Source organism: Paramisgurnus dabryanus, chromosome 6 (assembly GCF_030506205.2).
Source record: "Paramisgurnus dabryanus chromosome 6, PD_genome_1.1, whole genome shotgun sequence".
NCBI classification, from domain to species: Eukaryota; Metazoa; Chordata; class Actinopteri; order Cypriniformes; family Cobitidae; genus Paramisgurnus; species Paramisgurnus dabryanus.
Window position 1 is genome coordinate 11280777 of NC_133342.1, and position 144179 is coordinate 11424955.

The 144179-nt window shown below is 36.8% G+C and overlaps 4 protein-coding genes and 2 long non-coding RNA genes across 6 annotated transcripts in view; 1 reads left to right on the forward strand and 5 right to left on the reverse strand.

Annotated features, from left to right (window-relative positions):
• Positions 1-10572: 10572 nt before the first annotated feature.
• sbno2a (strawberry notch homolog 2a) lies at positions 10573-43151 on the reverse strand. Its single transcript, XM_065271287.1, has 32 exons — positions 42979-43151; positions 41371-41542; positions 39900-39979; positions 39527-39614; positions 29424-29600; positions 29271-29333; positions 29081-29177; positions 28819-28979; positions 28564-28697; positions 28393-28483; positions 28137-28280; positions 27923-28040; positions 27731-27836; positions 27091-27244; positions 25692-25868; positions 25338-25435; positions 23731-23807; positions 23448-23630; positions 22548-22669; positions 20927-21058; positions 20597-20732; positions 20405-20517; positions 19582-19653; positions 19389-19497; positions 18641-18712; positions 18227-18370; positions 18036-18130; positions 17784-17876; positions 17511-17642; positions 14168-14244; positions 13806-13996; positions 10573-13638 (listed from the first exon to the last, which is right to left on the reverse strand). Exons 2-32 carry the CDS (start codon positions 41488-41490, stop codon positions 12395-12397), a joined length of 4800 nt encoding a protein of 1599 aa, XP_065127359.1. The 5' UTR covers positions 41491-41542; positions 42979-43151; the 3' UTR covers positions 10573-12394.
• A 1716-nt stretch (positions 43152-44867) lies between these two features.
• tm6sf2a (transmembrane 6 superfamily member 2a) lies at positions 44868-51179 on the forward strand. The gene is made up of 10 exons (XM_065271288.2): positions 44868-45117; positions 45601-45704; positions 46939-47036; positions 47131-47234; positions 47335-47417; positions 47630-47754; positions 48006-48107; positions 48672-48764; positions 49618-49737; positions 49854-51179. Exons 1-10 carry the CDS (start codon positions 45023-45025, stop codon positions 50061-50063), a joined length of 1134 nt encoding a protein of 377 aa, XP_065127360.1. The 5' UTR covers positions 44868-45022; the 3' UTR covers positions 50064-51179.
• A 103-nt stretch (positions 51180-51282) lies between these two features.
• Positions 51283-54161, reverse strand: LOC135753258 (uncharacterized). Its single transcript, XR_010533556.2, has 5 exons — positions 53064-54161; positions 52653-52750; positions 52427-52512; positions 52232-52346; positions 51283-52092 (listed from the first exon to the last, which is right to left on the reverse strand). It is a non-coding gene; the product is annotated as an uncharacterized lncRNA (long non-coding RNA).
• Positions 54162-57451: 3290 nt separating this feature from the next.
• Positions 57452-89840, reverse strand: ncana (neurocan a). Its single transcript, XM_065271279.2, has 15 exons — positions 89576-89840; positions 79313-79386; positions 75483-75857; positions 74494-74668; positions 73057-73184; positions 71851-72132; positions 70577-70705; positions 69960-70409; positions 67416-69686; positions 61669-61782; positions 60863-61021; positions 60604-60686; positions 60280-60424; positions 58723-58905; positions 57452-57745 (listed from the first exon to the last, which is right to left on the reverse strand). The coding sequence occupies exons 2-15, from the start codon at positions 79377-79379 to the stop codon at positions 57648-57650; spliced, it is 4659 nt and encodes a 1552-aa protein (XP_065127351.1). The 5' UTR covers positions 79380-79386; positions 89576-89840; the 3' UTR covers positions 57452-57647.
• Positions 89841-108505: 18665 nt separating this feature from the next.
• On the reverse strand, positions 108506-111677 carry LOC135753259 (uncharacterized). The gene is made up of 4 exons (XR_010533557.2): positions 110604-111677; positions 110392-110456; positions 110168-110266; positions 108506-108594 (listed from the first exon to the last, which is right to left on the reverse strand). It is a non-coding gene; the product is annotated as an uncharacterized lncRNA (long non-coding RNA).
• A 31113-nt stretch (positions 111678-142790) lies between these two features.
• slc25a42 (solute carrier family 25 member 42) overlaps positions 142791-144179 on the reverse strand; it is an 11036-nt gene continuing 9647 nt past the window's right edge. Inside the window, exon 8 of the mRNA XM_065271293.1 lies at positions 142791-144179. This exon is cut by the window's right edge and continues 1063 nt beyond it. The gene's annotated coding sequence lies outside the window, so the exon portion shown is untranslated.

The following is a 144179-nucleotide window of genomic DNA, read 5'->3' on the forward strand; positions in this document are numbered from 1 at the left end:
TTGGCACGTGAGGTGCTCTTGCTTGTACCACAGCATTTCCTGCTTGGAGATCTTGAACAAACCTCCACTCTGTGGGCTGACCTGCATCCCTGACCTTTTGTACAGGAAAAATGGGTGTTCTCACAGGTGAGTGTGGGCAGGGAATAATTATCCCAATAATGCCTAAAATACTGGCCTTATCCCCTCAAGCGCCTCCCTTTTCAGAGGATATTGGGGTTTACATGGTCTATAATCACTCTTTGGGGTGATAGTTACTGGTTCACACCCTTTAATCAAGCCCACATCATACTTGTCTTTAGCCCACAGGTAATCAGGTACATTGTCAAGAACTTTTTGCGGTAAATCAATACTAGCACACGTCATGTGTACTGACAAACTGTTTTGTGAGTTGAAATCTGCAGAAACAGCTTTCTGTATTACAACTCTCTCTCTCTCAGCCATGAAAAAGCAGCATAATCTCTTCTGTGTGCTGATAACTGCTCTGAGAACTGTATGCTATCTGCCAATGGTTCCCAATCAACAGCCTCGCTGCAGGCCTTTGCAAATTCACCTGCATTTCTAACGGCTGACTAGTATTTTTTGCAATGGAGATGTGGGGTACTGAATTGTCAAAATCAAAAATTTGTTCCTGCTTTCCTGTCAACTGAACGAGTGCCACACACCATGAGTCATTCCAGCATATATGGGTTAAAGTCAAAACCCTCTGTAAAACCATCTCTCTTGCCACTCTCTTTCTGTTATGTCAACAACATGAGCTTGTGCAATGCATGTTTTCAGCTGGAATGACCTCGCTGGCTTGTGGCAATCTTATCTTCCCTTCAGCATGCAACTCTTCATTCAGAAAGGCCCATTCATACACATATACAGACAGAGACATACATATAGATGACATTCTGGGATCCCAACAAGAAATATTCAGGCCTTGGTTGTTACATAAGATGCTAGCATTAATTTTACACATCAAATCCCTCCCCATGAGGTTTACCGGACACTCGTCAGATAAGAGGAACATATGCATAAACTCGTTACCGTCATGCATACAACAGAGTGGAGCAGTAAATTCTTCCCTCACTATATGCCCCGATGCACTCATAGATGAGTTAAACTGCCCACTCAAGGTGACAAATGGGAATTCATCTTTGCGTATGACAGAGTTAGTTGCATCCAGAGTCTACCATAAACAACAATACCTGTCCCTCAACCATTATTTCTTCGAGAGGCAGTTTAAAGTATGCCTCTCGATTAAACATCAAGCAAAGCAAGTTCTTCATTGCATAGAGCGTTTCTTTCCCTTTCACACACATCAGAAAAAACAGAATCAGCAAGCAGATAATATGGCATTTGAACCGCAGAAAAAAACAAGATTGGACTTACCCCCTTCCGTCCGATTCTCTCTTTCCCCCTCCTGGCTTCAGTCCCCTTTTTCTTTACACCCCGCAAAGTTTCCCGCGTCCGCCTGGGATTCTGGTTGCTCTGGAGAATTTAGGAAATGAAAACATTGGTTTTTCAAGTGTTCTTTCTGTCCGCAATACCAGCAAATCTTCTCTCTCTGATTTTCTTGCCACTGCTTTCGCTCTTTTTCTCTCTTTCTCTTTGTTGCCAGTTCTCCTGGAAACGTTGTCCTTGTGAAGGGAAACTGTGCTGATTATGTCGTTGCTGGCCCCATTCGCTTATCTTGACAAAAGCTGAAGATAGTTGTTGATTTGCCTTTCTCTGCTGCTTTCGTTTTTCTTCATGCAGGCGTTCAGCATGTAGAGAATGTGTAATGACCTCACTCAGCTTTCCTGATTCCCATCCGATGCAGGTTTGCTTCACCTTTGTTGAAATTACAGGTTGAAGTTCCCCGAGGAACATTTGCTTTAGGTAGGATTCCCAGGATGTTACCTCTCCTGTGTTGATGTTTTTATCTGGACTTCCTCCTCTTCCTCTTCCAAGATGCTGTCGAGGAGGATTGGTGGGTTTAGCCCAGGTGATAGTTCTTGTGCTGGCGGTGGCGGGGGTGCAGTTGGTATTTTTGGTAATGCTTCTTGTGCGGGTGGTTGTGGGAGTCTTCTTGGAGGGGGTTGGAGATCACCGTCTAGAAGAGGTACCTTTGTATAAGAGAAATGTACCCCAGGTGGGGTACGTGCAGGTGCATAGGGAGGAGGAAAAGACAGAGAATTAGTTTCATCTTTTAAACAATCTGATGCAGGCAAACATTGTGCTTTGTTTTCTTTTTCCTGCTTCCTTTGATTTTGTAAGGCCACTTCTAACCATTCTTTTATATTCAGCTCTGACTTAGTCTGAATCAGCTCGTCCTTGGTTCTTATCTTACTCTGTGCTCTCATTTCTCTGCCATCCGCAATGATCTTTTCCCTTAATAAAGTGAGTGCTTTTACACTCAGTGTTCCTTTAGGAGGAAAATCATACCTTTTCTCCCAGATTTTACGCTTTCCAACGCCCCCGTGCCCTTTGATTTGATCACTCGAGCATACACGCCATTTTCCAGATCCATTGACTTTGTACTCCCTTTCGAATTACCCTGACCCATGGTCACGAACGAAATAACGCTTACCGTATTATCTATTCAGATGCCACCACAACGGTTCTTTTCCAGATTCCGTCAGCCTTGACTTCAGAACTGGTTGAGACTCTCCCTTCCCTTAGGCCTGGGGTACGGAGCCCGAGACCTCTTGTCTCAGGGGTGATCAGTCAGTCTCTCCCAAACCTGGAGTCTACAGCTGTGGAATCCGCATCCTCGTCGCCATTATTGTCGTGGAATTTTAGCCGCATCAAATAATACTCACTAAGAGTCAAAGTCAAGGATCACACAGACACACTGTCGACAGAATTTTCTTTGTCTGAATTTTATATATTCTGCAGAATAGGCTCTCACCCCCATGGTGCAAGAAGTTTAAAAACCTAAGAGCCCCGATCACAAGGTTGAAGACACATTTATAGTAAGATGCTGAAACACGTACAATCATCCGTTTCTACGTCATTTAGAAGATAGCCTTCAGTTGTGAGTGATTAAGAGCAAAAACCGTTAAACATAATCATAAAGGACAGTACATGCTGGTACATGATGTTTAAGTCCTTCCTTGGACATTGTACTTGCTGAAAAGACAGAAAGAGCATAATTCTGTACGTTAGCAGAAAAACATGATTCTCATGTGAAACACACTCAATGAACTTTGTAATTAAAAAATGAAAAATAGGATGAAAAATAAAGCACAATAATAGGAAAAGAAAGCATAATAAAAATCCTCCACTACAAACGTTTCTTCAGATGATAAAAATGCTTCTTTAAATAACCTTTGTATGGAAGAAAAATAATGACAAAAGTTTTTTAATTAAAATAGCCTGTTGAATTGTACTACCTGAAAAAAAATGCATTGTATTAACCGTACTTGAATTTTAATGCATTGTATTTTTATGTTTTTGAATTAAAACAGCCTGTTGAATTGTACTACCTGAAAAAAAATGCATTGTATTAACCGTGCTTGAATTTTAATGCATTGTATTTTTAGGTTTTGCATTTTTAAGGGCTGAAATTCAACATGCGTGTATATTTTCTGTATTAAAAATTCAATAGTCCACATTCACCTTTTAGATTTCACTTTAAAATATTCGGTCTGTTTAAAAATACAACGTAAAATATTCAGCAGGCAAGTTTCAGTCCATTTAAATTCGCGTCCAAAAATTCAAGTCCAAAAATTCAGTCGTACAGATTTCAACATTTAACATCCGGGAACTGCAGGAAAAGCAGTAGAGTACCGAGTATAATCTCATCTGCTGTTAATCGATCTGGCCAGCAGGTGGTGCACGTGTTCGCCAAACTTTGTACATGTAAGATGATTTATCCACTGCAGTGATGAATGTTGGCTTTTATGTTCAGTTTTAGTAGAACAACTGTAATACACTCATACAGAGAGTGTATTGTTTGGTTATGTTATTGACAGGATACTAAACGGTTTTTAAATGCCATATAAATTAAATAGGGCCTTTCTGCCTGCTATTGGCTTCGTTTCTCAAAAGCTAAGTTGATTGTAGATTTTATTGGTTGCAATCTACCATCTCTTATGCCTACGAGAAACGGACACGTTTTTGTAATTCTTCACCTCAGTTTATAAACCATACTCGGATTATTGAACTGTTCAAGTTACAAATCGTGCGCGCGGATTAATAAACCATACGCACAATTAAACAATCAGTGCTCTCAGATTTTCAATCCATATCCACAAATTCATAAACAATAAATAAACAGTGCACACGCTTTCGCAATGGTTTTGCAAACTGAGTCCACTACCGCAGAGGTCCCCAACCACCGGGTCGTGGACAAGTTGCCACCGGTCGCAAGAACATCCTGAAAAAATGTGTATAATAGCTACGTTATAGTTTAATCAGGTGTTTTGTCCTTTACGAGCCGACTTCAAATAACATATCAATCCACTTCTATACAGGGCCGTGCTCACTCTTTTTCTTTGTCTCTCTCTCTCTCTCTCTCTCTCTCTCTCTCTCTCTCTCTCTCTCTCTCTCTCTCTCTCTCTCTCTCTACCAGCGCATCGGCGATCACATTGCTGTCATTAAGGCCGTAGCCAGGATTTTTCAAATACCGAGGACAACCCCTACATTTTTTTTTTATTATTTATATTTTTTCCATATTACAGAATAATAATAAACACGTCCAAACTACAATAGCACAAATGTAACTGTGTCTGTGAGAATTTTTGTTGGTGACTAAAAGCATCCAAAAAAATCAATGGTTACATTTCATCAACTGAAGTCACCCTTTCAGTGGCGGATGCAGAACGTGACATATGGGTGGGCATGGATTAAGTCCGGGTGGACCTGAATCTATGGGTGTCACTTTTGAATAAGAAACTATAACAAGTCTATAAAATTCGTCAAAACTTCAGGAATCACAAGCGTATTGGTGAGAACACCCGAACTGCACGTCACATTTTTGACATTATTGATATACTTTAAATTGTAATGCAACATGACATTAATTAAGCCTTTTTGGTTAAAAAAATTATTGGGCTGTCATATAGCCTACAAAAAAGAACCTGCACACAGTGACAAGAAATATAAATGAACACAAAAAACCTAATACTTTTTAAAATAGCCTATTAAAACTGTTTAAATAAATTAAGCTACTAAATGCTTAAAATGAAGCTTCACTCTGAGCGAACACATACCTTGACGAAGGCTATTTGCCGATACGTTGGTTATAATAAATAATTTTTGCAAGTGAGTGTGCAGTCACTATTTTGTGTTATAAAATAAAGCTTCTAACATCATATTCTCTTCATACAAATCACTAAAAATATATTTTCGTTCTCACATATTTAAGTTAACTTACTAAATAAAGAAAGAAAAAGGGAATTGCTAGAATAATGTTTGACTCTGAGGTTAAACGAAATGACAAATAAATAAACATTTAATATACTTTTTGATGACCATAAGAAGCGGGTACTCGTAAAGAGCGGAGACGAGGAGCGCGCATTTCAGACGTGAACATGAAAGGAATAATGGATTTAGTTATGCTTTCACTTCATTTCCTGACAGTTTCACTTGTTAGTGGGGATAGTAATAACTAACAAGATGACACCGAATTACATACAATATAATTACCTAACTTAATCTGAGAGAATGCAAACCCATTACAATATTTTTTCCTCCGACGGGCAGGGCGCAGATACATCTTTGTAGCCCGACAGGAATTCGCCATAGCCCCGGGACAGTTAGACATGGATACAACTTCATATGGTGTATTTTACCTATTGCATGTTATGTTAAAAACAGTAAAATTATAAGTAAGCCTGATAACTATTTAAAATAAAGAAGTTGAATGTTGCGTTATATGGTTCTAATGAAAAAAATATTCCCGAGCAGCTTTCAGCCATGATCACTTTGAGAAATAAGTGGAAAACGTATTTTGAATAACAATACGTTATAAATATGTGCTGCGCGCTTTCCTCTCAATAACATAAACACACAACAAATATGACAGCGGGGTAAAAAATAGAAAGGAAACATCTGATCACAGTGATGTTGTTTGATAGCCTACCAGCTCTCTAACTCAGCACTAAGTCACGCCATGTTTATTGCTACACTTTATACAATATAGTCTATTGCTTTTAGCAACAAATAGCCTATCATAACAACCTATAAGCCTACTGTGTAATTGAGACATTCATTTAAGAAATGCATTAAAAGCAGAAAGAATAGGCTGCGGAAATATAGTGGGTTCACTATAATCCACACCACAGACGTTCTTGGTTTGCTTCTTATTTATTAAATCGAGGCAATTGTTTGATTAAACATTGATTAATATTAAGATACAATTTATACAAAACGAAATTCACTTTAAAGAAAGTCTTTCTACAAAACAAACCTATGCAGGGCTCGCAAAATCGCTACCCCGACGTCCCGAGTATTATTTTTTTTTCATTTCTGATTGGGCGGGCCAGCTGTCAAGCTCCGCGCCTGCCTGCAATTAGTTTCATTTGCGATATCAAATGAATGTCTTCATTTTATTCATAAAGTCATACCTTTGCAATTCTTTGATCGATTGTGTTTAGAAGTACTGTATGCTTGAACTCTAATGACAGCAATGTGATCGCCGATGCGCTGGTAGAGAGAGAGAGAGAGAGAGAGAGAGAGAGAGAGAGAGAGAGAGAGAGAGAGAGAGAGAGAGAGAAAAAGAGAGAGCGCGGCCCTGTATAGAAGTGGATTGATATGTTATTTGAAGTCGGCTCGTAAAGGACAAAACACCTGATTAAACTATAACGTAGCTATTATACACATTTTTTCAGGTTGTTCTTGCGACCGGTGGCAACTTCTCCACGACCCGGTGGTTGGGGACCTCTGCGGTAGTGGACTCAGTTTGCAAAACCATTGCGAAAGCTTGTGCACTGTTTATTTATTGTTTATGAATTTGTGGATATGGATTGAAAATCTGAGAGCACTGATTGTTTAATTGTGCGTATGGTTTATTAATCCGCGCGCACAATTTGTAACTTGAACAGTTCAATAATCCGAGTATGGTTTATAAACTGAGGTGACGAATTACAAAAACGTGTCCGTTTCTCGTAGGCATAAGAAGATGGTAGATTGCCACCAATAAAATCTACAATCAACTTAGCTTTTGAGAAACGAAGCCAATAGCAGGCAGAAAGGCCCTATTTAATTTATATGGCATTTAAAAACCGTTTAGTATCCTGTCAATAACATAACCAAACAATACACTCTCTGTATGAGTGTATTACAGTTGTTTTACTAAAACTGAACATAAAAGCCAACATTCATCACTGCTGCAGTGGATAAATCATCTTACATGTACAAAGTCTTGGCGAACACGTGCACCACCTGCTGGCCAGATCGATTAACAGCAGATGAGATTATACTCGGTACTCTACTGCTTTTCCTGCAGTTCCCGGATGTTAAATGTTGAAATCTGTACGACTGAATTTTTGGACTTGAATTTTTGGACGCGAATTTAAATGGACTGAAACTTGCCTGCTGAATATTTTACGTTGTATTTTTAAACAGACCGAATATTTTAAAGTGAAATCTAAAAGGTGAATGTGGACTATTGAATTTTTAATACAGAAAATATACACGCATGTTGAATTTCAGCCCTTAAAAATGCAAAACCTAAAAATACAATGCATTAAAATTCAAGCACGGTTAATACAATGCATTTTTTTTCAGGTAGTACAATTCAACAGGCTGTTTTAATTCAAAAACATAAAAATACAATGCATTTAAATTCAAGTACGGTTAATACAATGCATTTTTTTTCAGGTAGTACAATTCAACAGGCTATTTTAATTCAAAAACTTTTGTCATTATTTTTCTTCCATACCTTTGACTGAATGATTCTTTGAGAAACCAAAAGTTTCTTCTATGGCATCACTGTGAAAAACCTTTTTATTCACTTTTAGTGAATGTTTTGTATACAGAAAGGGTCGATGAGAAAGTTGACAGAATTGGATTCCCTTTAAGTAAAAGCAAACTTAGGAAAGTACAGAAGAGAAATATGAACAGATCTTGAAGAGAGGTTTTATTCTTGGAATTACTCTGCAAAACGTTTTTTATTTAGAGTGATAAATAACACTGAAAAAATTATGCATTCAATTTACTAAATTTTTTAAGGTAAGTGGTTGCAATCAATTTATTTCAGCTACATTTAAACAAAAGTTATTTATTTTATTAACTTATTGTTAACTATAGGCCTAATTATGAGCCCACCCCAATTAACCCGACAATGTTTTAATACTGCGCCGTGACATTCTCAACTACAATTCAGAGTAGTTTGACCTATAGAAATCTATTCAGAATGATCTTAAAGCAATACTATGTATTTTTTTACCTTTAAATAATGTCTCTAAAATTATTTCAGTGATAGAACAACTTTTAACTGGATAAATTGTACTGTTGCTGCAACCTGAGCAGCCTCCTAGCTGCTACAAGCACACTTTAAAAGTGGCGGTGGAGGGTAGGAAACACAGCCCGCCCCTCCCCCTGCCTGCAGAAGAGTGTCTGATACCAGGCACTGTTGCGCTTTTCAACCACATGGGGGAGCTGTAAGTCATTTTTACATGGAAACTACATAGTGTTGCTTTAATGAACTAATGCAACAAGGACGAAGCATAAACTGCGCTGTTTGTTTATTCAGAATAGAAACATAATAAAAAACATGCAACAATGATGCACACAGAAAATGAACAAGAATAAACTGTGGAGAAGGCCTACAGGAGAAGGCCTACTACTCCAAAATAATTTAACAAGGTTTAAGAAAATATTTTAAACACAGAATTATTTAAAAATGTTGGCCTATTCCGATGCAAAAAGTGGTGCCGAAACTATAGCTTAAGGAAACGATTTTCTAGTTTGTCATCTTTTCAAAAAATATTTAAAATATAGCAAAAATGTTTCGCGGTGTTTAACGCATGTTAATGTTACGGAACACGTGCTTTATTGAATGAAAGAAAAAATGATCAAATTAAATGATTAAAATGACGTGAAAGGAACTAAAACCCTCGATGTACAATAAGGGAAATGCGACATTTAAGAGTGATGGATGATCCATATGGAATATATTCCGACAGTTAAGATACGATCTTTGAATTTTAAAGTCGAAAATATCTCCTTTTTACACCGCCGTGCAGGAGGCAGGGCAAACTGAAACAAAACTTTAAAGACACAAATATTACGTGTAAAACTAGGCTATATTTAAATGAAACCCGTGAATTGAAAGGTCTACAAATAATCACCTTAACTCGAGTGATGTCAATAAAGTTTCCATGGTAGAATTTAGAAATATTAACAACTTAAGCAAACGACAACAAATTTGTTTTCTTACCACTCGCCATTGTAGCAGTCAGAGAATTTAGCCTTTGATCATTTAATATTTATATGCTAATTAATTAAATAATGGGCGTTTACAAGGCGGAGTTCTAAGAGCATTCAGCTGCGCACAATTTTAAGATCACTTGTGATTTATAAACCGCACATCTGGAAAAGAGGCGTAAGCACGGTTTTTTTTGTGCGTATGCTCCTTTTCTCTGAATCACACGTACAATCATTTCAGAAATGGTCTTAGATGAAATGTAGAATAGTTCCTAAGTCGCACTTTTATAAATGAGGCCCCAGGTGTGCAGTTATCGAAACATCAAGCCTTGGATCATTTCTCAACCAATCAGAATAAAGCATTCACAGCCCCATGGTATAATTAAAAATAAAACATCAAAATTATGCATGTTATACAGTTTTTGTGTAAGAAGTAAAATCAGTTAACTGTACTCGTTGACTTCTAATGCTGTGTTTTTATCTAGAGATGATCTGTGAGAGCTGTCACTACAATATGAGATTCTACTTTTTCTTATTTACTTGTATTATTCAGATTACATAAATACATACATGTGATTTTTTTCCCTTTTTAATAAATTTGCAAAGATTTCAAACAAACAACCTTTGTGTTTTCATTATGGGGTATTGTTTGTAGAATATTGAGGAAAATAATGCATTTAATCCATTTTGGACTTTTTTAAAGATGTAACCTACCAAAATGTGTACAAAAATAAAGCGCTGTGAATATTTTCCCAATGCACCATCCAGCAGATTATAATCATATTTTAGGATTTATAAGTAATGAATCTTCCCTAGAAATCAAACCCATCACCCTTGAGCCAAAACTGTGTTTCTTTCAACCTGAACCTAGCATGAAGCATTAATAAAATATAAAACAAATACATATCCAGATATTTCTTAGGTGTTTGGTTAATTTGCATTTAGGCATTTAGCAGATGCTTTTATCCAAAGCGACTTACAAAGATTAGGAAACAATAAAAGTGATGTTTCATAAGGAAGCAATAATACAAAAGGTGCTTATACCAAGACACAAGTTTGCACTAATTGAAACAATACCTGTTTTAATTTTGTTAATTTAATGCCTATACAGCTTTCTAGTCTGGAGTTTTGGTGTTTTTATTGTTGTAGGACAACGAAGCCCCCAAAGTCAAAGCGTTTGAGATCCACTGAGCTTCAGGAATCAATAAAATCACAATGACTGATACATTTGAACAAACTCTTAAAATTTTATTGTTTGTTAACAAAACTGATATTGCAGTACAATATATTCCTTCTGTTAAATGTAGAAAACGTTCAGAACGAGTCAAAAGGCACATTTGTTTACAATATTTACAGCTCCATCTAAACGTATAAATATTGAGATAAAACAAAGAAGCTGAAAGTAAAAGTGCTGAACAGAAATCTAACTGGAAACAAGAACATAACATAAGAAGATCAACATCAATAATAATACATCTGATCAGTAGCAGGTTTAATAAATGTTTAGTTAGTTATTATTAAAGTCTTTACTTGTCATTTCATTTCTTAACACCAACAGAAACTCAGAAACGTGAATCTGGCCAGTGAGAGATCTGAAGCGATGTTTCCTTCATGTGATATTGGCCTAAATCTCAAACTGATCGTATGGTTTTATAACAGGAGATCTTGTGGTAATACTTAAATCTGCATTTAGTCTAGAATACGATAGCCAGGCCTTGTAAAATACAGTAGTCAATATCACACATCTCTCTATTCCTGAGATTAAACGCGACCATGTGGAGACTGCACAGAAAACCTTTGGTGTGATGGGAATTAAAAGTCGAGAGAAACGAAAGATCGGAGTTAGACAGCAGCGCAGTCATTTTACTCACAGCCTCTCCTTCTGGATTTTTGGGAGCAGGAAAACAAAAATGAAGCCCTGACGAGACTAAAAGTGTTTGAACTTCTACACGTGATTATAACCAATTCTACCTCTACTAAAAATGTCCCTCGGATATAAATAGCAACAATAATAATAATAATAATAATAATACAGCAATATCAAAGACATCAACACATCTGCTTTCATTCCAACTACATGAGAATACAAGACCAAAAGAAAAACAAACATTGACCTCATACAGGTGATCTCTTACAAACAAACAAACAAAAACATTTTTCCCCGGGTTATCTTAACAAATATAAGATTCTTAAAACACAAAAATATTACTGTCGACAGATATAAAGATAATCGCTTGAACCTCATGATCTGTGAGCCTCAAGTTGTTCATGGGGCAGCATTTTATTCATTTATATTTATATATATTTATATACGCACATACTGTATATATGAATATAATTCATTTGGTTTTTATTGCCAAGTCTCACTGCAGAAAGACGTCGAGGTCCAGTGGTTCAGAGAAGTCTCTTCACAATTTCTTAAGATCTCATAATAAATAATTTGGCTTCCAATTCCCCAAGATCCATCCTCAGTATAATATTTTATAAAATAACCATTAGTCTGGACAGTGATGAGTCTATACCATACCTGAGAAATTACACAGAGCACACAGGTGTACCGACGACACGTTTGCAGCCGATATATATCGTGAAAGATCCGTCTTTGTGTTCAGATTATTGAAATGCAGAAGATGAGGAGAAATATTCACAGGGTTTAGACAGCAGTTATGAAATCATACAGTCAGTACATGAAAATAAATAATATAGCACTACTCTGTTTAGAGAAATACACACACATACACAAAAGATCAAGGCACTGATGAACAAAAGAGGCAGACGAACCTCCTCTGATAGGAAACGGAAACAAACAACAGGAAACATCACGGCGTGTGGAGACATCTGAATAAATAAACATTTACTTTACCTTTCTTTCTGAACTCTCCGGTTCAATCGCTTTAAATAAGACACACAGCTGTCTTTACTGAACGTCTGCAAACCAAAACTTTCCCAGAGCTAGCTTATGGACTGAGAATGACATGAAATAAACAAACAAACAGACCCTCATAAACCCAAATAACACATGATGATGAACGTCTGAATGCCAGAAATTAAACCTCTAGGTGGCGTCCCAGTCCACGGATCTGAACTGAATGACGGACTGACGGTGATCCGAGGGGCCTCCGTGGATCATGTGATCCAGCGTCTCGCGCACGTCCAGGGCGTCCATACTGCAGTGGCCGTTGGGCAACAGAAGTTGCGACTGTTCGGATGAAGACGGCGTGAAGTGCGAGGAGGAGGAGCTAGAGTCTGACATCGAGGAGTTTAGAGGAACAGAAGTAAAGAGGGAGGAAGAATAAGGCAGAGGAGGGGTGGAGGACGACGACGGGGCCTGCGAGGCGAACGGGTACTGCGGCGAAGGGCAACCGAAGTCCAAAGAGTCAAAATCGAAGCCATTGCTCTGATTGGCTCCTCTTTCAGGAGCAGACTGACTGTTGACGGCGTGTGACTGCGAGAGTTGCGGCTGCAGAGATCTGCCTGAAGGAAGCTGCGGGTGTTGTTCGCTCCTGTGCGACTGCATGGGTCGTTTTAACCCCAGCGCGTGTGTGCCAAGTGTGTTTGTCAGCATGTTTGCGTGTGTAGTACTCTGCTGTAGGCGTGTAGATTGTGGCGGCGCACCGGATCGCTGGCGAATCTGAGCGAGACGTTGCATCATGAGCGACATCTCCTGCCCTCCGTGTAGCTGCGACAGAAGCGCGCCGTAACTTGTCGAGCCCTGAACGCTCTGCTGCGAGTGCTGTTGAGTCAACACACCTAGCGCAGAATGACTCTGCTTTAGCGTCTGAACGTGCTGCTGCTGCGCCGGCGGCTGTCTCAACACACCGAGGGTACCGTGAGACGACGATGAGATCCTCATGTTTGGGTTCACTGCCGCTGGCCTGTGCCTCTCCAGAGAGATGAGTTCTTCCAGGTCAAATGTCTCCGGAGCAACCGCAGAAGGACGCCCTTTCCCGCCCGCGATCCCTCCGTTCAGGGACACGCCGTTCAGGCTGATCCCTGCGTCTGACCTGGGGGTTTTAATGTCTGGGGAAGGGCACGGGCTGATGGTCAGATCCAAGACCTCATTGATGGACTCTTTCTTTGGCAGCTGTACCGGAGGCAGGCGGGATTGTGTGTAAAGAAGTTGTTTTGAAAGGGACTGGGACGGGTTGGCGTATAGCTTTCGGGCGTTGATCATCTGCTGTCGAAGACGCTGCTCATTAGCTAACCGTTCTCTCTCCCTGCGTGCTTTCTTTACTTCCTCGTCCATCCGAGAGAGCTCGGCACGCACGCGGGACACACAGTTCTCTGGGATCTTTATACCTAAGAGAGACACAAGACTCTTAGTGTTGGGTATAACATGTTTGTTTGTTTTTATCACAAAATGTAAGAAATGGAAGATCATCCATCAGTACTTTATCTTCACCATGTGCTCTCTATGTATCAGCATTAGTCTCTGAATATGATGCCATGTATGCAAGGAAACCTACCGACTTGTTTGCTGTTCTGTTTAGTTTTGAGACGTACAATCTGCAGGATGCTGGAGTTGGTGACGTCAGAGACGATGTCAGAAACTCGCTTCCAAACCCTCAGCAGAGCGCCACACAACATGTGATACTGTCTGAGACGCATCCCCAAAAAACACTCTTGACCCTGCTCGATCTGCTTACACTTACCCTTCCTACAATAAACACACAAATCATTCAACGCATCAGGCAGATTTGAGTCAGACAAATGCATTTCTACAACAAACCTACAAAAGAGGGTTTGTATAAATGTCTGCAATGAAAACATTTATTTTTCTGAGGACATATTTATTCCCACATGCACACAAACACACAGAAGATCTCACCAGTTGGCGTGGCTGCAGTTAGTGAAAGAAAAGACAAACTGACTCTCCCAATAATGTTTGGCTTCATCAGGCGTCACCTTTAAGACAGAGAAAGAGAGAAACAGCACAACATCTGTGTTACTGACACATTTCCCATCAGCCACTAGACGTCACTGCACAATAACTGAGTACAACTACACATCTACAGCATCTTATACAACACTGTTAACAAAATACTTCACACACTATCAAACTAACAAAAATAGATGAAAAATATAGCTGCAAGCAGCAATCACCGGGGTCAAGCCAAAAAGGGCACAGCAGAAAGTAAAGTTGACTTCGGATGAGCAGTTTAAAGAACCTAGGAAAATCTCTTGATTTCAGACAAAACAATCTAACAGTTATCAGCAAAAAAGCTGTGTTCTCATTTAGTGAAATCTCTCCCTCTCTTTCGACAAGCATTGATAACTAGAACGCTGAAGTAAAAATGAGTGGTGCTTGCAGTGGCAATACTCAGCTCACAAAATGTTACAGTGGTGTTAATGAGTCAAAAGAGACCACCCCCATGTCTCTGCGATGTTCTGATGCAGAGAAAAAGCTCTTGCAAAAACGGTTGATAAGGTATTCTCATTGGTTGCTAGGGAGTGAATTGGCAACCACCAGTGATTATAGTCAAAGCCATAAAATGAAGAATCCATGATGACTCATGGTTTTAGATGTGTTGTTGCAGTAGTTTTAGGCTAAAATGCCATATTCTCTCTCAAAACCAGTAGGTGGCGCAATGATAAAATTGTGCATGCAACCTCAGGTCATTACTGTGTTACATCTAGCTAGTTTTATGACTATACACTTTAGTTTAGTGAAGAAACAGTTGTATGACCATAGGGTGGCTTGATTTAAAAGGTTTTGTTCAATTATAAGGCCAACTAGTGGTGCAAGCATACAATTTTTTTGTGTAGCCTCAGACTGTGGTCGTACATCAGCGTATCAAATCTGGTGAAAAAATTCCATTTTGTTGCGGAGTTATAACCATTTAAGTGTAAAAAACACAAAATTTGAAGGTAATTTTTAGTTTTTCGCAAATTTAGGCCATTTCTGATCAAAATATTAACATAGGGCCAATAGAGTTTTTTGTTCAGAAGGTAATGCAATGTTCTTCCTATGGTGTTTTCGAGTCAATCGGAAAAACGCTCGCGGAGATATTTGCGTGTGTTTTTTAAGTGCTATTTTGCTGCACAGGGCTAACCGTAAGGCGAATTCTGGCATGTTTGGTATCGTTGGACTTGGCAACTATTCAGTACTCTAAAAAATCAAGTCCTGTGAAAATACGTTGATCACAGCCAAAGTTATAAGCATGTACAGCATTCGTATGACCACTAGGTGGCGCTGTGACGAAACTGCATGCCCCCTCAGATTCTCACTGGCATCACAACTACCAAGTGTGGCGTCAATAGACATAAGATTGGCGAAGATACACACTAAAACCTGTTTTTTGCGCTCTACGTAAAATTTGTTGACGCGCTATACGACAACGGATTGGTTTATCGAAATTCTTTTAATAACTTTTTGCCTTGAGTGTGAATAGATGCTGCATACTGATTTTCGTGGCAATCGGGTAAAAACTCTAGGACGAGTTTGCAAAAGTAGGTTTTCCAAATAATTCAAAATGGCGGAAAACGTCATAGGGTCAAATCGAATCGTCTTGAGCCAAGGAATCAGAGGAAACAAGAATTATGTTTATAGGACTTATGGATCAGAAGTTATAAGCAAAAACATAAGTGCAACTTTGGACTGTTGGTGGCGCTAGCGGGTTAGAGATTAAGACTCCAAATTTGCTGTAGAGACTTTTTGGACTGTCCTCTGTCAGTGTGCCAAACTTCATAACTTTCCTATGTACCCTGCTATGGGCTGCCATAGACCGCAATGGCGGAAGAAGAAGAAGAAGACGGAAGAATAATAAGAAAACTAACGGATACAATAGGGGTCTTCGCCCATTCTGGGCTTGACCCCTAATGACATTTAAACAGACACACATCATACATGTATGTGTACAGTTCTTCTACAAATTGTGTATAATTATGTCGAGTTTAAACTGCAAGATTTTAGCCCCAACTTTGACTCGCCGTCAGGTTTTGGAAAATCACTGAGAAATGCACCAAATCACAGGCAAATCACTTCTCATTTCACACGAGTGATAATCACACAGAGGATAGAGAGGATAACACCATCATCCCATCATCCACCATTATTATCTTATCTTAAATAGACGTACAGGATGTACGTTTTGTTGCCGAGCTCACCAGTGTGTTGTTGTTTTAGTCAGGATGTACCAAATTGTTGATCTGGCCATTACTAATATTCCTCTTGTCTGATTAATAGATTTGTTGTGTTTTTAAAACTGGTCTGTATCATTTGCATTGAGATCTCCATGAATCACATGATGTGGGTTCACAGCCACAGCTTTTAAATGCAAATGGCACATTTAAAATTGACTCCTGACCTTTAACATCTGTCATTCATGAGGAAATTATTTAACAAATAGACAATACCAGTCCATAAAACAGCTTATGAGTAAACTGTCCCATTATCTTTGACCGCTTTAAAAAGGAGGAGCTACATATTAAACGGCTGTAATTCCTAAACACTTCAGACACTGGATGTGAATACCATATTTCCCAGACTCCCAGTGTCATGAAGACGAAATAACATATATAAGTCACAGTGGACTTTACATCGTATTTATTTAGAAAATTATTTCACAAAATCCAAGCCGAAGAGCAGACATTTAATCTGGAAAGGCAAGTTATTCAACTAAACAAAAGCAGACAGAATAGCAGGCTGAATGTAGTTTAAAGTAATATTATCAGTTATTTAAACAATAAACCATAGCATACAGAACTTACCTGGAAGGTTGAATAGTCTAAACTCTAAATTAACACAACAAACCAACGAGCATCTAGTTCACCAAGCTCCCAAACTCATTCAACATCACTGAATTCATTGAATTACATAAATACAGGAGCAGGACTATCATGGCTGTAGATGGTAATGCTTTCTCTTGGTTCATAAGTGTCAAAATTAATTCATACTGACTTACAAGGCGCACCTGACTAGAAGTTGCAGGACCAGCGAAACTATGAAAAAAGTGTGACTTATAGTCCGGAAAATACGGTAATCTTTAAGTAAATCTGAGAGTGTGCACTTTAAGACAATACTCATTATGTGACTGTAACTGGAATAAATGTTGGTAAACAGCTAAAATAACACAAAATGTGCCTCTGTTCTAATATTTATGGAGCTGACTGTATGTTTATGATGTAATATGTGTTGTATTTTGCAGCAGATTGTCTGTTTGTCATCTTACCTTGTAGTATCTCAGGAGGAGATTGTCTAGATTCTCAGGATGGGCCTGTTTACCGATGTTGGGTTTATATAAGATGAGGTTTCGTCCACGACCCTGTTCGGCAAGCAGGACACACGGCTGGCTCCCACGTAACTGAAGACAAACACATACATACATACATACATTAAGAGTATTAAAATAAACAAGAGTGATGGTGACAGGCCATTTTAACCCCCTGCCTCTCAAACACTAAACATAAAAGCAGATATATCCTGTCAGATGTGTGTAACGTACCTTATTTGAAAGATAAAACCCTTCATAATCTCCAGCCAGTTTCTCAGCTTTACTGCAGGCCTCATCCCAGGGCATTCCCCGATCCACACTGATCTATAAACAACATCAAGACGTTTCACAAATAAAAACTCAAACCATTTCATTCCCAGACCAGCGTTTGTGTTTCGAAAACATTACAATCACCTAAAACAGCAGTCATAAAAAATGAGCTAGCATTAGTGAAAGACTAGAAATAAATGAGCAGTGATGTACCTTATATAGGATCACCTGACCCTCCTGAGGGTTACCCGGGGTCAGAAACTTCTCTTGGGTTTCCTCATGAATCTCATCATTACCAGGAGCGAGATCTGATCACACAAAACATCTCAGTCTCACATAAACACACTTTCATCTCTGCTATTACAACACACATAAATAATTACAGCACTTTTTTAGGTCCGTACCCAGTATTCCCATGTCATATTTTCCCTCTTTTTTATCCTTGTTGATGAGATAATCAAAGTTGTCAGAGAAGTATTGAAACAGAAAGTTCTGCTTATGGACCTCCAAACCCAAAATCCGGTTCATAAATTTGGTGATGGTGCAGTCTGTGACAGAAGAACTCAGTTAATAAAACAATAAACAAGCATTTCATTTCAATTAATCAAATTAAAAATCATTTTCAAAATTAATTTTCTCCAGAAACTGATGTTTAGCAATCACATTTCAACACAGAGCTCAAAGTTATAAATGAACTGAACTTCCCACAATCATAAAACACAAGATATAAAATCAAGACAACAAACTTATAAATGTCTCAATTCTGATTAATCATCTGATTCAAGACTGAAAACTGTGATTCGCTCTGAGACTTTTACCTTTCTCTGTGTTCAGACTGAGACGAGGTTCCTTACAGAAGATCCCAACATCGATCATACCTTTCTTCACATCTAACACACATACAATAGATTTACAATTACAATCATTTTACAATATTTTTATATTATATAAGGTTTGAACTTCTGACAACCATCTAAAAAAAACTGGTGATGCACCAAATTCTGGGCCAAAACTGAAAATTCTGGATGCACTTGGGTGAAAACCAAATCCCGAAATTACTTCATAAAAAAGTTTTGTGTAATTGTTTTAATATTAGACTTTATAGTTTCATTAATTGAATGCACAAGTCAATGCATGTGATCTGCAACAATCACGGGCAACAGAGCATCACACAGAAATTGTGTCATTTGAAGTATTCACACACAGCCTTCGCTTCGCTGTGATAACGCCTGCAGTGAGACTGAAATCTGAGAAGGGGACGAATACCAATAGTGACGGTTTTGGCAGAAATTTAAGTGCATCTCTAAATTAAACTGCCCTGTACTGTGAACATTATTAAACATTTATTTATAAACCACCTACATAAAGTAGTTTTTGATAAATGTAAAGAAAATAAAAATATCTTGACAGAATGAGTAACAATGGTACAAATGTTGGGTCCTAAATCAAGTTAATCACTAATGCACATCTCAGCACACTACTGTAAAATGAATCATGATCTAGAGAATAAATGATTGAATACTTTAGATTAGTTGTGTTAGTATGAGCTCAACATGGAGACGTTACCTCTGAAGAACATGAGATCTCCTCCAGGATAACCCTTGGGTGGAGGAACTTTATTGTCAATGTGTCCCAGGATGGCTTTAGTGATCTTATCCAGCGCTTTGCTGCCGTACTGAGACAGAAGGACAGACGCTTCATCAATAAAGAGAAAGTTCATTAAATAATGAGCATTGATAAGAGGGAAATATCTTCTTACTTTGTTCTCAAAGTTATACTGGCTCAGGTCTCTGGACTCAGTGGCTCGCCGATCACCGTGAGTCAACGCTCCCTACAGGACAAAACACACAACACTTCAAACTTAACACTGTCATATTTCAACAAACAGCACACTGGTGTCCTCTAGATCAGTGGTTCTCAACTCTGTTCCTACAGGCCCACTGCTCTGAATATTTTCTATGTCTCTTTTATCTGACAGACTCAGTTCAGTTCATGGAGATCCCTTCTAATAAGCTGATGATTTGATTCAGGTGTGTTAAATACGGGAGACATACAAAATGTGCAGAGCAGTGGGCCTCCAGGAATAACGTTGAGAACCACTGCTCAGTGTTGAGTGGTTCTCAACACTGTTCCTGGAGGCCCACTGCTCTGCACATTTTGTATGTCTCCCGTATTTAACACACCTGAATCAAATCATGTTACATTATGTTATTCTTTAGGTCAATTTTGTACCTTAACGTGGGAGTTTAATGCTATTTCATGCATTTTGACTTATTAACACAGTTAAAGAGTTCTTAATCCTCATTATAAACAAATGCAAAGTGTCAAAAAAGTATTTCTGGGCCAAACTCACGCCTCCTGTTTCCTGAAAGTTTTTTTAATTATGGGTATCCGTTACTTATCAGTGACCCCATATTCCTTTTATGGGCACTTCCCCTGGAAAACCATCTAACTTGCCCCCCCCCCAAGTTTGTTCTTGAAAACTTCCATAAGTACATTTCACACACAAATTCATGCGTACGTATGCTTAATGAATGAGACCCCGTGTAGATGAGCTGCTGAACGTATGTGCGAGATCTTACCAGACTCTCCAGCCTCTTGGCAACAATAGAAGCGAAGCGTCTCTCTCCCGCCAGCTCTGAGATGAGGAAGATATACTCCGGAGCGGTAACCTGATTAGAGCGATGTGTTCGACCTGATACACAAACACACACACAACATTAGTGACCGGCAAAGTCTCTTCACAAACAGGGAGAAACAAAAGCAACGCTCACCGAACTGCTGTATGGCCCGGTCGGCGCTCCACGGCAGCTCTAGTGTCATGTGAACTCGTCTCCTGCGGTTCTGTACACGTTTATCTGCCTGTAGAGAGATGCCCGAGCTAGCAGCCTCAGAGATGATGGCTATAAGCTGAAAGACACAGAGACAAACAACATCAGTCAACACATATCTGAACGCTGCTTTATATGTTCAGGGAATTTTCCAGAACTAGGAAAGCAAAAAACTAAATTGTTTACTACATGTGCTTTGAGATTAATCTGCTAACAAGTTTACTTCATCAGTTTCTTTTCTTTGTGTTGTGCAGGTTCATCAGAGATCATCACCTTTTCTCCTGTCATGAATCTCTCTTTCTCTCTGATGTTGACATTGTCGATGGTCAGGCCTTGTTCGGCTCTGGTCTCGTATCGCACGCTACCGTCAGGACGCCGCACAACACGGCCCTTACGCCCGGTCATCTACATACAAACACATATGTACTTGTTTTAGTTGTGCACGTTAACAGCAAATGTTATAAAATGAGCAGTAGTAAGATCTTTTAATTGCCATTCCTGTCTATTGAAGTCTATTCTGGCCAAAAAAATGTAAACTTGAGATGTAAAGCGACCAATCACGGCTGATTTTTCCCTGTGGCTAATAAACCTCACAAACCTTAGCACAGATGTGTATATGTGAACATTAAATGCCTCCCTAGTGGACAGATTAAACCCTGATTTCCGGCCAATCAGATCACAGTTTGCTTTAGTGTGAATATCTAACAAGCCAATTATAATGTGATGCTTTAAGGGGTTGTTTCCTGAAAGGGCTTATCCTAGTCTCAGACTAAAATGCATGTTTGAGCTACTTTCATTTTAAAACACCTTGCACTGATGTATCTTAACACATATCAGTGCCATTGTTTTGTCTCAAGACGCACACCACTAGTTTTTTTAAGGTTTGCTTGTAAAAAGTCCTTAAATGTCCTAAAATAACTAAGGCCTAGTCCTGGATTCATCTAAACCCTGTCCGGGAAACCACACCTATAATGCTTTTAAAGCTTTAATGATTGACAAAATACATTACACTGTCCTAACCAGGCACTAGTGTCAGTTTCTTGTTCACAAAAGTGAGAATTATGTTTGCTGTGACACAATAAAAGCCAATCCGAGCAGATTTCTGATGTTTAATAAAGGGGAGAGCGGGGCACAAACTTAAGCTTTTTGTCTTTGTCTCTATCATTCAAAAATATTTAAGTTAAATGAATCATTTTTTAACACAAATAATTCAATCAAATTCTGTCTATATATTAAATGTGGATATTGTTTATATCTGCCTATAATAAATAGATATCCAACACCTTCATCCACCCATCATCTAAACATCCGTCTATTATGCTATTTAGGACAAAAAAATCATACTAGTGAGTTATTTCCCCTGATATTGTATTAACAGTTATCATTTTGATGAATTGTATTTACATTGTTTTCATTTCATTATCATTGTATACCTGAGACTGTGTGACAACTAACCCCACTGTGTAAAAATGTTTTCAATCTCAGCTATCAGTTACTAGGAGTTGCTGACATGTTTCAAAATTAGGTTATGTTTTAGGTAACAAGACAGTGATTAAAATAATATAAGGTTGGATTTGGTGACTTACACACACAACTCAGAAATAAAAAAAAACATAAGATGAAGAAATGTACTTTCATGCCTCCAAAACACTTTTTGTTCAATATCTTAACTTAAAACACATCAAAAATTTTCACAAATTCACAGAAGATCTTCTGACAGTAAGAGATAAAGACCAAAAGCACAGATTGATCAGCCCTGTAGAAATATATAAAGTAGTCGTGTTTCAATTAACCCCGCGTTAGTTTCTGCCCCGCTCACCCCTACAGCTGTTCTAAGCCAGTGTATGACATTATAAAACTGTAATTTAATGACAGACATTCAGCAATTCCTCACCTCAGAAACTCTCTCTGGTCCTCCAAACCTGTCAATCAGTTCATCAAGTGTGTTGAGTGGCAGCTCTTTACCCAGCTCAGATATTTTACCCAGCAGCCTCTGCTTCAGTTCTTCTAGTTTAGCTGAACACACAAACAAACACACACACATATACTTGAGCAGATCTGATCTGGAAGAGGTTTTAATAAACCCTGTGAAGTTTAGATGTCTAGAGCTGTATGTATGTGGACTGACTGCTTATTAAATCACTGCTTAGTTCAGGTATTAATTTACAGGAATGAGTACTGGGGTGATTTCCAGACAGCTAAATATTCCCCATGATCATTTTCCATTTGCATTCACTCCTGTGAAGTGACGTACGCAATGATGGCTGATCTGAAATCAGCAGAAATGGCAGCAGAATTCAAGCAGTGATGGGCGATACAGAAAACATTTATGCATTACTGGATTAGTGGCTGAAATGTGCACGAGTGGGACTTGATGTAAATAATGTAAGTTGTTCATGACTAAACTTATCAGCTGTTTGTAAAATGTAAATAATCTGAACGTGGGCTAATTTTACAAGACTTAGATTTCATGCCTTTGCCATAGTAAATGTTTAATGACATCACAGAGTTTATTGGTATATTAATGAGTAAATGGTAAAACAACACTGACTGTGTGAACAGCACATGTGTGCATTTACACAAAAGGTCTTTGTGGTCATTTGACAGTAATTTGGCAGTATTACTATGGGGATAGGGCTCATAATAATATGAACACATTTATAAACACAATTATAATAAGAAACATTTTTCCTCTCTGTAATAATAAATGATTCACAAAAGCAAGAATACTGTATGGTTAATAAAAAAAACAGGGTGGATTGTGATGTTATGTGAAGTTTAACCGTTACTCTACCTGTAGGTCCATTAATGTGGTTGACAAAAATCACATCGTCATTATCTTGTAGTGATTCAGGAGAGGAGTTTGATTCACTGTCAATGTCATCTGAATCAGAGTCTGAATCATCACTGATTTTAATAACGCCGCCCATTTCAACACAGTGCTTTGGAAGTTTTAAAGGCCGACTCTTGGGTTTTCCTGTAGAAAACAATAAGACCATGATTCTTATACCAAACCAGATTCATTAGATACACACACACAGATCATCAAAATATTGTTTAATAAAAACGCAACTCACGTTTCCTCTTATTGGTGGCAGTTTTCTCTCTTTTCTCTGTTGGAAAGTGTTTTTGAACTAGCGAGTGGAAAACACCCCTATGGAAAATAAAGAGGCACACATTTTAAACCAGCTCACTTTCACTTTAAGACAATAATTACAGACGATCTAATGTTATTAGTGGCCTAAACACCTGCCCGTAGTATTTGAATATCCAATCACAAATTATATTTTTATTAAAATAATAAAACAATAGGGCTGTGACGATGCATTGCGTTTCCAATTAAAAATATCTGTCTCCGATTCTGTGAGTCACTATGAGTTTGAGTCGTTAATAATGTGCATTTAAAAACACAATCATTCAATTCATGAAAGTACCCGAAACTATTTGAAAACAGCGAAATAAATATGCTTATAGACTTTTTCAGGAATAGCGTTTGTAATCGTCTTTTTCCTGCGGGACAAATTGATTTTTTGCATGAGAGCGCCCTCTGGCTTTTGGAATTTCACAGCATTTCATTAAAATTCCTTTATTGAGAAAATGTGCATTTGCACAATTAATCGACCCAGCCCTATAAAACAATGTCACTGATTGCACAAAGAAAAATGAAGCTTCTACTGCCAAGCTATGAATGCTGGGATTTGCACTTATGGACAATAATCCAGGGCACCAGACTAACTTTTTTCACTAGGAGCACAGTGGCCCCCAACTGAAAATTTTAGGGGCACAACCAGAAAATTTAGGGGCACACATCGTAAATCAACATGCTAAACAAATAATCATATTTCTACTTATTTCCACTGTATTACTAATAAATACTTGATAGATGCTGAAAGTACAATGTGCTGTTTCAGTGTCACATCACAAAAAAAGGTCAAATTTACTGGTCAGACATGTGCAACTGGATGTTAAAATCAGTGGCACACTCTCAAAATTTGGTGGCAGTCTGGAGCCCTGTAATCACAAACGTTATTAATCCAAAGTTGCAAATAAAAAGCAAACGCAAACACACATCGATATCTGTGTAAGAAACAGAAATGTACACACACTCTTAAATATACATTCACACTTCAAGCACAAATAAACCCCTTTGATCTCTCAAATCTGTCAATGCAGTTTTAAATCTTTATACTAGGGCTGAGACGATAAACTCAATATGCACTGCAGAAGAAAAACCATTACACACGCAGATCCAGGAAATGCCTACATGCAAATTTATGCTGTTGTTCTTCAAACCTTTTCAGGTATTTTCATGATAATAAAGAATATTTATAATGATTATGAGTGTTGATTTTTCAAATGCATGTTATAAACGACTCAATCGAAAACAGTGATTTAGATTGACAAGGACTTCCTGCTAATCAAAGAGCCAAAGTACATGAAATAGCTGTGTATAATATCGCCTTTACGATTCAGAATCGATATAAACAGGCATTAATATGAACCGTGATTAATCATTTTTTATACCTTGATGTTTGAAAGTACTTTATATGCTGAGAGAGAGAGAGACTATAAGGGAAGAAGTGCTTTAAAGAGACAGGACCATCAACATAAGCTACAATCAGTTGAGAAGATATGAATGACTGGAAACATTAAGACGACGGGCAGTGAGTGGACAAACACTTACTCAGCAGCAGAAACGAATCGGTCCAAATGTCCATCGTTCTCATCCAGGACCTCACGAGTACGAGCCTCTCCGGTGGACTGCAGGCCAATCACGACACACTGATGAAAAATGACACAGGACAGAAGGCGGAGCCACAGTCATCAATATTTGAATCGTTTGTGCTCGAGTTAAATTAAAAAGTGCTGCCACTGGACAGGGTTTTCATTTTTTCAAACAACATTTTTATGTTTTCCTATTAACTAAAACTATTATTAAAACAAAGATGAGTGAAAACAGTCTTTTTCAGTTCCAGTTTCTAAATCTTTCATCAGGTATGATGATGAAGAAGAGCAGCATTGTGAATAAGCGCCTCACCTTGCCGCGCTGCATCTCAGCCTCAGCGAGCTCCACCAGACGACGAACTTTAGCAGCGATGCAGAGATATTTAAAAAACCTCTGATGTGACGACCAGAACTGACCCCACAAAGACTTACGGGACACCAAACCCAAAGTGTCTGCAGCCATGGTGAACAACTCCAGAGCTTCAGCCCACTATAGAAAGACATTCACAAACTTTTCATATCTAAATCTCATCAAATCAAATGACCAGCTTTTTTTTATTTAAAAAATCAAGTTATGGATTGACGCTTTAAAGAAGATCATCAGTACATGTTATCATGAGCTTTGACAAGAGTGCTTAAACCAGGGTTTCACAATCAGTGGTCCGGGGCAGGTTCAAAAAAGTTGGACAAAACAAGCATTAAAATAAGCTAAAACAAGCAAAAATCAAGATGTTTCTAATTTTTGGGGGGGGCTATTTTAGTAGCGACAAAACATCTGTCAAGTCCAAGCTCTAGTAAATATTGCTGTTGGCAAAAAGGGGGCCTTGAAGTGAAAAAGGTTGTGAACCACTGGCCAAAACTGTTTAATGTGCTTGAGAGGTTTATAAGGCTGCAACTAACAATTAATCTGGCGATTATTTTTCGATTAATCGACAAATCAAATAAAAGTAAAAGCCACACACTACTACAGCTTTTTATAAAAATATAATCTTTTTGGTTTTGATATTTTAAGCCTTAAATAAAAAAGTTTGTGCCGCTTTTAAATAGTAAAACATCTTTAAATGTCAAAATAATAATAAACAAAACTTATCGAGTCTTCGGGGATGTGCTGGTGAGGAAATTTTGTCACAAATCAATAAACTTATTTTAATCTTCAAGTTTAGACCTTGATGAGAATGAACACTCATCAAGAAAAAAAAACTCTTTGGTGTTGCTTTAATAACAAAATAAATAATCCCTATGATACGAAAGTGATATACATGTGTTATTACGGAAATAAAACCTGGATTTCTTTCTTACTTTAAAACAGATGATTAGTTTGAGGTTCAATACTACTTCAATGAAAACCCAACCACAATTAAACAAATACAAACTCACTTATATGAAAGGAAATCTTTATTAACCCGAGTTCATTTCGCTTTTGCTTTGTCATTGTGCGGTAAGAAGAAGCGCCTGAAAAATGTGCAGCTCGCCTTGTATGAAGAAAATGTGCTACAAGCACACAGCTGGCGCTGTATGAAGCAAACGTGTGTCTGCACAATCCGACTGTGGTGCTGGAGCATGTGACGTCACAGACCAATTAATCGATAATTAAACTAATTTACAACGTTAGATTAATATCGATTTTATTGATTAGCTGTTGTAGCCCTAGAGGTTTATGATTTATAGTCAAGGATTTCACAGAACATTATGTATGTATGTGTTTCTCTCACCAGCCTAGCTGCTCTGTTGTACACCAGTTTAAACTCTTCATCCAGAGTTATCTCCTCTATACGAAAGGACACACCAGAAAAACTCAGCTGTCGTGCAATATACATGCCACTCACTTTCATATCCATGGCTACAATCTCCATTGCACCAACACCTCTGGAAAACAGATCATGGGATGTTAAAGATATATTCCATTACTACACTTGGTCTTTTTTGTTGGAGAAAACAGTACAGTAAATATCTTTATTTTGTGACATAAGAGAGCCCTGGGCTGTTTCTCAATTCTAAGAACGCAAAGAACGGACTTGCGTTCTCGTGGAGACTGGTCTAGCAAGGCGACCTTGGAAGAACGAACTCAGAAGGTCGCGAGAACACAGAACGCACTTGTGAGAATTGAGATGTGTGCGATCTTCCTGCTGGTCACGTGACCTCCCCAGATTTCAACACGCAAGTCTGCACTTGATGCATCCCCGATATCAAGAACTCATCCGGGTATTTTCACGCGTCCTCTGTACTTGTGTTCTTGAGAATTGAACTTCGACTGTTAATGATGACGTAGAGCGAGGACACAAGGACGCAAGATCGCTGAAGAACGCATATTGAGAAACAGCCCTGATCTATTCTATGAGTGTGACCTCTGACCTCTTTTCAATAGCATGCAAGAAGTCATCAAATGTTTTAAATGGTGTCCCCTGCCCCCAGATGCCCAGTCGGCTCATGTAGATCATATTCTTTGGCTCAGAAGCACCTGCAGAATAATGATCAAAAACAGTTTAGATCAAACAAGCCACATGAACACCACATACAGGTGTAGTTTGATAAAACAGAACTGACCTGTGGCACTAGCATACACTACTCTTGCCCGGGGAAGTTTACTCTGAAGATCAAGCACCGCTTTACCCATCTTGGTGGAGGTTGCGTTTTTAGCTTTATGGCATTCATCAAACACAATCTGACAGTCACACGTTAAGGATCAAGAGCACTTCAGATACCTCTTTTCATATCTTATTGATTTAAAATGACAAAACCATGGACAAGTCAAGGATACAACTCCATCAAAGTTGGGTTTACACCAATCTAGAATCTGTTTGAGCCTGGTGCGGTGCTGCCCGCCAGCCTGGCTCTCTCCGATCAGTGCCGAGTATGTGGCGAACAAAACGCCTTCTGAGGTAGCCGTATCACCATATTTAATCTGTGTCAGAGAAAAAACACACGACTGTAAATCAAGTTTAAGAGATGTGCCGTGTGTCTCAAAATCACTGACTTTTACTTTTAAATACTTTTAATTGAATCACATTACAAACCTTATTTAAAGCAAAAACAGGGATGTTGGGAGCATCAATGTCGTTGAGATCTCTCATAGCATCAAACTTTAGGTCATTTGAGACACTGAACCTAAAAAAAATTTAGTAGTAATATGTTAGACTAGAATGAGAAATTAATCTCATAAGATGTGAACGACAGTGAAATGTTACCATAATGCTCTTTTCCGTCCCTTTAGGAAATTCTCCAGTATGATTCCAGCCACGGTACGGCCCTTCCCGACACCGGCACCATCTCCTATTAGAAATCCTGCTCGCTGACCGTTCTGAAGAATCACCTCGTGTTGCTAAATAACAAAACCATAAAGGCAACTTCATACATTAACAATGAACACAAAAGTCTGTAATGAAAGAACCTAAAGTAAAAAGAATGGAAAGAGAAAAGCAGAAAGGGACGAGTCTGGGTACCTGGCAGGCGTATATGATGGCCTCCAGCTGCAGTGCCGACAGCAGGCCAGAGTTTATGGTCGTCTGAGGAATGGAGAGGGTGTATGTGATGTCAGGAGGAGGGACACTGGACAGCGTGTTCGTCTCTACCACGAAGTCAGGGTGAGAGATTCCAATAGTAGCTGGACACATGTGAACAAGTGTTATTTACCACAAAATCACAGTCATGTATATATATAATGACAATATTTGATGGATACTGCCCTCATGACATTAAATTTACATTTGGATGGCTTATATTCAGCGTAAGTGTCGGCGTGCCCTAACTCCTCTGTGTCTTCCTCATCCTCCTCCTCTTCGTCCTGTGAAGGCGGGGGAACCTGTGGAAATGGGGACCAGACAATAAAACATGATTCAAGTTGATGAAACGCAAGGTAAAATATTAGACGAAGAAGATAGAAGAGCCAATCTACCTTAAATCCAGAAACTGGTGTGGACAGTATGCCATCCAGCTTACTAGGAAAAACACCCAGGGTCTGTTGAAAATAATAAAAAAAATTGTGAGCCATACACATATATCAACTACAAGTGTGTCTACGCAACAATTGTCTATTGTGATACATCACCTGCTGTCTCTGACTGTGTCCAGGTATATCCCAGTAGCCCTGTGCTGAAGTACCATCAGTGGGTAACTGTGCGAGGCTGTCAATGCCAAATCCTGAGGGCTCGGGGTACTCAGAAAGAGAGTCAGAGGGTGAGGAGAACAGTGATGTGTTGGACAGCTCGTCTATACATGACAGATCCTAGAAAAAACACAACGCATGATCAGGAAAACATGGTCTTCATTAAGGTTTTCTTTTAAGACATCTGGATGTTTAAAGGCTGCAGAAACTGTGCTCGTAAACTCATCTGATATACGATGTGCCAGCTGCAGTTTGTTTTCACCCCAGCTACGGACTCAACACATTACTATAGACGTGGCTTATATCCAAAAAAACAAATACTTTAAATCTGTCAAGAGATGGTTCACGCATATTATCATCTAGAGCAGAGTTTCCCAATCCTGGTCCTCAAGGCCCTCCTCCCAGAAAGTTTTAGATGTCTCCTTATTTAAAACAACCTGATTCAACTTATCAGCCTCCTTCCAAAGTGGTAAACACGTCGTGTCCCTAACAAGCTGATGAGTTAAATAAGTGTGTTAAATAAGGAGACATCAAAAAAATTCTGGAAGGGGGGCCTCGAGGACCAGGATTGGGAAACACTGATCTAGATTAATGAGAAACACCATCAAAGTGAAGAGACATCTCCACACACAGAGAGCTTCCAGGAGGGTTGAAGAAACATAAGGTATTCAAGTATATCATTTAATGAAACGACACATGATGTGAATACAGAAACGAAATAATTATGCACATAGATATACAAAGTATGTTTGCTTCCTTCTAACACACTGCAAAAAATGACTTTCTTACGATGTATTTTTGTCTTGTTTTCAGTACAAATATCTAAAAATTCTTAAATCAAAATGTATTTTCTTGATGAGCAAGAAAAAAGTATAAAAATAATAAATATTGAATTATATTAAATATTAAATTAAAGTGCATTTGTGCTTAAAAAAAACTGCCAATAGGGTAAGCATTTTTAGGGTAAGAATTAAGAGTTTAAAGTTTTTTCCTTCTTATTGGAACACATTTTCTTAAAACTGATATTTTTTTGTTTAAAAACTAGACTTAGGACGGTTTCCCATTTGGTGCGATTGCCTGGTCCGAACCCGAGTTCGATTGCTTCCCCATGCCCCCCATGGACTGTGTTCACATATTATTTTTTTATCCGAACCACGGTACGCTTGCATCATCAAGCTGCAGCCGGCGCGTTCTCATGTTGCTTGGCAACCGCTGGAAACGAGAAGACGACAAGCGTGATTGACGAACTCCAAGCAGAGAAATGAATTCTGAATGCCTCCGCAATTGACGTCGGCGGACAGACCGTTGTCATCGAAACGACTTTAGTATGTTTGGGCCAGATAGACGCAAGTGCGTTTCTGTATTATTTCTTTGAAACAAAACCAAAGGTTTAAAAAATAAGAACAAAAGTCAAGCAAGCATTCTATGCATTTTGTTGTCAAGGTAAGTGCACGCACACAAACACACACGTCTGTTTTGGTGGGACATTCCATATAATACGTAATTAACAGTGGTTCACTTCCGCGATTTGGTGGATTGCGCTGACATTAGCAGCGAACTGATCTGGAGTTCACATGAACCGGACCCCAGACCACCCTTTTCAAGCAGACTCGAGTACGTTTCGCGGGTGCGCACCCGAGTTCGGAAGACAGCGTTCACAATCATCCAAATGTACCGAACTCTGATGTCAATCGAACCCGGGTGCGCACCAAAAGTGCTAATGTGAAAACGCCCCTAATTTTCTAAGTTTATTTTGCTCATTAACAAAATGCATCTTGATTTAAGAATTTTTTGTACTGAAACCAGACTAAGATACTAAGTAAGAAAGTTATTTTTGACAGTGCAGCGGTCACCTTAGGAACAACCATAGATACACAATTAAAGTCTTCTTATGCGAGTTGACATGATTATAATCATATTTAGTGTCATTGGAAAATGCCAGGATCATTACTTACATCTGTTGTACAAGTATAAACTTTAATATGAGATGAGATCTGTAACTTTCTGATAAACAGAACTAAACTTATGCAAAGCGCTAAAAGATACAGCTCTGGAAAAAATTTAAGACCACTTCAAGATTATGTTCAGTTTTTTTATGTACTAGAGGTATGCGCTTAAGTAAGACTCATATTTGTTTCATTCTCAATCTACAGACAACATTTCTGCCAAATTCCTAATAAAATAATGTTTTTAAATGTTTTAGCTAAAATCTAGAAACATCCTGTCGAACAATGAAAAGACACAAGATTTAAAAAGAAGAAATAATGAAGGTCATTACAATCCAAGAAAATAAAACACATTTCATCACCTGAATGCATCTAGCAAACATCAAACATGCCAATATTTTCTTGACATAAAAGTGACAAGGGCGGTCTAATCTGTTGAAAGTACTGCAGTGTGATCATTTTGTCTCTTTTACCCAACCGAACCAAAAAACAAACAATAATCACAGCGATGGGTAACTACACGGAGTATAATTCATCATTTCATCACAGGCAAAATTAGAGTCTCACATTAACTTCAAGCCTTTTTTACCACAACTTGTGACTGTCCGCTGTTTACAGCAAAAGTATGTGGATAAACTGCAATCACAATTAATTTTTAACATATTTCAGATTAGGATTAGTAACGTGAATAATGGATTTTAAAAAGATAAACAAAGATAAAACAGAAAATAAATTTAGCTGTCAAATCCATTTTCCAAACTTTCATACACACAAACTTTTTCCTATTATATAGAGATGGAAAAGATGTAAAAACAGAATACTAGCAGGGTTTATACTGCAGACCTCTTTAATAAAGCAATTTAGAATGCACCCAATTTTATAGCAACTGAAATTATTTCATAATCCCCACATTTTCATAGCAAAAAGTCATTTATATCTTAGCAGAAAGTTGAAAAATATTGCTTATAAAACGGGCAGTTCTGGTTCTTCATTCTGATTGGTTGAAAAGCGTTCTAAGCCGTGATAAAATACACCGGTAAACCCACGGTTCAGACCGCATTACATAAGTATCACTGCGCCACTGTTGCTGCATACTGATTTATGAAAATAAACACCACAGTTTTAATCATATTTTTAATTTGTATACACTTGCACAATTAATGGCGATATCAAGATAAATGTCAATAAATATTGTTGAGTCATCCAATCAATAAAGAGAAAACGCTCCCTGAGGAGTTTCTACCTCAAAATCATATTTCCGCTATCCAGTGGGTGGCAATATTACCCAACTTAAACACTGACGCATTCACTCAACACTAAAAACAGCGTGTTTTGATCAGGCTCTGAATCTGATCTCTTACAAAAGTTATTCAACAAAAAAAGGAATTATCTCCGCTTTTAGCTAAAAAATCTGAGAGGTGATAAGAGAACAAATGAAGGTAGGATGAAACAGGTTTTTTGTTGTTGTTTAAAGTGGAGGGTCTGTTCTTTCATTTGATATTTTATGTTTATTTAAAGAAGATAATTTTTTCTGCAAGGCATTAAACTAAAACTGGGTGGCAACTTAAAAAAAACAAATGCTGAAGGGGAAAGAGTTCAGCATGCTTCCAAACATATTTGATCATCACTTCAACAGTTACGATATAAATGTTAATGTATAAATTAGATGACTGTTGGTTTATAAAATAAACACCAAAGTCTTAAATCATATTTTCATTGTGTCTTTGCTGCGTCTGTGTTGGTTGGGAACTGCGCTCTGTTTCAGTCACACTTGATTCTGAGGAACTACTTTGTTTGGCGGAAGAGTAATATTTGTACTAATATAATTACAACTTATTTGTCAGGGAACTACACTAACCTTTTCCACTGGTGGCACTTGCGCTACCAACTTTTTCAGTTGCTTGCGCAAAATATGATTTGGTCGCACATAATTTTTTCAAGTTATATTAAGGCGCTCTGGATAATAATGAACAATAATGAAACTGTATTGCATTCAGATATGCTTTTTATTTTACTTGCCATCTTTTAAACCACATGCCTTCTTGTTTTCTTAAACGTTGCAGTGTTTCCCACAGATCTGAAATTTACTTGTGGTGGTAGCCGGTCATTACCCACTGACAAATAATGGTCTACTATACATGTGACGAAGAACTAATAATGTGTGACACAACACAAAACAATACTGATTTATTGAAAATTAATATTAATTTCACATTATATTTCATTAATCTAACCACCGCAAACTTTCTTTGCCATTGACAAAGCTGACACTGTTTGTCAAAGCACCACGAAAACACTTACTGTTTTTGCACTGATATATGAAGCAACTAGACCCCTTTTATCAAACTCAATATAATACAATACTATGTACAGTATATTAACTCTTTCACCGCCAGCGTTTTTTTTTAAAGTTGCCAGCCAGCGCCAGCGTTTTTCATGATTTTCACCAAAGTTTAATGCCTTCCAGAAAATGTTCTTCTTTAAATATATAAACATACAATATACCAAATGAAAGAACAGACCCTCTGCTTTCAAACAAAAAAAAAAACGTTTCATCCTACCTTCAGTGGTTCTTTTGTAATCAGCTTTTGAATATGGGTAGGTTTCTGCAAAAACACCACATTTTGAGCAAAAAGCAGAGATAATTCCATTTTTGTGATGGACTTTTCATAGAGATCCCATTCAGAGCTATCTTTAAAACAGACACGGACATGCAGCCGCTTGCCATAGGGCAATACTTCCGGGTTGCGGAAGGGCGCCACCTGGTGGATAATATCGGTATTGCGGAAAGACGGAAAATCTTGTCATTGACGGGGAAGCGTTTTCTCTTAATTGACGAGATATCTCGTCAATGGTGGTGAAAGAGTTAATAGACAGTGCAGGTCAATAGATTATAAATGTGACTGATGTTATGATGGTTATAATTTCTATTAGATGGGCACTTTTACTGCTTATGTTCTATCTTTCTATTTCTCTCTTGCCGACTAAGGCTATATCCACACGAAGCCGGTGCATTCCCTATCCGATCATTTTTTTTCCTCTCTCTAAAAAAATAATCCGTAAACACGAAACCACTGAAACCGACTGAAAGCGGTGTAGTATATATGCCGGACCAGTATGGGGTGCTGTAATTCTGCCACAGATATACACTATACACGGAGAAGAAGACTTTGAGCATGCGCATAGCCAACGTATGGTGTTGTCCATTATCGCTTGTTGGTCACCACAATTTCATAGAAGCAATAGATTTTGCTGTAATAAAGCTAGTAGGCTTTAGTAGCTTCTGTAGCACGAACACAATCACGTAATCCGCCGTTATTGTTGTTGCTGTTACGTGTGACGCTTTCGACACGTGATGTGATGACGTTTTCGCTTCACAAAATATACGGATTGGCTGTACAGACGAAACCGCAAGGGTGTCGGTTTCAGATTTATCCACTTTAGGACCCAGTTTCAAAAAATAGCGGATTCAGTCTCCCAAAACGCTGGATCCGTGTGGATGAAACGCCAATACGATAACAAATTTATACGTATACAGTGATACGCGTCTCCGTGTGGACAGCCCCTAAAAAAGCTTAATCCACTCATTATTTCAGATTTAAAAGTCTACTTGCTGTCCCGATGACAGACTTTACATTGCTTTGCGTTTCTATATCCCGGGTCAGCTTAAGCTTTGCTCGTTCAGTGCAATATGGGCTTGACATTAGCACTGCTTTTTTGCTACGATCTCTGTGCAAACTTTTTAAATATGGATATGATTTTAGAAAAGATATGGTTAATTAATAATAAGATTTAGGGATGGGCATTCGATTAAGTTTTCTTTGTCGATCGTCGGGAGAATTAACGATCGACTATCGATTAATCATTAATATTTTTATAATAAAATTTGTTATTTAACTTTTATACTTAAAAAATGCAATGAATACAAATATACAGCGTGCTTTTCCTCGATGAGACCTTTATTACAAGATCAACTTGTGGCAGACAGTTAAACTATGTTTCAAACATATATGTGCGTGCATGTGCGGTGCTCTAAAGCAGCGGAACCTGCAGCTGCGAGCCAGCGTTCTTAAACAGAGACCTCATTAGTTCCAAAATAAAAAAACAGATTCATGTTTAACATTAAATTAAACAAAAAACATAATACTTAGATCTGAAAGGTTTTGTCAAAATGTAACTCAAAATTATTCAAGCCAGAAGAAAGTGCAAGATATTAGCCTTCCTAACATTAGGCTATAACAAATTAGGCATTAAAGCCTCGTGAAAAATAACTAACTTTAGTAACTGGCATAAAACTTCTGCACCAGTCTACTGATTTTTTTTTTTTTTTGAGAAATAAAAGCATGTTTTGGGGTCAGACGCGACCGCAACCCATGGTGACCGTCAGTCCAGCCGCCGCCGAAAACAGCCGCTCCGAGGAGACTGACCGGGATGCACAGGTACCTCAGCGCTAACTTGGCTTATTCCGCATACAGAGTATGTGTGAAACAGCGTGCGTTTTGTGAGCTCCATTCACCATTGTTTAATTATACTAACATAGTCTTTTAGTTTTTATTTGTTGTAAAACAACAGTAGACACCAATTTACTATGGTCTCCAACTCCACAATATACCATAACCATGGTATTTGTAGTAAAATTGCGGAAATACAAATCGTTTTTAATCTGCAAAAATAAAAACATTTTCACAATGATAAAATCATGGCTAATTTTCCTAAGGTAGTAATTACAAAATGATATCTGTTTGAAAGACGGAGATGCGCACCGTCAATCTATTACATAACAGAGCGAGGCCAGAGACAAACGTGCTCATAAACGGGAGTAATATGGAATAATGTGTGCATCTTTGAATAACTGTAAGTATGCATTTCTTTAAAATATATTTTGTCATATAAAGTTTTGAGACATGGCCTAATAATGCTTTTTTTCGTTTTTATTGCTCATTTAGACTTATTGTGCGGGTAACAGCGTTTTTGACGCATTTACCTCAGAGGTTATTTTAGCAATATCGCTTTTTTCCGGTAATAATAATACAATTTATATTTCAATCCTGTTTCATTGTCTGTTTATTCATTTCATTATGCTGTTATGTTAATGTGAGGATATTTATTTGCCATATGAAACGTGCCGTTATATGAATACTTTTGTATAATATTTAAATATATGCGGAATAATGTGTGCATCTTTGAATAACTGTAGGAATACAGTTGCTTATTTTTGTCATAAAGTTTTGAGAAATAATAATATTGTGAGAATTTATTTTCATATGAGACGCTTTTTTGTCGTTGAATACTCTCTTTTATTATTTGGAAATCATATACATACATAGTAGGAAATATATAATGTGGAAGGGTAGACTTGCAAAGTTACTCTGCTTATTTTTATTTATGATATATGTGGAGATAAATAAAGCATTGCAAAACTGCAACGGGTGCTTGACGGATTCGCCGCACACGTACGCAAACGCACTGCATACGGAGTATTTGTGAAACAGGAGTTAGATAAAAAAAAATGCATTCGATTAATTGATAACAAATAAACGTTATCGACGAAATTCTTAACAATCAATTATCGATCGTCGATTAATTATGCCCATCCCTAATAAGATTATTAAAACAATGTGAGAAAGAAAATGCAGCGCGTGGTGGTAACAAGAACCATCGCCATAGAAACCGGAGGCACGCTGAAACTGCACTCGAGCTTTAGCGCGGTAGCGCTCATGGCCGTTTTCCGATCGACTCGGGTTATACACACAATATTAATCAGACTTGGGACCCAAAGTAATTAAACTAGGTCCTAACCGGACCCGACTGACCATTTAAAATATAAACCCGGAACCATACGGGTCCCGCATCCTCAGTGAAGAAAAGCCTCTGCTCAAGTTCAGAAACATGGAAGACACTGAGCTTGCTTTGCATCGCACCAAATTCATTGAGAAACAGAGAGCACGCGAACACACACTCATAGAGACACGACGTGCTTTCACGCAAAATGAAGCCAACATGTTGAAGGCTCAGAGCACGTTATAAAACACATTCTTATAATCCACATTTCTGTTTTAATAAATGCTCATAGTAAATCATAGCATATTGTCTAAAACATTAGGTAGCACATTTGCGACACATTAAAAATTACGGTCGCAATGGCAGTTTAAAAGGTCGCATATGCGACCATTTTGGTCGCAGTGTAGTTCCCTGTTTGTGTTTTATTTTATAAAATCCCGCTAACGATATACATATGAAGTAACCGTTTTATAAAAGCAATAACCCCCGCGAAGCAGTGGGGTTACAGTGCATTTTATAACAGCTAAGGGGCGTTGTAAGGCACGAAGCGAAGCGGAGTTCACACATGCGCAGCCATGTCCCCTGTTGTCATGGGAATGTTAGGAAGTGATGTAATTACCTGACGTGAACATCAATGAAAAGCTGCAAAAGCTGCAAACAGTTTTTGCAAGTTCACGCAATTTCATTGCATAAAATTGCATAAATATCCCACATATTCCGTCGCTTTTTTTAAGAAAACGTGACGCAAGATCAAGGATTTTTGCACCCAAAAACAAAATAAAACTCTGGAAGGACTGGTTTATTGTTAAATAATGTGAAATAAATTTAGTAAAGTGAACATTTTGAATGTAACTTGTCCAATAGTGAGAAAATGGGCAAAATAAGTAGGAAAATAAAAAAATCAGTTATTCTGTTTTCGGAAGAGTTTTTAATTTTATTCGGTTTCAGCCAAGAATTTTCCTTTAGGTGCTTACAACTATTATGCTAATAATTTTTTAATAAAATGATCCTACTATAACAAGCACATATATAATAGAAAGGAAATTTGTTTAGAACTTGCAAAACCTTACATTTTATCGCAGTCTTTAAATTGATTTATTTTCCTGACGTTTAGCCAGAATCCCAGAGGCAGAGACTCACTCCAGAAATAATTTAATCAACTTATCAGGTCACAAACTGCTATTCAGATCTGACTATTTTCATCAGTAAAGCAAATGCTTATATATTAATTAAAGGGATAGTTCACCCAAAAATAAAAATTGTTATTATTTACTCACCCTCATGTTGATCTAAACCTGTATGAGTTTCTTTATTCTGTTGAAGAAGATATTTCGATAAATGATGGAAAGCACACAGTTGACTTCCATAGCAGAAAAAACAAATACTATGGAAGTCATTGGGTACTGTTAACTGTGTGCTAAACAACTACAAAATATCCTCTTCAACAGAATAAAGAAACTCATACAGGTTTAGATCAACATGAGGGTGAATAGTAAATAATGACACAATTTTCATTTTTGGATGAACTATCCCTTTAAACCAAAAACACAATCATGAACTTTATTATCAGATGTGTCGGTGCTACACCAAAAGCTAACAAGTCTAACAAACATATCATGTGCTTGTAGTCATTCACACCTGTACTTTTCTCAACATAATGACAACATAAAGTATCGTTTGTAGGGATCGACCGATATGGATTTTTCAGTGCCGATGCCGATTTTTGTTTCATCAGTCTTAGCCGATGACCGATACAGGCTGCCGATTTTCTTGAGCCGATACTGCTTTTGCTCACTCAATTTACATCATAAAAATTACTCAATGATGATGCCAAATGTTACAATTCTCAATTTTTTTTAAAAAGTAACATTTATTGAACTTAAAAAAAACTATATTTAACAAATAAGTCAAAACAGGTGAGGGTGCTATGGAACCATGAACTGCACTCCCCACAATGACAAGTGGCTTCCAGCACTCTATCTGTAAATAATGCCGGAAAAAAATCGGCGAACACGGCAGCCACGTATCAGCCGACACCGATACACATAAAACTCACAAATATCGGTCTATCACTAATCGTTTGTGTACCTACAGATTAATCACAGCTTCCTGTTTAACAGTAGATGTGTCATTAATCTACATTCTCATTACCAATGCTGTCAGAGTAAATACAAGTCTGCAACGTGCTGCTCCTCATGACAATAGAGGATCGAGTTTGACCGCCAACATCCTCACAACAGCACCAAAAGCCCATCAATAAAAAAAAGACAAATAGATCCGCTGCCTATTGAATCTTAATACTAATTTATCTGATCTCACCTGGGTAAAATCTCCGTTGCGCACAAGGTCGTGAAAGTCTATGTCAGACAGGTCCAGATTCACAGAGGATTGGTTCGACTGGAGTGGCCTGATGAAGAATAAGGACAGGGATGAGACAAACACTCCTTCACATTTTACCACTTAACCTCATTTAATGCTCTGTTTATACTGTATATGAAGATTCAACTCATGCTTTGCAATCAGAAATGAACAAAAGTTTTGTCAATGATTAAGAATCCCAGACAAAGCCTTCACAAGAAATGCACCCGAGTCGCACGTATCTGCCAGTAAACAAATCACCAAATCACAAATGTACACAGGACTGGGCAGTCGATGTGCTGCGTTAGAAGTTGAGATAAAGTGTGTTACTCACCTCCCAGATTGCATAGGATAGTGCTGGTTGTATTGAGTTTGCTGCGAGAACGCCCATGAGTTTGACGGACAGAGCGGACTCTGGGGAAACAGGAAACAAACATCACATTTGACACAGGAAGTTTGCCCCCTGGAAACACTGCTCAACAGAGATAGACAATCACCCAAATATTTACTAGCAGTCAAGTGCTGATGTGAGTGAAACCCAACAGAAACTGTGCAAAGACATATAGACATTCACCACATAAACAACCATATACCCAGTATATAAGTAAGGCAACCCTATCTAGATAAACAGTTACCACTGGGTACCAAAGCACTCCAAGATCCCTCCCAGTTCAGACTCACTAGAACAACAATTATGAAGAGACGAGTTCAAAACTGTGACTATAATCAACAACATGCTGAGAATTGATTTTCTGACAGAAAGACTTGTTATTAAACATATAACTTACTTAGTTTATTATATTATCAAGATGAAGGTCAAAAGCTAATCTGTTTTAGATCTGTTTCCTACCATTTTACATGTGTTTAACTTTAGTATTGGTCTAATCATGTGGTATTGATTTCATGGTAGTACTGCCTCTAAATTAAGATTTTAAATGAAAATAATTTTATTACAGATTGTTTTCCTGAGAAGAGCCTAATGTGAAATCCATCCGAGTACAAAAGTATTTTATATTTGTAACCCGTGCTGGCAAAATGGGTCGGTTTGAGCGAATTTTCAAAAATGAGTTATTTATATTTCTACATTTTTTTAACCAAAAAAACCCCTTTAAAATCATGTATAATATGCTGAAATCTGACAAACAATGACAGAGCTACACGTGTTTAAAGCTGACAGTGTCAACAAAGTCAATTTTAAGAAAAATCGAGTTAAAGAATTTAAGGTTCAAAAACAAAATCACCGCATCCATACCTTTAAATCACTGTAAAACTAATAAATTTAATACACAAAGTCTAAAACAATATATATGTGCAACTTTTTTCTTTCTTTTATTGTTTGATTGACAGCTTTAAGATCTACTGTAATGCAAGGATCTAATATATTGAGATCACACGTTTGCGCATCTGTGTGCATGCTTTAGATCTGTCACTCAGCCCGAGTAAGTTATTTTTCGAGTCTTGTGTCTCTTTAAATCTATTTTAACATCAAATCACTTTATTTTCTAATTCCTGCATGTTTTAAAACCAAACCGATAATGAAATTAGACAGTGTGCATTGCGACTCATTTTTTCCAGCACTGGTCACTTTATTAATTTACCAGATGCTTTTATCCAAAGCCACTTACAAGTGAGGAAGCCTTTACCATTGTGTCTTAAAAATAATATCATAATAAGAATGTGTGGTGATTGATATAGAAATGTCACTAGTTTGCTTAAAGCTCGTACAAAGCTTGTGCTGACTATCATATACATTTACAGAAAACACTGCATTTTATATGATAAAGTTAAAAGAGTACAGCGTGTACCTCCAAGGAGCTCACGAGGGGAGGACTGGATACACTAAACCTCGGACTCCCCAGCTGGGGGCCCTCAGGGTGCAGATAGTCCTCCGTGTTCATGACAACAGACGTGGCAAGAGAGGGCATCAGGCTCTGATCAGAAACATGGTGCCAAACCCCTGTCCATCACCAGCCATCTCTGAGAGAGAGAGAGAGAGAGAGAGAGAGAGAGAGAGAGAGAGAGAGAGAGAGAGAGAGAGAGAGAGAGAGAGAGAGAGAGATAGAGAGAGACAGGTTAGATCTGAGAGAATGTATGATGGTCACTTTACAATTGAAATAAAGACTTTGCAGAAAAACAGATAATAGCTGTGTTTCCATTACAGATTTGCACAAAACTTTAGCATTATTATCTAAATGTTGACAAAAGACTATTTCGAAATGACAGTGTTTCCATTAACCGATGATATTCAACTGAAACATTGTTTTTCCTCTGGTGATAAGTCATTCCACATCACATCGACTGATGTTGGTAGGTTTACTTATATCACATCCACCGCACTAGACATTATTTTTAACCGAAGGAGACGTAAGAGTTTTATCCCAACATAAATGCCAAGGAAAACCCCTTATACTTAGGAGCAGCAATGTATAGGTTTGTCTTAAAGGTAATAGATTTACTTTAGATTACTTGTATCAGGTGACCTGAAAATGTGAATAAACTGTTTCAAATGGAGATTTGCGAAATACACCTTTTTCAAATTGCCTGAAACACCACCTCATGTGAGCATAAACACGTTTTTGGTATATATGGGAGTTGTGCAAAGTTAACGTGTTACCACTGGCCGTATTTTTAATTTGCAATGACAATTTGCACAATTTAAATGGTAATGGAAACACAGCTAACGAGAGACAGAAGTACAGAAAAAATGATGATGGTTCCCACGCTTTTGGATCAATTAATTTAGCAAACAGTGACAATGTCAATACTGACATCTATTGAATTCTTTAATTAAGATGATTATACTTCCTCTATTGTACAAAAAGTATACACATGTTTCATACCTATGTTATGATATTAAACTGGGCTAACATTAAACCAGACCTAAAACACAAGCTACTTAAGACCAGAACAAACCTATTTATTCACCGTAAACATCTTACAATCTTATTTCCAGGTCGCCAGACAGATCTCTGAAGGGAACAGTAAGTTAATGTACCAGGGTAAAGGGTTAATGCTTAAAGTATTTGAGACAGGCCCAGTCTGTGTGTGTTACAAGGAGGGATTACACTGTTAATACATGTGTCAGTTCTTACTCCACACAACACAATCTATCTCACATACAAACGCAATAAATAAGAAAGAACTACTTAAGACACTAAAATGTAAAAAAAAAAAAATATTTAGATAAATTAATCCGACGGTGCATTTGTCAACCTGAAAAAAATTCTGTAAGAGCACAAAGCCTTTAAACAGATCAGTTTAACACGAGTGCGAGCTCATAATGATGATTATAGGCCGTTTTAATGGATTTATAAGTGAATCTATCAGCTGCCTGTATATTTCTCTGACTGACTCTATGAAGCGCTATTGTTTGACTCGTGCTAACATGCTAACTTGACAGAAAACTCACTCACCCGGCGATAATTTAAACCCCCTGTCGTCGATAACCTTTCACGACCCCACACGATTTCTGAATCTGGCCTGTTCTTGATCGGTAGTGGTGAATGCGAGGGGTTAATCCATATTTTTCTACCCCTGTTCGGTTGTTTACCTACTTCCTGGTCGACGACGCCATCTTGATCTTAGGAGGGAGGAGTCTTCCGGTGACGTCAGCGCGCATCCAACAACTTGGTGGAATTGGGGAAAAAAACCTTTCGTTTTACTTAAATTGCGTCTATTTGAAAATAGAAAAACACAAGCTTATACAGAAAGTTACCATTCTAAACACAAATGAATGTCTTTGATTTTATTTTACAGATTTTATTTTTTTATTCTAAGCAATTGGAGCCCACACAAGGTGTAGTTATTCTTTATTTAGGGAATAATGGAAGGTTGTGGCTAGCAGGATACAGCTACGGCCAAAATCTCGTGAAATCTCGCCGGATAAGCGCTGTTTTCAACGTAGTCCTACCCCTAAACCAAACCTAACCCTTAATCCAACATCTCGCGAGATTTGTCCGAAGCTGTATCCCCTCTACCCAGAACCAAAAAGGAACCTTTTAACATTTTTATAGCCTAAATATTTTTATAATAAATAGTTATATACATTGAATTCAAATCAAATTTCTACTTCAGCCTTTTAGATAGGCCTACTTCAAAACGTAATCAAATATAATATTTAGGTTTAATGTAATGTGTTAAGTTTATGTTTATGAATAATACTTACGTCTTTTCTGTATTGTTTTATGTATTATTAAAATAGAGAAAAACATGAATGCTACAGCTACACCAAAACAAATGATTAATGTTATATATTAATATTAAAAATAGGATAGTGTTGTCTAAGATACATAAAGTATATTAACATATTGACCATACGCCACCAATTATTATTTTGTTTTCATTCAATAATGAACTGTTCAGTAACATTTAATATTAAATCAATATAATTGTACCCATCCAAAAGTCCATTCATGTTAAATAGGCTATTAATATTGATGTTACTAAATGCTTATTACATTTAAAATAAATATTAATCAATATTAAAGTAACGTCCAAGTTTTTTTATTTAATGTAATATTAAGTATTACATCATCATTATTATAGCATCAACCAGGTAACATTTAACTTTTTAAGATGTAAAATGAATATTTGGTTTCCCCATAGTAAGTATGTGAAGTTTATAGATAATTTATTAAAGCATGTTAAAATTACCACTTTAAAGGTGTGAGCAAAAATGGGTGTGTCATTTTAAATGCAAATGAGCTGATGAAATGCAAACACTGATCACCATAAAGGTAGTTTGTTGAAATTGAAACTCAGCTGTCAATTATTATCTCACCAGATCTTACCGGATTAAGGGGCAGTTAGGGGATCTGACATCACAAGGGGAGACAAATTTATTTTTTCACATGCTTGCAGAGAATGGTTCACCAAAACTAAGATACTGAGTTGATCTTTCTCACATTTTCTAGGTTGATAGAAGCACTGGGGACCCAATTATAGCACTTAAACATGGGAAAAATGTCAGATTTTCATCATATGCCCCCTGTAACATAGCATAATAACAAACATTATGACAACTGCCAACCTTTTTTCTGGGCATTACAATATATACAGTTAACTATTATTATTTTAATTTATTAATTTATTTATTAATTTAATATTAGTACTAATATTATTTACTGAATATTAATATTATTATAGATTTGAATTATGAAATGCATTTTAAAAATGACATCATGATAGTTTCATCATATGAATGTGTGCTAACACCGTTCATTGATCTCAGTCTTTGAAATAATGGGCGTGTAATAGTTCAGAGTCCATGAACTTTGGCAGATTTGACCTGTTTTATGTTGATTCAATCATCATCTGAGTACATTACAGGACACACACAGAGCTGCCTTTAAACTTCATGTATAATTTTAGTTTTAAGAAGGCTGTAGATTGCTGAATATCTTCATATACTGCCTGTAGGACTTTTAAAGTGGATTGTTTTCTTTTAAATCCATTTGGATGATGAATCTCCCACCACAGATAAGTGTTTTCATTCTGTCTCTGACGGCTCCTTTTATTCTCTACACAATCAACAATGTCTCCATCTTACAAGAGTAAGTTTCTCTATCATTTTAGTATTGGTAAATCAGTTGTAATAATCTTCTTCATGAAATTTAGACTGTCTTGATGCTTTTTGAAATGATTATAAAATGAACAAATTTTAACAAAAGAGGTCAATAACTGTAGTGAACCATTAAAACCTGTCAAGATCTTTATATTTATATTCATGTATGATGCTAGCATTTGTGCACTACTAAGAATAAAGAGAATTGCAGACAAATGGCAAAATGTGAAACAATGTAATGATCCTAAAATAAAGTTAATTATTTTTATACAACATGTGTAGATTTTTTTTTACAAAGTAATTAATGTAATCTGGGCATTATTTAGTGGAATTGACCCAAACCAACCCCACTGTTGTCATACATTATAAGAGAGAATTAGCAGGTTTCCATATAACAACAGCATTTTCGCATGTTAATTCAATGAGATATGACTTTATGTGCTGACTCAAACTAATTTCTCATGTCCTTCAGTCCACAGGTTATATTGGCTATTGGAATTGCAGTTCTTACAACTGTGTTGCTTTTGGCAAAGTTCAGTTTAAAGACAAAAACTGATGTTGATCCTCTCTTCTATGGTAAGACCACAGGAGAAATCTCTTAAACTTATCAATTGATTCTCTTAGACAGTAATGAGATTAAATGACGAGCGTATAGGGGCATTTTTTGTAAGGCTCTATCAAAAGACCCCAATAATCTGACATGTGTGTCCTGTAGATATTCAGAAGAGATCTCACGCATGTTTGATCTGAATATGACTTCAGTATGACTCCACATTTATTTTACAGCTCTATCCTCAATTATGGCTCTATAACAATAATTAACTCATTAAGATTTATTGTTATTTCATCTGTGATATTTTAAGAGAAACATCTGAGACAAAGTTTTGCTGAAATACTTTTAACCATTAACTTTCCTGAGCTATAAGATCAAAGAGCCTCTGACCAGTTGAATTTGGCAGTCCTTGGCTTGGTGGACAGCCAGTAAATCATAATGAAATAATGAGAGAGAGATTTCAGCTTCTATAAAAATCACAAAAAAACAAGCATAAAAACAACCTCCAAGAGCAATTTCTTCCAATCATCCAAGAACAGACAAACAATGTTTTCCAGGATGACGGAGCAGTTTTGCTATAAGGCAAAATTGATAACTAAGTGGCTCGGGGAACAAAAAACTCCCCAGACCTTAATCCCATTGAGAGTCTTCAAGAGGCGGGTGGACAAACAAAAACTGACAAATTCTGACAAACTGCAAGCATTGATTATGCAAGAATGAGCTGCCATCAGTCAGAAAGTCAATTGACAGCATGCCAGAGCCAAATGCAGAAGTCTAGAAAAAGAAATCTCAACACTGCAAATACTGACTTAATGTATAAACTTAATGTAATTGTCAATAAAAGCCTTTGACACTTGGAAATGCTTGTAATTATACTTTAATATACGACGGCTGTTGAATGCTTAATTCAGACCGGTTGAGTCCTTTGAATTATTTGAAAAAAAGCACACCCATGCGTGGTGCATTAACACCTTGTGTGTAAATTATTTGTAATAATTCAGTGCCCCGTCTTCAATTATTTCTTACGTATACCGTAGTCACATCTGAGAAAAGGTCTAAGAACATTGAAGAGCAGTGAAAATTAATATTTGTGTCATTCTCAAAACTTTTGACCACAGCTGTATGTGAAAATAATAGCTTAAAAGATAAAAAGTGTGAGAGACAGATAGGAGATGTTTGGGTTTGATGAGGAGAGAAGATGGATGAGATGAATCTTGTGAGCTTATTGTGCTGATGCTCTTCATCTGTGTGTTGCAGTATTTGCTGTGTTTTCCTTCACTTCTGTGGTTGGCATCACAAACGCTTTGCAGCAGGATGGATATATCAAAGGATTTATGGACTTTTACATAAGCAAGGTCAGCACACACACACACACACACACACACACACAAACAAACGCGCACACATGTGAAGAGGGTATGCACTCATCTCTGTTTTAATGTCTTGAAGGCGGAACCGTACCTGAGTTCTGCTCATTGCATCATGATGGGATATTGGGATGGAGTTGTTCACTATGGGCTTCTTCTCATTATGCTCCATCAGATGAGCACAGGGTACAAAATAATTTACCTAAACAACACACGTCAGTACATCAATATAACATTTAGGTTTAAAAGAGATTTATGAGTCAGATGTTTGCTCTCATTTATCCAGAAAGCCTTTCCGGAGTATGGCTCTCGTGTGGGCGGGATCTATCATAGCCCATCAGATCGTCCTTATCCCAGGGATTATAATCGGTATGAAACTAAAAACTTTTGGCAGATGCTTTTATCCAAAACAAATTACAGTGCAAGGTGTACAGTTCTTATCACAATGTGTGTTTTCCTCTGGTTCAAACCCATGACGTTTTTTTGCACTACTAATGCAATGCTCTACCCCTGAGCTATACAGGAGCGCGGTCTTGTGTCTGTCAGGTTGTATATTGAAGTCTTTGTTGCTGTGATTTTAGGTAAATATGGAAAAAGCCTTCAGCCTGCTTTCTGGAGAAATGCCCCTTTCTTAGTTTTATCCATATGGGCGGCAGCCAAGCTTTTCAATAGGCCAAGAGAGCTGTCAATCATTCCTGCTGACAAGGTGAGATGACTTTCTTACAACAACACACTTAAATCTGAGACTGATGGAATCTGAGTATTGATACTGTCTGATTTAAAGATGATGAACATAAAGATGAAGGTCAAACAGATGTTTAATATGATTCATTATCTCCACTGTAACTCTTCAAACAATCACCAGCCCAGTTATCTACTGATCTATATAAACAATACTTCAAATAAAACAGCACAACTTTGATAAAGTACTGATCTGAGTCTGAATGTTGCTTCAAGGTGGAGGCACAACAGAAGAAAGGGATTCTGACTCGACCTCTTGACCTTCTGCTCACACTCGCTCTCATGGGAACTATCAGTTTCACTCTCTTTAGAGGATTTGTGAGTATCATTCACTCATCTCTCCATCCATTCATCCACTTATCTATCCATCAATCCATTCATCCACTCATCCACTCATCTATTCATCCACCCACCCACCCATCCATCCATTCCTCCACTCATCCTTTCATCCATCCTTCAATCATCCACTCATCCTTCCATCCATCCACTCATCCCTCCACCCACCCGTCCTCCCATGCATCTATCCATCCTCTTATGCATCTATCCATCCAAACATCCAGTAATCCATCCATCCTCCCATCCTCCCATCCATCCATCCTCCCATCCATCCATCCATCCATCCATCCATCCATCCATCCATCCATCCATCCATCCATCCATCCATCCATCCATCCATCCATCCATCCATCCATCCATCTATCTATCTATCTATCTATCTATCTATCTATCTATCTATCTATCTATCCATCCAAACATCCACTCATCCATCCATCCTCCCATCCATCCATCTATCCACTTATCTATTCATCCATCCATCCATCCTCTCATCTCTTCATCCATGTACTCATTTTAATTTCCGTCTATCATTTTTCTCTTTGACAGGTTGTTCTTGAATGTTCTTTGGACTGGTGTTTCTCTTACATTTACCAGTATGAGCCATACATGAAAGACAATGTTGGATTTCCTAAAATATCAGTGAGTTCATATTTGTGCACTATATTTATGTATTTTGGCAGATTAGACGAAGTTCATATGTTTAAGTATACATAAGACATAGGCCTTGTCAGAATCCTGCCGGATCCTGTTGGTATTTAGATCTAGTTTAGCATGGCAGGGTTCTGACAGTACATATGTTCTATGTGGGAAATGTGTGGTTGTAGTATTGGTTTATTCCGACCACGCATTTCCCGGGTCTCGTCACTTTTTCCCCGATCCCTTACTTGTGATTATTTTCCAGGTGTATGTGATTTGCTTTGTCCCTATTTATTGTCCTTGTGTTTGCTGTTCTGTGCACGTTCGTCTTGTCAAATACCCTGTTGGGTATCTGTAAGTTTATGAATCCTAGTCTTGACCTGTTTAATGTTTTGGAAAGTTTATTGTTAGTTTTTGTTAAGGTTAGTGTCAGTGTAGTGTTGTGTTTTCCCTGCCTTGTTTTGCCCCCTCGTGGGTTTTGTTTTTCTGTTTTCCCCTGTTTGTTAATAAATCCTTTGTTGTCAACGTCTGCATTTGGGTTCGTGTCTGAGTGTTCAAAAATCCTGACAGGCCTAATATAGTAGTATCATGTGTAAAAGTTGTGTTTTTATTATACCACCACAGACTTTATCTAGCTATGAAACTTTTTCTGCAACTAGCATATTTTAAATTGGACATTTCAGGAATTTCTGTGTTTTTAGGGCATAAATGTTCAATAATGCAGCCCTTTACACAATCTGTATGAACTTCTGTAGTGTTAGCCCACAACACATTCACTTTGATAATCTACTAGACTGAATAATAATGATGAATACATACAGATGAACTCTTTCATTTCTATTCTATTTGTGTGTAGATGTTGGTGTTTCTGTTTTATGCTCTGCCGCTCCTGACGGCGTGTGTTTATGGACTACTGACTCCTGGATGTACCTGGATGTTGGACTGGACACTGATTCTCGCTGGAGCTATAGCTCAGGTAAACATGTCGAGAATCATCAACACTTTTAATGGACTGCTTACATTCTTTGCTTATTCAGATCAGTGTTGAAGCACACGTTCTTGGATCTCAATACAGTTCTGATGTTTACACAGATTCAGTGGACTCACATCGGAGCATCCATTCACTCACGCACACCTTTCACCTACCGGGTACCCAAAGATGAGTGGCATCTCGTGATGACCCTGAACCTGCTGTACGCTGCTGTGCCCGTTCTCCTCGCCGCCCGCTGCTACACGGACCAGGCGTTCTTCATGAAGATCACTCCACAGGTACAAGCCAGCAATGGTAAGAAGATGAAATAGAGCCTTCACCTGCAAGAACATCCTGAAGGATTGTAATCCACTGAGAAGAATGTGTGATGGAGAAACATCTACCACAAGATCAGATGCTGAAGTGTTACAGAGGAGAAACCTTTTAAAATAAGAGTTTGGTCTTATTGATAGAAACTAACTAGCTGATAAAGACTCGGTCTGATCAATCTCAGCCGATATTGGAAGCAGCTTATTTTTCCCATTTAAATCTTTACTGGGTTACAAAAGTGCTACTGTACAAATGCTTCAGTTGTCTGAGATTTACTTAGACAAACAATTCAAGATTAGAAGTAGATTCAGACTAAAGTGCGAACAGTATGGGCATTTTCCTGGACAGGTCTTATCCTAGTCCCAGACTAAAATGCACGTTTGAGCTGCCTTAATTTGAGAACATATTTCATATATTACAGAAACATATCTTAACACATATGAGTGCCATTCTTTTGTCTCAACATGAACACCCATAAATGTGGTATGTTTGTAAAAATTACTAAAATGTTTTAATTTAACTAAGACCTAGTGCTGGATTAATCTAAACCCTGTCCGGGAAATTCAGTGAATATATTTAGTATAAAGTCAATATTTTAAATATTTATTTCACCTGTAATATTAGTTATTGGACATAAAGGTACAATCCTGCTATGGTTTAACATTCTGTTTATCTTACGTTTGTTTTAGAAAAAGTTTTTTTTAGTTTCCAGTTGTTTATTTGTGTAAATGTGTGAAATGTTTTAAACTACTGATGTTAATCTCTGTGTTCACGGCTTATCTCTCAACAGTAAATGAGTCATTTAGTGAAATCTCAATAAATATGGACTCTGACATGTGTGTGCATTTGTGCGTGTGCATGTGTGTGCGTGTGTGTATGCGTGTACAGACACATGCAAAGAGATTTCTCTGTGAAAGTAAAGGCCGTGTCTGCTCATAGTGGATGTGTCCAGATGTGTAGTAGTTACTAGAACTATTTAATTACTTTAAACCAGTGTTTCTTAACTCAATGTTTAAAATGTCTCCCTGCACATTAACTAGCTAGTTATATCAGGTGTTTTTTATAAGGAGACATCTAAAACATTCTGGGAGGGAGGAGTTATGAAACACTGCTTATTTAAACTACACAGCAAAATCACTGGTGTTAAAATAACACCCAGGGTGTCAAATTTAACACTGGAAAAGTGTGTATATGTGTCCACACTACACTGTGTTAATTTAGTCAAAAGTGTAGTGTTAATTTAACAACACCCATTAAATGTTAATTTAACACTCAATATTGTTACATTTGACCCTTTGTTCAACACTATTCATTGTTGTTTCCACACTACACTGGTATTGGCACAGAAATACAGTGTTAAAAATTAACACTCCTAATTTAAGGTCAACACCAGTGTAATGTGAATTCAACAATGTTAAGTGTTAAAATAATGATTAATAGCCACTTTTGTTGCTAATGGGTTGTTTCTATAAATGACAAATGACAAGAAATATTGCAAAACCTCTTTTTATTAAAGTGCATCACATTTAATATTTACATTGATACACACAGCACTTTGCATTTAATACTGCTTATTTAAATACCTCAGCTACAATTAGAAACAGAATACAGTATGGAATAATGAAAGTTATCTTATACCACAGCGCAGTGACATGAAAACCACTTATTATAAGGTCTTTAATATATCAAATGAGAGTTTAAAAAAAATTAGCCACCCTACTCAAAACTTGAACATTAAAATACACTGCAATTACTGGCAGGCAGAAATTCTTATCCTTCACAATACTAAAGATTTTTCCATAACAAAACAGACATTTCAATTCAAAAGACGTTTCATTTTTCTTAAATACGTTCCAACCTGGTATTTAGTTCTGTAGTTGTTTTACTCATGATGTAGTGGAAGGCTGCATCAGTGGTCTTCATCATGGAGGGAATGGCTTTTTGGTCCAGAATGATGCAAAAATTCCCAACGCAGTGCAGGCAGGGCTGTGCTGATTCATCCCCCTCAAAGCATGGATTGATGCTAATCACCTAAGAGTGTTTTAAAAGAGTGTATTTGATGAATGTATTTGATGTGTATTTATGAACTTGTATGCATTTACATGGGGTGAACAATGCAAGCAAACTAACTGCTGAATAAATAACTAGAACAAAATACTAAAAAACTTACACAGCACAATCAGTAGCTTCAGTTGCACATTGAACCTCTCCAGTCTTTCTTCCTTTCACAAATAAAGGCAAGAGGTGAATGAGCCAGGGAAGAGCTGCCACATCACTGTCCCGTCCTAGCAAAACAGAATTTAAACACCATGAGTACACAGTTAAACTTTAAAACCGTAAAAGTAGCAAACCCATGTACACTTACCATATTTAAACTCCTGTTGACCAGACAGAGGGTCATCCATATTGTTGTATGTTGGCTATTTTGCAATACATCACCTCAGCATATTTCTGCAGATTTTCAAAGACAAAAAGAGTCAAGAAAATACCAAAAACGGTGCAGTTTTAACCGTTATTTGAATCAAAATCATCTCAGTATAATAAATCATGTTAGAGACAGTGTACAGTACAAATGTACTGTGTGTACTCACATAACTAGTTGGTAAGCTCTTATCCTCCAAACTGGGTTAAGGAATAACAGTTCCAGAATTCATGGGTATGCCGTATTCAAATATAGTCTGGTAGGGTCCTATCACAAAAAATGACAATAAAGACTCTGAAAACTCAACATTTTTTTTATATTAAAAACAGCACTCAAGACAATATGAATCTTCATTTATACATTTTCAAAATAGTAATCAATTTGATTGCTATTTAATATGACATCAATAGCAAAACGATGTATGAGAAGATAATATATTTTTATTAAAGTTGGCAGCAGGTCATGTGAGTTTCTTTCCAGATAAATAATCATAATATGTACAAAACTATACTAAAAAGATTGGTTAACTGTTCAGTTATGTCAAATAAAATGATTTATATGTATAAATATATAAACTTACCTTCTGTAATGAATTTATATAAGTATTAGCAGTCGTTTCTCATTGGAAGTCATCCATGTCAGGTCTTCTTTAATAAACTGCCCTAAAAACAGCATCTCTTCTGAATGATTTCAAGCCCTCAGTGTGTACTTTCACCAAACTAGCATCTATAATGACAGAAAAACAAATGTTTGCCATACACGTTTTACACTTTCGTATGTATTTGCCATTTGCATCTGTCTGACATCTAGCGCCACGAAAAGCTTACAACACACAATGCATCCAATCTGTGCATACAAATGATGATATATTGTGAGGTTTTGGTCAAATTAATTGTTGGTTTGGCGATATTTCCCCCGTTTGCATAGATCTTAGAAAAACACATGACGATGCGGTTTTCTCCGCGTTTTTCAGTAATTTGAATAATTAACCGATATCCGTGCACTCACGTGCATGTAAACGACCTCGTTAACTCACGGTATCTAGCCTATATGAAACCTTATAACGAGCATCATATGGTGAATAAACGAGCTTTCATTTAACTTAATTTCATACCTTCAATTTGTAGTGCATGTCAGTTTGTCAGTTTTATCATGGTTCAATTCGTTCATATCTCCTGTTAATATTATCCTTCTTGGTTTTAAACTTTTATCTAGCCGTTTAACTTTATACTAAACTAACAAGGGAACAACGTAACACAAGGTAGCTCTGATTAAACTGAACCAAATAACGAACAAAGGGGAAATAAAATGGGAAAAATATCTTATTTAGGTTTTGGCATATGGCTGCGTAGAGTCAGACAGAGAAATAACAGTTTAATTTAGCTAAACCATGTGAATATTATGAGACTGATTTACCTGATCTCTTCAGTCCTCCTGTGAAAGAAAATGGCGGTAAAATCCCTGACAGGAAATGTTTAGTGGAGGCGTGGCTTAATTTACACCGCTCAGAGTGAAATCAGATAACACCCATGTTTTACACTGACACTGTCATGAATATAACACTGGCCTAGCAATGGCAGTGTTATTTTATTACCAGATAGTGTTAAAACAGCATCAACACTTTGTATTTAACACTATCCCTGAAAATTTAACACTGGTGATTTTGCTGTGTATCTGTATGGTTGAATCTCATGAAATCATGAATTCAATTCAGGTCACAAATCTCCCCAAAATGAAAGAATAAAAGAACTTCTGTCATAAAACAAAAACACAATGACTTGTTTATTTGAGACATCTTTTGTGCATATTACATTTTTATTGTGTTGTTGGATAAATAAACTTCCCAACATTACCTAAATCATTTTGTGTTTCTGATATTTTCAAAGCTTTTCTGTTCTGTGGCCGTGCTCTCTGCCTGTCGTGATATCTCTGATATTCTGTCTGTTAGGCTCTAAAGGGAACGCCGGGGCACAGGTTCACCCTGTAGAGATATTTATAACATTGCAACATTGAGATGAAAGATTATCTTTGTCATGTCTAATCCAATCTCTGACCCTTGATTCTGTAGATGACATCATCACACAAGTCTGATAGCGATGTCACTCGAGCTGTCCTGATGATCTTTCACTTAGTTATTATCAGACAGACATGAATCTGTGCATAACTGACACACACACACACACACACACACACACACACACACACACACACGCACACACACACATGCACGCACAAAACACTTCACTTTGTGAAGAAAACCGAACTGATGCTGTCTTTGTCTTCTGAAAGATTTCATGTTTTCATTCTTTTCTGAACATGTGATGCATCATGAAATCAGAACAGTGCTTACGTTTAATTTACACCTGCCAGTGGATTAAGGATTTAGTGGATGTTTATACCTTTATCTGAAATGTATTGTATTGTATTCTGTGAAAGAAATGATTGTACAGTATCTCCCCAAAATAGATTTAATATTGCTGAAGCTTTTAGTTCAAGCAGTTCTCTGCCCTGTTCATCTTAAAACATCTGAATTGAATTGAGATGAGTTTTGTTTGAGTTGCTGAAGATTTGAATATGGTTGAGTTTGAAATGAAGCTTAGTTTCAAATCTTGATGAGCTGGTTAGACACTGTGGGGTTAGGTTAGAAGAACATTACAAGAAAGCAGCAACATTATAACTTCTTAAATAACACCCTAGCAACCAACCAGACCACCCTAGCAACCATATAGCAATGAAGCAGTCAGCATCTGCTTAGCAACGCCCAGACAACATCACACCAGCATCATGACAGCACAATTCAGACATGAAACATTATTGTCTGAACATTTTATAATCTATGCACGCAGCGCAAATGTAAAGGACTGTTTATAGAAGTGAAAAACCATCTAGATGATCTTAGTAGTAATAATAATAATAAAATCTCGAAATACATCTAGTAATATTTAACTTTAATTTCAATTGTTTAATAAAGCAAGAAACAACATCTGGTCTAATTCAATCAGGTTTATTGGTGGCATTTAATAAAGAAAAACAAACCATAGTCATAAAAACACTACAGAGAGATCTGATCTTCACACAAATCACATTCAGAGACTTCAAATTGGAAAATTAAAACAAAGGTTTGTGTGAGTTGATAAAAGGCACAGCTGACCTCCCATAGCCTCTCAAAAACATCACCAGGTCACATTTCACTCCAAAATAAGGGCTTTCTGTCACTTTATAATATACTGTATATTGATACTGTAGTAATACTGTAATGTTATGTTGCTTGTGAGATTTACCTAAAGATGTGACCGTGTTGAAACAGTAAACACTGAATGATATAAGAGAATCAATGATCAAAACCTTTCAATTAATCCATAGATTATATACAGCAGAAATCATTCTTGATCATTCTTCATCTAACAAAATGTTCACTACAGAATACAGAAATAAACACACAGAACAAACTCAGAGAGAAAAGAAAACACACATTCAATTCACACTCGCACCAGCTGGGTAACTTTACAAACATATGACACACACACACAAACATGTTACATACACACATACACACACAGACAGACACACACACACACACACACACACACACACACACACACACACACACACACACACACACACACACACACATACAGACACACACACTTCACACATAAGCAGAGTCTTAAGGTGAGTGTGAATGAAACAGCACAAGATTCAAGTTTAATACTGTTTACACTCTCGAAAAAAATGCTTGGTTGTTTCAACCCAAAGTTAGGTCAAATATGGAGAAACCCAACTGTTATAAATAACTCTATGCTGGTTTGTTATTAACCAACTATTGTTTTAAACAAGCCAATATTTTAAGAATGAGACACAAAACCCTCTGTATTATTTCAGCATCTCTCAGCTATCTCTAGTGTGGAGATCAAACAACATCTGGATCACACGCTTGATTCTCTGAAGATCCCAATCACAACTCATAGTGCAGATTAACCCATGTTGGAGATGACTTTTACCATTTCACAGCTCTCTTCTATTTGTAAAACAAGTATGAAAATTAAAGATCTTTTGCTCTCACAGTGAATCATTTCAAAAACATACAGACAAGCAAACACATAAAAGACAATGTGTCAAGTGTTTGTTAAAAATCTGTGAGATCAATAACAGATCATAAAAGGGGTCTTTTAGGGGTCCTTTTCCTTTTCTGATTGGTTACCATCACTGTGCACAATAAACACTGCTGGGTTACTTTCAAACCAGCACTCGGTCAAAAGAGACAAAGACAACCTGCTGGGATTTATAACATTGTTGGGTCAGATATATGTCTGGGTTTGTCTCTTTTGACCCAATGCTGGTTTAAAAAACAGGGATTTTTAAAGTGTAGTCTGTTTTATCAGACAGAAACAGCTCAACATTACTGCAGAGAATTAAAACATTGTTTTGAAAAACATAAGATGTAGACCTAAATGATGTGAAGTTAAAAACAACATAGACATCAGCTTGGTTTATCAGTCGAGTATTCAAGAAGACAAACTGACCACAGTTTCTGTTTCTAATAAACAGGGGTCTATGCAGTTTTTCTATCATTCTTACTCAGTGACCTGGCAGAAATGCAAAGTTTAGTAGAGACCACACTGAATACAAATCTTGAAACATTACAAAACACAAATAACCTACAGCTGAACAAACACTACTGTCATCTGTACGAGTAACTCTATACAGATCTGTCTCTATATCACTGACTGCATTAATAATCCTCTGTCTGTCAATCTACAGTAACAACCCTTCGGACCTCATCAAGACCATCTCTAACCTTATAAAACCTAAATGAACTTGAACTGTAATCACAAAGAGGAGAAGATCTGGAGGAGATCAGAAGAACCAGAGAAGAAGATCAGGAGATCAGGAGAAGATCAGGAGGAGATGAGGGATCCAGAGGAGAAGATCAGGAGGAGTTCAGAAGATCCAGAGAAGAAGATCAGGAGATCAGGAGAAGATCAGGAGGAGATCAGGAGATCCAGAGGAGAAGATCAGGAGATCAGGAGAAGATTAGGAGGAGATGAGGAGAAGTAATTGTTTCAGTTTTTCAGGGTCTGTTGTGTTTCCTCTGACTGGAAAACACTGAAAGTGAAATCACAGATTAAAGTGGACGTCCCCTGCCTTTAAACACCAGTAAGGTTTAATCTCGTCCTCTGTGACCGGATCCATGTCTCCTGTGTCTCCGGTGCTCACGCCGGGATCTGTGGTGTTGCCGACGGTAGCGGTGAGATCGACGTGCTGCCATGAGACACACAGATGATATAAGCGACTGTTACAAAATATTATTGATCAAGAGATGCACTTTCTAAAAGTACTGCAGCAATATGATAGGATCTGATACCAGCGCTGTACTAACACTGTTTTTGATCTGTTATTATAATGCATCAAAAAACAGCATGTACATAAATATAAAAAAATCTGAAGTCTGAAGTATCTCAAATTATTCTCCTAAAATTTATGACAAATAAAAATAAATTCAAATTAGATCAAGTTTGTGTAATAATGATGTGTACTGAATAGCTCAGCTGACCTGTTTTTTGTTCGAGTTTGATGAGAATCTGTAACTCTAGTGGAGACCTTACTGAGGTTTTTTATCAGAAGAAACATTTAAGAAGTAAAAGACAAAAATCTCAAAACAAAAGTACGATATGTCTCTATATTTACCAGGTGGAGTGCCCTTATTCTCCACCAGAGGTCACTCCCTCTTAGACATTAAACTACACATCTCCCAGAAACCATTGCATGGACTCATTAGCTCTTGTTGAATGCTTTATTCTGATTGGTTGAGAAATGTTACACAAGTGTTGATTATTGTAAAACTTACACCTGACTTGTGAAGTGTCTTAAAATAACCACCAGAGTAATGTTTGTGGTAATCATGGTATAAGAGGAAGAATTGAGAAGAAGAGGTTTAAGCTGTATGTGTCCCTGAATAACCTTTACCATATGAAAAATCTTTGTTTTATAACGCTTCTTCAGATTATATAAAGGTATAAAAATAAAAAATGATTTTAAAAGCTTTGACTGAATGATTGTTTTGGCAACAGAAAAAGGCACCGCTATCTGGAGAATGTGAAGAAATGTCTCTTCTATCTATGCGGTCGCTGTGAAAAACCCTTTCTTAATCTATACACTTAAAAAAAATAAACATGTTCAGTCCCACTCAACAGAAAGCAGTGACCCTCTTATGAATGAATGTCTGTTTGGAGACTTACACTTGGTACAGATGATCTTGGGTCTTTCCCAGGTCCCATTGGGTCGACAGCGGACGGTCGGTACGTGACGCTGAAAGAAGCCATCATCACACTGATACCGAACCACTGCATGAATGTCATAGTGTGATCGTCTGCGACCCACTAGATAGGCATTGTCCACTGAAGGAGGTGTGGTACACATGACTGACACACACACACACACACACACACACACACACACACACACACACACACACACACACACACACACAGAGGTTAAACTCACAATACAATACACAACTGTTTTACTTTTATTTTACTTTTATGCTTTATATCAACTCTGATATGTTGAATGATGTTTGTTGCTTAAAAACAAAGCACTACTACTGACTGTAAACCCTTGTACAATAATATTTGTTAGTTGAAACCATTATTAGACATTTTAAACCTTCAAACCTAAAACCTTTAAAATATTTCTTCATCTAATGTGGTTACAGCCCTGAACCTGATTCTTTATTAAATCGAGAATCAAATGAATGTTGCACAAAAGCAAAGGTTTCCTGAGAAGAACTCTTATTCCTATCGTCAGAAATCTCGAGGTTCAGCTGTAAATCTCATCTCTGCTGAGCGCACAGAAGTCAGAAAAAAGCACCGTGGGAATTTAAGTGTGGAGCTTATACTGACATTCAGAGAGACTCTCAATGGAGTTAAAAACCCACCATACAAACTGACACCTCCTTGTGTTAAAGACTCAAAGAGAGAGAGAGAGAGAGAGAGAGAGAGAAAGAGAGAGAGATGCATGGGAACAGTTCACCTGTCATTCACACATAGATCCAATGAGGCACAACTGAGCTCTTGTCTTTTTTTTTAAATCGGATGAACCACACTGACTTTAGATGCTGTATACTTATAGTTGATGGAACATAACAATACAGATTTATTCTGTCATATTGTCAAGTGTGAACACATGCACACGCTCACACGCATGCATGCACACACGTACTCACGTACTCACAAGCATGCATGCACCCATGTACTCATGTACTCACACGAACACATATGCGCACACACACACAAATGCATGCACATGCACGAATGTACTCACATGCACGCATACACATACTCATATATTCACATACTCACACGCACACATGTACTCACATACACGCATATGCACGAACGTACTCACATGCAACATACACGTACTCATGTACTCACACACACACATGCATGTTCTCACACGCAAGCAAGTACTCACATACACACAAGCATACACACACATACGCATGTATATTACACACGCACGCACATACTCACACGCACGCATGTACTCACGCACGCACACACGCATATGCACGCTCACGTATGCATGCATACGCATGCACTCACTCACATGCAGCGGGGCTAGTACTCACACACACATGTACTCACAGACATGCATACGCATGCACTCATATGCACGCACACACATATGCACGCACACACGCACTTGCACACACGCATATACGCTATCACGCGCTTGTACACTTCCATACACCGCATGCGCTTGCACACAGGCACCCACACACACAATCTCACCTGTTCCTTTCTTACAGACGTAGGGCAGATTGTAGTTGCACGGCACATCGTTCCATTTGCCGTCTTCTCTTGAGATCATGACCACACAGTCCTCTCCACCCGCGAAGAAGTTATCCGGCTGACTCTCACGCCAGTTCTCATACACCTGCGAGAGATGAGACACATCTGAGACAAAGCTGATAATGAAATCTCATAGAACTGCAGATCTCCTGAGAAACTGAAAGAGTCACATCTTAGTAAAACTATGTACGCAGGTTAACAGTTGAAATTCAGACTTTTTCATCCATTAAGTTAATGAATTAATAATGTATTAAAAAGACTCACAACATCTAATCCATCAGTCCACTGGAAATCCTCTTCTACTGTACGATCATTCAGTCCAATCCAAATATTCTCATGACCTAAACCTGATGAAGAATAATGAGAGGAAATACTGAGATACAGATACATGCTCTTAAAGCTTTTCTCAGACCTAACCAATAAAAAACAGGTTATCAAAGTCATTGTCCTGAAGTCAGAAAGAGTGAACATACAGTAAGATCTGACCATCAGTAAGTGTCAGATGATTATTATTGTGATGTACCATTGAGAAAATCCTGCTCCAAAGATGATGTGATGCTGGTCAGATGACTGCTGTGCTCTCGACAGTCTTTCTCTGATTCCTCCCATGTGTGTCTGCGTTGAAAGAGTCGATAACAGTGAGCGTGAAACTTCATCCAGCCGTGTTCACAACCCTCTGTGTCTACAGGAGAGAAACACACCAACATCAGATCCATTATCAGGTTTGTGCGTAAACATGTAAACATGCACACTATAGTAATACCATGGTATTTTTAAAGTACAACGCCATAATGTTCATCTTAAAACCCATCTCTGGCAAAAAAATATGTATTAAATATTTGCTAAATGCATTTTGTAGGAAGTAAAGCTTTATAAGAATATATTTTTGAATTTGAAAATCTTTTCAAGCCAGTTATATTTGCAGGTCAAAAAATATATTTTTTTGCCGTATGGGAAGTACATTCACACCACGGTATATGTAAATAGAAATCCTTCACTTACATGACATACATCAAACACTAGCATACAATGCCACTAATATAAATGTTGATAAGGGTGTGACAGAAATGTTCTCTCTTTCCTAGCACATCTGCTTTGTTAGGTCAATATCTTCCCATAATGCATCTGTGTTAGTAAAGCTACATCACAAAGGATTCATTTTTAAAACTGAAATGATACCTGAATAAATGAAATAATGCTAATGTTTATGAGTATGTTTGACTGTTGTGTATTTGTACAGCAGAAGGGTTTATTTCTCAAGCGCGCACACATGCAGACTCTGTGATAATGATGTGAGTAAATGATAGAGAGACATTGAGATGATCTTACCTCTCTCACATTGGTCTCCTGTGTAACTGGGCAAACACAGACACACAAATGAATCCTCTTTATCAATGCACGTGCCTCCATTCTCACAAGGGTTTGATTGACAGTCATCAATATCTGCAAGAGAAATAATCCTGTTCATGAAAATAATCCTGTTCACTGCTGAATAGTAATTGTACTGCTGAGATGTTTCTCTTTAATAGCTCAGGAGAGGTACTGTAAGTCAGATCGCGGTTATGTTTAGTTTCAAGATCAACTCGAATCTTCTTAAACATTCTTTAAACTTGATCAGGAAAAACAAATGATAAATGAATAAATTGTTAATAAACAATAAGATTACAGAGCGATATAGTTTATGTGGCCATCATAACAGATCAGATTAAAAGATTTTAATGACAGATGTTTCTATTGTGATCTCTGACGTTTGCAGACTTTGCTATCTTTATTTATATTCCAATGTTTTTTACATAATACTGTTCAGGTGAAACATTAATCTGACGGTTTATTAAAAAACAAATAAGAAAAGATTAAATACATAAATGGCAAATGCACAAACTTGATAAACATATGCATATGAATATAAAGTTTCAAATCGATTTAATGAAATGCTTAATATTGACTTTTAAAACTCAATATTGAATGAAACATTTGTCTTTTAGTTCAATCAGAATAACCCTGTAGGATTAAAAAGCTCTCATTCATTATAATATTACTCGGTTTTAATAACACATATGATATATTAAATGTCAAGTCAGACGTCACTGCTGGTATCTCTCTTCATTCTTCATCACATTTAACTCTTCTTCAAATTCCAGCAGCAAATATAAATGACTTACAATGACTCAAACAACATGTCTGTCAAGCTAAAGAAATGATGAAATCTCTCTCTTCATCTCACCCTCATGTTGTTTCAAACGTGTGTTTGCTTTAGTTTGTCATCATGTTCATCAGATTGTTCATCTGTATATACAGTAGTGACCATAAAGCACCATAACATCAGTCTCTGAGAAGAAAACATGTCTATACTGTATGTGATCACTTACAATTCACTGAAAGTCTTTGAGTTTGTGCTACGAGACATTTATAGTGCTTTCCGAAGCATTGTGTTTAATATGTAATATCCCATAAAAGAAAGAATTATAAGAGTTTAAAACGAGAAGAGAGCGAGTAAACGTAAACAGATGAATTTCTTGTGAATGAGCTCAGACTCTTTATGAGGTGAATCTCAAGTGAAGAGTCTATCATCATCTGTTTTAACATACAGGGTTACTCAAAGACTTTTTCAGGTGATTTGTGGGATATTATATTTCTGAATATAGCACTTCTGAGGCTCAATCTTAATAGTGTCATCACAAGAGCTTAAAAACCATCAAAGACTTAAAGTAGCACAGTCTTAAACTAAAACTTCTAGGCTTTATATGAGCAAAACTGAGGATTATGGGAAGCCTACAGTCCTTTCTCAAGTAGCATGAAACAAACTTGAGAATAATATAAATCAACTCTGAGCTCTTTAAATCACCAGTCCATTTCTTTATGGTTTCTAAATGATGAAATCAGATGTGATGTATGATCAGTGATGGTGGGGTTATATTTTCCTCAGGTCATCTTCTGTTTCTTAAAGACACACAGTGAACTTCAGCTGGTCATGAATATTTCAATCAGCTCATACATTATTCAAACATGATCGACGGGGACGTTTGATGAAAGTGTTTTATATTTCACCCTGTACAGAACATCAGATTAATCTCATGTACATTAGGGGAGAACGGGGGCAAAAGTAACGCGGGATGAAAGTAACAAAGCGTTTTTCTCAGAGCTCTGACTACATCTGCATTTCACAGCATCTTTAGCACACAAACCCTTGACAGAGCTGACAAATATTGCATTATTTCCTCACCGTTTTGCATGTGTAGGTCCAAAAAGCTGTTTTTAACCATGATAAGTAAATTCCTAAAGCGGTCATTTTTTTCTTATAATATGTTGTGTTTCTGGTTTCATGTGTTAAAGTACTGATCAATCTACAGGTTGTTTAGTGCTCTAACACATCCTAAAGTTTACCTTCTCAAGAGAAGAGTTTTTTTTTTTTTAAAGTTCATCCTGTCGGGATGTGTTACTCACTGCTAATAATGTTGCATTACGTTGAACATTTATATTATGCTAATTTAAATATGGGTGTGAAGAAGATTTTAAAGTTAGTGAAGTATGTCATGTCACTCTCCGGTTAAATACGGCGTACCACAGGGATCAGTTCTAGGTCCTATCCTTTTCTCTTTACACAAGTTACCTCTAGGAGACATCATCAGGAAACACAGCATAAGTTTTCACTGCAATGCAGATGATACCCAGCTTTACATTTCCTCACATTCTAGCGAAACCCTCCAGTTTTCTAAGACAAAGACAAATAGGCTAACAGACTGTACTAGCGATATTAGTGACTGGATGGCAAATAACTTCCTTATGCTAAACTCCAATACTACAGCGATACTTATTATTGAACCAAATCGCTACAAACAAAATATGTTTATTTACTGTAACTCATTACTCAGATGATGTCAAGCAAATCAGGTAAACAAGCTTCAGCTGGTTCAAAACACTGCTGCAAGTGTGCTTACTTGATCTAAGAAGTATGACCACATGAGCCCAATTCTGGCATCTTTACATTGGTTACCAGTTAAATATAGCATACACTTTAAAATATTGCTAATTACCTATAACGCCTTAAATGGCCTAGCAGCTTCGTATCTTAAAGAATTTCTATCAGAATACAATCCATCACGGACACTATGGTCACAAAATTCTGGTCACTTAAAGCTCTACTGTGTACTTTATTGAGTTAATTCTTAACAAAAACCCATGTTTTCTTTCAAAAGTATGTGCTCATTCATGTGTAATTACTTCCCACCCACTAATCAAAGTATTCTCGTAAGTGTAGAATCTGCTATTTAAAATGCATACCGTCGAAGCGCTCTCTGGCTGAATCCATGTTGTGCCTCCATCTTTGAAATACATTCGCCGACGAGGGACATTCCTGAAATTCAAGCTCCGCCTTTCGCGCTTTCACTCTACACTCAGGTGGCCGATAGCTGAAGCCTCCGTAGGTTGCATGTGTAGGCGGTATACGTCATCAAGACAGTCTTATTTCAGAATATTAACAATTATAAAGCTGACAATTATTCTTAGTTAATTGTAAATTGATGTAATATGCGTATGACTTGCGAATGTAATGCTCAGTTGATTTAAATAAACCAGGCTTGATGACGTATCGTATCCAGCCTGTGACCTGCGTTGCGTAGCTGAATCCTTCGGATTTTACAACAACCGCACACCGTGATGAACCTGCAATCTAATGCTTTGATTTGAAAGCCTGTTGAAGACATATTCTCGAGGACATTAAAACAAGCCGCCAAGGAAGCGAAACGGGGATTTTAAACGACAACGTGACAGGAAAAACATAAAGACCAAAGTCAATATTGGAGTTAGTTTTCCAAGATGGGGCTCAAGGGACACTGAAGTTTACTTTCTATCTTCTCCACAGGTAATTCAGCATATTCGTTTACATCTATACAGTCCATGTTGTAAACTTGAAGTTTTATAGTTCCTTGGCTAACTTTAGCATGATTATGCATAACACTTGTTAGTGTAAACATGCATGTGGTTTAATGTGTCCGAACAGACACACGCCGTCTCTCCGCCCATTTATGTAATCTGAGGTACTGAGATAAATGTTTTTCATCTTTTCTGACCTCTAGCACAAACACACGGTGACAGCGCTATTTTTAGCCTTTCATTGATAAAAGCGTCTGCTCTGCGCGTCTTTCGTTTCATTTTACAAGCGTGTGAAAGTTGCGCGATCTCTTTTCACCAATATCAGAGAAAGCTCTTACATATACACGGACATGTAACGTTTACTTAAAACATAAGCATTGTACTCTGACATAATGTCTGACATAATACTCTGATAAAAGCGTCTGATCTGGGCGTCTTTCGTTTCATTTTACAAGCTTGTGAAAGTTGCGCGATCTTTTTTCACCAATATGAGAGAAAGCTCTTACATATACACGGACATGTATTGTTTACTTAAAACATAAGCATTGTACTTTGACATAATATTAGTTCGCGTCCATTTAAACCCGTCATGGTTGCTTTTTGTATGTGATTTTAAGCGGACATATCATGACAATCAGACTTTTTTCATGTTAAACATAAATCGGTGTGCTTTGATGGATCACAGGCAAAGGACATTGCAAATTGTTCATTTTTTTCTCATTGCTTTTGCTTTGTAGCTACTGGAAGCCATGTTAACCTTGGCATGACACGGCTGGGCCACCGTACGAGTTAAAACGCGTTCCGAATGGGGGGGGCTAGAAAGTAATATTCAGTTACTTGTCATATAGACTTTCACCGCTAGATGGGAGTAGATCTTACACAGTGGAGCTTTAATTATCCCTAGAATATCAAAAGTTTCTAAAGGTGGTCGAACCTTTTCCTACTTAGCCCCTAAGCTCTGGAATGATTTACCCAACAATGTTCATGAAACAGAGAAAGTGGATAACTTAAACTCTAAACTAAAGACATTTCTCTTTAACAAAGCATTAAATAATTTGTCTATTAAATATACTTATGCCGCAATAGAAACTAAACAGATATTCAACCACTTGCATTACATGCGAACGGCCCCTACACTAATAGGATTTTGTTTGTCATCTCATCTTCAATCTTGAGGACACTGAGACTAACAGACCCAGTTCCTGTTGCCATGAAGGTCATTGCACCACTGATCTACTAAACAATTGTTAAAAGTGCTATATAAATAAAATTGAATTGAAAAGTAAGTACTTTTTATTTATGTTCCTGTCTCTGACTCAACATGAAGACCTGATGAACCTCCTCATTCATAACCTCTTTCTCTCCCTCTCTCGTTCTCATGTATGAGCTTCACAAACCCTCCCATCCAAACCATGTGATGCACGCAACTTCTGTCGTCATAGAAACCAGTGAAAAAGGCTGCTAATCATCCTGACTACACAAGCCCCGCCCCTTCATAAGGTCCTCTCTCTAAGGTCACGTAGGGTCTCTCATGGATTTACACTCACAGCAGTTCAAAATGGCTCATTGTTTGTTTTAACCACAAATGTAAATGAGCCACATTCTTCAGTTCACAGTCTCTGACACTGTGGACAACAGTAGGGCATCATGGGATATCAACTATACAGAAACATATAGAAGGAAATCTCCAGTGGGATTCAAATATTTTGATGTTAGACAATTGTTTTGTGAGGTTGAATCAAGAGATTCTCTGTAATATGCAAGTAATTCCATATTATACATAATATCATCATAACCATCCATACTGTAGGTAAAAAAACAATAAAAGTGCTTGTAACTTTTGAGCAATCATTTGTACTGTCTAAGACATGCTCATAGTCACACACAGCAGGTTTCATGTCAATGAACAAACACACAAGCACATATGACCATTAGGCTTACTCGCCATATTAAACATAAGTGACATTTTGAACTGTTGGTGGCGCTAAAGGGTTTGAGATAGTCACTCAAAAGTTGCTATAGTAACAGTTAAGTCTGTCCTCTATCTGTTCCAAATGTCATACTTGAAAGGTTCGGTGGGCTGCCATTGATTTACATGGCACAAGAACAATAACAACACTAATGGTTATAGCAGGGGTCTTCCCCCTTTCTGGGTGTAACCTCTAATGAGAACAAACTGACTGTGTCTGTATGGTGAATTTTACCTCTTTGTCTAAATGAACTGTTATTTGTCATCATCTCAGTGCTGCTCTCTGGACTATTCAGATCTTTCTCTATGCTCAGATCTTCCTCTGGGTTACTGAGATCTTCCTTTGGACTGCTAAGATCTTTCTCTGTGATAGTGAGATATTTTTTGGGGTTGCTGAGATCTTCCTCTGGACTGCTGAGATCTTTTTCTGTGATAGGGAGATCTTTTTTGGGGTTGCTGAGATCTTTTTTGGGGTTGCTGAGATCTTCCTCTGGGTTGCTGAGATCTCTGCTGAGATCTTTTTCTGTAACAGTGAGATCTTTTTTGGGGTTGCTGAGATCTTCCTCTGGACTGCTGAGATCTTTATGTGTGATAGTGAGATCTTTTTTGGGGTTGCTGAGATCTTTCTCTGGACTGCTGAGATCTTTCTCTTTGATAGTGAGATCTTTTTTGGGGTTGCTGAGATCTTCCTCTGGACTGCTGAGATCTTTTTCTGTGATAGGGAGATCTTTTTTGGGGTTGCTGAGATCTTTTTTGGGGTTGCTGAGATCTTTTTTGGGGTTGCTGAGATCTTTTTTGGGGTTGCTGAGATCTTCCTCTGGGTTGCTGAGATCTCTGCTGAGATCTTTTTCTGTAACAGTGAGATCTTTTTTGGGGTTGCTGAGATCTTCCTCTGGACTGCTGAGATCTTTATGTGTGATAGTGAGATCTTTTTTGGGGTTGCTGAGATCTTTCTCTTTGATAGTGAGATCTTTTTTGGGGTTGCTGAGATCTTCCTCTGGACTGCTGAGATCTTTCTCTGTGACAGTTAGATCTTTTGGGGGGTTGCTGAGATCTTCCTCTGGGTTGCTGAAAACTTCCTCTGGACTGCTGAGATCTTTTTCTGTAACAGTGAGATCTTTTTTGGGGTTGCTGAGATCTTCCTCTGGACCGCTGAGATCTTTCTTTGTGATAGTGAGATCTTTTTCTGTGATAGTGAGATCTTTTTTGGGGTTGCTGAGATCTTCCTCTGGACCGCTGAGATCTTTTTCTGTGATAGGGAGATTTTTTGGGGGGTTGCTGAGATCTTTCCCTGGGTTGCTGAGATCTTCCTCTGGACTGCTGAGATCTTTTTCTGTGACAGTAAGATATTTTTTGGGGTTGCTGAGATCTTCCTCTGGACTGCTGAGATCTTTCTCTGTGATAGTGAGATCTTTCACTGTTATGCTGAGATCTTTCTCCGGGTTGCTGAGGTCTTCCTCTGGGTTGCTGAGATCTTTCTCTGTGATAGCGAGATCTTTCTCTGTTATGCTGAGATCTTCCTCTGGACTTCTGAGATCTTTCTCTGTTATAGTAGGATCTTTCTCTGTGATAGCCAGAACTTTCTCTATGTTGCTGAGATCTTTCTCTGTGATAGTGAGATCTTTCTCTGTGATAGTGAGATCTTTCTCTGTGATAGAGAGATCTTCCTCTGGACTGCTGAGATCTTTCTCTGTGATAGTGAGATCTTTCTCTGTGATAGCGAGATCTTTTTCTGGGTTGCTGAGATCTTCCTCTGGACTGCTGAGATCTTTCTCTGTGATAGTGAGATCTTTCTCTGTGATAGTGAGATCTTTCTCTGTGATAGAACCTGTGATGCTGAGAACCGGCGTTTGAAAGCTTGCCATCTGAGACTTATCTGGAGACAATGTGATGGCTGTTCCTGTGTTTTCACTGCTTGAAGACTCAACGTAGGACATAGTGGTGCTCTGGCCAGCTGTGGTTGTCATCTCTGTGGTTCTTTGGCCTGGCCTTCTGCCTTTGTTTCTACGTCTGTATTGAATTTCTCCACGGGCCTCCAAAGCAGCGTCGTCCTGGTTGAGCGAAATAGTGTCTCTCCTCTCCGGTAATAAACCGGTATTCAACGTTACCACCGTAAGCGTCTTTTCGGACGTGGCACCTGACGACAGGTACGTATCGCCCCACGAGCTTCCCTCCACCTCAGGGGTTCGACTCTCTCCGGAGTAGCTCTCCGTCAGGGACAACCTACGTACAGATTCTTTGGAAATGGAGACCGGAACTTCTTCCTCCATCTCATTGTCCGGGTCAAGGGTTCCTATATTCTCTCCAGGTTTCTCTGTCACCTGAACCCATTCTTCACCTGTCCCTGGAGTGTGTTCTGTTGCTTGACTGGCCTGATCAATGCTCGATCCATCTCTGGTGCCAGTCTCTGGTACTGTTGAGCTCACAGGCGGATGGGAGGAGATAAATTTATCCGTGACTGACGTAAGACCAGAGACCCTTGAGTTGCCCAACCACGACATGAACCCTACAGAGACAAACGCAAGAAGTGATTAACCTCAGACAGGCACAGATACTGGGATTTCAAAGCTGTTAAAAGACGTAATGGAGCACCTGATGTGATAAAAGGATTGTATAACAGTATCCGTATTAATGATGAAGACAGAATGAACCTGCTCACTGATGTCTGATGCTCAATGTGAGTCACACAACTACACCTCTGGACTTGAGCTTGATGTTTTATGTAATCCTCCAGTTTAAAAAATAAACACTAAACAACACAAAACATTTTTATAGTCACCTGAGGGAGAAGTAGCTGTAGGTTTGTTGTCCATGACAGTAGCTTGTGTGACAGCTTGCGTGCTCTCTGTCACGGTGTCCACCTCACCTCCTGTCAGGTATCTCCAGGGTTTCCACAATGAGCTGACGATGTTCGTAAGGGAACTCTTGCCATTAGACTGTGTGGTCTCTGTGATGGACTGACCTGACAGATCTTCATCCTCTTCCTCTCTGGCTGAACCACCAGGACTCTCAGAAATGAGATCTGACCTCAGGGCAGGGAACGTCTGTTCAATGTCCGGGAACGAGTCCAACTGGCCGCTCCAGTCCAGAGACGTGTCTTCGGCTCTCAGACGAACGGTCAAATACTCAGCCGATAGCTCAGGAGGCTCAGCGGCAAAGTGGAGCTCTTTGTCCAAATCCACCTGTCCGGTCCAGTTAGTAGGCTGAAGGTCAGACAGATCTTGATCTCCTTGAAAACATTTCAATACAAGCTGCTATTAAAGCTTTGGCAGTGAACTATTTAATTTACACAAATCTCCAGAAAGTGAGCATCATAACAGAGGAACATTCTCACTGGCTAAGACAATGATACAGAAATATCTGTTAACTGGTTAATGTTTTCAAATAAAGTTGTACCAGTAGATGAGGGAGATGAGGGCACATCTTCTGCTTTCTCCTGTGATCCATCCACGTCGCCGGTCATGTACTTCCACGGCTTCAGTAAGGACTTAACAATGCTGCTGAGAGCATCCTCTGATTTCTTTTCTGTTGACATATGAATAGAAATTCAATTAGATTCTCTGGTATAAAAGCCCATTTCTCAAATCTGTACTATACTCTAGAGGTCTTCACAGATTCACATAGATCTGAAAACCCGAGGTTCGACTCGAGCAGGTTCGGGTCTAACAGTGCGTTCACACCAGATGCAATTGAAGCAAATAAATTGCACTTTTTGCATGTAGTTGGATGCTTAAACAATTTGACAAGCAACAATGATTTTGTCCTTCATTGTTGTTTTGTATTTCTGCGTCCACTCACTCCGTCATAATCATGTTATTAATAGAGGAAGCTACTGATTGGTTAACGCGGCGTGAATATCCATCAAAGATCAGATTTTTCAACTTTCGCAAAATCATGTGTATATGCGTCAAACAACCGAACCGCTCAATTCATGTTAAACGTGTCATTTGCGCCACCTCATTTATGCGGATCGCACCACAGGATGTCTATCACGCCATAAGTTTCATGTGTGCCAGTTTCATATCAACGGCATCAGGTCTCGTTTTGCTTATCTAACCCAAGAAGACCCAAACTATCTGACGTGTGTGCATCGAGTCCATTTCCAACCCCTTCTCTGTTTGCCAAGAGGGCTTTTGACATCATGTGACTGGCGGTAGGTTAATTTTCGTTGAGACAGACCTGTCAATCTATTTTGAATATACACTGTAAGTGGTTACCTTGGTGTTGTCATCAGATAACAAATGAAAATAAATGGAGCAGCGCCAAATTGGTTGAGGCCACCGTTGTTTCTTTTTGTCTGACAGATGCAGACTGCACACACATACAGTAGGTGCCGTCTACATTCAGGTCCAGTGAAGTTTTAAAAATATTGCCACTAGGTTGGGTCAAATTTTCTTGGGTTTGTCTTGGGTCAAGTCTTTCTTAAAAAAATGTATGCATGTCAGGTTCGGGTAAAAAGTGATTCAGGTCATGTTGGGTCGGGTACATTTCTTTGGACCTGAGAAGACCTCTATAATACCTTTTATTATTTGAAAGGAATACCACGAAATGCATTTAACAAGCAAAATAAATAAAATGACTATCATGTTTATTTTATTTTTTTGGTTTCAACACACTACTAGATATATTAGAATCACAGGTGCACACTTCAGTATAATCTTACATCATACCTTGATAGCAGTATGCATCAAAGCGATCTGTCCTGTTGATGGGCTCTGCTGGTGTAAAGGTTCGGACACCCGGTTCGGCATCTGCACACCGTGAACGCTCTGTACTGACAGATGACCTCACGCTCCCATCAGCCAACCAACCGCCATCACAATGATCCAATCCAGACGTCCAGGCCAGATAAAGCTGCCCGACGGTCGCCAATCGGCCACCCAATGATTCACAGTGAGCCGCGGCCTCGGGATGAGTCAGTTTACCAGGGGCCGTGACAGAAAACACTTCACCTACAATACCAGAGATAAGCGGGCTTTTAATCAACCGATGTGTGGCAGAATGCAATCATAGACTGAATAATCTGATGTAAACTCTTGTCATTATATAGCTGCACATAAATGTTTCTGTTTCTCACACCAAACAAGGTTTTATGGTATCTTGAGGTTTAATTTTGCAGTCTAACAGTAACTACAACAACCAAATCATTCAGCATTATGTTAATGGCTCATAACCAAAGACATGACATTGACAACACATAAAGAAAAACACCTTACAGTTTCTGATGGTCAATCAAAACATCAAACCCTCCATTGAAGTAATAAGAGTTATCAGATAAAGAGAGAGACTAATGTTTCCCCATCACACAATCTTTCTCACATTGTGAACTGATGTTGTTGCCAATGGGCCGTTACTTCATTTTATAGCCAATCTTTACTCTCGTTTGCTTCATTTTGTGCCCTGATTACAAAGCTGCTTAGAAAACGTTTGTTCAGCTCAATTTAATCTTACTACACTTGCCAGCATTTTATTATTTATTTTAAAAAATGATGAATACAGCAGCTTATTTAAAACAAGTTATGCATGATTCAGACAGCACTGCACTGTAATACAATGATGTGATCGATAAATCATGTTATTAAAATAACTTCAACAATTTTGACTTTATAAGTAAAAGTTCCTCGTCACTAGACAAGATTTAAAAGTTAAAATGACTTTTACAGCCAATACGATTACACCAAAAACTTTAAATGATGTGACCGTGACAGGTGGTAATACTAAAATATTTAACAACATTTCCTTTTTTTTAAAATGAAATACTCTGAAACATTTTTTATTTTACAGTCAAACCTTTTTTATAATGATAATCTAACTGTATAACTTGATAAAGAAAATGTTTGTAAGAGCTCTATAGCTTTCATTTTACACAAACCTACCTTTCATCTCATTTACGAAACAATACACATCAAATAATTCAGATGGGTCCCGTTTCCCATAATTCCTCACTCCACGTGAATACTCTGTGTGTCCATAGCAACCGAGCTCAGGTCTCTGTATGGGATACCTGAAGAGAAGAGACAAAAGGTGAATAAAAGAAACCACTGAAGCCGGACATACTGTAGTTATGGTTTAGGTGTGGAGATTACTGATAGATCATTTCTATACAATATAATAAAAGAAATCTTCACTCAAGCGCACAACATTTAAAGTGAACGTTTCACAAGACTTTTTTATGATGATTTTTGGTGTCTCCAGAGTACATAAGTAAAGTTTTAGTGCATAATATCATCTAGATCATTTATTATATTACACGGCTCTCTGGAATGCTTGATTCTGATTGGTCAGTTGAGACATTTGCAGGTTCGTTCTTTTCAAATAATAACCGCTCCAAAGTAATAACGCATAGCCGGTACTACTTGTACGATTAAAATCGCTCCACGCCAATAAAGATCAATAAAGATTACTGTCTGTTTGGCGCCATCTTGTGACAAACACTCGACAACCACGACAAGACACAGAGAGCTTACTGAGACTGAACTTGACAAAATAGAGCATGACAGCTACGAAGCCAACACACAAAAAAATACAGAATGGGCATTAAAACTTCTCAAAGACTGGCTAAAAGAGAAAAAATGGAGACAAGTATGAAGCAGAGGATCTTAATAAGGTATTACGATCATTTTATGCATCTGTGCAAAGTTTCGCGGAAGGATAAAAATGTTAATTTAAAACAAATATGCCAATAAAATGTTTCAAATTCATATTCATGTCCGTTTTTTTTTCTTATGTGGCAACTAGCCGTGTAATAAGCGGGATAATGTAGAGGCAGCCGGCAGCCCTTCAGTGTGATACACCCTCCGCTTCGCGTCGGGTCCTGATCACACTGTCGGGGCTTATTTCCCGATAACTACCGGCTGCCTCTACATTATCCCTTACTTAAAATTGACACTTTGTAGGTGTGAGCAAAAGTGTGCTGTTTTTGGGTGTGTCCTTTAAAATGCAAATGAGCTGATCTCTGCACTAAATGGCATTGCCGTGGTTGGATAGTGCAGATTAAGGGGCGGTGTTAATATAATAAGATCCCCTTCTGACATCACAAGGGGAGCCAAATTTCAATTAGCTATTTTTTCACGTGCTTGCAGATAATGGTTTACCAAAACCAAGTTACTGCATTGTTTTTTTTCACATTTTATAGGTTGATAGAGGCACCAGGGATGTCATCTACACGTTTGACTGAATGTTTCCCAGAATACTCATTTGCTTAGAAATACAAGTTGAAATGCTAAGATCAACAGAAAAAAGGCAAATGAACATTAAACATTGTTGTAATCTGTTAATGAATAATATGAACGTCTGTGATGTCATCCTCTGACCTGACAGTCTGATCTTTCAGCCATCCGGCTGCGCAGCTGTTGAGTCCTGAGTGAAACGCAGCCCACAGTTGTTCTGGAGCGGCAATATCACCAGAATTCTGTTCACACGCATCAACAGCATCATCAAAAGAGAGCGAATATCTGTCAGACACTGCTCGATAGTGAAACACAACACCTGAAAACACAAACACACACACACATTATTGAATTACAACTGAAACATTGTTTCTGTAAGCACTCGTGCAAATGTTACTGCTATTGAACTTCATTAAAGAGATAGTTCATGAAATAACATTTCCCCCTTAAACATTTTTAAATGATCTGCCTTGTTATCTGTTTTTGTGCAGGAGGGTCAGTAAGACATTTGACTTCATTCTCACCTGTAGATTAAACATGAAAGTTAAACCTCAAGTCTTTAAAAAGACATAAGTCACACATCTTTAATGCAGACGGATGACACACGTGAATGATTTATGTGCAGTTGATGTTAATGTCTCTCATTAAAGCACCTGTTCTCTTAATGATCTTCATGAGAGATCTTAAACAATCAATCAAACACTTCTCATTAAAGAGTCATGGCACGTTAACATCGTAATGAATCTGATACAGAGCTGAAGAGAGATGGAGAAAAGAGAAAAACACAAATTAACATGATAGTGAATGAATGTAATGAGGGGTTAAAGCAGCAGATCTTTAGAGACCATCAGCAGTACTTCTGAATCATTCATCTGAAACTGAAACTGATGGTCGATCTATCGAGTGCACAACATCTCTAGAGTTTTGAGGAAACATCACTGAATGTTTGAAGAGTTCTAAACACTTCATTTTGGACACGATACTCTAGTGTATGGTGAACCAATATGTTGTATACTCATGTGTGTGTGTGTTTAGGTGTATGTGTGTTCACGTGTATGTGTGTTCACGTGTATGTGCGTTCACGTGTATGCGCGTTCATGTGTGTGTGTGTTTAGGTGCTGTGTGGATCTGACCTGTGATCTCCAGGTTGACTGTATCTTGCTCATATTTGTCTCCCAGGGCGACGTGGCAGCGGAAGATGCCGGAATCATTGGAGCGCAGGTGTGATAGTGCCAGCGATGCGTTCAGTTGATTGACAGAGTAACCGGGGAGATTGACCCGTCCCGCGTAAGCCTGGTGTACTCTCACCACCCCGTCCCGGGCGAACAGAACCGTCCTCTCCTGCTCTCCTGAACCTCGGGTCCAGTGAATATACGGGCCGTGACTCGGAGGAACAGCAGGTGACAGAGTAAAAACACACGGGAGGAGAGCGGAGCCTGCTAATGGCTGTCGCAAAGAAGGATGGGTGACTTTTCTGACAGTAACGAGAGTCTCTGCTTGAGTCAAACCTGTAAAAAAAAGAGAAAATAAACCGTTAAAATGAAATTAATTATACAGCTGATGGGTGTGTAATGTTAATGTTAACGCTGCCACAAAGTAATTCTGGCCATTATTTCTCCCAATTTCACAATAAACGACTCCAAGATTTCTGTCTGAAATAAATGTAAACTCTTAAGTTCGCCTCAACACTGTTTTCTGGAGGAATTGACAGATTGTTAGATTTAGAATTGGGTTAGTAACTTTTTTGGAGATTTTCTTTTCTCAAACTATTATTTCACTAATTTGTGGGGTAACAAATTGGTAGGGTTTGAGTTAAGGGTAATTTGGAGTTTCAGTTAAAACATTGATCCAGGACCAACAAAAAATTTTGATCTTACTTTGTGAAATCACTGTGACCCTATAATGATGGGGGTTGGTTTTTGTTAGCTAGGGGATCTACGGTAGTCTATATTTCCACTATTATCCACCAGGTGATGCTCTTACCCAACTTATAAAACACCAAAGCATCCACTGATCCAAAAACAGTAAAATCTCTGTGTATGTTCATGTTGTGTATGATCATTGCTCTGAATCTGATCTCTATCAAAAGTCCTTCACAAAAATGCAATTATCTCAGCTTTTTGAAGAAACCTACCCATATTTGAGAGGTGATAAAAAGAGAACAAATGAAGATAGGATGAAACTAATTTTTGTTTTAAAGCAGAGGGTCTGTTCTTTCATTTGATATATTGTTTGTTTATATATTTAAAGAAGAACATTTTCTGAAAGGCATTAAACTTTTATGAAAATCATTAAAAATAGTGACGCTGGCTGGCAAAAAAAAAACCTTGCAGGGAAAGTGTTAAGAAGCATATTCATATAAACATGACAGTAAATAAACTAAAAAGCGTGAGACTTTCCATTAATGGCTGAATGAAGGTGAAGGTGCTGGTGTATTGTACTGTACCCAAATGTGTGTTTCAAAGCTCATGTCTATTACACTTTTTCTTACTCATAAATGCACATACTGTACAAACATTAAATTAAAACAAACATTAAATAATCTTGGAAGAGCCGTCCCTTCTCCATTTGTTGGATATTATTGCGACTGGTTTAAGTGATTTTAATTCATCCTAAGTATGTTGTCTCCCAAAAACATTTTTGTCAGATCAATAAGACATGTTATCTTATATAGAAAAATTGAGTATAGACTGATTTTTCTGATTTCTGGAATCTATCATCAGGGGTTTGGGAAAGCACGTGCGTTGTCGTGGTTATGCTTCTGCACAGAACTTAACTTCCTTGTTTAATGGTCTGGTTAGTGGTTAAACTGAACTCTGGAACAAATATCTTGTTGAAAATAACAAATGTTTTGGTTTGCTAAAGATGAGGGGAGACGGCGATCCTTACTGCTATGTGAAGGGAGGTTTAGCAGCCAATCTGTAGTTAAGATTATATAGATTATAAACACATTTTAAACATTAACTATGATTTAAACCAAGGTAATCTACTTGTTGTTTATTTTGCTTGTTGTTATTAGAAATAAACTACTCTAAAAGGACTCTGTTGTTATTGATTCTTTGCAGAAGTTATGTATGTTCCACGAAAGCTATTTGTTTAGGTTGTTACTGCTGAAACCCTCAATAAACAGATATATATATATATATATATATATAAATATATTGATAATAAATGTACACATATACACACACACACGCACACACATGAGAGATGTGTTACAGCTTCATGTATTAGTTGTATAACACACAGCAGTAGTTTACATCTCTCATCATCTTTAACCGTGGTAACAGCTGCTCAGTAACCCGGAGAGATGGAGGAGGGCCTTTGGTTCAATAAAGTAAATCAGATTCAAAAGAACTGAAGTCAGCAGCTGTCTGTAAACTTAGTGATAACAATAATCATTAGTTTTACTGAGTCATCTAATAAATGTTTGTTTTCGCGTAACAAAAGATTTAGTGAATAGAAAATATCTGAAAACAGTGAATGAGATGTCCTGGATGTGTGCATGTGTGTGTGTATTCAGTCTCATTGTCTTTAATGACTGTGAAATCTGTTCATTATCAGTGTTAGTAAAGCTACTGTAAAACTCTTATAACACACATTCATGAAACAGACAGAGACACTGTTTGTAATCTTGCCAACAGATCAAACTCTATATAACATCTGCTCTATATGAGTTATAAATCATCCTGGACAGAGAGAAAGAGAGAGATTTCCCATCATCCCTAAAAAAACAGCCACCCATTATAAAAGATGTTAATGAACAGGTGTTGTGAAGCAGACAATATAAAGATTTGCCTGTAAAGCATCATATGGTCGGTCACACACATTAAAGTGTTAAAGCTATGGAAGGTGGCAGATGGGTTACGTCCAACACAAAGAAACCACACAGATCCACATCTACAGAGACACTGGGCTATCTCAAAATAAATTACAGTGTGTTTTCAGTAAGCTTAAAGTCCGATGTTTTCACAGTTTGTCACACTATAGAAAAATGTGATATCATCCACCCAGATAAAGTTGAATGATTTAATTAAAAGAGTTATCAAAAACAGACCGGATTCTCTGCTGTGAAGCGCTGGGGGCGTGTCCACTGTCAACACTAAAACCACGGCCACTCGCGGGACAGCTGGCGTCTCTCTCAACATTCAAGCACCGCTACAACCTGAATGGATGCTCGTGATTGTGTTAGGGGTCATCCACCCACCATTTTATTCCCGCCCAAATAATCACAAAAATCACTCCACAATTCAATACTACATAAGACATCATGACATGAATCTTTAACAGTTATGGCAGATGCGGTCATAACAAATGCTGAGTATACCATAGATGAGGTTTTATTTAGGATACAGTCTATCGACAGAAATAAGTTATATAATTTTTTTTTTACTTTTACTTTTATTTAAAGGTGCCAAAGAATACATTGTAATAATCTGTTAAATTGTTTTCTGATATCTACACAGAAGGTTTGTGGCTTTATTAAGTGCAAAAATGATCCAGAAACTGTTTTAATATGTCCATTTACCCTAGGATTTGTTCTTTGAGTGAAATGGTCTATTTTTGCCCTATTTGGAAGAGTCATGAATAATAATGTTGAGCTCTGCTCTGATTGGCTCTGCTCTGATTGGCTGTGCTCTGATTGGCTCTGCTCTGAGGCTCATGCCCGTAGCTCACATTACTAAACATGTAGTGGTGTACGTTTCAGTCTGTTACATCACAGTTGGTGTAATGTTGAGATTGGTCTGTTTTCCAGCGCTCTTTTGCATGCACAAGGTTTACATAAGAAGGAGGAAACAATCGTGTTTGAGGTTCATGATGTCATTACCATGTACACAACTCTTATTATTCATCTATGCCTATAAATACAGTTTTATATTCTACGGCACCTATATTTCTATATTATAACACACAAGAGCATGTTAACATGTTTGGTGTGATGTGTTTTATTAATAATACTCACAACAGCAGGAGAACATGAGCAGAACCCACAGCAGAACCTGCAGACCATCACTGATCAGACACAACATCCTTCACCTAAAGAGAGAGAGAGAGAGACAGAGAGAGAGAGAGACAGAGAGAGGGGGAGAGCAGAAAACATGAAAAAAAAATAACATATTGAAATCACCTCTTTAAAAATGCATTAAAATCACATAGATATCCAGTATGAAGATTCAGTATGATGCAGGACAGGAGTATAACAGCAATCACTGAATCCTGATAACACAGACTGAAAGTGTTTAGTGAAATTCATGCACACACATGCGCGTACACACACGCACACACGCACACACACACACACACACACACACACACAACAAATATAGTTATGTTATATTGTTATATTGTTATATTTCTTAAAGAAGTTTCAATGGTTGATAAACTGTTAGAAAGTAGAAAAAAGATCGGCACACTGTTATATTCCCTTTATTTCAAAAAGTTTAAAAACAGCAACATTTCGGTCAGAGACCTTCGTCAGGCACACACAAGCATAGGTCATTGTACAAAAAGCCGTTAGAGTTTTGGTAAAAAACAGCTTTGTGTAGATGTCACCTGCTGCATTAAGATATTATAACACCCTTAAATATCGAATCTTTAAACGTGAATGGATGTCGTAATAAAGAAAAGAGAAGTGCACTTTTCAAATTTTTGGCTTTTAAAAGGTCAAGTGTGATATTTTTGCAAGAAACACACCGTATATATAACATATGAAACATATGTTAAACCAGGCAGAATGGCTAAGTGAATGGAATGAATGGTGAATGGTTCCAGTGTAAGTGCTGGAGAAGCTGTTCTCATATCAGGAAGAGTTCAGGGGAATGCTTCCAATATGATAGAAATTATTCCTGGAAGAATGCAGCGGGTAGTTATTTTTTACAAGTCTGTCTTTTTCTCTTATTAATGTATACCGTTCCCAACCATCTTAATTCCACAGGAGCTCTTAACTCTTTCGCCGCCAGCATTTTTCATGATTGTCACAAAAGTTTAATGCCTTCCAGAAAATGCTCCTTTTTAAATATATAAACATACAATATATGAAATAAAAGAACAGACCCTCAGCTTTCAAACAAAAAATCTGTTTCATCCTATCTTCATGTGTTCTGTTTTTATCACCTCTCAAATATGTGTAGGTTTCATCAAAAACACCAAATTTTGAGCAAAAAGCTGAGATAATTCCATTTTTGTGAAGGACTTTTGATAGAGATCAGATGCAGAGCGATCTTTAAAACATACACGGACATACAGCTGTTTGCCCTAGGGCAATACTTCCGGTTTTTATAAGTTGCATAAATAATAACATTATTGCCAAAGAAAATAAATTTAGGAAACTGGCGCCCTATTTCTCTTTTAGGGATAGATTACAAAATACTTTCAAAGACATTAACAAACCACTTGAAAAAAGGTTATGACTTCAATCATTTATGAAGATCAGTCCTATCCTATTGTATTGTATTCTAGGATGTTCCATCTTTGATAATCTGTCTTGTGCGAGATTTATTGCACTTCACTGAGATTTATGGACTTGATGTGGGCCTTTTGTCACTTGACCAGGAAAAGGCATTTGACAGAGTTGACCACGGATAACTTTCAATGCCTTGTCAGCCTTTAGGTTTGGAGAACAGCTCATTACATGGATCAAGATGCTTTATACAGATGTTTTTAGTATGTTAAAGATAAATGGAAGATTAACAAGGACTTTTCCTGTGTGTAGAGGTGTATGACAAGGATGCATCCTCTCAGGACTCTTAAATGTAATATCTATAGAACCTTTGTTAAGAGTTCTAAGAGAAAAGCTACAGGCTATTTCAGTCCTCAATCCCAATATATCTGAAACAACTACAGTAATAATGCTGATGATGTTACGGTCATAATAAGATCTCAAGAAGATATTTTCCACTTGAGCAAGTGTCTGGATTGGTTCCAAAAACCATCTTCAGCCAAGGTGAATTGAAATAAAACTGAAGCATTACTTTGTGGTCATTGGTGGGAAGAAGTTCCACATCACCTTCCACAATAATGCCACTGGAATACAGGGGGATTGAAAATCCTTGGAGGGTTTTTTTGGTACCCAACAATATATGGCAAGGAATAGGGATGGAGTAGTCGCAAAGGTTCTAGAAGGATTGAAGAGGTGGAGTTGGATTCAGCCACAATTATTGTAAAGAGGCAGAGTTTTAGTTATAAACAACCTTGCGCTTCAATGTTGTGGCATCGACTGACTGTTTTAGATCCTCCAGCTGGACTTTTGCAGCTACTCCAGAAACATTTTGTGAACTTTCTCTGGGGAGGACATCATTGGCTTCATCCAGGCATACTAAATCTACCTGTGTTTTGAGGGTGGTCATGGGCTCATTGATCTAATCTCTAAATGAAAAGCTATGAGATTACAATCGGCTTAAAAACTGTTGTATAACAACGATCCACATCAATGGATTATGTATGGTTTAGCAGTATTCAAACAATTATTTCTAATGTCTAACAATGTAATCGAAGGTTTGGGTATTAATGGGTTCTATCAGTCTGTATTAAGAGCATGGAGTATATTTAAGGTGGAACTGACATCCTGCTAACTGTACACAACACTGTGACAGATCAGGAGTCAAACCCTGATCATACTGAAACACAAACACGCCATCAATCATGATAATAAATGATCTTTAAACTGAAACTTGAGGGAGAACTGGTGAAGTCTATCAACAGAAAGTACAGATGAAGACCCACATAGAGAAACTTTCATCTTTGTTCAATTCAGCAAATTTATAGAGAAATACCAACATTTCCAGACATCAATAAAATGACAGACTGTGGAAATGACACCATATTCCCATGTGAAACAATTACTGTCTGAATATATTTACAGGCATGGGAATGTTGTGCACCTGCTCAGTTTGACTCACATCTATCGCCATTCAAATGTCAAATGAGTTTCTGAATGAGCAAGCAGCTCTCTCTCTCTCTCTCTCTCTCTCTCTCTCTCTCTCTCTCTCTCTCTCTCTCTCTCTCTCTCTCTCTCTCTCAATTCAATTCAATTCAATTTCAATTTAAAGAACTTTATTGGCATGATTGTGTCACTTACAATATTGCCAAAGCATTATACATAAAACGAGAAACATACAATAACACAATATTAACAAACATTAAGGTGCAATTAAGCTAAGGTGCTGGGTGATGGATGAAGTACTACTGCAAATAAAATAAAATAGAATCAGAGGATATTTACAATATAAAGTTGACTTTGAAATATAAACATATGAAGTATACAAATGTACATTTATGGAGGCACATGAGAGGTAAAATAAAAGTACTGTACAAGATCAGGGCTGTGGATTATTTCTGATGGTGTGTAACTGATAAATGAATTTAGCAGCAACTGATGGGTGTCTCTCTCTCTCTCTCTCTCTCTCTCTCTCTCTCTCTCTCTCTCTCTCTCTCTCTCTCTCTCTCTCTCTCTCTCTCTCTCTCTCTCTCTCTCTCTCTCTCTCTCTCTCTCTCTCTCTCTCTCTCTCTCTCTCTCTCTCTCTCTCTCTCTCTCTCTCTCTCTCTCTGTACTGTATACTCAATTGTCGTTGCTCTGGGCATTTAGCATTTCAATTCCTAAAGGATTCAGCATGGTCTTTGTCCGGAGTGATTTAAATCTCATCAGTTAGCTCTGCTCTTTACAGTCTTAACTACAATCACAAAGACACAACTGAAGTCTCTTGACTTTAACCAGCAACATTACAGACACTAATGAACTATAATCAAAAACTTCTGCTGTACACAGATTAATAAACAGACAGCATGAAGAAGAAGCTAATTATCTATACCAGGGGTTCTCAAAGTCCGGACTCCGGTCCGGATCCGACTGGAACTTGATCCGGACCCGCGTCCACTTCATAGTACAAGTGCATTAATTTCCATGTGATTGATTAAATGTGTGCATTTGCTACTTTACAAATGCATATTAAACTTGTAAACCATTCGTTTAGTTTTCTTTTCTTTTTAGATTTAAGAGTAGTCCTGGTCCGAAAATAAAACGAGTTATTAAAAACTTTCCTGTGTCACGCTGTAGCCATCACACCCAGATATTATGCACAGCTACTTCATGTACTACGGCTTTTGATCATTAAGTCCTTATCAATCTGAAATCACTGTTGGTTTGAGTCGTTTAAAACATGCATTTGAAAAAGCAACACTCGTCAAACATAAACTTTATTATCATGAAAATACCTGAAAAGGTTTGAAGAACAGCAATATAAATATAACCTTAAGACATTTCCTGGAGCTGCGTGTGTCTAGTTCTTCGTCTGCAGCGCATATTAAGTTTCTGCCCGAGAGCGCCCCTTGGCTTTTGGATGTAGCGGCATTTCACCGTAATTCATTGAGAAGCATAGCAAGCATGTTGTGTCGAAGTCTGTTCCCACTATTTTTCCCTTCAGTGTAGTGTTTTTATAGCGTTTTTATCACGTTATACGTTTTATTATTTATATATTTAAAGTTTTAAATAAATATCTATATGTGTGCATTTCTGTAATGTATCTGTATTGTTCTTAATGGTAAGTCAATTATTTTTACAGTATGAATCATATTATATGTATAATATATATTTATTATGTATGCAAACATAACATTTAAAAAACAACCAGTAAAGAAAAAAAAAGAAAAAGACAGGCTATATTTTAAAAGAAATACCCTAATAGAAAACTGTCAAATGTATGAAATATTTAATAAATTGTATTATAAAATACATGATATTATTGCCTTTTAGTATAACAAATTCAAATCTTTAATAACGTGATGAAAACGCTATAAAAACACTACACTAAAGGGAAACATAGGGGGAACTGAGTTTGACACAACAAGCATCATCAGCCAATTTATAGGTGCACCCCTAATTTTGGTCAGTGTCTCTGCCTACCAACCACACTTTTTTTGCCATGGTTTATGCATCTGATGGAAAACAAACAGTGCCATTTCTCTCATTAGGTTGCTCTGTATCTTGCACCTGGTTACTTTTGGCATATTTCTTGTGTTTATGTTTAAAAAATGTTTTTACTTTAAATGCAAAATACACTTGTTATGTTTTTCCCAAACCATTTGTGTTGATTAACAAATGATTTACATAAAGTTATTACTATGCTTGACAATTTTTGTAGTAACCATTTTTTCCGGACCTATGAAAATGATGAGAATTCAGAACCCCTGATCTATACCTTCAACTCAACATAACATGTCACAAAAAACTTCAACTTCAAACAAAAGACTAGATGCATTGTCTGTTTGAACTGAAAGCATGCATGCAACTGCAAATGAGGAGATAAAACAATAAATATTTCCCTATTAAATGAAGTTTAGCTGATCTTTAGAGATTAAAAGTCCATTCAATATCTTTCATGAGCTGAGCTGAGGGAAAATACAATAAACCTAACATGAAATTTACAAAAAGATCATTAGATCACACAAATCAGCTTACAGACATCCAGAGAGACTGACGGACAGAAAACACGTCTCGTCTCGTCTCGTCTCATCTCATCTGCATACACACACACACACACACACACACACAACACACACACACACACACACACACACACACACACACACACACACACACACACACACACACACACACACACACACACACACACACACACACACACACAGGTCTTAATAATGCTACTGTACTCAAATGTACAAATGGGTTTGCAGAAGAAACATTTTAGGAAAACATTCAGGAATAAATCAGGCACAAGACTGACACTTGATAATCTCCTGAGCTCTAAACACATCTCATCTGGTTCAGCAGATCACCGCTTATCTCTTAAATTAATCCTGATCCAACCACACACATACAGGACATCACTTCATTCAGCTGGTGGGTAAAACTCATTTTATCTTACTACTGACTCCATCTACATAAGAAACTTCTGTGTAAATCATTCAACCTCTGCACTGAATTAAATATAACAAACTATGTAAGACTGTTTCATGAAGGATCTTTAAAACAAACAATACATCAATCAAAATAATAAATCACCTGAAACTAATCACTGGACGAGGAATCCAAAGAGAAACAAACACATTCAAGGTTTCCCCTTTTTCCCAAAACCTTTGTTAGGTACAACCAACAATGAAGATGAGTCAGGCGTGATAGATGAATCCAGTGACAGACAGACAGACAGACAGACAGACAGTATGTGTAAGATATTATAATTCACATCACTCTCCAAATTGAGTGTTATTGTGTACAGTATGTCAACATTTTTACTGTAAAGCCAGCATCTGATGATGAACCTCTCATTGTGGACCAGCTGGAAAACCAAACGTTAACCGGCTGTCTGGTTTCCATGGTTACTCTGGAATACCGGGAGCCCTAAACTAACCATGTAAAAATGATCTATTGTCTTTCATACCAGATGAGGTGATGGTCTGTATGCTCACACAAGATCTTTAACTGTTGGGTTCATTTCACATACTGAATAAAAACAACATAGTGATATAATAATGATTACATTGCACTGATCTGACACTAAATGTGTTGGGTTCACATATTAATCGAGTCGTGTTCAAATCAACCACAACACATTAGATTGAGTTTTATCATCATCATCATCATCATCTGTCTGTGTGTTAGATGAAGAGAATAAAGAGTGAGATGTCTTTGTCTGAGGGATTTTCTGATTGATTGAGGGGGTTGGGAAAGACCTGCAGTACAACAACAGAAGAGGTCCAATCAAATCCTGAGAATAAGAGGCTGTTTACACTTGGCATTAACATGCGTTTTCATCGATCGGATCACAAGTGGACGACGTTAATGCCAGGTGTAAACGGTGTTCAAAACGTTTTGACCGCGTCCACTTTCGACCACTTTCAACCACATTCAGAGGTAGTCGAAACCACTTTTGATCGGATCGCTTTGGATTCATCTAGATTATGGTGATATTTGTGTATAGATGTATAAAAACAAACTGTGAGTTGTCAGGTTTAAAATACTTATGAACCTTAACAAAAATAAGACACACTCAGACCACGAATGGGGTGTATAATATTCTGCAGGGAGAACCCATATTGAGATGTCTCATCAGAAAACACTCAACTGTCTCTCGATCTGAGCTTCTCTGCGGACTGTATTTATTTAGGTTCTAATCACAGGGTTGGTTCATTCCAAAGGTCGAACCTCACAAACCTTCACAATGGTAACAACATCACACATTTTCTAAGTCTAGAAGAATAGGATTGTCTACATTCTACCAAAAACAAGATAGTAACTTGATGATGTAGCTTGAATATGCAGTAATAAAAGGTTGTATGATAACAAGGGAACATTCTACCCACTATTGAGTGACGTTAGACGGGTCAGATGTTGTGTTAGTGTGATTGTATTATGAGGACTGTTCAGTGCTGAAATCCATTCATGTCACATGTACACCAATCATACTTCACATACTATCACTACAGTACTCCACTGCATTGACCCTACAGAGATTAGTGTGCTATGTAGTCTGTTTCCCATAATGCAATGCAACTTCATTCAGTTCCAGTATGTAATGAATAGAAGAAATATCAACACAATATTAATATTAACATCTTCTTTCACATTCATTATTAAATTAGACAGACAGATGTTAAGATCAACTTGACACCACTTGCTGAATCTATTGCGCTCATGTAACAGCACTGTCCTCCATTACTGTTTAAAACATTTATCAGCGCATACTGTTTCACATACTCTTTTAAATAGTAATACATCTCGCTTTCTCTTCATAAAACAGCAGAATTTATTGAAATTATTTAAAGGAAAAATATTTTAACAAAATGTATTACAGTGACCTTTTAAAGGTGATCTCACCTTAACATCTGTCACTTTAAAACATCAAATCAATTTCTTAAGAATAAACTTTAAATATTGTTGAACCTTTATCGTTGACTTAAAGTATGTTTCTCTCCAGCAGAGCATCAATTACTTTACTGTATTCCCAACAGCACATTTAAATGAACTTCTCTATAGTTTTCCAGCTTCACTTCAGGTTCATGAGATCAAGCAGCAGGACCGTTACGTGTATGTGTGTTTCCACTGAACATATTCATGGCAAGAACTGGGCTTAAATTTTATATTTATATTTATGCATTTCACAACTTCCCAGGCATTTCAGCAACACAATTATCATTATGTCCTAGCAGGGCCTTTGCAGTATTAGCAGCACCATACTCTACCACCTGACCTACAGGAACATATAGAGTCAATAATGCATTATTATTATTATTACAAATAAAACATCTAAAGGGTTTTACAGCCTGATGCCATTAAAAGCTCTCAGTCGCATGATGTAAAATAACTGAGCGTATATACTGTATACAATAACCACAGGATAAAGAGAAAAAATCTGGAAGAGAAAACAGGAAAGATTATATTTGACTGTGAACACATTCTCATTACAGACATCTGCTGTGATGTCCTCATGTGAGCTTACATTTATCCAGACAGACAGACAGACAGACAGACAGACAGACAGACAGACAGACAGAGTTAATTATGAATGATAAGATCTTTCATCCGTCCGTCATGTTCTTCAGATGTTTCCACACACGCGTGTTAGTTTGTGTTTCTTTGTTGTGTTATAGGAGGTTTCTAAGGTGTTGTAAGTGATATTTAACTTGTTGCTATGCATTTGCTAGGATGTTCAGGATGGTTGCTAGGGAATTGCTGGAGGGTTGCTATGGTGTTCTATGTGGCTGTTTACTGTCTCAAGTCAAGAGCCTGCAGCCTAAAAATCTCTCTATAATATTCTGCTCTCTATAGATTACAGTACAGTATAATAATGTGTGTGTGTGTGTGTGTGTGTGTGTGTGTGTGTGTGTGTGCGTGCGTGCGTGCGTGCGTGCGTGCGTGTGTGTGTGTGAAAGGACTTCTGCACTCCACTGCAGTATAAACAAATCAATAACTGAGAGCTCATTCATCTGAAGAACAACCCAGAAACATCACATCAGGTTCTGAACCAACAAGACGAAATACCTTACATCAAATACAAACAATGAACTGAACACACATCTGATGTCACAATTCATATATAATGAGCACTGACATCTGAAGACACACACACAGACTGAATCAGTCACAACAGATGTTTACATCCTTAAACTCACAACTAAAACAAAACTAAAAGTGTAAATGTAAATCAAGAGTGAAAGTGGGATCAATTCGAGAAATGACAATATGACAAAGAGATTGACAGCTGCAGGAGAGACAAGACAGACAGACAAACAGACAGAGACGAATACACTGCTGTTAAACAACTATTTTCATTTGTTCTATATTTCAAATCTATGTTTTTTTTTTACTGTGAAATGAATTTGAATACATGAATGTTTTTAATAGAAAATAAAGAGTCTTTCTAACTGAATAAATTAAATACTGAAGAACAAAGACACATCAGATGTGACCCGACCTTGAGCCTTCATGTCTCCTGAGTCACCCTGACCTCTTCACCCTTAAAACACTATTTCATCATCACCAGACCTCTACCCAATGAGATTACTCCTACGTATTTCATCCCAAACCAATTTAGTTCAATTTCTTTTGGGCCTTCAGCTTGTGTTTAAATGCAAATTTGGAAAATCCCAATTCACAAACCGTCCCAGAGGAAATAATGTTTGAGTATCCTGACAGACGTTTAGATGGCCCATGATTCTGATGTCATATCACTGCGGTCAGTGTCTTAGAGTCCACACGGCACGTGAAGAGGTGTTGAGATGAATAATAAATGTCTGCAGCTGATCAACTTCAGGACACAGAGGATGAGATCTTGTTTCTGACTTACTACACTAACTCGCATCAGAGATCTCAACAAAAACACCTGAACAAAATCAGCATCTTTTCTTATTATCTTACTGAACAAAGAAAACTTGATTACATTAAATTAAGCCTTGAAATCTTAGTTAAGTGTAATTCCATGTGCTTCTCTGTATGTTTATTATAAAATAAAACACATAATATACTTCAGTGTTGGGTAAAGTGGATATGATCAGAGATTTATAACAGAATCAAAGTCATTCATACATGCAGAAATGAAAACATGATCTCTAAATCCAGCTTTATGATGTAGGTGAGATTACAGACATCTACACCAGGGTTCATTCGGGTTTAGCCACAAAGGATTTAATGCAAATCATCACCAAACCCAAACAGATCATGAGATGATATATGTCAGATGAAACAGGTATCATGCACGAGAAGATTTCCTCTTACCTTGAGTTCAGTTGTCAGATGAATGAATCATAAAGATCTGAAGAGATGAGACTGCGATTCAATCTGAATCTCTACTGGAACTTCAGTCAGATCAGATCATTTAGCTCCACATTAAATCTGTATAATCTTCATGAACTCCCTCTGACCGTGAAGCAATGAAATCCGAGCTGCACAACGAGGGAAAGCCGTCACGAGCAGCACCGACGCGAGAGAGACGCGCAGATTGACGCGCAGCGGCGCCTCCGACCACTGAAGAGATCTGAGACAAAAGATACAGATGATGAGAAGAGCAGCAGACTACCTCCCTCCCTCCCTTCAGAGAGAGAGAGAGAGACAGAGAGAGAGAGAGAGAGAGAGAGAGAGAGAGAGAGAGAGAGAGAGAGAGAGAGAGAGAAAGCACTGAACACTTGCATGTAAAGGCTCTTAAAGGGTTAAACCACAAAATGATTATATACGGAGCTTTTGCTGCATTAATGACAAACTCACAGAAATATCTGCTAGTTAAACAAATATCTGTCATATCTCTACAGTTCATGGACAAAAAAGGAGACATTTCACAAAACTTTTAAGATTTTAAATAAATATTTGGTGCCACCCGACCTGAGTACATATGTAAAGTTTTAGCTCAAAATACCCCACAGATAGATAATTTATTATAACACATTAAAATGTCTCGTTTTCGCTTGTGTCCTTTTAAATGCAAATGAGCTGATCCATGCACTAAATGGCACTGCTGTGGTTGGATAGTGCAGATTATAAGATCCCCTTCTGACATCAGAAGGGGAGTCAAATTTCAATGATCTATTTTTTCACATGCTTAAAAAGAATGGTTTACCAAAACTAAGTTATTGAGTTGATCTTTTCCACATTTTCTAGTTTAATAGAAGCACTGAGGACCCAATTATAGCATTTAAACATGAAAAAAGTGACATATTCATGATATGTCCCCTTTAAGCACTGTAATGATTAATTGAGCATTATACCACAGGTCTTTTGAAAGCTTTATTCTGATTGGTTGAAAAAATGCTTCACTATTTTTCTATAAACGCACACCTGATCTTTCGAATGTCTGAAATAACCACCAGAGCAATACCTGTGGTAACCGTGGTATAAGAGGAATAATTGACTCCGGTCCTTTGATATATTTGAAAATAATGCACACCTGCGTTGTAACTTTGCGTCAAATAATTCAACATTCCTTACACACAAAAATCTCTATATAAAGAACATCTGTTGTTGTTTTTGTTGTGCTAAACACATTGTCAATGTTTAGGCTTCAAGTCTGAAAAAACTTGTTTATATGTGAGTCTCTGTGCTGTAGAGAGAAATAAAGCTGACTCAAGTACTGCAACCAATCAACTCTGAGACTGATATATATCCTCCTATACACAGAGAGAGACAGTGAAATAAGAAGAAATAAAATACCAAAATGAAACACATATTGACATAATGAGAGTACAGAGATAAATCTGTGATGATAGCACAGAGAAAAGAAAGAAACGTCTGAGAGATGAGAGATTACTGACTGTGCTATAACTGATGATGAGCTTTAATGTTAAATTAGACAGATATAAAAAGAGTGATTCTGACTATGACCAACTAACAATACTATAATACAATCAATAATATAACTTAGTGAAGCATACTAAGAGTGTAAACATGTTAAAAAAAACATGAATAAACTGTGCCTGAATACTAGAATGAATGATCCAATTATCAAAAACTAATCCAGAAAACAAGTTCATTATAACTTTATAAGATACTGTATATGTCAACAGATTCTTTAGAGAAATAATCAAATATAATCTCACAATTCTGTAACATGAACACCATGGGCCCTATCATACACCCGGTGCAATGCAAGTGTTTTTTGCTAGTTTCAGCCTGATGCAGTTATCATTTTCACGTTCAGCTTCACGTTTTTTAAATAGCAAAGACATTTTCAAAAACTATTGTTTGCAGTATAAAAGCTTTAGAAACCAAATGTTGCTTTACGTGTTTTTTCAGTTCCTAGGTTCTCTGAAGAACTGTCAATGCTTTTCTAAAGAATAAAAAACCGCTTCTGTAAAAGGCTGTAAAAGCTTTTTTGGAGCGGTTATTTTTAAGAAAGCTAAATTCTTCTTTCTCTGGGCAAACAGACAAACTCTTACAAAGGCCTTTGGTACTCAGTTTGCTAATTGGCACATCAGAGAGAAGACGGCAATAAAGCTCAGAGCTCAAGAGCTTCAGTCTGTAAGGCTTCTGACAGGAGACCCAACATTCTCACTGATACAGACAGACGGTTACCATGACAACAGTCCTCAACCGGACCTCACACCGGACCTCAGCATCTGTGAACTAGAATTAAGCAGCTGCATTACAGAGAGAGAGAGAGACATGACAGGTGCATGTGTGCATTATACCAAAACACCTGTGAGGATCTGAATCTTTTTAGAAGTTAAGCAAATAGCAAAGATCTTTGTCTCATATACTGCATCACATCATTGATTGTAAAGATCATTTCTAAAAACTCAACATCAATGTAAAGTGTAAATAGTAAGTACAGTGTTGTTTACCTGGCACAGCAATGCAATTTTAAATCTAAACCTACCAAATAAACACATAATGTGCTTTTAAGCTAAAGTACATGAAAGAATAACCATAAGCCTTCATTCACTCCTAAACCATTTGCATTTTAGAAGGGTTTGCAATAAAGTAAATTGATGTAATCAGATTTAACTTGAGCTATTTTAAACTGAATAAAACTTGCATTCTTTTATTGCAGCTCATGGACGGAAAGATTTCTAGTATCTGCATGTAATTTAGTTTTGACTGATTTCTGTTTAACTAAACTAATGATGATGATGGTAATGAGCTCACAGATGAAGAGAGGTCATGTGACATAGACCAGCTGTCGGTGAGGAAGCTCTCATTATTACACGCACGCACACACACACACACACACACACACACACACACACACACACACACGCACGCACGCACGCACACACACACACACACACACACACACACACACACACACGCACGCACTCACGCACAGAGAGAGAGACCCATCAGAACCGCTCATGACCAGAATACTAAACAGTGCAACACTTCATGTGTTTAATTGAGCATGTGTGAGGTGTTTTCTTTACTCAGCTGGATGGATAACTGGACTTATATTTTCCCACTTAACACACACACACACACACATAGACACACACACACATACACACAATAGCACTGTGAATGGTTGCCAGGATGTTGCTAGTCAGTTGTTCATGTGTTCTTGTTGGTTGTTAGGATGTTTCTAGGTATTTGTCAGGGTGATGTGGGTCAGTAAGTGCAACTAGGGAACATAAACACCTCTTCTTCTTTCATTTGGCACCCTGAGGTTATTGAGGGTTTTTTTCACCTCATCCTCTTTGTCCTTTCAAACAGCCGTGTTTCCACGCTGAGCTTCACATTCAAAGACGTCAGATTTTCACCAGACCCATCACACTGCAAATGAGAGCCAAATTAAAATCTCATTAACATTTGCCATTTCTTTCAGCAGGAGCTCAACTTTATTATTTTCGCTGCAGACTTTCTTAGACACTGCAGTCCAACAGATGCATTAAACATTAATATATTAACATACTGACTAACATTGTGCAATGTTATCTTTTACCAATTTCAATTTTCAGTAGATAAATGCAAATAAAAACATGATTTATATACCTATTTTTATATCTATAAATAGTAAATCTAGAAACACTGAAAGGGTCCACTGAAATGGCTGTATTTGATTGTTTATCTTACACTTTACCTTCTTAACATTCTAGAAGAGATCTCAATATGACAAAATATACAAATGTCCGCAGTCAAAAAATCTCAAACATTTCTCATCAAATTCTTTTAAGACAAAATCACTAACATAAATCAATTTGATTGTTTTTATTTCTCCTTAAAGAAATGTTAGAAATAACCCAATTTAATACTTAACTAAAACACAAAAGGCTATGATGTCTCCATAAGATAACTGAAAAGATTAACTTCCATGTATGTATTTTTTATTAACCTAGCTATTAACCCCTATTGTAATTAAGTTTCCTTAAGATTCTTTTTCTTCTGCCATTCCATCTATGGCAGCCCATAGAAGCGTACGCAGGAAAATGATGAAAGATAGAGGATCGACTGTCTGAAATGTTGCCAAAATGCCAAACCAAATTAGGAGTCTCTATGTCAAACCCTCTAGCGCCACCAACAGTCTAAAGGCAGTCTACGTGTTTGGTTATAACTTCTGATGCATTAGTCAAAGAAAATACTTTTGTTTTTCTTCTGAATCATTGGCTCATGACGATTCGATCCCACCCTATGAATTCCTTTTCTGTCATAAACATTTTTCCACCATTTTGAATTTTTTAAAATAATACTTTTTTATATTCCTCCTAGAGCTTTGGTCCGGTTTGCGTAAAAATCGTATAGCATCTAGAGACACCCAGAGCAAAAAGATTTGGAATTCATGTCGATTAATAAATCCTTTTTTGTATACCATATCAACGAATTTTACATAAATAATGTGCGATAAAACAGATTTAAGGCTGTTTCTTCACTAAACTTACACATATTTACAAAACACTTGGTACTAGTGATGGCAGTCAGAAACTGATGGTGCATAAACAGTTTTGTTGTAGCGTCACCTAGTGGTCAGACAAATGTTTTACATGCCTATAACTTTGGCTGCGGTCCAACAATACCAAACATGCCAGATTATGCCTTACGCTTAGTCCAGCGCAACAAAATAGAGCTTAAAAAACATGCACAAATATCTCAGAGGACATTATTCTGATCGACTCAAAACCACCATAGAAAAAAACTACACAAAAAAACTCTATTGGTGTCAAGGAAGCCCTATGGTCATACAACTGTTTCTTCTCTAAACTAAAGTGTATAGTCATTAAAGTAACTAGATGTAACACAGTCATGACCTAAGGTTGCATCCGCCATTTTGTCATAGCACCACCTAGTGGTCTTGAGATAGGAAAATTTTTATTTTGCTTTCAAATACTGCAAACATACATCATGAGTCATCATGGATTATTATACTTTCATTGCTTGGAGTATAATCATCAGTGTATGAAAATTTACTTTCAAGCAAACAATGACAACACCCAAGCAACAGTTTTGCAAGAGCTATATCTCTGCATCAGAACATTGTAGAGACATGGGGGTGGGCTCTTTTGACTCATTAAACTTGTTGTAACATTTTGTGTACCAAGATTTGCCACAGCAAGCACCACTTTTTCTTCAGAGACCTACAGTACTGTAGTGTTCCATGATTCTCAATAAGAGAGGAACGGTTGCAGTGGACAAGAACATTTGGGTTTGCATTTTTTCGTCTGAAATCATGAGGTTTTCGTAGGTTTTTTAACCTGCTCATTCAAACTCAACTTTACTTTCTTCTTTGCCCTTGTTCAGGCTTGACCCCGGTAGTGCTGCTTGCAGCTATATTTAAGTTTGCATTTGTCAAATGTGTGTTACTTTGCTCTTAAAGCAACACTATGTAGTTTCCATGTAAAAATGACTTACAGCTCCCCCATGTGGTTGAAAAGCGCAACAGTGGCTGGTATCAGACAATCTTCTGCTGGCAGGGGAAGGGGCGGGGCGGTGTGCTCTACCCTCCACCGCCACTTTCAGAGTGTGCTTGTAGCAGCTAGGAGGCTGCTCAGGTTGCAGCAACAGTACAATTTGTCCAGTTAAAAGTTGTTCTATCACTGAAATAATTTTAGAAACATTATTTAAAGGTAAAAAAAACTACATAGTGTTGCTTTAAACATTGTTTGCCAGCCTATTGTGTACATTCATATAGGTCTCATCTGCATTTAAAAAAAACAATCATCTTCAATCCTGTAATGAACAAACATGTCCAGACTTTCACCATCCAGCCTCCATGATCTGTCATATATGAGCACAAACAGTCACAGAAACCATCACAGCTCTCTTTTAAAAAACAATCCAAGTGTTTTCATCAGTTCACACTGAACACAAATTAGACGTAAAGGTCACGTCTGAATGAATTAAACTAAAGTCACTCTAAAAAACCTTTCACAACAAGAGATATTAACCATTTATTATCTAAAAAGCTTTTCTAAAATTACAAAAACAAGTCTGATAATCAGGGCTTGACATTAACAGCCGCCAACCTGTCAAATGCGGGTAGATTGTGGAGGGTAAGACAGCCATAGCCACTTTGGCAGGTTGAACATAATATTTTTTGTAGTTTTCTTAAAAGTTATGCAAAATGATAATGTGCAATGCGACACTGGGAAACTACATCTCCCATAAGCACACCCAGCAGTACAGACGGGTTTACCATAGAGAGCTCGAGCGCTGATGGATTTGCAATCAGGATGCAATCTGAGCACATACATGCACACTTCAGGAACAATAAAACAACTGCATGGAAGTGATTGAAGAAATTTATAGTGTGTGCACACTCCGGGAAATTCATACCGCATTCCTGAATGCACACGTCACAGTTTTGTCCAAGTCAAGAGAAACCCGCGTGTGGAGAGTTTTGCACATCATATTAATGTAGGTTACTTTGGGCAACAATAATGCCCTCTCGACATTTGTCAGTAAAAGAGCGTCTTAAATTCTTAAAATCAATCACTTTTAACAAAAAACATCAAGCTAATAAAATACAATCTGCATAAACAAGTTGACAGTTTTTACTGCTGTTGTTAATAAATATTTAAAGTGTTTGTTGAGGGGTTTTTCTGTTTATCTTTTCAGTTAATCTTTTACACCCCTGCTCCACTTTTAATATATTAATTCAAAGTTAATCTATTTATGCATTACTAGCATGTTTTTCTTGCACCTAAATATATGATATCATCTATACTGATATACCTGGTCGTCGCCACCTCTTTTTGGGGGGAAAACAAACTTGACTTTCCATAGACTTACATACAAAATAGCGATGTTCGTACACAGCCGACAGGCATAAATGAATTAAGAAATCCCTCAGATTAAACATGTCGAGTAATTATATGTCCACCCTGCCCGCCATATAGCGTGAAAGATACATCAACGGATTTAATATGGTCAATTTAAAAACATGTCCCTTACATTGTCTGATTTTACATTTCCTTTGGTGTGTAAGTGTGTATTAGTTCATGTTAACGATATGCAAAAGGTACAAACCCCAAAGTAAACAATGACGCGAGTTATCATCTCCAACGTAAATCTCTTTTCTTGGACTACAACAAACACACAGATTGTAGGCAACAGTTTACTTCCTGGGATTGATGATGTAGTAAAGACCGACATCTTCAGACTCACAGCCTGTAAGTTAACTCCTGTTAGCATTGCATTGTGAACAAATCTTTTAAACATGGTAAAGAGCGTCACATTTGCTGCTGATGTCAGAGGTATTCAGACCAATCACAACGTACAGATTAACTGGCAAATCAGAGGGACAGAGCTTTTCAAATCAGCTAGTTTCAGGAAAAGAGTGAAATCTAGAGCTTCAAAAATGTTGTTGAAAATAATGTGTTTTTAACCATAAACCACTCAAACACATTGTGTTATACCAAATACACAAAATTATCTTGTATTTTAGCAATGAAATAGGTGCTCTTTAAAATATCTTAATGTCAAACCTGTAGAGATGAACTTCAGTAAATCCAGACCTCCGGTGTCTCCATGAGCTGTAAAGAAACGTTTACAATAATAACAAATATGAAATCAAGTCTCATCACCTTCAAACAAATCATATCTTCCTCTGAAGTTCAACTAGAGGTGAAGTTAACTAACCTATATCAACATTTTATCATTTTCATCATTCAGTCTTAAATGATGACACGATTGTAATGAAAACTCAAACGTTCAAACGCACAGCATTTATACAACCACATATATGTAACAGTTTTCTCATCTGATTAAAGCAGATATATCAAACACTAAACCTGTACATACAATAGTGCATCAATTCAGGGTTAAAACCATTTAAAAACTAATTACAAACACTCATAAACTACACTACGGAAGAGGATTAGGGCCACTGGTGAAATTTTTTTTTGAATTCTGACTTTATTCTCAGAATTCTGACTTTAATCTCAGAATTCTGAGTTTAATCTCAGAATTCTGACTTTAATCTCAGAATTCTGACTTTAATCTCAGAATTTGAATTCTGACTTTATTCTCAGAATTCTGACTTTAAACTCAAAATTTGAATTCTGACTTTATTCTCAGAATTCTGACTTTAAACTCAAAATTTGAATTCTGACTTTATTCTCAGAATTCTGACTTTAATCTCAGAATTCTGACTTTCTTAGAATTCTGAGATTAAAGTCAGAATTCTGAGATTAAAGTCAGAATTCTGAGAAAAAAGTCAGAATTCAAATAATTTTTTCACCAGTGGCCCTAATCCTCTTCCGTACTACTCAGTTATGATTTCTATTTATGAACATTTATGAACAGCTTATTTACTTTATAAACTCACGCGACATGTTTGTCCATCAGTTGAGTAACAGCGACACCTACAGGATCACAGCAGCAGTTCACTTCACACATAATACTGACAAAACATCCTTTACAGTCCGAGCTTCTCAACCTCTCGAGGTTCACTTATCTGCGTAGTTTAGCTCTTAACCCTAATAAAACAATCTGTACAAGTTAAGCAAGGTCTTCAGGAATAGATGTGTTCGATTTGACCCATTGCCTATGACATCACAATACCGCGAGAGTGACTGGAGCTCAGACTACTCCGTATGCTTTAAAATCGATCGCGCGGTGCTCTGATGTCATCCTGGGAACGGTCATGGTGTTGAACACAAGAAACCTTTATGAATAAAATATTTGCCATACAAGATTAAGAAATTGACCAAATTAAATCTTTTAATGAAGTTTTTTTAAGTTGTAAAACATTTCAAAAGTACATCTATTGTCAAATATCTAGAGTCTGTATTTGTCGTCTTGTGAATGTCTTCTGTTTAATTCTTTTTTTTTTAGTTGTTAAATTTTTTGAATTTCTGTCTTTGATGCCTGTTTTCCTGCCAAAACAGATGACAGATATGAGTTTTACTGTTATTCTTCAGCTTTTAAAAAAACCTATAAATAACACGTGTGTAAATTCAAACACTTTAAATACTCAGAACACTGATGTATTTGATTATGAATATAGATGAATATTAATAAAGCATTGATTTTTGTAGTGTTGCTTTACTGTAACGAGAGAATAATTCACTGTCACACCACATGAGGGCGCAAGAGATTCACAACATGAGAGCAAAGAAACCTTCACAACCTATCTGATGTTACCAGCAATCAACCAATCAGATTAAAGGAACTAGTTACAGTAAATGTGTTTAAGCTCACGACAAAGGTTACGTGTGTTTACACTTAATTAACTTATCGGTGCGGTAATTCACTTATAATTTCCCTTATGGTTTGGGGTAGTGATAGGATTTGGGGTTATTCTACTACAGAAATGCTGTTCCAGGGTCAACAAACTATATTGACCAAGGAACCGCTCTTACTTTGCAAATCAGCTCAACTAAACCACCACTGCATCATTCATTTTAAAATATTTAATTGGTTCAGTGTTTGTAATTAGAGACTGAATGCTGTGAAAGTTAACACAAGAATCCACTACACCATCAGCTGCCTTAATCATTCTCATCCAGATTTGTGGGATTCAGGGGTGGTCTGTCTGGACACCCCCTACCCAAAAAGGGACCCAATGTCTGCTGTCTAAAGCATATTTATACACGCACAAAAAGTGAGCACACCCTCACAGACACCCATTTGCCCAATGATACACACACACATACACTGAAGAGAGAGAGAGAGAGAGAGAGAGAGAGAGAGAGAGATACTTGATCTGTCAGTCTATCAACAGGCTTGACCTCTGACCCTGTGGATCAATGAGGTTAACTGACCTGTGATGTTCTGCAGTGGGTCATTTGTCCAGTAGTAATTGTAGTAATTTTACACCGATGTCTTTTATTCTGACTGACTGAAGTGTGTAAATAACAGCTCAAATAAACATGACACACTTTCATTGTTTTAATCCCACAAATATTCCCTCATGATATTCATGACTTTAAATCAGAAGGGAATATCTGCTAAAAGTCATTTTGAATGAATGAATGAATGAATGAGTTTTATTAGTAGATTTATTATGATGTCACATAATGTAAATCATACACACTGTAAAAAAACAACAACTTGGTTTTGCAAGTCAATTCAACCCAGTCTTTTAAGTTTTGACTTGATAAGTTGACATAACTTATAAAACCAATTTGAAATTGTTAAACTTAATTTAAGTTAAAGTAACAAAAAAATATATGTTGATTTGACATCAACTTTCTATTGCTCCTTTCTCATGAGACTTTAAAGATGTGCCTGTTTACCAGTTTGTGTCTCCTGAAATTCCTTTAGAGATGTTTTTTTTTATCTGATTGTTGTCTAGTAGAAGGATTTGAGATATTATACATGTCATGTGTGATATTTCTTTTCTACAGTCATACTAATGTTGAAAGATTATTTCAGTGCAATTCATCCTATGGGCTTTTCTGCAGTTAAGTACTGAATAATTAAAACTGAAGTAATTTAATCCCATCAGAAACACGCCACTTAAGTGAATTGTTTAAGGCATCTTGACAGTAAATGAGACTTTTACACAAATCAATGCTGTATTTTCCACACTAAGCCCATGAAGAGTTAACAGAAAGATCCTTCTCACAACGTTCCCATAGTTTTCTCAGTAAATTAAACATATATTCAGAGTGAGGTCAGAGGTCATCCAGTCAGACACCATTCAGCTGTAGGACAATGTTAAGAGATGTTGTGTGAAGATGCCAATTACGGCCTGTGGAGACGAGCCGGAGAGCTCCCGCGTGATCCGTGTTCCCACGATCATCATGACTTACACTACAACCCAACATTATTATATATCTGACTATAACTAATCATTGTTTGACTGACACTAAAGATTTTTCATCTTCCATAAACAGTCACCAAATAATAAACAGATAAGATCTCAATGACAAAAAATGATTATTACGCTATCCACGTTTCATATTACTCCTCTAATTTTATGAATAAAGTTTGTGAGAAACAAATGAAAACTTCATAAAGTTTCCTGAGCTTTACAGTTTTTTACGATTGGTTACACACAAAATCTTTTCATGTCACACGATTTTCAAAACCTCTCACTCAAAGTGCAAAACTACATGCCAAATCTTCAAAACCATAAGCTATTTCTCAGCCTTTGACTCAGTTTTCAATTGCATAAAACACTTTTTTCAAAACACTACACACAATTCTCTACCTAAAACACAAAGATCTATGAGGAAGTCACTTGCTTTCCTTTTCCAAACACAACCAATCAAAATGCTACACTCATTCACCAGGTCACACAGACACACTCCTCACATGTGCAAACACTAAATGCTTTACTGATCACTAACCAATCACTGCTTTACTTTACAGTAGTATAGATATGCCTATAAATAGGTCAAAGGTCACTGTTTTGTCAATCTGCACCCCCCCTGCCAATTCCTGGAACAGGACCCCACACACAATTGACTGTATTCTACTGTAAAGAATATACTTTTGGTTTACATGTTTATAGTTTTGTTGTATGCTAATGTATACAACAGTAATATTTGGACTAATAAATATTTTCTGTTTCTACATTGCATTGGCGTCTCCGGTGTACTTTTTACCCCTCTCGGCAGATTACTTTCACTGTAGAACATTGTATTGAAATGTAGATATAAGCCCATGAAAGACCAAAGAGCTTTAGATTTAGAACAGCAGTGTTTAGATGTTATATCCAAAAATGTATTATTTTGAAAGAAGTGTTTGCCATTTGATGTGTTACTTTGACACGTGTTTGTGGCATTTTGAATGCAGTGTCGCATTTTGAAGGAGATATGTGCTATTTTGCATTTTGTGTGTGCAGTTTTGAGAATTGTGTGTAGAGTTTTGAAAAAAGGAGACTTAGTTTTGAAAACGTGTGTAAGCAATTGGTAAAAACTGTAAAAGATCTTCTGAACCTCTGAGCTAATATAAAAGATCTTTTGGGATGGGCCATGATGGATGTTCTCTATAAACTGATAAAGACAGGGTCATTTTTAGGACTCACTCACACCAGAGACGTTGAAATATTGAGAATATTTTGTCCACCATATAGCTACAGAATAGATTCATGATATTAGAAATCAAATCTAGTTTTAAAGATCAACTTTTATGCTCAGCTCAGGTCAATGAGGACATGTCATTTCATACGACAAACATTTTTTGTAAATCTGATTTGATATCATGTGCATTGTGAAAGGGTTTGATTATATCTTGATCAGATCTTCTTTTCACTGTCAGAAAAAATTGTCAAAATATGAACCGCATGCTGTCACTGGGGCTGTACACCTAAAGAGTTCATAAATCTCAAAGATACAGTTTTGTATTAAATATATCTGTATCAAAATGCTACATATTAGGACCTCTTTATTTACAGTAACAGTGTACAAAACCTTCACGCACCTCTAGTTAACAATAAGTTCAATAAAGACAAATATATGAAAACAATGACCGTTCATATCCTTCAGTTTCATGTTGAAATAAAGTATCAGTATTGCACTGCCTCTGGGCTGATGGAATTTAAAGATTTTATTTGACTATTTTTATTTATACTGATCATCTAATAAAAACCACCATGACAAAAATGAGAAAGACAAAAACAGCAAAAGACAAAACACCCTCTTTAGATTATGGGATGTAATGTTTAAAAAGTGTTAAAAGTTACAAATTTAAAAAAAAGTTAACATTAAAAGTTTTTTTATCAAATGTGAGATTGTTAATCACCAAAGGTGTGTGTGTGTGCGTGTGTGCGTGTGTGTGTGCGTGTGTGTGTGTGTGTGTGTGTGTGTGTGTGTGTGTGTGTGTGTGTGTGCGTGCGTGCGTGCGTGCGTGCGTGCGTGTGTGTGTGTGTGTGTGTGTGTGTGTGTACCTGGTAATTATCACGTTGTGGGGACCAATTGTCCCCACAAAGATGGGAATACCAGTGTTTTTGTGACCTTGTGGGGACATTTTGATGTCCCCATGAGGAAACAAGCTTATAAATCTAACAAGATGATTTTTATTGAAAATGTGAAGTAGCAGAAGGGTTTCTGTGATGGTTGGGGTTAGGGAATGGGGCAGGTAAGGGGAATAGAATATACAGTTTGTATGGTATAAAATGCATTACGTCTATGGAATGTCCCCACAAAACATGGAAACCAGAATGTGTGTGTGTGTGTGTGTGTGCATGTGTGTGTGTGTGTGTGTGTGTGTGTGTGTGTGTGTGTGTGTGCGCGTGTTAAACAGATCAGACTCTAAACTTGAACTTGACTGCTGGAGTCGTCTGGGAACCCAGACATGAATTTGGCCTCAGTTATTATAATGCATGAGTCAATGTCAGCCGTCATTAACATATTCACCCCCCTCCCCACATCCAAACCTTCAATTAATAGAGAAGAGCTGTGAGAAACTCTGAGAGAGAGAAGAGAAACTGAAGACAAATCACAGCTGCCTCACTCCACAACCCACATAACCTGTAAGTTACACTTTAAACATAAAGCTTCACTTTAAAATGCTGTTTATTCAGATGAACACAACGCTGTTATTGTGATGTAATGAAGTGAAATAGTGCTTTGGAGAATGAGATTAAAACCTGTGAAAGTCTTTGCCTGGATATCAGACTGATGCTTGTAAAGTATGAATGTAAAGATTTATAAAGGTGTAGAAATGATATGAAATAGAGGAGATGAATGAGATTAGAAACTTAGATGAGAAACAAGACTTTTTCATTTACATGTCTAGAGGAGAAACTATTAGTTGATTTCTTATTTGATGTTTATTTGTGCTGTGTTAATTTAGTATTGTGGTTGTTTTTAAAGCTTTCTTTTCATGTGAAAGTGACAACATGAGAATCATTTCAAATGTTCTCAATGTAAATAATCATTGCGGTGGTTAATTTTATAAATGTTTGCATACAGTAAGAGTTTTGAATCAGAACAGCTGACAATAATTTATCTGTAAAACTAAAATCAGATGAGAGATGGACCGTAAGTGTTTTGATGTAATCATTTTACAGAAAGAGATTGAAATCATCTTGTTTGTCTTGACTTCTCTCATTAGATATTGTGGAGTTTATAATGCATATTGCTGTAAAGCTTCATGTTTTGTATTCTACTATTGTCAGGTTTTTACAGATATGAACAGAAATGAGGTGAAAGAGTTTAATATTATCAAATGATAACAAACAAACAGAGCAGAGATGTTAGATTGAAACAGGTGGCTTTCTAATGAACTGTGAACAACAGATTTTTTTTCAAGACTGTTTGTGGATTCTCACATTTTATGAAGAGAATGAGAAAACACAAAACACTTCATCACAAGTCACAACAGTGTCTTCAGCAGAGTCAGTAATAATTGTGAATTGTGAGTTGTAACATCTATCGACATTGCATGCTAATTCATGACACAAACTACTGGGTAACAGATGTAAATGTGTATGTAAGTGAACACAGAGGGATAAATGTGTGTTGTTTATTATTAAGAATCTGTTTTAAATGAAGAGCATTCATTCAGCTTGTGTCTTAGTTGCCTTTTAATATCAGTGAGATATTCAATCAGTGTGTATGAGGGGGAAGAAAACTCAGAATACTGATACAGAATTTCTCATTTACATGATCAACATCTAAATATAAATTAAAATACATTTCACATCATATTGATAGTGTTAGTGTTAGTGTTAGGGTTAGGCAGTGCAGATACTGTACAAAACACACTTATAAGAGCACTAAAATCTGTTTTTATTACAGTGTAAATAAATAAATATTCTTATTTCTGATACTGTGAATGTGTTGGACAAAAATAAAGTTAATATTTAATTGCAACAGTAAAGCTGGAAACATTTAGCGTTCCCTTTCAAATGACAAATAAAGACTGTAAAGAATGTGCAATATACACCACAGAGAAAAATCTTAACAACAATTCATTTAAATGGTAAACTTGTTGATTTTATTTTACATAACTGCTGTAAAATTCAGAACAATATTCTCAAAAAAAAAAATACCTCAAACATTCACTCCACGTATAACAATTAAACAACATGCTGAGGTAAATTATGTGACAATATTAATAATAACCTATTTAAAACTTTACTGGTGTATTATTTTTTTAATGATAAATAAATTATTAATCAAAATATTTCAATGGTTTATTAAAAAATGTGTCTGTAGAATTTAAGAATTTAACTCTTAAATAACTTAACAAAAAGCAAATCTTACGATTTATTGAAAACAAAGGACCTGTTCTTGCACGTGCACACACAGACACGCGCGCGCGCAAGCACGTGAAGAGAAAATCACGAGTCAAGGTCACGTAATTATTTGTTAATCATTTTAGTTTTGTAATTCTAAATCGTGTTTAAATTCATATGTTAAATAACATGTGTGCTTATTTTTTACTTTTGTCAATTTGGGATGCTCAATGAACTACTTATTAATACATACAATACATATTAATGATACAAAGAAGACTAGAAAGTTATTCATACTTTTAATCTCAATGCACAAATACATTTTTTCCAAACATTTCCCAGTCTTTTAGTAGCTTGAATTTTGTCTTAAAAATATACACATTCACATACCTCAGAAATGGATTTTGTGCCCTTTAATTTCTTTAGTTTGTACGTCTTATTGTTGATCCAATTAAACAATAGATCAGAAGACATAATATATGTTTAGCTTGAGGCTAAATATTAAACCTGATTTTAAATGAATTTTAAGATAAATGTATTTTTATATAGGGAACTACAATTCTTAATACTGAAAGGAAATATTTCATAAAATTTCTAATAGCTTAAATGTATAATATGCCATGAGATTATACAAGTTGTCATAAAACAAATAGCCTATAATATAATAAAATATAATATAATATAATATAATATAATATAATATAATATAATATAATATAATATAATATAATAATACTAAAAGAAACTAAAGTGCATTATTTTTTTAGTATGTGTTTTCCCTGGGTTTGAACTCATGACCTTTTGTGCTGCTAACCCAATGCTCTACAACTGAGCTATAAATATTTACACTGTAAAAAAATGCAGCATTTTCATCTAATCCACATATATTTTATGTAACTTTAACATAACAAATTAAGTTAAAAAAATGCTAATTGTTTTTCTTAGTTAGCCTATATCAACTTGAAACAGTAGGTTGAAATGACATTCAAAACCAAGTTGTCTTAACTTCATGCTGCATATTTTTTTACAGTGTAGTCCAATTCGCACATAAAACAAATAGAGGGTCTGTGGTCTATAATGACTTGTGGGTGTTTGTTGAACTACGCACTTTAAAAGAAACACACGTTGTTATAAAATCTAAATCAGATTATCACTGTTACAACGGCAAACACACTGCTATTTTATACTTGCAAAAAAATTGGGAATGGGAATGGGAATTTTAAACAAATCTTGATATGATTTAATTTTCTGATGTGGTATTTCATCAATTTTATTCGATTGATTGATATCTCAAATAATAAAGCAAAAACACAATGATGTGTCATTGACCATTCGCGTCTCACGATCAAGTAACGCACGCGCACACAGCACCGGTTTAAATGTGCCGCGCACACCGTAAATTTCACGCGCCACACAGACAAGCCAACCGCGCTCGCGCACGTGTCTATTCAATATGGCGAGTGATGCATTTGCTGAAGACACGCGTGTCTACCTGCTCGTGTATCATTACTCACCTGTGACACTTTCATATAACTGAACATAAGAACTCTGTAGAAACAGAAACCGCGCTTTCAGTCAGTAGGCCTATAATTCGTGGATTTATATCGTGTAGCCTTACGATAAAACGTACCAAACATGGAATTGCTGAAATATCTTGAGATTAATAGTTATATTTATCTGATACGAGGGTTTTGGTATCTAAGTAAAATTATTTTATGAAAAAAACACTGAGGTGAATGCAGTGTGACATAACGCACAGTCTATTTTTGCTGCATGTTCTTTTTGCTAGAAATAGATGGGTCGCTTTGTGCCCCCCCGCATCTCTCTCTCTCTCTCTCTCTCTCTCTCTCTCTCTCTCTCTCTCTCTCTCTCTCTCTCTCCCTGCCCCTCCCATCGCGTTCTCTTTTTCATTCTGTAGCGTTCAGTCCATCTTTCTTTTAGCTCTCACGGTCGGCGCTTGTTTGCCGACGAACAAAACCGATAAAGGGCAAATGAATGAAAGAGACGAGCGCGGTTCACGCAGCGCTCAGAGAAAAAAGTGGAGGAACTATGACGAGCGTTTAGATTTCTGTACACGTCTGAAGGATGAACAGATCTCACAGAGTAATCAGACAGCATCAGACTCACAACATCTTCTCAACTTTCGTCAATCACTTTTATTTCAAGCTGAGGATTTGAGGTACGGTGAGCATTTATTGGTTAAACTTTAATATTCTAACACATCTATAAAACGCCTTCAAATCAGTTGAATGGAATACTGTAAATACATTTAAATAACTTATTAAAATATTTACACAATTAAATGCCGAAAATGCACTGTTTTTACAGTAGTTTGATGTCTTGTTAAGTGTGAAAACTGTGTTTGCAATCATTTAATGCATTGAAAGGTGTATTATAAGAAAACTTTATAATGCAAGTATTAGTCATTAATTTGTTTAATTATGAATACTGGACAGCACACTCATAACTCTTAAACTTTACGATCTCTTTGTACAGTGAAATTAACGTTTGACGGGTGCATTTCTTTTCATTTTAGCTATTTGCAGTTTTACGTCGTAATATTTACACATCGTTGACTGTTAGACATGTGCAACAATTTTAACTATTATTATTATTAATAATAATTGGAAAACCTTGATTATTTAAGTAGATTATCTATAGTTGTGGATTTTTACTTTCAGGAAAAAAATCTTGGGCTCATTTATGTTTAATAAATGTAATAACATGTCTACTATTCATATCTTAATCAAAGTGCAGGCTAAGTACACATTTATTAAATAAAATGTATTAATTCTGTAGTCATAAGAGATGGAGAATATAAAAAAATCTGAAGTTACAGAACTGTGACAAGACTAGGCCATATGGTGTCCTACCGTAGGCCTATATATTTCTGTCAGACTGTACTGTAGACAGCACTAGTGCGTGTGTGCGTGCGTGCGTGCGTGCGTGTGTGTGTGTGTGTGTGTGTTCGGGTCCTGGGAAAATGTCGCCAGACTCTCGTGCACGCGGCCCCTACCCAGCAAGCAATTTTGGGGCTAATAGACGTCTAGTAGCCGTCTAAACACCCCCCTGACGTCTAGGCTAAAACAAGGCTAATTTTGGGCTGTCAGTGAAAATCTAGTAGACGTCTATCATAGCCCAAGAAATAGACTAGTCATGAAATAGACGGCTATTAAACGTCTACATATATACGTCTAATATACGGTGAATGTGGGTCTAGGCTAAAACAAGGCTAATTTTGGGCTGTCAGTGAAAATCTAGTAGACGTCTATCATAGCCCAAGAATAGACTAGCCGTTAAATAGACGGCTATTAAACGACTACACGTGTGTGTCTAATAAAGAACAAAAGAATGGCTAAAGAATTCTTTTTAATCCATTAAAAAAGGTTCTCATAAACATGCAATCATGCAATTTATTACAAAAAATATTGTTAATACAATAGAAATTCAGATAAGACAAAATGAAGAAAAACTACTTTTAACAAAAAGAATAAAAACAGTAACAAAATAAAAGCATATATAACAAAATACAATTTTAAAAATGAAATAACATCTAAACATTACCAAACTATTTTAGGTTCACGTCAACTTATTAATTGTACTAATTTTGCGATTTTAACCAGGTTTTAGATATTTCATAGACAACATATGAAGTTCCCGTGCTCCCTGGTGCCTGTTTGAAATGCCCCCATTGCATCCTTCACTTCCAGTTCTGTTGCTGCTGGGAAGTTGTTCAACACAGCATCTGCCAAATATGATATGAAAAGAATGCATGAGACAAGTATTTTTGCTTTATGTTAAATGTGATTTTCAAAATAGAATGACTAAGTCATATATAAATATTGACAGGCAACAGTAATCATACCGTTCTCATTACTAACAGAAGTGCATGTTTCTCTGCGTGTGTTTAATGACATTTTTGTATCTGATTTTGATCCAGAATTTTTTTTTTTAGTTATGCTGGTTGAAAGTCTCCTCAAATATTGATAGCTCTCACTATGTTAAGTTGTCTAATTGTGTATTTTTATATATTTGTGTCATCTATAAAAGGCGTAGGACCAAAAAACGTTCAACAAATCATTGAACCCTGACCGAATGCAATAATTGGACGTGGGCACGGGCCAGTTACCGGTTTGAAGGTATACCGAGATTTTCAGAGTCAAGGTTTTAAAAAAAACCACAAAAATTTTCTGTGATACCGTTTTCAATGTATGAACTGTGTTTACACAAAGTGAATTAAATCATGTAATTGAATTCATGTTTACATTTACAATTGAAAGAATATTATCATTTAAAGGCTTTATTTTTACCTGGCATAAACGTTGTTTGTTGCTTAAAAATAAAATGTATTGTGTCCAGTTGAAAAGTTGATGTTTTAATATGCAGACATTTGAAAATAACACATTTTAGTGTCACAATGGCAATACCACAACACCGTGGTATTTTTGCTTACGGTTATCATACTGCCAGAATCTCATTCCGGCCCATAATTGGACGCATTACATTTTTGCCCCTCTTCTGTGAACGTGTTTTGCATGCCACTTCACAACCTGTTCACACTCTGTAAAAATAGGGAGAATCAAATAAACCTTCCTGCTGAATTGACACAGGAGCTACAAAACGAAAGACATTTTGAAACAACAACAAAAGAAACATCTGGATGAGCAAAGAGCAAAAACCCAAATTAACATTGGTAAGTTCACTGCTTTTCTGCAAGATGGAAACAGCTACAGGTCTGAAAGGGTCGTTGCAGTGTTTCTTTTGGAAAGGTAGGTATGCAGTGTGATTCTATTTTAACGGATTCAGATTGTATTTTAATGAAACTTGTTGCTTATGTAGTTTGTTTACGAATTAGTGTAATGATATTTATCTTTTCAAATTTCTAAACGTGCTGTATTTATTTCGGATTAAAAAAAAGTTGTTTATGTTGGTTATTTTGGTAATGTTATTCACTTTGTCAGTTATACTGGTTAATGAGATAGGAGTGTGCTTCTGGTTGGTGCGTGTAGGCTAAAGTTAGTATTTTTCCAAATCAAATACCCTGCCCTTTAAGATGCCAAGCATAAAATATTCACAATACAATCTTATTGACATAAAACCTGTCAAATGTCTAAAAATAAAACATCTAAACAATATTCTATGGGTGAGTTAACTGTTGTATCGGCAAAGAGTCATTTAATCTGGGGCTTTTAATATTTAGAAAATATTAAGGCAGTACCGGACTGTCGTCCATTACTCCCCACATAACCTAATGTTATATTAAAAGTACTATTTTGTGAAACACCATTCAGCCTAAAACTACATACAAACACACTTACCTTTAATAACTGAGAAGTGATGTTTTTTCAAATGCTTGCTTCTGCAGTGGACCACCACCATTCATGTTGAACTTTGAAATTAATGAATTTTAGTGAACTCTAAAATACAAAAGACAATGTCGTTAACAGTTGCAGACTGACATATTTTCTGATTTTTTTGTGACCACATGAAAGACTGTTGACACCACAACGTCGGATTAATATTGCATGTTTAGAGAATTTACCTGTCCAGCATTCTTCCGGCACGGTCTCTCAAGTTTCTCCCTCCAGTTTCGCACAGCTTTGACACCTGAATAGCACATGCCTATGTCAGTAATTGTACAGTATTGTATGCTTCAGTGTACAAGTGTTTACCAACCTTAAAGGTTAATGCCCACTGACCTGCAAGCTTTCCCTCACTAACACAATAAAACTCTTTTTTCCAACAAAAACTTACAAGACCAAACGAGTGTGGTACATACTTTCCTCGTGGCTGCTCGCTGATGTTGTTGCTTTTCAAACAGCGGAAATCTTTCTCGCGAGATATGGCCTCGTGTTTGTGTACTGCTGCCATCTAGCGGTTCGGAGTTGTAACTGGATTTTGTTTATCTTTGAAATACGGTCAAATAATGAATGTTATGCGTGACAGCAGATATTCAGATAAGATAAATTAAACCAAACATCTTAATTTCCCTGGTGTCTTTGCATGCCTGATAAAATATCATAATTCTTGCAAGTTATTTTGGCAAAAACAAAATTTTATTAAATTCAAGGTTATTTTGGGCTAAACATGGTTTGTTCGTAGTCGGTCTATTTATGAGCTAAATAGTGGCTATGTACGACGGTGCATAAAACACTTTAAAGAAATTAAACAAACCTTGTAATCGCTGTTAACTTTGCTTACAATGACATACCATACATCTCACAAGTTATTTTGGCAAAAACCACATGTAATTAAATTAATGGTTATTTCTGGGCTAAACGTGGGTTATTCGTAGTCGGTCTATTTGTAAGCTAAATAGTGGCTAGTACAGACGGTGTATAAAACACTTTAAAGAAATGAAACAAAATACCTTAATTGCTTTGAACTTTGTTTACATGATTAAATATCATACATCTCACAAATCATTTTGGCAAAACAACATGTAATTAAATTAATGGTTATTTCTGGGCTAAACGTGGGTTATTCGTAGTCGGTCTATTTGTAAGCTAAATAGTGGCTAAGTACAGACGGTGCATAAAACACTTTAAAGAAATGAAACAAAATACCTTAATTGCTTTGAACTTTGTTTACATTATTAAATATCATACATCTCACAAATAATTTTGGCAAAACAACATGTAATTAAATTCATGGTTATTTCTGGGCTAAACGTGGTTTATTCGTAGTCGGTCTATTTATGAGCTAAATTATGACTACGTACAGACGATGCATAAAACACTTTAAAGAAATGAAAAGAAATACCTTGTAATCGCTGTTAACTTTGCTTACATGATAAAATAGCATCCATCTCACATATTATTTTGTCAAAAACCACATGTAACCAAATTAAAGTTTAATTGGGCTAGAAGTGGGCTAGGCACAGCCCGGCTATATCGGGTCTATACTGAAACGAGACGTTGAAATGACGGCTATTGCTTGCTGGGTAGCTGCTCTCAGACAATATTGTCATGTTAATGAGAAGCAGCTCGTTGTTGAACTTGATGTTGACTTCTTTCTTTAGACTTCATTTTTCTCGGTCACTTGTTTGTAATTTTTTTCACACGGTTATTCGGTGAGAATATTTTTGAGAGGCAACAAAAGACTTTAGGCCAGATGAATAATGAAGAGTCTCGTTCCTTACTACTGTAAGAAAAGAGGAGATACATTTTAGTTAGATTTTTTTAAAAGGCATGTTTAAATTTTTTGTTTGTTTTTAATATTTACTTTAATTTATTTATTGCTGTTCTGTTTAGGAATTGAACGTTCGTCATACTTTAATATTGTTCGTTATATTTATTTGAATTAGTTTAAAATAAAAATGATTCAAAACAGCAGAAATGCTTTAATAATAATAAAAACAGACATTTATTTCATTTCTTTGATTAGTGTTTTAGAAGCAAGCAGGTTTGAATGACTCTCGTCATATAAGTGATTCTGATTGTATGATCTTGTATGATTGTAATAAACAGGTTTATAGCAGCAGGTGTCACTGAGGCCTTTAGACTAATCTGCATACTTCAAAAACAATGATACTGCACACATACATACATTCGGCAACGCCTCTAAAGTAACTTTTAGTCATTTTGTTTATTACTTTATTTTTGGTAATTTTTTTTACATTTTACTTGCTGTTTCACCCCACACCGACTGTATTATAAGTCTTCTTTTAAATGAAATCACACCAACACACACACACACATTTGATACCTCAAAATCACTGCTAGGAACACTTAACGAGATATATATATATATATATATATATATATATATATATATATATATATATATATATATATATATATATAATAAACGCTTTATTTTTTAAAATCTTAAACAAATGGATAGGTCACTTTAATAAATAACTGTATTCTTATTTGTTATTTTACATGGAAAGAAAAAAAAGTGAAAAACAAGGTGAAAGTATTCATCTGGGTCTTTGGGTCAATTAACCTAGTGTTGAAAAATACTTTTACACTAAACCGTTCCTGGTTCAGGGAGAATAGGTTTTATATTAATCTGAGGCAATGTTTAAAATACTATTCGTGTCAAAAAGCATTTTAAATGTTCGTAAATGTATGAAATCTACACGAAGCAAAACTAAATAGCGGGAAATCTTCTAAATAATAGTTGAAATTGTTTTTATTAAATTATTTGTGAAATCGACAAAGATTTCACAGACAAAAATATGCCTGTTAGTCGAAGTAATTAAAACCTGTTTATTCATCCATAGCTAAAATAACAACAGCACATTGGAGGGTCAGCGTTAAAAGAAAAACATTTTTAATGTTTTTGATAATACATCGAATGTAATACATAATAAATCGAAATGTATTTCGAAAAAAACTATTATATTAAACTTTTAGATTTAGATAAAAAAACATACAAATTGTTATAACGGCAGAGTAAGACATATTTAATATTTATTTTTAATTTATAGTTTGAGCTACCAATATGTTACATATTTACATCCCATTGCTCTTTATTTAAAGACAAAAACTGACTTTTACACCAGCAAATTGTGTAAGTTATTACATCAGTGTCTAAAGTATCTAATGTTTATTTTAAAATGCTTAAACATGTAAAACTGCTCAAGTCAATGAGTGTGTTCAATATTAACGATAAATATATTCTCTTCAATTTCAAATGATCCATCCAATGAGGTTATTTTTTTTAACAAAGAGACAAAGCATTTTTTTTAAGGTATTTTTAACAAAGAGTTTGTATAAGCACGTTATAAAATAATATCAGCTGTGTGCGTGCGTGCGCGTGTGATGTCATGTATAGCAGTGCAGTGGATGGTAGATTCCACCATATATCTGGACTGTTCCATTATGAATATAATAAGCTCGTTTATGTGTGATGATGTGTCACGTCATCGTTTTATGACGTGATCTAAAATATTTAAATCTTGGACAATATGAACTTAAAATAAAGGACTCTTAACACGAGCCAAGGATTACAATAAAATACATACAAAATTACATTTTGAAGAAAGATGTGAATGAGGGAAGCTAATCTGAGTCTCCGCGAAATAAGAAATGAACGAGGTTAAGGCAAAAAAAAAAAAAAACTGTTGGGTGATCTGTAGCTTATCATTCAAAGATGCATTCAAATGTGTTATTCTGAATCAGTCACATTTATTCAGTGCACGCTGCCAATGCAAAATAATTGTTAAAGCACATTTATTCTAGAGAGAGAGAGAGAGAGAGAGAGAGAGAGAGAGAGAGAGATATTAAGAGGCGGGGTCACATAAACTGGGCTGGGCCATTCATTTGGACACTTGGTGTCTTTTAATGCTGGTGTGAGTCAGTGTTATGGACCTAAGGTGAAGCTTTAAAGCCCTCTTTTAAATACAAGTTGGATTTCTATAAAACACGCAGAAACGACAAAAAATGAAGATTGAATGCCAGAAATTGAGGTAACTTTCCAAGCTGAAATTTAGCAGAAACTCATTAAGTGAATATGGCACTATAGCTACAATTCTATTATAGGCCTATTCTTTAATATGAATTAAAGGATGTTTTCTGTATCCATTAAATGATATAAAATCTGATATATCTGTTATAATCTGACTTATCTACCTGTGTATGAGGAAGATTTGATTAAATAACCAATTTATTTACACCTTAACGATAGTGCTGTAGTTGATCAAAGGTAGTTCCTTAGTTCTTGTTTATGAGTCAGTATTGTGGAAATAAACATTCGTGTATGTGTACAGAGCACATCACAGATGATGATAATACTGCAGCCATGTGACCGTAAACACGCGCATCAGCTCGAGCGCCGCGGCCCCTTTAAGACGCACGGGTTAGTTTTTCTCTTTGGTTATCTAGCTGTATGAGTTTATGAAATATCATAAAGCTAGAGAACCGAAAGTAAAAACTGATCCCACTGACACGAGCTGTACAGGAGTGCGGGGCACGTGGCGCTAAAGAGAAGAAACGATCGAGCGCGTCACGAGCGATAGAACCGATAGATTCACAATCGTGCAATTCATGCTATGCCTACACATTTACGCGCTTCTGAATCGTTTCTTTTAGAGATACAGTGTGTGGTTGTATTCATTTTTTGTGGATGGCTCATACTGTCAAGGCCTTTAACACTGATACTCGTGCCTTTTGTACTGTTTGTTCTGGATACACGCGGTGTCTGTATGTTTAGTGCGCGGCGGGAACGCGTTTAACGGAGAGCATCATTGTGTCTCGGTGTCATGTGGGTTTGAGTGCAACATCACTGTTTAGCTATCAGGAGAATTGTTACATGCAGTATTGCTATAATAAAACATAATGAAAGCGATCTTTACATGGAAACATGTTGGAAACACTAGCACAAAATCTCTAGGTGGATGAATTATTTGTGTTATGAATATGTGTGTTACTAATGTTTGTTTTATATGAAATCTATGCCCTGTTTATGTCTTTGAATGCAGCACATTTAATTTGCTGTTAGATTGTAGTTGTTACTTTGAGGACTGACAGTATATCTGACCCTTAAAGAAATATTTACGGGTATTGATGTAATCATATAAAAAAAAAGGTTTTGTACTTTGAAAGCAGTTCATTTAGATGTTAAGACATAAGGGATTACTTTAACAACTGTTGATGTGTTTCATAAATGAACTTCATTTATCCGTCACAAATGACCTGTGTTACAGCAGATGTTAAATACAGTATGACACTGAAGGGTTGCATTGACTACATGCATTTAATCCCATCAGCTCAAAGTTTTTAGTTATGCAGAAAACACGTCAGATATAAAATGTTTTGTGTCCAAAACTGAATGTTTAAAAATGTGCAAAAATGTTTGAATTACCTCCATAACCAGGACACAGATAGTGACATATGAGGTTAAATGCTTGATGTAAATTTTGTGTGATTTTTAAGTGGATTTTAGAAGCATATTTATTATTATTATTAAGTCTTACTATTTAAATAACACACGCACATCCCTTAAAAATGACCAGAATCATTATCAGCGGATGATCCTTGTGAACTGCGTTTGTTGACATGAAAAAGTTTAATTCAAATTTTTCTCCATGTGGTTTATTTCAGCAGATCAAAATGAAAAGCAGTCCAGAGGTCATGAGAACAGAAATGAAGAAAACTAAACTCCGTCACTATCTGTACAGGTAAACCCATCTATGAGTTATCCTACAGTCACTGAATGTGTTTCAGAAAGAGGATGGTGTCATGCTGTTATCATATATTTGAACCTGGTTCATGAAGACAATGGTTTGCACACCTCATGAATTTCCTACTAGCATTGACCTAATCTGACCTATATGTACCTTTACCTTTACCTTCTGAAGCCTGAGCATACGCAACATACAATGCACACAGATGCATATATATATATTAAGGGATAATGCATGATTTGTTTAGGAGGAACTGATCTAATAAACTTTTATTGACTTTTAGAAGAGAAAAATAAGATCAGTCTAGCAATACAAAGTCAAGTTTAATCTGTCTGAAAGTCAGTTGGTTAGTTCTGTGTGTTGATTTACATCGGTGATGAAGACAGACTGTTAATCTATACATTTATCAGTATGTGTGTTTCCTCAAATCATAATTCTGGTTTTGCTCTTGTTACACAAAGCAAATAAACAAATGCTCTCTTACTACACAAAGAAAATGTTCTCAACATAATCCTCAACACTAGATGACTTCAATTTGATCCCTTATCATTATGCGGTTTGAGATGAAGTTCAGTAAATTGAAAGTCTGAACTGTACAGACTGAGACCCTCTTTCTATCCACATTTGTGTCATTTCAGTTTTAGCATTAAAGAACAAAAGAATATGTTGTACTCAGACTCACACCACAGACACAAACCAGAAGTTACAGAGATGAAAAATGTTTTGCTTATAAAAATATTTTTTCATTTGAGGTCCATATAAATCCTCTGTTACGTTTCTATGCAAACTAGAACCTGAATAAAGATGTGTGTGTATGATGGGGAGCAGGACTGCATCATCCTGAATGGAGAGAGAGAGAGAGAGAGAGAGAGACAGAGAGAGAGAGAGAGAGAGAGAGAGAGAAAGAGTTTAGAGTCGGGGGGCTGAGAGTAGGGAGGGGGGTCCGGGGGTCTGGGTCTCTGCTGGTGGTGTGCAGCTGTGAAATGAATGAGTAACTTTTTCCCACGGCCGGTCAGACACTGAACAGCCCGCGAGGGTCACAGCACATCACTAATATATACAGAAGAAAGAATATTGAAGTTGTGCAAATTAATGAGCTGTCTGAGGGGAAAGAGAGACAAATTAAACTGTGTATAAAAAATAATGTACTTGAATATAATACACTTTAATGATGACAAATCAGACTAAACTTGCGTTCATTTTACACAAAATATGTCCTTCAAATGTACAACATAGCATAATATTTTTTTGTAAATTTGAAGTAAATATTCTGTCAGTATGGAACTGTATTTCATGAATGGACATTATATGGATCACCTGGCCTTGTGTGACACTCATGAATGTGTCTGCCATAAAGAGAAATGCAACATGTAAAATAACACACACACACACACACACGCACACACACAAAAACACACACGCAGAAGACATAGCAACTTAGCTGGAATGTCAAACTGCAATATATTCAATAAGATCTGTGATCTATGTTTAAATAATAGGGGCCCAGCTGTGTGTGTGTGTGTGTGTGTGTGTGTGTGTGTGTGTGTGTGTGTGTGTGTGTGTGTGTGTGTGTGTGTGTGTGTGTGTGTGTGTGTGTGTGTGTGTGTGTGTGTGTGTGTGTGTGTGTGTGTGTGTGTGTGTGTGTGTGTGTGTGTGTGTCAAAGACGATAGATTCACATTGAACCTTGAATTTGAGTCTGAGACGCTTTTGAATGTAGGAATGTTCAGAATATCATTAATGACTCTTTTAGAAAATGTTTTATCATGCAGATCTAAAAATGACATCATTCTACAATTCTAGAAAAAGTGCACAAACCATATAAATCTTTTTTAAACACTCACTTCATTGACTCTTACAGGGATTAGCTCATGATTTGTGTATGTATGCAGTAAGGATTAAAACAGATGAAAGAAAATCCTAAAATAATTTTTTAACTACTACAGCTGGAAAAATATGTTGAGAGGTATTTTTGAGAGATTGTTGCTCATTTGAGGTTTGAACCCATAATGTAATGAAAGCTTTTAAAATGTTGATCTTACTTTGAGTTTATTGTGCTGAAACTCTGGGAAACTCATGCAGACATCTCTTGTTTCTTTGGTCTGTTGTTGATTCAGGTTTATATTTAGTAATGATCAGATCATCAGTGTTGGGTCTCCTCTGAAGTATCCACAGGGCGCTCGGTTCTGCTCAATTAACTCACCGCTGCCTTGTTTACTCTTCTTTATCTTCCTGATATTCACCGACACAAGCTCATTCTTTCAGTAAATACCAGTCAGCGTGTTTCTCTTTTTATCTTCTTCTCTAATTCAGATGTTAATAAAGAAGGTTGTTCTTCTGTAATTAGCTCAAGACGATCTTCTGTTTCTGTATTGTAAGGTGATGTACTGAAGAGCTCTTTAAAACTCACCCTGAGTGTCAGACGACTCTTAAAGTCCTCACAGGTGTGCGCTTCTTTCTTTAATGTCTTAGACAAACACAGCTTCAGTTGCTTTCCAGACAGATGTAGATTCTCATGAATCTGATACATGTATGACTGCTGGATGTTATATTTAATAGGCCAGATTGAACAGATATTATTAATGATTCATGATGCATTTAAACTCAACATTATATTGTAATAGAAAAACACTGAATGAGTAGAGATGAACTTGACCTTTAACCTCTATACTCTTCTAAATAAAGGTGCTAATAAATATTCTTCATCAGAATCAGTTTAGTTTCTCCAAAGAACCAAATGTTTAAATCAAAGGATCTTTAGAGATCTGTGTCTTAGTTGTTAATAATCCTTCTCCACTTTAACAGTATGGTTTCAGTAAAGATCATTTTTGGATTGTATGTCCTGGTCAAAAGCGTTATCAGAGTACATGATGTTTAACACTGAGTTAAACTCATTAAAGGTGCTGAGCTGTTGTGTTATTCTGTGTGCACCTGGATTCAGTTCATCTGACTCATCAAGAACTGACTCACAATATCACATTCAGCATCTTTCTCCAAACGTCCTTTGTTTCTTTTTATATGATGAAGAAGACTATGTCACTATGCACTGTAAAAAAATGCACATTAAGTTAAAACAACTTGGTTTTGAAAGTCAATTCAAGTATTTTAAGTTTATTTTAAGAGTATGGGGTGAAAACACATTCTTAAAAAAATGTGAACCATCCAATGAATATAATTCAGTTTTTTTTTTGGTCTAGAAGTCTAATCTTGGTCTTGTTTGACAGAAGAAAATGTAAGGTTTATCACTGAAAATATTAAAGCAGTTATAGCTAAAAATAATGCAATAACTAAAAATTAATTTGTAAAAATGTAAATGTTTCATGACAGAAATGCTATAAACATGAAGCCATGATTAGATCAAATTTACATCCAAAATGTTAAAGTAAACTCAGGGGTTCTGTATATAGACTGGGTTACAGTTAAGGGGCTACAACAGTTGACATAACTTGAAAGTTGAAATTGTTTAACCTAATTTGTTAAGTTCAAGTAACATCAAAATATATGTTGATTTAACAAAAATGCTGCATTTTTTACAGTGTGTGGGATGCAGATGAAAATATAAAAAAAAAATAAAAAATAAGCAGAAAAATAAATACACATTGAGAAAACAGTAGTGAGTTTCCTTTTCGTTGTGTGTAACATAACTTGCAATATAAAATATAAAATGTGAGCCATGGAGCACAAAACCAGTCATAAGTTGCATGGGTATATTTGTAGAAATAGCCAAAAATACATTATATGGGTCAGAATTATACATTTTCTATGCCACAAATCATTAGGATAAGTAATGATCATGTTCCATTAAGATATTTCATTAATTTCCTACAGTAAATATATCCAAAAATGTATTTATTTTAATGTATATGTGTTGCTTCATTTGGACAACTTTAAAGCCAATTCTCTCAATATTTAGATTTTTTGCATCCTCAGATTCCAGATTTTCAAAGAGTTTTATCTCAGCCCAATTTTGTCCTATCCTACTGAACCATATATCAATAGAAAGAAGTATAAATCTTCATTTCCAAACAAATATGAATAGTTTAAAAAATGGTTGTCATTGCTTTAATTGGACAAAACATTCACTACAACAGTCAAGTGATTTTTCACAACCCACCACCACCACCACCACACATCCCACTGAGTGACCCACAGTTAAACCCCCTGTATTAAGTTGTGTTTCACTCAATCACACACATTACACTTATTCTTCATTTCACAAACTCTTCACACAAACCAGCAGACATTCAAAACTCTTTGCACCAGAAACATCTCTCTTTTCTCTGTCTCCTTTTAACCTCTTTATATCTTCTGAATTATGAGACCACACCAAGAAATGACTGGCAATGTAAAATACTTCTCAAAAGGTTTTAAATATCTTATTATCTACTCTGAGAGTTTCACAGAGGACTGAAAGGAGTTCCAGACTTTCTTGACAATCTTTTAAAAACATGCTGGGTTGTTTTCAGCCCATGACAGGGACAAAAATTAAATCAACCAAGAATATGTTTATATTTGGCCCAAGTAGTGTACAGTATAAGACATCAACAATTCAACATCTCTTCAGTTGAATGTTCATATTGTAAAGGACACACCTGAGATCTCCTTCAGCTTCTTATTCACTGGACCAACTGTTCCTCAATACAATACATCATCTCTTACATGAAACACATTTATACATGTTAAAGCACATAAAGCACTTCCATCCATCTGAAACTTCTCGTGTTCATCTGCAGGCAGACGTGAAGGATTATCTGAAGAGATGTTGGCGAGCGAGGGCACTCCAGCCGTATTCTGCCCTTCTGTGGCTCAGTTCACAGTAATATAAAGATGAGCTGCTGTGGATCTTCAGGACACCCAGATGTCCGATCGGGTCAACAGCACCTCAGAACAGACAGACAGAGAGAAATCAATCCAGAGACACTGATGTAGGGTCAGTCACCGCACTAAAATCTGCATCACATCACGGTGAGTTCCCTTCATGTGTATGTAAGCGTGTAAATCCTGTAGCACTGAAGAAAATGACTAAATTAAACACATTTTTAAAAGGAGACGTTTGCTTAAATCTTCTGCATCTCAAATATTTCAAGTATTATCTCAACAACGTCAACAATTGCACTCTAATTTGACAGTGAGTCAAAAGTCATTATTATTAAATATCCTTAAAATGTCACAGATGATGTATGCATTCAAAAGAAATCAACCTACAGGACAGAGACATTCAACTACACACAACAAACAAGATGTGTCAGACTTATCTGGGTCTCTGCTTCAGAGAAATCTTGCCTTTTGTTCATGTTTTTGTACTGTTGATAGATGGCTCGTATTTGTCTGCTTGTTTTGTTTTTAAATGAAAAGCTGTCTGTGGGCATTAATGCCAGTCTGCCAGGGTTCACCCGTCTGTTAACATTAAGAGCATCTGTTTGGCACAAGAGCAAAGAAAATGGCCGCCGCTTGTCGTTTCCCTCCAAAAGATGGCGGTGACTTTGACCGTTTGCCATCTGTGCTGCCGTTCACAAATTCTAATTGCATTTGCATTTCCTCCGTTATGATGTGATGCAGTTAATAATATGTGTGAACACAGATTTAAACATGCCAATCAATATTACTGTAAGCAGCACTTAGTATTTTGTAAAACTGCAGCAATCCAACTGCAAATCTTTTCCAATGGCATCTTCTCTGGTGTCTTGTTCTTCCTCATACTCTTCATCTGCCTCTCAGACTGTTTACAATCCATACAACTGGTAAAAAATACCATCAGCTTGATGAAAACTGTGTTGTAGTTGTGTTTAAATTAGCATTTATAAAACAAGTGCATTGCAGTGTGAAATGTGTGTTTTAGTGAGAAGTTTGTGTTTAGAGTTTTGCAAAAGTGCATGATTTGACAAATGAGTTTAGGCCACTATAATTTGGTTTAGAGATTGAAGTTTAGCGTTTCAGCAATTCAGAGAAACTGTAGAGTCGTTGGTGTGATTTAATGAGAAATGAATGATCTCTGACTGTAGAGAATCTCTTTTTCTCATTAGCTCTCAATTTCATCTCATTGCTGTTCAGGAGATATCAATGAGATCTCAGCATGACTGAAACTTTCTGTTCATGTCAGACTAGTAAAAGTAAACTTGAAATAAATTGGGTCTGCGACATGAAATGAGTTTCTAATTCTGTCACTACACTATTATATTTATAAAGAGAAGCTGTCAGAGATGTGTGTGTGTGTGTGTGTGTGTGTGTGTGTGTGCGTTTATCCTCTTGTGGGAAAAGAAAGACTTTGATGTCCTCCTGTAGCTTTGAGGATTAAAATCAAATATAATACAAACATTCACATTTCATCCGTCATGTCATAAGACTAAAAACAAACTTCACCATCTCCATTCCTTTTGAATTCTGCATTAATATTCCACATCTATCAATACAATCACAACTACAACTCTCACCCACACCACATCATCATCATTAGATTTCTTTTGAAATAAATGTGCATTTTTTTGATATGCTAGTGTATTTAAGAAGCCTTTACATGTAACATTTACATAAGCCTACATTATACAACAAAAAGAAACGAAGAAAGAAAGAAAGAAATGTTTTTTGAGGTATTGCGCGCAGGTATGATATTAAGGTTATTGTGATCTTTAATAACTACATTTTTTTGTGATGTTTGGTTTCTCAGGTGTTCAGAGGGCTTTTTTTACACTGTTACCTGGTTGCTATGGTGGTTGCTACGCTGGCCTAACTCAAACACCTCTATAATGATTTAATCTGAGGCACTGTTAGTGACTGGTATGTCTATAAGTAATGGTGACAGTACTAGTTAATTTTTGAACATTGATGAGTTTTATCATCATCTATTAAACGGTTAGATTCAGTCCTTGATTCTGATTGGTCAGTAGCTGTGGTTTATTTCTGATCAAACACATCTATAAGCGTTGTATTCAATGATTCACTGCTCTCTTAGCAATGTAAACTCATGTCAAACATTCGGTTACTGGTCATAGTCGATCAGGGATTATTTTATCCAGCTGAAGAAAGACTTGATTCTGGGGGGATGGAGGTCTGTACTTGAACATGAGAGGTTTGGGGTTCATGTCTGGGGTAGATTTTGGGGTGGGTTGGGGGGTTGAATCTGTCTGGGTTTAAATGAAACCCATTAAAAAGAGTTCACATATGTCTGCTGGTTGATGGGTTGGGGGTTTGGGGTGTCTGTGAGGTTCATTTGCATATTAGGCTACGACTGCACATACGGCTAACTGATGATGAAAATCTGTTTGAAAACCATTCACTCACACATGCACAAATAAATAGCCATGATGATGTCACTGATGGCAGAGCAGCCAATCAGATCAGAGCAGAAACAGGAAGTCAGAAGAGAGAGGCGGACTCTCCTCTTTATGTGCTGAGATGGACTGAAAACACACAGAGATTCAGAATGAAATAACATGACTTGATTAAATAATCAGTTATTTATATAACTTTAATACTGTTATTAGAAATGTTTGTTCATGTGTTTAATAATGACAGTGTGATGTTAATGGGATTATTTCTCCAGCAGGTCATTGGTTAAATCTGAAAGTCGTAAGAGATTATAAATAGGGATGAACCGATATCAAACTATAAAAGATTTTTGGGGGACATCAGCTGACAAAGAGATGCATCAGAATGTGTGTTTATTTATGAATTAGGTGACAATGACAACAGAATTGTATAGTTCACTTCTTGGCGTAATCATTTGAAACAAGGAGTAATATATTAATATCAGATGATGTCATGTTAAGTGATTGAATATCAGTATCAGTGCATCCCTAATTATAAGAGTCTATAAATGTAAAGTCACTTCTGACAGACGAAGCTAAAAGAAAAGCAGCACATCGCCTCTGGTCTATGAATGTCCCTCATGCTTTCCTTAAATTGAGAAACTATTTCAGTCCTGGATTAATAGCCAACAGTACGACCTGTCATCCATTTGAGTAGTTCTTGTGATTATTAATGTAGTCGACGTTCACAATAAGAGTCTAGACGCTGGAAATGTAAATATTAAGCTGGATACAAAGCGTGGGAACGGTGAAGAGACGGCGCGGCCCACTGATGCACTAAAGCTCTTGAATGCCACAGCGGCAGGTGAAGAAAACCCCTAAAGGTCAAGGTCAAAACTGAGCCCTCGTCTGTGTGACTGACCTCAGGCCTGTCTGTCTGAAAATAAATGCAAATGAGCTCTGTGTTTGCTCAAGTTCACACGGCTTTTACAAGACAGACGACGGGCGAATTCACTTCACCTCCCCCAGTATTTATACTGAAGACGTCTCATCTCATCTAGACACCCATACTGTGATACTGACACACATCCACTGACTTCACACTAACATTACAGGAAAACATTTACACCTGATACATTATGCTAAAAAATTATCCACATCATTATATATATTCAAAAATATCATTTTAATTTTGAGGTGTTTTGATGACTAACTTTAGTATCTTAGTAAATCATATAAAAAAAATAAAATAAAAATAAAAAATGCTGGGTTATTTTTAACCCAGGGCTGGGTCACTATTGGACAGAACACATTGATGGGTTAAAATGACCCAAATAACGGGTTGTTTAACCCAACTGGGTTGTTTCAACATGCTTGATTAACAATAACCCAACATTTTTTTAGAGCCTCGAGTATAACAGAGACTCAACACATCATATCTGACTATATTTAGTGCAAAACTCTTTCAGTCTCCTCTTTTCCCTGCTGTTGGTTTGTTGTTCTTTAAAGGGGTCATATGATGAAAATGTTAGCATTGCCACTTTGTAGGTTTGAGCAAAAATGTGTCGTTTTGGGTGTGTTTTTTAAAATGCAAATGAGCGGATAAAGTGCAAACACTGATCACAATGATGGTGGTTTGTTGTAATTCAAACTCAATTGTGCTGTCAAGTCCTTCTTTTCTCTCTCTTTCTCTCTGCACTAAACGGCAGTGCAGTGGTTGGAGAGTTCAGATCAAGGAGGCGGTATTATTCTAATAAGATATCCTTATGACATCATAATGAAAGCCAAATTTCAATGACCTATTTTTGCTCACACCTACAAAGTGGCAATGTTAACATTTTCATCATATGACCCCTTTAAAGACAGATTTGTAGTTCTTTAAAGACAGATTTGTAGTTCTTTAAAGACAGATTTGTAGTTCTTTAAAGACAGATTTGTAGTTCTTTAAAGACAGATTTGTAGTTCTTTAAAGACAGATTTGTAGTTCTTTAAAGCCTATAGTTAGTGTAAATCTGTTTTTTAAAGCCAGATTTGTAGTTCTTTAAAGCCAGATTTGTAGTTCTTTAAAGCCAGATTTGTAGTTCTTTAAAGACAGATTTGTAGTTCTTTAAAGACAGATTTGTAGTTCTTTAAAGACAGATTTGTAGTTCTTTAAAGACAGATTTGTCGTTCTTTAAAGACAGATTTGTAGTTCTTTAAAGACAGATTTGTAGTTCTTTAAAGACAGATTTGTAGTTCTTTAAAGACAGATTTGTAGTTCTTTAAAGAAAGATTTGTAGTTCTTTAAAGCCTATATTTAGTGTAAATCTGTTTTTTAAAGCCAGATTTGTAGTTCTTTAAAGACAGATTTGTGGTTCTTTAAAGACAGATTTGTGGTTCTTTAAAGACAGATTTGTAAAGACAGATTTGTAGTTCTTTAAAGACAGATTTGTAGTTCTTTAAAGACAGATTTGTAGTTCTTTAAAGACAGATTTGTAGTTCTTTAAAGACAGATTTGTAGTTCTTTAAAGACAGATTTGTAGTTCTTTAAAGACAGATTTGTAGTTCTTTAAAGACAGATTTGTAGTTCTTTAAAGACAGATTTGTAGTTCTTTAAAGAAAGATTTGTAGTTCTTTAAAGCCTATATTTAGTGTAAATCTGTTTTTTAAAGCCAGATTTGTAGTTCTTTAAATCCAGATTTGTGGTTCTTTAAAGACAGATTTGTAGTTCTTTAAAGCCAAATTTGTGTTTTTTTTAAAGACAGATTTTTAACATTTGTAAAAGTGATGTTCAGTATAGAGTCAGGTTCTGCAGTCTCATCATTGCATTATTTTTAAAAACAGAAGATTAGGACACCTGGACCACCTGCTTTTACTGTCAGAGAAATGAATCACACAGCTTCAGTGATGGGCTTTGAATTATAGAGAAACATCTGATAAATGAGTTTATGTTCAGAATGAAATACAGTAGTTTTGTAAAGTAGCATTAGGATGAATATTTAACAAAGAGTTTGCTTTACTGTTGTCTCAGTGTGAGTGTGGGTCATCAAATACCTGCATTAACTTTACATTATCTGTCATACCTGCAGCTGTCATAGTTAAAGTCCTGTTCAAGAAATCCACCTGAACACTCTTCATCCCATAATCCCACTTAGGATACTCTCTAGAAATGCATTTTAAAAATAAATGATTTACTGTAACCCCATAAAAACACTCAGGTTAAGGCACGAGGAACAACAGTGGAAAATCTTATGTGTCATACATATACACATGCTTTATATTTGCCCACTGGCTTCTAAGTTTATACCTAAGAAAGATCTTAAAAAATATAAAGAGTTTATAAAAACAGTATGGAGAGCTCATACTGAGAGACAGAAGCTCTGGGTTTGAAGGTTCTGTCAGAGCTGAACGTCCCAAAGGTGCTGACACATCACCAGAAACACTTTGACCCACTTCACATGAAAGACTCTGATGTTAAAAACACTCATACAGACTTTTGCTTGTTTAAAATTCAACATGAATGCCAAAAACTATTCAATTTTTTTTAAGTAATGTGAACTAAAACTAGAGTACATTTAAAATTTCTAGTAATTCCAATATAATTCAGCAAATGTATTAAAGTTAAGTTGATTTAACTTGAAATAATGGCTCTGTACTTAACTGAGTCTATTTTTAATTCATTTATTAATATATTACTTTTAGTTATAAATTGTCTTAAAACACAAAATTCATGACTGACTATTAGGGATGGCGAAAACGAAAACTTTTCTTGACCGGCCACCGAGCCTCATTAGCCGGTTGAAACCGGTTAACCGATAGGCCTATTAGTTTAAAATATGCTATGCTATTTAAAATAACAGCCATTTCTAGGTATGTGACAAAATGACGTAATACGCACGAGCGCTTTGTTCCCACGGCTGTGTTCCCAGCAGGTATTCAGCGCCAGACACGTTGGTGACTTAGGAAATCTGTCATATCTTTGCTTTGTGAATACCTCTAAAGCCCATATACTAGTGACATAAATTACTTCCTCACGTTGATTCTCACGTTCGAATTTCCAAGACAGCTGTCGTAAGAAGAAAGTTATAAGCGAAGCAAAATTTCTCTCGTGTTTGACATTGAAATCCTCTATGAAGGCGAGTATTTTTTTGTTTCAAACCAAATACTTTTTATAGAATATACATTTAACTTGAATTAGGTGAAGTTTGGGATTGATTGTAACATTCGCATGTGCTTTTTTAAGATCCGCAAGTGACGTTGTTGTCAAAAGCAGAATCGCCCATTCAATCATATTGGCTTCCAAAACTTCTCCGTTTTCATCAATTCGTGCAGTATTTTTCAAAGTAATTATACAGAACGAAGGATTAGACTCTCTAGATTACATTATTGGCATAATTTTGTCAAACATATAAATAAATACATGCATGCAACATGCATGCATTTATTGATTTATGAATGATAAGTTACATAATCATCAATTAATGTATTAATAATATCTGACAATTTAAATTGCTCGCCAGCATTATTAGTCAATTAAGAAATATTAAAGAAACAATTAAATGTTTCTTTAATATATAAAAATACAGCAATTTTATTTGAGAGGGCTTTGATTTCATATGGAAAGATATGCGTGGATTGATGCTCTGGGTTTCATTAATTAGTGGTTAATCAAAAATAATAACATTTTTATATATCTTTTAAAAAGATGTCATCTTAATCTTGTTGGGCTTTTAATTACCTACAATGTGGTGTTTGAATTATGCAAATAGACCAAGAAATGAGTTATGATATTTTAAAGTGTTTGGTCAAGCGGAAGAGGTCACAGTTTTTCATAGTTTTATTGTTTTAATTGGGTACAATACACTCTAAAAAACAAACGGTGCTATATAGCACCAAAACAATTGCTTTGGATCGTAACGATAGAAGAACCATTTTTAGTGCCATATAGCACCGGTGAAGAACCAGTGAAGCACCAGTGAAGCACCAGTGAAGCACCTGTGTAGAACCATATAGTGCTATGTAGAACCATATGTGGTGCTATATGGCCCCTATATGGTTCTACACTGGTGCTTCACTGGTGCTTCACTGGTGCTTCACTGGTGCTTCACTGGTTCTTCACCGGTGCTATATGGCACTAAAATGGTTCTTCTATCGTTACGATCCAAAGCAATTGTTTTGGTGCTATATAGCACCGTTTGTTTTTTTAGAGTGTATGCCCCCTAATTTTCGAGATAAAAAATTCCATAACTTTCTTAATAATTATCCGATTTTAATAATTTAAAAACCATGTTAAAGTTCTTTTATATTATCTATCATATGGTTATAATTATATATGAATTTTCTAGTATTTATATTTTTTTGTCACATACCTACCATTTCGAGCCGCGCCTGCAATTTCGCAACTTGCATCTCTCTGCGCTCTGCCTCCGGCTCACACACACAGACCTCACAACACTTTTTAAATCCCCTACAGCGCGAAACATAAGTCCCGCAAACGCGGCGCCGTGCTTAGTTTCGAAATAGTTTAGGTACTAGGTGATCGCGTTGAACTTGAAAATAAAGGCGTTTGTGAAGCTCATTTGAAAATTGCCGCGGCTCATTTAAGAAAATGACAGCTCAGAAGAGACTGCGCTTTAGTTTGGGGTAGTAATAATAAAGACATGGGATGATCATCATCACCTTTTCTGTTACCACTGAAATATAGATGTAATGTATTTCCAAATCTAAACCCATCTTATGCGGAATGTTGCCTAATAGACTGCAACACGATAAAACCAATGGATTAAACGGGCACCTTCAGAATGTGTAAAAGACGCACCGGCCAAAGCAGGTCTCGCACTGTGTTTGTTCTAGAACAAATGCAGCAAAGATATTTAATGCTTGTATGAGGCATATAGGCCTACGCTGAGTTTTATTTATTTATGATGAGGTGCGTTCTAATTAACAATGCAATGCAAGTAAACGCGCCGTGCTGGCGCCTTCATGCACGGACCGGTAATTATATACTCTGCTATATTTGCTTTTTATTTATTAAATACATGCATTTGGTTGATTAAACATTTATTAAAATTAAGATACAATTTATACAAAACGAAATTCACTTTAAAGAAATGCTTTCTACAAAGCAAAACTTAATAAAGTGGTAAAAATCATGGCTGAGGATTTACAGAAACAAAACTTACTCTGCACTTTATACTGTTAGCCTAAAAGACATAAATGTTAATAATTTGGAACACAACCAGGAGAGACTTTAATTTTAATTATTTTATTGCTGTATTTTATTTACTATTCGAATAAAGGAATTTATCAAAAAATAGCCTGTAGCATTTACTTTTCGCAAACCTTGTGAGCATGCGAAACCAAACGCAGTGACCTCGCGCCAAATGTTTTTTTATTGGTTTATAAAGTACAAACAGACCAGTTATGAAAAACTGAGTGTGAGGGATTTGTTCACTTCACACAAAATGATCTTGGAAAGAAAGAGATGACTAACTGTAGTAGGGTTTAGTCCACTGTAATAGCCTTATTTACAGATCCCTTTTTTTAACCGACAACCGACAACTTTGACCGGTTAACGTTGATACGGTCAACCATCGGTCAAACGGTCATCGGTTAACATCCCTACTGACTATAAGACTTTATTCTCCACAGAAACAAAATTGTGTTTTTGATATGAACTCTGGAGAGAAATACAATAAAATGTGCTGAAGAGGGTTCATAAGTAAAGACTGATCAGATCACCTGAACGATGACTTTACAAAATGATCATTTATAATAAAACAACATTAGTCCTAGAGCTGTCCAAACTGAAAATAACTTACAATGACATATCTTAAAATACATCAGAGCCCTTTGTTTTGACTCAAAATGCACACAAGTAATGTTTTAGCATGTTAGGCATGTTTGTTAAAACTAGTTATATTTCCTGATTAAACTAAGCTCTAGTCCTGTTTTAAGATAATCCCTGTCCGGGAAACCACCCCATGACATTTTATTTGAAAATATTTAAGAAGTTAAAGTTTTTATCAGTTTTTACTCTATGATAAAGCATAAATAATCACAATATTCAGGCGCAAAGGATTATGGGTATTTCTTAAAACATTTACAGATCATTTTAAGTTTATTTCACTTGAGTGTTTTAGTTTAATTAATATTTTATGATTTTTTTTTAAGTATATGTTCCAAATATTTTTAGTGATGTTTATTCAATTCAATTCAATTCAATTCAATTTTATTTATATAGCGCTTTTCACAAAAGTCAATTGTTTCAAAGCAGCTTTACATAAATAGAAGCAGTGAAAAGCACAGAAAACGACAGATAGCACAACAGAATACATGATAGCATGAGCAGTTAAATTTGCTGCGGCTATGACTCAATATTATAATTGCACGTATTACTAAAGCAACGTATAGAAGAGGAAGCTAGGTAAAGCCCAAAAAGGCTGCCTCCCCGGGGTGAAAAACCCCCTAGGAGAAAAAAAAACCCCGGGCTTTTATCCGAGGAAAAATAAGTCCTAGGAGGGAAAAACCCTTGGGAGAACGGAAATGGAGATTTAGCGGAGATTAAGCGGTTCTGCCGGTGATCGTTGGTCAGGTATCAGCTGGGCATAACGTTGAAGGACGGCCAGTAGATCAGAGGTGTGCCGACTTTCACATCTACCGGGACTGGGTCTGTTTGTCTCGTCCTCGGGTCGAGGACGAGACAGGGAGAGAAAAACAAAATCGTATTAGCGTAGCAGCCGTTCATATGTATTGAAGTGTCACACAGTGATGTGGTTTAACTCAGCTTAGTTCCAGACAGACTAAATATTGCGGCATAATTATGTTATCCACAGTTGAGGATTTAGCAAATTGGGGGTATATATGGTAAATAAGGGTCACCTTCTGATCTTTAAGAGAAAATGAAACCTGACGACCCGTTTGACTAAGGCCTAAAGCCCCACTGTCGTCGTTAATGCAGGTTCAGTGGCAAACGGGTCTATATTGTATACCATTTACAGGACCAGGAGAAGACGGCAAAAACATCGCAACCCGACCATACGTGTTAACCCGTTTGACTAAGGCCGGAAGCCCCACTGTCGTCGTTAATGCAGGTTCAGTGGCAAACGGGTCTGTATGGCATACTATTCATAAGACTTACGATAGCGCCAAAATCGCAACCCGACCATACGTGCCAACCCGTTTGACTAAGGCTGGAGGCCCCACTGTCGTCGTTAATGCAGGTTCAGTGGCAAACGGGTCTGTATGGCATACTATTCATAAGACTTACGATAGCGCCAAAATCGCAACCCGACCATACGTGCCAACCCGTTTGACTAAGGCTGGAAGCCCCACTGTCGTCGTTAATGCAGGTTCAGTGGCAAACGGGTCTGTATGGCATACTATTCACAAGACACACGAAAGCGCGAAAAACGCAACCCGACCATACATACCAACCCGTTTGACTAAGGCTGGAGGCCCCACTGTCGTCGTTAATGCAGGTTCAGTGGCAAACGGGTCTGTATGGCATACTATTCATAAGACTTACGATAGCGCCAAAATTGCAACCCGACCATACGTGCCAACCCGTTTGACTAAGGCTGGAGGCCCCACTGTCGTCGTTAATGCAGGTTCAGTGGCAAACGGGTATGTATGGCATACTATTCACAAGACACACGAAAGCGCGAAAAACGCAACCCGACCATACGTGCCAACCCGTTTGACTAAGGCTGGAGGCCCCACTGTCGTCGTTAATGCAGGTTCAGTGGCAAACGGGTCTGTATGGCATACTATTCACAAGACACACGAAAGCACCAAAATCGCAACCCGACCATACGTGCCAAACCGTTTGACTAAGGCCGAAAGCCCCACTGTCGTCGTTAATGCAGGTTCAGTGGCAAACGGTGGCAAACTATTTAATGCAATTCATTTTAAGTGTTCATGTAGAAAAGGTTTTTATTTATTTATTTGGTTGGTCTGTGTTATGACCGTGAGTGCTTTGTTCCGTGCAAATAACTATTGCGAGTTAAGAACCTTTACTAGACAAATTATGCGAATGCTTTGTTGAAGAGAAAAGTTTTAAGTCTAGATTTAAAATGATCGACTGTGTCTGATTCTCGGACATCGGTTGGTAAATCATTCCAGAGCTTAGGGGCTAAGTAGGAAAAGGATCTTCCACTTTTAGACACTTTTGATAGTCTAGGGATAATCAATAGGCCAGAATTTTGCGACCGTAGTGTGCGTGATGGATTGTATTCTGATAGTAATTCTCTAAGATATGAGGGTGCTAAGCCATTTAAAGCTTTGTAGGTGATTAATGATATTTTAAATTGGATGCGATATTTAACTGGTAGCCAGTGTAAAGATGCCAGAATTGGGCTTATGTGGTCATACTTCTTAGATCGAGTAAGTACCCTTGCAGAAGCGTTTTGAACTAGCTGAAGCTTGTTGACCTGATTTGAATGGCATCCCCCGAGTAGCGAGTTACAATAGTCTATTCTAGAGGTCATAAAAGCATGAATAAGCTTCTCTGCGTCAGATGTAGACAGTACATGGCGTATTTTTGAGATATTTCTAAGATGGAAGAATGCTGTGCGGCAGACGTTGGCGATATGACTATCAAAGGATAAGTTGCTGTCGAACATCACACCTAAGTTCCTAACCGTGGAAGATGGCACCACAGTACAGCCATCTATGAGCAATTTGTAATCTGACATATTATGTTTGTAGCGATTTGGTTCAATAATAAGTATCTCAGTCTTATTGGAGTTGAGCTTAAGAAAGTTATGTGCCATCCAGTCACTAACATCGCTAATGCAGTCTTTTAGCTTAGAAAACGTGTGTGTTTCGCTGGGATGCGAGGAGATGTAAAGCTGGGTATCATCCGCATAGCAGTGAAAACTTATGTTGTGTTTCCTGATAATGTCTCCTAGGGGTAACATGTATAACGAGAACAGGATAGGACCTAAAACTGATCCCTGCGGTACACCGTATTTAACCAGGGAGTGATATGACTCTTCCTCATTTACATAAACAAAGTGATAGCGATTGGTTAGATATGACCTAAACCAGGCTAGCGCCTGACCACTGATACCAACATAGTTTTCTAGTCTATTGAGTAGGATTCTGTGGTCTATTGTGTCAAATGCTGCACTAAGGTCTAGTAATATAAGAATTGAGATTTCACCACGATCGGATGTTAATAGGAGGTCATTTGTAACTCTAAGCAACGCTATCTCTGTGCTATGGTGGGGCCTGAATCCTGATTGGAACTTTTCATATGTACTATTATTTGTCAAGAATGTGCGTAACTGGCTTGCCACTACCTTTTCTAATATTTTCGAAAGAAAAGGGAGATTTGAGATTGGTCTAAAGTTATTAAGTTCTCCTTGGTCAAGCTGTGGTTTTTTAATCAGCGGTTTAATAACTGCTAGTTTGAAAGCTGTTGGAACGTATCCTATTTCTAGCGATGAGTTAAAGATATTTAGAACCGGGGTTGACACTACAGGGAATACTTCTTTAAGTAGTTTTGTGGGAACGGGGTCTAATATACAGGACGATGATTTGGATGATGTGACTAGTTTAGAGAGCTCATCTATTGTAGTAGGTTTAAATGAATCAAGATGTTCGTATGGTAGTCTAGTGTTAAGTGAACTAATGGGTAGAGTGGTGGCTGCCTGGGTAGCTACGATGTTTTCCCTAATAGCCGAAATTTTGTTAGAAAAGAAGTTCATGAAGTCGTTACTATTGTGTTGAAGTTTACTATTGGTTTCTGTTTGTTCTTTGTTTCTAGTCAGTTTCGCAACTGTGCTAAAGAGGAAACGAGGGTTATTATGATTCTCATTTATAAGCTTGCTAAGATATGTAGATCTGGCGGTTTTAATAGCCTGTCTGTAGTGTTTAACACTCTGTTTCCATGCTGCGCGCCATACTTCTAACTTTGTGCTTCTATAATTTCTTTCCATTTTTCTAGCTGCCTTTTTAAGGGCTGCTGTGTGATGGTCATACCATGGAGCTGGCGGTTTTTCTTTGAATCTCTTTTTTCGAATGGGAGCAACGGCATCCAATGTGTTAGAACAGACATTGTTTAGGTTTTCTATTTCAATATCTAGATCGTCACAGTTATCTGCTACATGTTTCATTTGGGACAGGTCTGGAAGAGTGCTAATAAAGCTATCTTTAGTGGTGGAAATTATTGTTCTGGCTAGTCGGTAGCATGTTGTAGATTGAGTGATCCTATCTAGAAGTACAGTGTATGACACAAGGTAATGGTCAGAAACTGCATCACTCTGAGGTGATATTTCGACGTCATTAATATTGAGTCCGAGTGACAGAATTAAGTCTAATGTGTGATTACGAGTATGCGTTGGCCCCGTCACGTTTTGTCTAATATTGAGAGAATTTAGAACATCTATAAACGCACGTCCTAATGCGTCTTTTGGGTTGTCCACATGGACATTAAAATCACCAACAATAAGAGCTTTATCTACAGTGACTACAAGCTCAGATAGGAAATCTGCTATTTCATTAAGGAAATCTGCATGGTGGCCCGGTGGTCTATAGATTGTCGCTAAAGCAAAAGAAAGCTGTTTGTGGTTACGATCAGTTATTTCCATATTTAACAACATTACTTCAAATGATTTAAATTTTAGCTCAGATTTTTGGTTTACTTTAAACATTGTGTTGTATATTGTAGCTACACCACCCCCTCTCCCCTTTAATCGAGGTTCGTGTTTATAATAATAGTCTTGTGGGGTGGATTCATTTAAACTAATGTAGTTGTCTGCTTTAAGCCAGGTTTCTGTTAAACAGAGTACATCTAAGTTTTGGTCTGTAATTATTTCATTGACAATAGGTTCTTTATTGGTAAGCGATCTAATGTTAAGAAGGCCGAATTTTTACATTCGAGATTCATCTGTTAATGTGTTGTTTTCTAATTTTATATTAGTCAGATTTGTACCTGATGTAACAAGCGGTACCCTGTATTTATTTGTTCGGGGAACAGATACAGTTGAAATGTGCTGATATTTCGGTAAGATTGACTCGAAGTGCTGGGATATAAGTGGTCTTGACATATCAAGGCAGCTAACAGATGGACGGTTAAGCCGATTCGTCTGTTTCCTGACCTGGGCCCTGGATAGTCAGACTATATCAGAATTAAGACTATTGATCAGATTTCTAGTGAGTATAGCACTTCCTTCCGATGACGGATGAAGGCCATCTCGGGTTAGGAGGAATGGTCTTCCCCAGAAATGCTTCCAATTGTCTATAAACCCTACATTATGCTGAGGGCACCACTTTGACATCCATCCATTGAGAGACACTAATCTACTATGTGTTTCATCTCCCCGGTAGGCAGGGAGGGGACCAGAGCATATTACATTGTCTGACATTGTTCTTGCAATTTCACACATCTCCTTAATAGTATCTTTGGTGATTTCCGACTGGCGGAGCCTGGTGTCATTCGTGGCGGCGTGAATAACAATCTTAGAAAACTTCCGCTTAGCATTAGCCAGCACTTTAAGTTTGGATCTAATGTCAGACGTTCTGGCTCCCGGTATACAGTCGACTATGGTGTTTGGTGCCTCAATGTTAGTGTTCCTGAGTATAGAATCTCCAATGACCAGGGCACTTTTAAAAGGTGTTTCAGCTGGTATACTCCTTAGGGGATCGAATCTGTTAGAAATTGTCGTTACGTTATGGGTCTTAGAAGGACGCCTTATATGACTATGCCGCCTAACAGTCACCCAGTTTGACCGCCGACTTGACTCTGATGACGGAACCGAGCCATGTGTATTTTGATAAACACTATGCGCGCTCGATACAGTATTTGTAATATTTATATTAGCATCTGATGTCGGAACCGAGCCATTAGTCTTTTCGCTCGATAGATTATTTGCGACAGTAACATTAGCGGTTTTGCTATCCTCAACTAGCGTTCGGATGCGCGATTCTAGTTCAGCAACCTTCTCAGTTAACCTTAATACTTCAATACACTTAGTGCATGTAAACCCCTCTATGCTAACAGCAGAAGCTAAACTATACATGTGGCAAGTAGTACATGTTACAATAACAAGCGGAGTCTTACCGCTTTCATGCTGGGCGATGGCGTCTTCGTTTACCCGAACGCGGTCCCCGGAGCTGCATCGCGTGGGGTGTTCGGTTGTGACACCCCTCGGTCGCCTGCGAACGTCTGGGGCTAGGGTGATGTTTGGCTTGCCGAATCTGCGAAGGCCGGGCAGCGGTTCCTCCACAGCTTCCCGATCGCTTTCATGTCGTTCACGGTCCGTGAAGCTGCATCGCGTGGAATGCATGTTTGTTGCTCGCTTGTGGACGTCGGAAGGCAGGGTGAAGTGGGCGCTGTACCTCGCCTTGGATCTGCTAAAACCGGGAAACAACTCCTCCACAGCTTCCCGCTCAGGTGAGGATAGGTCAGAAAAGCATATATCAGATGAATCCGCCATTAGATCGGAAAATGCTAGCTTCAGCCTCCACCGTGTGGATGCTAGCGGGCTATATGCTAACTGTTTATTAGTGATAAATAGTTTCACGTGGTAGTACTGCTCAATAATCGTCACGGTAAAGTATTCCTATGTAAAACTAATAAGTTATATTATATAAATAGGAATAAGATGGTAAAAAAAAGCTTTTAGATGATGAACTCGACGGAGCTACGATGCACGATCTGTTCAGCGTGACGTCACAAACCGGAAACGTCACAACCTCACATGTTTATGTCATTGTTTAAGTAAAGATGATATCTGAGTTAACAGTTCACTTTTATCATTTACACACTGAATAATCTCAATATTTCTGTGTGTGAATGAACAGATTTTGAGGTGTAAATGTAGAAATATTCTAGATTTTCCTGAGTGTTTTTCTATAGTGTTGATGTAATAGAGGGTTTTCACGGCGCGTCATCAGAGCGGAAGACGCCATATTGGAGGCACTCCGCATTACAACAGAGCAGACACTGATGTATATGCCGAACGTCGTCAAGGAAAATAGTTAATTATTGCCGTGTTTGAGATGGTACCAACAGTACATATTGAGAAAAACATTTGGATTATTATCGACTTCCAAAAGTTATTAAAAACCAGGGAAAGGAATGCAAGAAATTATCAGAGGAGCGACGCTTGTGGTTGGTAAAGCTCAGGAAAAAGAGTAGTATTGTATTAGAAATATGATTGAAGTACCTAAAGTATAAAACAATTATGCTTCTACTTGTTGTGCTTTATTTAAAGAGTATTTAATATGTACTTTAGTGTATGCACAAAAAGTACTTAAACACAAATAAAATTTGCGCTGCAATGCTAATGCCAGTGTGCTTAATTGCTCATAGCAAATTTTCTATTGTAATGATAATTATATTTTTAATAGTAAATGGTAAAAACAATTATTGCTTTTATTTTTTACTGTGCTTATTTTACAGTAAAGCACTTTGGTAGGACACTGGCTATTTTAAATTTGCTATAAATAAAGCTTACATTGACATATGGGCTCTGCATGAAAACTAGGTAGTTCACTAACTTATATCGGGATATGCAACTGAAGGAAGAATCGCCGGGTCGTCACGGATCCTAGAAGAGGGAGCTCGTAGGGATCTGCACCGCCTATAAATTTTAATTTCTCGAAATATCGTGCCTTTTCTTGTGGTCCAAGTCCTTCCCTATATGCCTTTGCATCTTGGATGCGTTTTCTGTTGTTTAGACATGTCTACATTCACTTAAAGTATCCAAAGCGCATAATATTCCATTGTACTCCGTTCAGTTCTTTACACCGAGTGCCTCCACCATGGCCGCGCATCGGGGTTACCGCCCAGAACGTGACGTCGGTGAAAACCCTCTATAAAGGATGTTGGGGGTTTTATCAGACAGACAGGCAGTGACCTCTGACCTCTAGCCGTCACAGTGATGTGGTTCTGGGCGGTTGCTCTCTTACCACGAGTCTCATTCACAGCTCAGTCACGGCTTCTTAATACAACTCAGTCCAGGTTTGATCCAATGACGTGCATTTTTAATGAGGACCAACGTCTTTGTTGACTATAGACATAACATCCAGTCGAGGAGGGGCTACACATGAGAACGAGAACCTGATGTTTTCTCTTCAATCTGTCGCTCTCGTACGGTTTTCCTTTAAGAGTTAAACTTCAGCAGTCAGCTAAGAGAAGAAAAACTAAAATAGTTGCCCTCTTTTCTACTTGGTGTCAGCTCTTTTCTGTCTTATGATCATTTCATCACAAACCAGATATCCTATTGCACACAATGAATCCTCTTAAAGTTTGTCTTAAAGTGCTTTATGAAAAAAATATCTTAGCCCAAAAACATACAAATGCAGACCAAACACATTCATATATGCCACGTTGTCCTGTTGTATATATATATGTGCTCTACAGTGATATTTGATAAGATTTGAAGTTAACGCTCAACAAGATCCACAACAGCAGTTTAGCTGAAAGAGACGAAAAAGAAGATGACTCAGAATACAACATGAGTAGATGGAAAATTTAAAACATAAAATATTCCAAAACTTAAAATTTGAACTAAACAAAACATCGAATTATACAAATGTAGCACTGTTGGTTAGTAGCCTTATTGTTTCTGATTACGCAGAATTGATAATAAATTCATGTTTTTTCTATAATGTCATTAAACTGGAGCCCCCCTGGCACCATCTCACGGCCCCCCGTTTGAGAACCACTGTTAACAGCAGAGATGAAAAAATGTAATTCCTCACTTGTGTCTCATAGAAAGCAATGACATGAAATGGAGAGTAAATGAAGTCTGCTGTGTATATTTTTCTTTTTAATAATCTCACATATCTCCTCTTGAGTTTCAGAAGATATCTAACACTTCAGCAAGACCCCAAAATATGTAATTTACAATCAAACCGTAACCTAACCTTAACACTTTCATAATTCATTTGATAGCTTCATACACAGACACACAAAGAGTCTGGTGACCTCAAAGTTTTATATCAGAGACGAGCAGGAACCTCTTGAACTTAAGTAACATGATTTTATAGAGAAGTATGAAAGTTATTATTGACTGACATGAAGTTTTTTTCTTTTTCCTGCAGTACAGATGTGACAGACAAACTTACATTGATCAGAGTCCTGAAGATTGACAACGGCATCACATCTTCTTCAGTGGTGAAATTCAATACTGATGGAAACAAACACAACATGAGTTTTACAGTGAACATGTCATTCTTCTTCTGAATATATTTATGCCTTTATTTATAAACTTACAGTACATTCAGCTCTCACACAGATGAATTTATCATCTAAAGATGCACCTGCTTTTATTTTATTAGTATTGTATTTTAACATTTGGACTCGACAGCATAACATCAGCTGAATGTATGGAACATTATTTCACACACAATTATTTAGTCAAGTGTTTAGTATGAATAAAACGATCTGTAAATAATTATTTTAAACCTCCAAAGGTGAAAATGCATTTAATGACCCTCAGGTGATTCTTCTTCATCTTCTGTTCTTGAGGCTTTTATCATCTTTGTGTACATGAGTTACATTAAATCAATAAAGCATATATAAGATCTGATCTTATGTGCTGCGTACTGTGTACAGTATGTTGCTATAGTTTTACGACATGCGTCGATGCACAGATCGATCAGTGTATGTATGACATCATCACTGGGCAGTGTGTTAGTGTGTGTATGACATCATCACTGGGCAGTGTGTCAGTGTGTGTATGACATCATCAAGTAAACTACTGGGACAGAAAGTCGTGAACAATGCTTCTCCTCTCATCCTCTTATCTGTAGTCTGCACGATGCTGCACTATTTTTACAGATTCCACGACATAAGGTCCATCAGGTGCACAAGTTAGAAAAGAGGAGAAACGTGCAAAATATACATTTAAGGCTATAATATGCTTATTATTATGAAACATATAAAATATAGATTTTTCCCCTAGCCTATACAGTATGTTATCTTGCTTACTATACGCCATCACACAGAGCAACAACATTTTTGTCCAGCTAGTTTACCTAACCTAACCCTTCATCATTTTTATAGGAATAGTTTCATATAATAATGTGTTGAGTGCTTAAGTTAATAAACTGACTCGATTGCTTAGAAAATGTACTATTATAAACTAAAGCACTTTATAAACAACTGTTTTTAAGTTGTTATGAAAACATAGGGGAATGTAAGAAAATATTGTATCAGACAGAGTCGTTTCTCTGAGCCGATTCTTTTGATCTGATTCAAAAATCAAACACTGGCGTGAATACTGAGTAAATTGTGTTATAATTATAATTGCACAATACAATATAGTCTATTTAATTTTTTGCCAAAAGTTTTGCCTCTTATATAATTTTGGAAATCATTATATTTTCCTAAAAATCAGTCATCATATACATGCACACATTTATAACACATTTATATTTCAAAATGTCGTCCTAAAATAATACAAACTGATTAAATGCATTTCAGACCTACATCATACATGATTTTGACTGGTAAAGAGAAAAAAAGAAAAATGAAATCTCTTCTGTATAGGAAATATTAGTTTGCTAATAATTCTCATTAAATAGGATTTTAGATTATAATGGCTCATTTGAAAACAGATTTAAATATTTTAAACCAATCTTAGAATTAAGCATTAATATGAAAACATGACTTACTATTTAAATGATTTTTAAATGTAGTAGCATTTCTATTCAAATGTTTGTTGCGTTGGCCCTTTAAATAATAAAATAAAAATACATTTACCTTCAGCTTGGACACGCGCCTCTGACATCCTCCAATCAGCTGCATGATCCATTACTGTGATATCACTTCCTGTGATAGACAGTAAGCCAAAAAACATCATGGTATATGTAGAGAGTGAGAGAGAGAGAGAGAGAGAGAGTGAGAGTGAGAGTGAGAGAGAGAGAGAGAGAGAGAGAGAGAGAGAGAGAGAGAGTCAAGAGTGCAGTGGATGGTGCTCTGTTATTTGAATACATGCAGATACATCGACACAGATCCGGGTTTCTATGACAACCATCAGTTAACCCCGCCCACATCCAGCATCAGCACCACTTTTGTGCTTCTCAGTGGTTTTGTTCATTTGACTTTCAGAATCAGAATTTAAGTTGAATAGGAAAAAGTATTTCTGAGAGGAACTTAAATCAAAACACACAAAATCTGTTTGACATGATAAACAATAACTAAATAATTTATAACATTTTATAGGCTATAACAAAAAACTTCTGGGTAAAGAATTGAATCCTATAAACCCAAACTGAGATACCTTCAATTACACAGTGACAGAAATTCAGGAACAACATTGAGATCCATGACAGTACTGTGTGTGAAACAAACCACATTTCAAAGGTAAACATGTTCTGTAGCTTTACTGCAGACAAGACTTTAAAGTTTGTTTGTTTTTGTATATAAATGATATTATTAATAAAAATATTAGAGTTACATTTCATTGTTACGTTGTTATAAAATATTTTTCAAACATTGAATACATAGCGCCATCTAGAGGACATGTCGTTTATAAAGGGCTTTTAATTCACATCATTTGAATATTTTACTGAACCCTGTTTAAATATAGCAATAAAAAATAAAACTGAGCAAAACTTTATTACAACATTATTAGTTTAATGTACATTCTTTTGGCACAACATTTACAAAAACATTGTACATTTGTTTTTTGATGTTCCAAACAAAAAGATTTTAGTACCTTAGATATATTTAAACCTTAATTAATTAATCAAAACATTACTGTGTGATCCACAAACATCATATCCGCAGGTTATCTTAATCTTGTATTAAATCACAAATAAATGCTACTTTCAGAAAACAATTAAATTTTAACTCATGTTATCTTTAGGATTTTAGATTAAGTTTCAATTGTGCCATCAGATCTTTAATTTCAAAATGAAAAGGATCAATGTTTTTATACTGCGTTATTTAATATTTTAAATGCATTTCAGGGCAACTATTGGATTAAAGTCATTGTGTGATTGTCTGGTTAGTACAGGATCAGGGTTTTAAAAACATTTATGAAATAATAAAGAGATGATATTCTTCACATATGAATAATGAATACTGTGGCCCCAGAAATGATCATTAGACTTCAGTCACTACTAAATCTCTCTGAACGTAACGTCGTTGCATTAGATTACATCTTGTTTCTAGGCAATATTAAAGGCTGTCATTCATTCCTCTTGATCACATCATATAAAAATATCTAAATGACCAAATGGTTAAATCTGTAATACTGCCTCTAAAGTTTGACCTTTAAAATGACTGTAAATAAAACATCAATACTAAACTCCAAGATAAACACTGTCATCATTCACAAATAAGAATGACAAACATCACTGCTCTGTTTGCTGTGAGTCAAGACATTCATAAGATGAATATGAGGCAATAACATTATGTTCATGCTTTACCAACAAACAACAACAACAACAACAACCTTTCATCCTGACATACATGTGTGTTAGACTGCCGATACTACACAATCACTGCTTATCATGTGTGAAGAGATTGAATACATCAGATAGAAGAATTAAAATACACATCCATTGTGTTGATACATTGTGTTTGTTAAAACAGATGAAAAATCAAATGCAACACTTTTGTCTCATATTCACCTTTTAATGTTCAGATATTTCTTGACTCCACAGTAAACAGAGAGAGGATCTTCAGAGACAGCTTTGACTAAGGAAGACATTCAGTACTGGTTTAAAATGAGATGAAAGTGACAGAATTGACACATCTGGCTGATCTATTCCTTTAAGACCAAACCTGACCCAAATATTTGATACCACCGCTCTTTCCCTTTGAAGTCTTCATAACAGTAATACATCATCAGGAGATAAAGTCAGTTTGTTCATATGTATAGTTTCCTTAGGCACTTAAGGATTATAAACACATCACAGGCAGCATATAGATCACGTGACTGACATATACACAAATACAGTACACACATACAGTACATATACACAATTACAGAGGAAACCTTCGACTCACCATCATCTGTAGAGTTCAGTTCAAACACCTGGATGATCAGATTCAGGTATTTTTGATCAAGTTTGAAGGTAATCTCTTGAGAAAGATCATTCTTAATGGTGTTGACCTCTGATAAACACATCAGTTTTCATATCAGGATAATGACTTTAAAAGCTGCAAAACAATTAATCACCACTAATGGTCTGCAGAATAGTTTTACATCATATGTGTGTGTGTGTTTACTGTGTATAATAATTATTGATATATAAATGCACAAACATGCATGTACATATATTTAGGAAATATTTACAAATATATTTATACATGTTTATAGTTATATATAATTTATACTATATCAACTCTTGATATTTAAATATATTTTTTCATTGAAATTATACATGCATGTGTGTATTTATATATACACATCATTATTATACACACACATACATTAGTTTAGTCACGATTAATAGTTTTGCAGTCCTAATGACTTTAACTACACCCTAAATCTAACCCACACACAAACCTGTTGACATCAGGTTGAAAGCAAAACATGAGTTAGACAAATTATTTTGTTGTGTATACAACAAACACACAGAGCTTTACAAGGGATGAGGGTAGAGACACACAAACACTCAATATATATATGAACAATGTTATATCTCTGTCACAGGGCACATGATCTTCCTTTGGTTTAGTCACTAAAGAGTTAAAGTGTCAATCTTCTCATCAAATTTCATCAAAGAAAACCAATGCGACACTGCGTGCTTGAAGGCCATTTAGACAATGTGACATTATTTTCATGACAATAAACATAAATCTCCAGCACATGTTCATCTTTACAGTCATGACAATAATGACACAATGCAAAACAAATCATTCACCCAAAAATAAAAGTCCTGTCATCATTTACTCACCGTCATGTTGATACAAACCTGTAGAAATGTCTTTATTCTGTTGAACACAAAAGCAGATATTTTGATAAATGATGGTAAGCACACAGTTGTTGGGCTCATTGGCTTCC

What these genes read in the sequence shown, in the direction of transcription:
- sbno2a (XM_065271287.1), bottom strand. Translation starts at nt 41,490, where the DNA reads ATGCCCTCTCTTGCCACGTCTGTTGTCATGAACACGGAGGACTATCTG. An exon ending in TGCCACCAATAAGAGGAAAC is followed by an intron (nt 23,631 to 23,730) that starts GTGAGTTGCGTT and finishes TGTTTTCTACAG; the next exon opens with GAAAACCCAAGAGTCGGCCT. An exon ending in CCGGGCCATACAGCAGTTCG is followed by an intron (nt 20,518 to 20,596) that starts GTGAGCGTTGCT and finishes TTTGTGTATCAG; the next exon opens with GTCGAACACATCGCTCTAAT.
- tm6sf2a (XM_065271288.2), top strand. Translation starts at nt 45,023, where the DNA reads ATGATGAATCTCCCACCACAGATAAGTGTTTTCATTCTGTCTCTGACG. An exon ending in TGGACTTTTACATAAGCAAG is followed by an intron (nt 47,037 to 47,130) that starts GTCAGCACACAC and finishes AATGTCTTGAAG; the next exon opens with GCGGAACCGTACCTGAGTTC. An exon ending in TCACTCTCTTTAGAGGATTT is followed by an intron (nt 48,108 to 48,671) that starts GTGAGTATCATT and finishes TCTCTTTGACAG; the next exon opens with GTTGTTCTTGAATGTTCTTT.
- ncana (XM_065271279.2), bottom strand. Translation starts at nt 79,379, where the DNA reads ATGTTGTGTCTGATCAGTGATGGTCTGCAGGTTCTGCTGTGGGTTCTG. An exon ending in CAGTTCATTTAGACAAAGAG is followed by an intron (nt 61,783 to 67,415) that starts GTAAAATTCACC and finishes TTTCTCTTGCAG; the next exon opens with ATATTGATGACTGTCAATCA. An exon ending in CAAGATCATCTGTACCAAGT is followed by an intron (nt 57,746 to 58,722) that starts GTAAGTCTCCAA and finishes GTCTCATGGCAG; the next exon opens with CACGTCGATCTCACCGCTAC.